Genomic DNA, 144,179 nt, shown 5'->3' with positions numbered 1-144,179 from the left:
AATCCAGTAACATTCATATAGATCCAGTCCGTTTACATGTAGTTAATGTTGTGTGTTGCAAAGAGTTTAAGTATTAATCTTGTCATCTGTGTTTCTTGTGTTTTAGAGCTTTTTGAACATAGGGACCTACAAAATATGAGGATCCTCTTGTAATTGACCCCCTTTCCTAAAATAAAAAAGGCCACTACCATTCAAATGTTTGGGGTCTATAAGATTAGTTTTATTTTAAATTTTTTAAAACAAGTCTCCTTTGTTCAACAAGGATGCATTTGTTTGATCAAAAATACATTACAAACAGTGATTTTGTTAAATATTATTACAATGTAGAGGAACTGTTTTCTATTTAATGTAATTTATTCCTGTGATCAAAGCTGAATTTATTTGATATATAATTTTTTTCTAACAATATAAAAGTTTTTACTGCCATTTTTGACCAATTCAGCATACCCCTGCTGATTAAAGGTATTAATTTCTTTTGACAAAAAAAAAGAAAATTGTCAAAGGGTGTAAATCATATATTATTATATATTTAATCATATATGTATATATTTAATTATAAACCCAAAACAAATTTTAAAAAAAGATCCGTACAATATTAATTTTGTATTGAACTTAAGTGATTTATTTAAATCTTGAAAATAATTTTGTTTTCTATACCTTATATTAGAATATTACAGAAATATTTTAGTTTTAATTAAAATGTATTTGTATATAATTTTTTTTATCACTTCAAACCACACGGAACATTGCAAGTTTTTATTTGTAAAATCTTATGCTTATTGTTTTTTATTTGTTGCTGTTCTCTCACAGCCCCCTAAAATCCCTGGTTTGTAAACCGCTGTTTTAGAGCAACTTTGTGTCCATGCGAGAAACCTATATAAAACCATTCTCTCCTTTGTGTATTTGGTGGGAGGAGTTTGGGACTTGGACACAAACATGATGTTCTTCGTGATAAAATCATGCCACATTAATTCATTTTCACAAAATGAAGGATGGCCATACAGAAAGACATGCCAATGTTCTTCCAGTTGAAAGCAGTGCAATTCTGGAAACTTTAATGTACTGTATGTTAATAATGGATTCAAACTTGTTTTCCTGTCTTTGTGATTGGCTAGTGGTAAGAAACGCAAGCCTGCGTGGTGTGACAGGATTCTCTGGAGAGTGAAACCCAAGTCTTTGCCAACAGAGGAAGCTAATGAAGATGATCACAATGAAGAGGAGCCAAAGAAACAACTGCAGGTGGAACATAAAGACAAGTTCCCTCTAAAACTGATGCAGGTGGATTACACAAGTAAAATGGAGTACGGCATTAGCGACCATAAGCCTGTCATCAGCATCTTCCGCTTGGAGGTGGGGAGGTGGAGTTTCAGCTAAAATAATAGCCACTTGTTCTATAAAATACGTGTGAAGTGTGATCATTTGCTTCTCCACAATTAGTTGAAAAAGATGTATGAGATGCCGTTGGTGGAGGTGTCCGCTGAAGGAGAGTGGAGTGCTGACTTTGATGCCCTCATAACCTACAGCCTTCTTCAGACCTTTCCCTCCAGCTCCTGGGACTGGATCGGTCTATATAAGGTGAGAGAGGTTCTCAAAAGATAAGATCACAGACTGCCAATAATAAAACAGAACTAACTATATAATTGTGTATGGTTACAATAGTGATAATAAAATACTGTGTTGTGAAGTAGATTTTATCCAGAGTGTTTTTAATGTAGACCTTGTGCTTGTCACTACACAGGTTGGATTTAAAAGTGTTTCCGACTATATCACGTACACCTGGGTGAAGGATGACCAGGTGTCTTTCAGTGATGAGCTCTTTCAGGTATGCAACATTTGCTATCCATGTTTCTTTAAAGGCTGAGGAATAATTTTGTCAAATAAGCAACTGATTAGGAAATACATTTCCTTTCTACACAGGTTTATGTGAACAAAGATGAAATTCCAGTTCTTGGTGGAGAATGTGTGCTATGCTATTATAGCAGCAGCTTGCAGTGCATTGTGGGTATTAGTCAACCTTTCAAGGTTAGTTTTATTTTAATTTAATTTTGTATATAAACTCAATTATATATATATGTATATATATATATATATATATATATATATATATATATATATATATATATATATATATATATATATATATATATGGTACCACTGTATTTAACCAGTGTTTATTTAAATAATTAATTTGGAATCACTATTGGCTGTTTTAAAAGGCAGGTTTTCCTACTTTTTTATTATAAAAATAATTTTAACCTTCTTTCACTTTAGGTGCAGGAATCCAGAGCAGCGATTGAAGAGGGTTTAGTGCCTGAAAATATCAACAGTCTAGACGAAACAGTAGCTGGTTAAGACCAAGTTTAAAGTAGACATTGTTTCAGATGCTGTCGAGCCACAGCTCAGATGTCAAACCAAACATACCTGCGAATTCAAGCAAGTGCAATTTTTATCCAAAATTGCTTTAAGGTTTCACTGGTATGTGATACAGTGTCTACAGTGTGTTTTCTTTATTTTTCTTTTTTTAATTACAAAAAATATTCTAAATCGCAGCCAGTTGATGGGACCAGTCCCAAATAGGTGGTATTTTAAGTAAGCACATTTAAATTTGTACTCTTATTATTAAAATTTGGTTGTTACAAATTAAACAAATATTTTATTTTTATTAATTAATTAATTAAATGAATAAATTCACACCAGAGCCTTACTATTACCACATTCCCTCAAAACATTTAGTATGTATTTATCTTGTAACTGTAACAAAATGTTTTATTAATCTACGGTCTTTATGGTTACTGCTAATGTTATCCTTTTTTTTCACTCAATTGCAGACTGTTACACTGTCAAGATAAGGCTGCATTTGCACAATTTAATTTAGTATTTTCATGGCACATGTTTGCTTTATGTGGATCTATTTATGTCTATAACTCATATTGAAGTGGTATTATTATATTATTTTTGTCTCACTGAAATTGAGTGTGAATAAGGATATGCAGAAATGCTATAGTTTGACTGGTCAGTACAGTTTGATATTACTTTCACGTTAAGGATAAGCAGACTCTGTGCTTGAAGCTATTTGTCAAACCAAATATATCCTCTTTTGGCTGAAGAATGTGTTTTTTTTTGCTGTAATGTTAGACTAATGCTAATGTATAAATAGAATATATTTGTATCAAATTAAACTACATAGAAGGTAAAAGACTGTAAAGCAAAATTTCTCTGTAAAGGAAGAGCATTTTCTAACAAATGCATACTGATGACATGAAATAAATGTTACTTAAATACATTTTTTTTACGTCTACACATGCACACGCAGACACACACACACACGTGACCCTGGACCACAAACCAGTCTTAAGTCACAGGGGTATATTTTTATCAATAGTTAAAAAAAAATTGTATGGGTCAAAATTATCTATATTTATTTTATGCCCAAAATCATTAGGATATTGAGTAAAGATCATGTTCCATGAAGATATTTAGTAAATAAAGTATTATAAAGTATTTATAAATAAAACATTTATATAGATAGATAGATAGATAGATAGATAGATAGATAGATAGATAGATAGATAGATAGATAGAAATAGTCAGATAGATAGATAGATAGAAATAGTCCAATAGATATATAGATAGATAGAAATAGTCAAGATAGATAGATAGAAAGTCAAGATAGATAGATAACACTGGGGTACACTACACGATCCACTCAGCCTCGTTTTCAATCATGACAAATAAATGTCGTCTACCGCCGTCTAGCGTTGAAACTGTTACGTTGCCACAGTAACATTGTGTTTACTTGTCGCTCGGCAGCTCGTCATCAGTCGTGTTTTATTGAGCTGCAGTACACAGGTGTTTAGATCTGACAGGTAAACCACTTTATTTACCTTCAGTGTTTTAACGCTAGTTAAATAATGTTTGTTTAGTTTAAAAACGCTGAGTAAAGTTAGATTGTTTAAGACGAGTTGATGGGCAAAACAGTAGATTTCCTGACAGTATGTCTAAATTGTCATTATTTTGCTCTTTTATGTATTATAATTTTATGATAGTTGTTTTTGGCGACAGTATGGCTTTAATCCAAGTGCTATATTAGTTTACGGTGTTAGTTATCGTATAGTAATCATAAAACAATAACCTAAACCATAAAAATATTTTTTTCTCAATAGGAAAAAAACAATGTCTCGCCTGATGCGACCCCCTGATAAATTTCTGCCATCTGAGTGGAAACATGCAAACCAGGTGCAGTTCAGGAGCTCGGAGACAGAACGATCACACTCACAGAGACTGACAGCACAGTGTCAGAGACTCATAGAGGAGAGTGACAAATCTACCAAATGCATGCAACAGGACGCTCTAAAGAAGCTGGGTGAGCAAAACACCAAACACATGTGACAGGATGCAAAGAAGATCAATGGCCTTGCATTAAAGGTGCAGTAACACATGAAGTGTCCATGGTGATACTTGATCATTTAAAGATAAGTGATAGAAATGACAAGGAGAGGAAGTTCTTTCAGAAAACAGTTCTGGCCACTGATCTATAAAATAGATCAGTGGTTCTGGCCTACTTATGTTCCATCATCTCCTCTTTAGAGCAGAGAATCCAGGACATCAAATTCTGGAGGCAGGAACTGAACCGGAAGTTTGAGGAGATGGTACAGGAGATTGAGACCCTCGTCATTTTCAAGAGCCATGTAGAAAGAGCCTTAGAAAGCTGCTCTGAGCCTCTCCAAGTGACTTCGCAATGTCTGACTGAGAGGTACTTCTCACTGTAGAGCACAGCCAGTATAAGACATTACTAAAATCAAGCATTTTACTTGAACTACAAAACCAAATTGATTTTCCATTCTTTTGAACTTTTGAAACATGTCTATTCCTCAGACAGAAGCGTGTGGCGATTGACCTGGTGCATGATGAGGTGGAAGAGGAGCTGTTGAAGGAGAAGGAGGTGATTGAAGGAGTGATGGTCCTGCTTCAGCGAACCCTGGAGCAGATCAATGAGCAGATCAGGTTGGTGAGACAGTGACCAAACTTATTTGTGAACCCAGAGAGACTACCTTAAAGGGTCATTCCACCCGTGGAGACATGAATGTGTATTGAAAGTGGGTCATATATGTAGTAGAATAGTATCATTTTTTTTTTATTTTGGTCCTTCTGGGCCTATAAAAGGCAGAAATTAACTTTTTAGAGCTTGTGGACTGTAGACAACAATCCCCATAGTGCATTGCAATGCTCAGCTCCGCAGGCCACTCCCACTACTCCGCCCATCAATGTGGATTATAGTTGAGCTCTCCTCTACACTACCGAGTGTAAATTATTTGGCACAATTTGTTGTGAATTTGTTATTTTGCACAGTTATTTTGCGACCCAATTAATGTTTTTGTGACAAAATGGTGTGCACTTGCATAGTACCGGGATGTTGTTCAAGAACAAGGAAAATACCCGGAGTAAGTATTCACAGATTCCCGAAAGATACGGACTTGTGCTACGGTGGCTACGGGCTAACGTTATCAATAACCCTAAGTTCCTAACCTAGTTTCATCTATAAAGATGCTTTTTTGTCTTTGTTTTTTTTATTTATTTAATCAAGCAGCAGCACGTTGCTCATCAGTCATCACTCAAAATACTATATAAAGGACATCATTATTATCTGTTGTAATGTTACAGTAGTAATTTACCTGAAAAAAATCAGATTTTTTTAATAGGTTTAGGGGGAGCTACGACAGACAACAACACAACCCTTACGAAAATTAACATTTTAATATTTAACTATAAATCCAGAGAAAATGGTTACTATTGGTTAACTGTGGTAACCAAAAATGTAAAATTATTTTACAAATGTATTTATTTAAAAATAAATACAAAAGTACAAAAAAGAAAAAAAAAAATTATTTTACTTTTATATAGGCTAATAAAATCATGTTTAACTTTTGTAAGGGAAAAACATGACTCGTGTACAGTATTAGGATTTTTCTATAAAGATATTGTAGTATTGTAGAGTATTGTATAGTAAAGTATAGTTCCTTTTCAGGAACTCGAGCTGCGTCTAGCGCTTTGGGGAACGTCCCTGACGAGACCGACTCTGAATATCGTGTGCAATCCGTCCATCGGAAAGGCGTGACGTCACGGGCGGGGTGACGTAGCGACCAGGAAGCTATAAAAGCACGTGCTGTGCAGCTGGCCTCAGCTTCGCATCTGTCAGCAAGCGCTCTGTGTGTGCATGTCAAAAGTCTGTCCCGTTGGTCCTATTTATTGTTGTCTGTCCCTTAGCCATTAAAAGATCGCTAAAACAGCTCAATATGCCAAAACAAAAGCAAAAGACCAAACATATGAAGGGCGATTCCAAGCCACGTTATAGATTGTGTGTTCCTCCCTGTCCTCGTTACATTACGAGCGGGGATACACACAGTCTGTGCGTGGCTTGCCTGGGATCGAAGCACGCTGAGTCGGCTCTCGAGGGGGCCGACTGTCCGCATTGCGAGCGATTGCCAATGCGGACGCTTCGATCCCGGAGGGCTCTCTTCGAGGAGGGAGCCTTCACCAGCGTTCCTCGCGGTGCTGGCCCCGCTTCTGCCGAGGTAGAGCGGCTGCTGCACTCGTGGGGATCGCAGGTGGATCTGTCAGAGGGAATGGAGACGGGCCAGTCCTTATCTCCTTCCTCATCTGCCAGATCCAGCGCCCAAACCCTGGGTTCGGAAGCACGCTCGTCGGTTTCTTCCCCCCAGGGTGAGGGATCAACTCTTCACCTCTCTTCCTCCGAGGAGGTCGATGTGGAGTCGGTTGCTGGGGATTCGCCACCCCTGTCGCCCCAGTATGAGGAGCTGTTGGAGGTGGTTACGCGAGCAGTAGATAAATTAAAAATCGAATGGCCTGCTGAAAAACAAACCGAGCCGCAGAGAAGCAAACTAGACGAACGCTTTCTGCGGCCGAGGCAACCACCTCCACGTCGGAGCCTTCCATATTTTCCCGATCTCCACGATGAGTTATCGAGATCGTGGAACCACCCTTATTCAACCCGCCTCTTCGGCCCCGATTCACTATATTATGGCAACGTGATGGGGCTGGGAGAGCAGGGTTATAAAAAACAGAGTGTCGCCGCTCGTGCTCCCCCACGTCGGGACCGAGGGCCCCAGCGACGCTCTGAGTCGGGGGCTTCTAGGGCGAAAGCCGATTTAAGATCTGTCATCGAAGCCCGGAAGTCCTCGACGAAAAGATCCTGACGCCAGGATCCAGAGGGCAGCCCCTGCTGGGGTAGAGCGCGGTCCACCTCATTATACGGTGCCCGCCTCACCTCAGTGCCCTCAGGAGGTCGGCCTGCCAACCCTGCCAGAGTTTCAGGGCGCAGCGGCCTCCAGCGAGCGCTACTCCCAGTTATTTTCGCCCGTGAGCGCAGCGGAGCTGGGATGCTCGCCGCCCCTTCGGGGGCCTCTTACACCAGAGGTCAGTCTCGAGAGACTGATTCCCTTAGTAGCTTATTTAGCAGCGTGGAAGCTACTGCCAAATGCATCTCAGTGGGTCCTGCGTACAATAGAAAGAGGCTATTGCATTCAGTTCGGTCATCCACCACCGAAGTTCAACGGGGTTACACCGACTGTGGTCAGCCCCCGGCAGGCTCTGGTTATGGAACAAGAAGTGAATACCCTATTAAGGAAGGAGGCCATCGAGGTGGTCCCTCCTCTAGACAGGGAATCCAGATTCTACAGCCGGTATTTCATAATTCCAAAGAAGGATGGGGGGTTGCGTCCGATCTTAGACTTACGTCTCCTGAACCGCTCAGTTATGCCACTGAAGTTCAAAATGCTCACTGTCAATCAGGTTGTAGCTCAAATCAGATCCGAGGACTGGTTTGTCACAATAGATCTCAAAGACGCATACTTCCACATATCCATCCTTCCACAACACAGGAGGTTTCTGAGGTTCGCTTTCGGGGGCAAAGCTTATCAATATCGAGTACTTCCCTTTGGCCTCGCACTCTCACCCCGCACGTTCACGAAATGTGTAGATGCGGCTCTGGTATCCCTCCGTATGCAGGGCATCCGCATTCTAAATTATATCGACGATTGGTTGATTCTAGCTCAATCAGAGTAGATGGCGGTTCGACATCGAGATGTCGTTCTCGCACACATGGGGGAGCTGGATTTGAGACTAAACGCCAAGAAGAGTGTACTTTCTCCAGTTCAGAGAACCACCTATCTAGGCGTAGTTTGGAATTCGACCACGATGCAGGCACGCTTGTCTCCTGCTTGGATCGAGTCGATCCTCACGTCAGTCGAGAGAGTCAAAGAAGGCCAGTCACTCACTGTCAAACAATTCCAGAGATTGTTAGGGCTGATGGCAGCTGCGTCCAACGTGATACCTTTTGTCCTGCTGTACATGAGACCGCTACAATGGTGGCTCAAGTCCAAGGGCTTTTCCCCGAGGGGAAATCCACTTCGAGTTATCAAGGTCACGCGGCGGTGCCTTCGTGCCTTAGACATGTGGAAGAAACCTTGGTTCTTGAATCAGGGCACTGTGCTGGGAGCTCCTTGTCGCCGTGTAACGCTAGCGACAGACGCGTCCCTCACCGGTTGGGGTGCGGTCATGAGTGGCCACCCTGCCCGCGGTCTGTGGAGCGATCGCCATCTGACATGGCACATCAATTGCCTAGAGATGCTAGCAGTCTATCGAGCATTGAAATATTTCCTCCCAGACCTGAGAGGTCACCATGTGTTGGTGCGCACCGACAACACATCAGTGGTCTCTTATATCAATCACCAGGGGGGTCTGCGTTCACGCCCCTTGTACAAGCTGGCACACCAGATCCTTCTGTGGTCCCAGGGCAAACTCCTCTCGATCAGAGCAGTGTATATTCCTGGGAGGTTGAATGTGGGAGCAGACATACTGTCGAGGCAGGGGCCGAGGCCCGGGGAATGGATGCTTCACCCCGAGGTGGTGAAGCAGATATGGAGAGTATTTGGCACAGCCCAGGTGGACCTCTTTGCGACTCAGGAGACATCGCAATGTCCCCTCTGGTTCTCTCTAGTTCATCCAGCTCCTCTGGGACTGGACGCTATGGTACAGACCTGGCAGAGGCTTCGTCTGTACGCTTTTCCCCCTATCGCTCTGCTCCCGGGAGTTCTGGCGAGAGTACGCCAGGACGGGGTCCGTCTGTTATTAGTAGCCCCGTTCTGGCCGGGCCGACCATGGTTCTCAGATCTAGTCTCGCTCCTCGACGGCTCTCCGTGGGAGATACCGATCAGGACAGACCTACTCTCACAGGCGCAGGGCATGATAATTCACCCTCGCCCGGAGTTGTGGAAGCTGTGGGTGTGGCCCCTGAGGGGGCACAACTGTTAGCAGCTGGTCTCTCAACCGAGGTTGTTGAGACCCTACTCCAATCCAGAGCTCCCGCTACGAGGAAACTGTACGCCCTGAAGTGGAAACTCTTCATTTCATGGTGCAGAGACCGCCAGCTTGACCCAGCAAACTGCCCAGTTGGTACAGTTCTGGAGTTTTTACAAGCCAGGTCTCTGCGGGGTTATCCCACTCCACCTTAAAGGTTTACGTGGCGGCCATAGCTGCTTTCCATGTCCCTTCCAATGATCAGTCAGTGGGTAGACACCCTCTAGTTACACGTTTCCTCCGAGGTGCACTGAGGCTGAGACCTCCAGTATGGTCCCGTGTTCCCCCCTGGGATTTGGTTGTGGTGCTAGAGGCTCTTTGTAAAGCTCCATTCGAGCCAATTCAAGACATCTCAGACAGACATCTAACAATTAAAACTGCCCTGTTATTGGCAATCACCTCTCTAAAGAGAGTTGGAGATCTCCAGGCCCTCTCGGTGGCCCCTACCTACCTAGACTTTGCCCCTGGTATGGCCAAAGCATTCTCGAGCGGGTTATGTTCCGAAGGTTCCCTCTGTCACACCACAACCTATCGTACTGCAGGCCTTCTGTCCTCCTCCCTTTCGGGAGCCAGACCAAGAGAAGCTAAACTGTATGTGTCCAGTGCGAGCACTGGACGCATACGTCCACAGAGCTGCCCTGTGGAGAAAATCCGACCAACTGCTTGTTTGCTATGGTCCTACTAACAAGGGTTCTCCTGCCACCAAGCAGACCCTTAGTCGTTGGATAGTCGAGGCTATCAACGTCTCCTATGAGTCCTCTGGTCTTCCCCCTCCTTTGGGGGCCAAGGCTCACTCTACTCGGGGTATGGCGGCCTCCAAGGCCTTCTCAGCAGGTGTGTCCCTCTTGGACATCTGCAACGCTGCGGGGTGGTCCATGCCCTCCACATTCGTCCGATTTTACAATCTTGACATGCGAGCCACGCCGGGCTCTTCTGTTCTCTCGTCTTAGCTGTGCTCTTCGGATACACACTAGGCAGGGATTTGGAAGTCTGGCAGCGTTGGCACATCGTTCCCCAAAGCGCTAGACGCAGCTCGAGTTCCTGAAAAGGAACGCCTCAAGGTTACGTATGTAACCCTAGTTCCTTGAAGGAACGAGACGCTGCGTCGCAAAGCCATACTCCCGGCACCCCTGCCGGCGCTTGCTTCCCTACTCGAAGCTGAGGCCAGCTGCACGGCACGTGCTTTTATAGCTTCCTGGTCGCTATGTCACCCCGCCCGTGACGTCACGCCTTTCCGATGGACGGATTGCACACGATATTCAGAGTCGGTCTCGTCAGGGACGTTCCCCAAAGCGCTAGACGCAGCGTCTCGTTCCTTCAAGGAACTAGGGCTACATACGTAACCTTGAGGCGTTTTGTTCAATCTTGAGTATTAAAGTCATGAGAGAGATGGATAACAGGGCAAAATAAAGAGACTGAAGAGAAAAATGGAGGTGAAGGAGAGAACTTTTAATTATTTTGCATGTCCCCAAATTAAAGATTTAAACCTTTTTTTATGTCAGGTCCATACAAAAAATGGTTTTGTCCATGAACTGGTTTGTATGAGTTTGAATTTTCCAGTCTGAATTTTTTTCCCAGTCCGCCCCTCCTGTAAATTAATGGCAAAGACATGGTTTCATTTACTACACATAGGCCTACTGAAGCTCGCAGTGTTTTCAACCTCTGCCGCCTCAATATAGGAGTACACGAGCACATAAACATAATTTCTAGAACTGCTCTGTGTCACTTCATGTGCATTTTACTTATTTTGAGAAAACTATCATCATATACAGAGACAGCAGTTAAAAAAAAAACCCAATGTTTCAGGAGTTTATTACACAGAATACATCACATGCTTATTAGATAACTGTATTTAAGTTGATGTATATGCTTTTATTTATTATTCTTTAATTTTCACAAATTTATAAAAGTAATCAAAAAGTACTCAAAAGTAATTAGTTACTTTACTTTAATAAAGTAATTGAAAAAGTTACACTACTATTACATTTTAAACAAGGTAACTTGTAATCTGTAACCTATTACATTTCCAAAGTAACCTTCCCAACACTGCGCATTAGGTACAACCCCCTATGGGCAGACTACTTGTGCTTGTAGTCTTTACAGAAATCCACCCTTTTTACACTTCCTCCTACAATGACGTCAAATGACGATTTTTGCGTCATTGTAGGAGGAAGTGAAAAAGGTAAATAGTGGATTTCTCTCGTCTCAGGGGAAAATGAGAGAATGTTGCACAACCATTCAATAGTATGACTGGTTTTCTAACAATGGATCTCTTAATGCAAATGGGTGGAGTGACCCTTTAAGGGGGTCTGATTTTTTTATTGACGTTTAATGTGGAAGGATCTGTCAAACCTGTAATAATAAAATAATAGTGTTCCTGTAGCTCAATTGGTAGAGCATTGCGCTATCAAGCGTAAGGTTAGGGGTTCGATTCCCCGGGAACACATAATGGATAGCCTGAATGCACTGTAAGTCGCTTTGGATAAAGGCGTCTGCTGAATGCATAAATGTAAATTTTTTAATTTAAATTTAATATTAATTAAACCATTAAATGATGATTATTCAATGCTATAAAAAAAAATTATTTCTTTTTTTTTTAGCTATAAAGAAAATGATGAGAAAAGTGCTTAAAATATGGCACTAAATCCTTGTATTATTGATGTATTGTTTTTTTTATATTATAAAAATGTTATTTCTAACAAGATGAAATGCTTGTTATATAATATCAATTTGCCCAAAAATGAATTTTAGTTAGCACATTTTCCCTGTACTTTTCAGGCTCCTTCGTTCAGTGAAATATTATCTGGAAAAGGACCTGCAGGACAAATTTCAGGCCGAGCGCATTGATGATTTCTGTTCTCTTCTCACTAATGCATCACCCGGTTTAAACGGAGGAAATTCTAACTTTTCTAGTCTTGGGTAAGAAAAGTGTCTATACTATTTATGTGTTAAGAGAAGGTTTTTAATCTTCTCTCTTCTGTGAATATATATTTATGTGTGTGTGTATAAATATCATTGCTTTTACTATTTCCAGATCTGCAGTGACTCCTGAGGAATGGGAGAGCCTCTGCAACTTAAACATTAGCAAAGCTGAGAAAGAGAAGAACAACTCTCTTTCACTGAGAGCTCTCGTGGATAGCCTGCTAGAGCAGACGGCTGCAGACATGCACAGACAGTACGAGGCCACAGGAAGGGCTTTTGAGCTGCGCATAGAGGAGACCAAAACAGCCAAAGCACAGCTTGAGAACCAGCTCAATGAGGTCAGTTGCACTTGTAGCACTGCATCAATTCAAATCAAAGCATCAAGTCAGTTTTACCAGTTAATTAAAGAGATACTCCACCCCAAATTGACAATTTTGTCATTAATCACTTACCCACATGTCGTTCAAAACTTGTAAAAGCTCAGTTTGTCTTAATTTAAGATAATACACTTAATTTAAAACACAATTTAAGATATTTTGGATGAAAACCTGGAGGCTTGTGACTGTCCCATAGACTACCAAGTAAATAACAGTGTCAAGGTCTAGAAAAGTATGAAAACCATCATCAGAATAGTCCATCTGCCATCAGTACTTCAACCGTAATGTTAAGAAGCAACAAGAATACTTTTTGTACGTGAATAAGACAAAGAAATTGTTGAATAAAGTCATTATTTTTGCTTTCTTCACTTTCAAGGAGCATTCTTGTCGATTTTAATAATAAATTGGGGCGGCAGTGGCTCAGTGGTTCATGTAGGTTGTCTACAAACTGGAAGGTTGGTGGTACAATCCCCGGCGCCACCTGACCAAGTGTCGAGGTGTCCTTCAGCAAGACACCTAACCCCAGCTGCTCCCGACGAGCTGGATGGCGCCTTGAATGGCAGACACCGCAGTCGGTGTGTGAATGAGTGTGTGAATGGGTGAATGTGAGGCAAATTGTAAAGCGCTTTGGATGGCCATGTGGTCTGTTGAAAGCGCTATATAAATGCAGTCCATTTACCAATAAAAATCATGTATTTATTTTGAGATTTGTCAATAAATTGTTTTATTAAATATAAAATATTTCCAGCAATTTTATATTACATATTACATTAAATAAGATCTCATAATTAAATATTTAAGTGAGTCTAAATTTATGACTAAATATTAATTGGAATTACAGCTGCTAGCAGAGACAGCAAATCAGGAGAAGAATCTGGAGTCTCTACGAGTGGCAATCGCAGAGAAAGAAGCTCCACTCAAAGTTGCTCAGACTCGACTGTCCACTCGCAGCCAAAGACCCAACGTTGAGCTCTGCCACGACCCAGCTCAGATCCGACTGCTGGAAGAGGTCAAGGAGCTCGCGAGCAACATTGAGAGGTAGTAGAAGAGATTCGGAAACGTGTCTCATATGCTAGTATGTCCCCAATAAAAGCATCTTCCCCTCTATGTCTCTCCATTAGACTGACCGAGGCTCTTGAACTGTCAGAAATGGAACTGAAGGCTCTAGCAAGGCGCCAGTTGAGCCTGGAGGAGGAGATCCAGGTCAAGACCAACTCTCTATATATAGACGAGGTGATCTGCCATCAGCTACGCCAGCCTGTGGTTATTCACAACTTCTGAACAGGGCTCTTGCATAGCGGAAAGGCCTAGGATTCAATATAACATTTATTGTCTTTAACAATTTCTTCTGGAATGTTTCTGTTGGTTTATTTGTTGCTCAGTCCATTGAGGTAGATTGTTTGATTAAATGTTTAAAAAACACTCAATCAACAGTGGATGGCTTATAATAAAAATAACAATCTAATGATCATATAATACTTCATTATCCAAAAATGAAAAAAATGCATTAGGTATAAAGATAATATTAGTTTTCCGGAAAATTATTTTAGTGCTAACAATATTGGTTTCTGTATTAGTCTAGTTGTCAAGTACACATATCTCTATGGTAATGATTATCATGATGAGTCATTTCTGAAACTTGAGAAAATCAGATCAAATAAAAAGCACCAAGTGGATTAAAAGAAAAAATTGCTGTCATATCAGCTCTGAACTCTTGAAATATTAGGCAAGCGACCATTTGAACAATTCTGGAAATAAAGATGCAGTTGTTGATTCTTTTTTCATTACCAGTAATATCAAATAAGAATGCCCCCACACTATATGTGTGTATTATTTATTATTGTCATAGTTGTGTTATGGTATCAACAGACATAATTTCAAGGGACTCATTACATTAGTCTGAGATGCTGCAAACATTGTTGTATATCTTGACCAGCGTTCAAATGGCATCAAATTGTACTCTGATTTATAGAGAACAAGTACTATGTAGTTTATGGGTCATTCTCTAGAGTTTTAAGAACTCACCCAGAAGCCAACAATAAACATCCCACCACTCACAGAAGGAGATAAAGCAGAGATGTCCTGCAAAGTTCCAGGGGATTGCATAAATCCCACAACAAATGTTGAATGGGAAGGGATTGAGCCTGATTGAGTTCAAAGGAGAATTGAAAGTGTGATTGGTCAAGATAATTTTGCCGAGATTTCAACATTCACTTTCCATCCTGAGCTTAAACATCACAATACTAACCTCACATTTACAGTCACTTTCAAGGAAACGTCCAGACTGAAGGTACTGTCATCCTAAAAGTAAGACATATGTATCATTTCACTCACACACAGCATAACACATCACAAGATTGATCAGAATCAGAATCAGAATGAGCTTTATTGCCAGGTATGTTTACACATACGAGGAATTTGTTTTTGTGACAGAAGCTCCGCAGTACAACAGAATGACAGCGACAGAACATAAAACATAATAAAAGAATATAAAAATACAAAAAATACAAATAAGTAGATAAGGAATGACAATATACAAATTGACAATTGTAGGCAGGTATATTACAAAAATGCAGTTATGTATGTACATGTATATTATGTGCAAAATTTAAGTGTATACTAAGTATGGTGTTAGATAAATTAAGTGCATGTGTATATAAATATAAAGTGTAGTGTGTTCAGTGTGTATCAGCTGTTCATAAGATGGATTGCCTGAGGGAAGAAACTGTTCCTGTGTCTGGTCGTTCTGGTGCTCAGTGCTCTGTAGCGTCGACCAGATGGCAACAGTTCAAAGAGGGAGTGTGCTGGATGTGAGGGGTCCAGAGTGATTTTAACAGCCCTTTTGCTCACTCTGGATAAGTACAGTTCTTGAATAGATGGGAGAGTTGAACCGATGCTTCGCTCAGCAGTCCGGACTACCCTATGTAGTCTTCTGAGGTCAGATTTAGAAGCTGAGCTGAACCAGACAGTTACTGAAGTGCAGAGGATGGATTCGATGATGGTGGAGTAGAACTGTTTCAGCAGATCCTGTGGCAGGTTAAAATTCCTCAGCTGGCGAAGGAAGTACAACCTCTGCTGGGCCTTTTTCACAATGGAGTCAATGTGAATGTCCCACTTCAGGTCCTGAGAGATAGTGGTGCCCAGGAACCTGAATGACTCCACTGCAGTCACAGTGCTGTTCATGATGGTGAGTGGGGGGAGTGCAGGGGGGTTTCTCCTGAAGTCCACAGTCATCTCCACTGTTTTGAGCGTGTTAAGCTCCAGGTTGTTGAGAGTGCACCAGACAGCCAGCTCTTTAACCTCCTGTCTGTAAGCAGACTCGTCACCGTCCTGAATGAGGCCGATGAGTGTGGTGTCATCTGCAAACTTCAGGAGCTTGACAGAGGGGTCCTTAGATGTGCAATCATTAGTGTACAGGGAGAAGAGCAGTGGGGAGAGAACGCAGCCCTGGGGAGCTCCGGTGCTGATTGTACGGGTGCTGGATGTGTATTTTCCCAGCCTCACTAGCTGTTGCCTGTCTGTCAGGAAGCTGTTGATCCACTGACAGACGGAGGTGGGCACGGAGAGCTGAGTTAGTTTGGGCAGGAGGAGGTTTGGCATGATCGTGTTAAAAGCCGAGCTGAAGTCCACAAACAGGATCCTCACATAGGTCCCAGGTCTGTCTAGGTGTTGCAGAACATAATGCAGTCCAATGTTTACTGCATCGTCCACAGACCTGTTTGCTCTGTAGGCAAACTGAAGAGGATCCAGCAAGGGTCCAGTGATGTCCTTCAGGTGGGCCAGCACCAGTTTTTCAAATGACTTCATGACTACGGATGTTAAAGCCACAGGCCTGTAGTCATTTAGTCCTGTAATTTTGGGTTTCTTTGGGATGGGGATGATGGTGGAGCGTTTGAAGCATGAAGGGATTTCGCACAGCTCCAGTGATCTGTTGAAGATCTTTGTGAAGATGGGGGCCAGCTGGTCAGCACAGGATTTCAGACAGGCTGGTGTAACACAATCATTGATGTTGACAAATCTGCCCTAATAGCAATTAGCCTTCATAATAATTAATGCTAATATTATTAATCATAATTGCCATTAAATGATAATTCACTGTAACTTCCTTTCAGATGCCCCAGCAATCCTGGACAGCTCGCATTGTTTCATATGGGGTGATGAACTGAGCTGCATGTGTGTCAGCCGTTGTGTGCCGTTACCCCAGATATACTGGCTAATATCGGATGATGCTAGTGAATATTACAGTGCTTTTTTCCACAGACAACATTATAAGCATCATCACCATTTCCATTGCTAGTTTTGGGAACCTCAATGCTACCTTTTGTGTAAGTAATAATCTCATAGGACTGGCAATAATGGAAATTGAAGTGCACGGTACCACTAAATACTTCAGTGCTGTTTCAGTAGAGAACATCAGCAGCATAGGCAACATCTCCATTCCTGGTTTCAGGAACGTCAACACTTCCACTGAATGTGTCAGTGAGAATCTAATTGGTATGACAAAAATGGAAATCCAAGTGCACAATCATGGTGGAAAACCAAAAGGTAGGCAGGACGCAATCATCATGTGCATTTTATACAAATCACTTCTCTTATGAAAATCTTTATTGTTCTCTTAGCAAGTTGGAGTTTTTCCACCCCATGTATATGCTTTAGCATTTTGGTTGTTCTAAATGTCATCTTTGCTTCCTGTTTGACTGTCGTCCTAAGGTAAGAACTTTATAAACTCAAGAAATGGATATTGGCTGACAGTGATTAGTCAGCAATTCCACATATTTCACCATTATCATTTTCACACGAGGAGAGAAAAACATAAGAATCGAAAGATGACGACCGTGTCTTCATGACTGCAATGAAGAGACAGGAATCAGTGTACGACACTATCAAAATGTCTTGAACTTATCAACACATTAGCTACAGCTGACATAACATAGCTTTTAGGCCTATATATTTTGGTCTCTGTTCTCTGGCTACTCCATGCAAAAAATAATAATTTTCTCAGTGTTTACTCAGATTATTTTCTTTAGATGAACAAGAACAGTTTGTATGGGAAAAGTCTGTAAGTTGTTAAGCATGACATACAATGAAAAAAAATTAAATAAATAATAATGTGCACGATTTTCGAATTAATTTCTTTGGTTTACTATGTGCCCACGATTTACAAATTTGAAATCGTATGCACAAAGTATTTATTTTACTTCCTGTTCGCATTCTCATAAACCGATGTACTGCCTCTTGCTTAAAATGATTCCAAGCTGCTTTTGAGAACGTGTATAACTCATTAACTCAAAATAATACCAAATTAAAGTGTCTCTGTTCATAACATGACATGACATTTAGCAGCAACCCTGATAGCACAAGTAGGGCCTACATAAAGTCTATTTGACATCTGAATTTACATCTGCAAGACGTATTTTTTTTAGTCTTTGCTCATCTGCAATACGTATAATAGGCCTCATTTCTTATCAGATGTCAAATAGACATTTAGAAAATGTCTTTTAAGATGTTTATGATTTCTAATGTATGTAAAACTGACATATAAAAGATGTCTATCATATATTTGTACACAGTACATGCTTTATAGATGAAGCGATTTTTAACAGACATCTTGCAGATGTATATATGAGAACAAATTTATGGGAACACGGACAGGAAGTAGAACAAAATTATTATATGAAGCTCACAATTTACTTTAAATGAGGGAATGGATTGGTAAATTATACGCATGATTTTCCAAGAACATGTACAAATAAAGTTATCCTGTTAATCATTTTGTTTACTTTGTTTTTTGTTTCACTTTTAAAGAAGACTGGCATCATTTGAGGTGGGAGACTTTTATTAAACAAAAAGAAAGCAAGCAAAGCACATCATATAAATTATTATTTAAATAATGATTGGAGATTTTCTTTTCTTCATTATTATGTCAATAAGGAAACAACATTATGTGTTCATTATTATTGCCATCACACAGTGAGATACATACAAATATTCTTTACAACACTCAAAGTGAAAAATTAGGTTTGACCTACTAATGCGCCCCCGAATTGGTTTGCTTACAAATAAATATCTGTATATATATCTTCAAACTTGGACCGTCTTTGTTACTAATTGTATATGCACATATAATGCCATTTTGTGTGTGATTTTCTGCAAAATATACACCATTGTTGCATGTATGTTCTTGTTAAGGGGTCAAAGAACTATATATCATGCAGAGTATTAACATAAATTGGTAACCTACCAAGGTGCCTTGAATGCTTTATAAATGTAAAACTTGATTAATTTAAGATCATAATGACTCATTAATCTGTTAGTCAAATTGCATTTCAAGGGCTAATCGCATATACTGACCATCTAACAAACAACTATCAACATAACCTTACCAGAGGATTACATGATTACATGAACCATTACATTTATTTCAAGCACCTTAGGTAAAGTGATACCTTCCTAAATGGTGCTTATTTCTTATTCAGTTTCAAAGGATGAGCAACAATCATCCATTATTTAATCTGACTTTCTGCTTATATCAAATGTCAGCTTAATAACCATATTAGATTGCAATGTGTGCTGGAGCAGGGATGACCTTCAGGCATTATCATATAGCCTACTACATCCTATCAGATTGGATGAATTATTATCAGGGTGAGTTTGCTCCTTAATGTATTTGGAACATTTAAAACAAATATATGTCTGAATAAAAGGGTACAAAGTAGTTGGGACAAACAAAATTCAGCAACCATTCAATAAACCAGTTTTGAATCCAGTTACTGGCCTGTTTTCATTTACAAATACAAATAAGTGAAGATACAGTATAAATGAAAAATAAAACGAGTATTCATTTAAAGGAATAATTCACCCAAAAATAAGCAATGTGTCATCATTTACTAACCCTCATGTTGTTCCAAACCTGTATGAGTTTCTTTCTTCTGCCGAACACAAAAGAGGATATTTTAGTTGACTTCTGTAGTATTTTTTCTACAGTGTGGAAGTCATTGGCTGCCAGCAATCATTTGGCTACCAACATTCTTCAAAATATCTTCTTTTACGTTTCACAGAAGAAAGAATATCATACAAGTTTGGAACTACACAGGTTTCTTGTGAAATTCTTGTGACATGCAGTTGGAACAAAATGAGGGTGTGTTCACTGAATTTTCATTTTTTGAGTGAACTATTCCTTTAACAATCACTTCTGGGCATGTGATAAAAGTTTCAGTGGATGAATATTGAAATGTGCATGAAGACCGGTAGGCCTTCAAGACATACCCAGAGTTGGGATAGTGCTTATACATTATGTCGAGGCGCACATAGCACCTCGTTCCCTGATGCTTCGACTTACAGCGGACACAGTAAAAAGGACCACTAGTGACTGAGACTCACCTGCAAACCATACCATTTCCCTTAAGCTTGTTTCAGACTATAAGCTCTACTGTAACTCTTGGGAAAAACACCCTTCCTTTTGGAAAGTATTGTCTTTGAAACCAGGAGAATACTAAAACCTCTCATATCTGATTGAGAGACAAAATATATGGTATGGTTACAGTCAAGAATGGGTGTAAATAAACAAAATCATTAATAAATATATAAAGAAACTTTGCTGTACAGTATCTTTTACTGAAAAGGGAACATATAATTCCCAGAACCTTGGAGACATAAGAGAATGCAATCTAAAACAGCCTCAGACTCATTGTCTGTTAACTGTCCGAGACAGTTGTCCCTTGAAAAGGCCACATTTAAAATGGGTGAAATTTGTGGGGCAGTGGGAATTATTGGGCCCTAGTAGCCACTGTGTCCCATTTGGCCGAGGCATCAGGGAAGAATCGCGGTTCATTTGGCCTTAATTTCAGTGTAGTCACCGCCGTCACCGTTAGCCCTCCTGAAGCCTCCCTCCAGATGTCGTCCATGTAGAAACTCTAGGGTGGCATAGTTCAGCTCTTGCCTCTCCATGCCTGCAATTGGGCCAACAGATTGGTAATCACTGTCGTCTCCCTGTGAAAATAATTTATAAAAGATATTTAGGCACAATATTTGGAGGCAGAGCAGGAAAACTTTGGTCATGTCAAAATAAAAGTCCTTAACAATACACTCAAAAGCATTGTCAGCATTAAGCAGCTAAACAGAATGAGGTAGCCAGCATATGAACCATTAGCTTCAGGGCAGCAGTGAACAGCATTGTTAAAACAGAAATAAACATAAATAAGTTTTGCAGTAACTGTTTTTTTTTCTCAAAATGTTTTGCTTTTATTGCTGTCTGTTGCTAGTTTATTTCACCTCCACCCATTTGTTTACATGCTCATCTTAAATTCAGCCTTACCGTTCCTTCTTCTAGGATGGAGTTAAACTTTGAGCCCAGGAGCTCAGTCTTAAGCTATGTTAAGGGAAGAAAAAGAGACAGAGAATGCATAGAAAGCAATGAAAGAGGGGAGAATAGAGGTCAGGAAATGCTCTAAGCATAGGCCTACACTGGAACTCTCAGTTGTGACGTACCATCCACACTTGGCTTTGTGACAGTGGCTTTATTCAGAATAGCATACCAACATACTTCTGTTTCTGCAGTATGCAGTATGTATACCGTGACAATATGCACATTTATTTATTTATTTTTGTATGCATAGACGATGTATCAAACTCCGGTCTTAGAGGGCTACTGTCCTGCAGAGTGTAGCCCCAACCAGCTCCAAAACACCTGTGTGGAAGTTTCTAGTAATCCTAAAGACCTTAATTAGCTGGTTTAGGTGTGTTTAATTAGGGTTGAAGCTAAACTCTGCAGGACAGCGGCCCTCACGGAACTGAATTTGACACCCCTGGAAACTATGCAGACACCTTCTACAATACATTTGCCAAAATATGCAGTATACAACAAAGCACACTGTATTCCACAATGCAATAATCTCTTCAGAATCAGAATCAGAAAGAGCTTTATTGACAAGTATGCTTGCGCATACAAGGAATTTGTTTTAGTGACATAAGCTTCCAGTCACTAAAAGTCCAGTCAGCTTCCAGTCACCAGTCACTCTTGCACTTACTATAAAAAAAACAAAAAAAAAAAACATAGGATAAAGTGTATACTGTGCAACATTCTGTAAGCAGTGAGCTAGCAAACCATTCTGATCAAAGCAGATGGCAGCCAGGTCTAGTGTGGAAAGCTAATTACAACTAGAGAAGAGCCAGTATTTAATATAATTTGCCACATATATGCAAGAAAAAAAACACAGATTGTTGACTATTTTATTGTACGGTGTGCACGCTTTTTTTTGTATTATCACTTAAAGTGCAAGTACTGTATATACTGTGTAGGTGATTTATTCATTATTATAATATCTCACCACTTTTTTCCTGAGACTCTGTTTGTCCTTCTTGACTGCGCTGTAGAACATTGAGGGATTCTCCATTTTAGATCCCACGTCCTGCCCAGGGTTACCATTCTCTCTGGGGGGTGGAGTCAGAGAATCAGACTCTGTCTCACACTCAACCATACTGTAAACTAACTGGCAACACTTTAAAGGGATAGTTGATCCAAAAATGTAACTTCTGTCATTTTTAGTCATTCTTATGACATTGCAAACCTCTATGACAGACTTTCTTCAGTGGAACACAAACCAACACATTTTGCAGAATGTCTTAGCTGCTCTTTTCCATCCATGGAGACTGGGGTCGACCTTCAAAAAATCGTATGATTCAATTGATTTAAATGATTATCGGTCACAAGACATGCAAAAACCAATAAATATTATTGTGAATAATTTGTAATCTTAATATCTGTAAAAAATGTATTTTTAATTATGCTTTGCCTGTGAACATTTTTATGTAATATATTTGTATCTCTTTCAGAGGTTAACAGGCCTTGTTCATTTACAGCATATGGAAAATAACTACTTGGACATTCAGCAAAATATTTTTGCTTGTGTTCCTTAAGAAGAATGAAAACCATACGGTGAGTAATATTTTACAGAATTTACATTTTTAGGTCAACTATTCCTTTAAGCCTGGGCATCCATTTTAACACAAGGGGATCATTCAACCCCTTAAATAAAACTGGCATTGTGCCACAGTGTCAGGTTTGGGAGTGCTTTGTCTGGGACGTTTTATTTTTTCTTGCAAAATGAGATAGGAGCAGGGTGTTTGCTGTAGAGCTCAATGGTTTTGAGGCTGAAAAGCAATGGTATGGGGAAATTGAACCTGCAATAGATTTGTTAGTCTGCAATTTTGTGCACAATGTGGCATGTTTACTATCTTACAAAGCAATCAAATTGGATCATCTGTGAGTGGGTTATGGCTTGAAAACCAAATGCCAAAGAAACAAAACAAAACAGAACATGGATGACTAGGCTTGGGTGTTTTGATACATACAAACCCCAGTCCCAACCTACATACTCCACCTAAATGTTATTCTCCCATGGGTCTTACTTGTGAAGAATACTCACTTTTTATTATTCTGATCAACGTATCGCACAGCTGCAATGATGAAGGCGATTACTGCCACACCTCCAATAGTCCCCACTATGACGGCCATCATGAACTTTTCTGAAAGTGTGCACAGGGTTCATTGATGACACCTCATAATCATATAAATGGTTGCACAAATGGTTTTAGTAAAGGTACTTACTCTCTTGCTGCAGTCCCAAAGGGATGGTCTCAGAGCCATATGTGTTGCTGATGCTGCAGTGCACATGGACAGCGGTATCACCATTGTTCCCCCTTTCACCCTTGTCCTGGAGCTTGATGATGCCCGTGGACGTGTAACCATCTGAGTATGTGTGGTAGTTAAATGTGTTATTGTAGTCATTGATGGTGATGTTGAGGTCAGGCAGGAAGAATTCAATCACGGGCTCAGGGTTTCCAGAGGCAATACAGACACACTGAACGCCCTCACGTACTATGGTGCATTTAGAGTCGTCAAGGAGGACAGGGGCAACTGGGAAAATTGAACAGAAATAGTCAAAAAGCACATCTATCAGTGTTTTAGCACTACTACAACGCAAATACATCTCATGAGACTCAAGTCTGTCTTATTTCCAATCAAATTTTTGAGGAGCATTTGTACTCAACCTGCACTTGGTTTCCAATGAGCTGGTACCGATTAGTCAGGTCTTGTCCATAACACTGGCATCTATCTTTCACTTGTTCTACACTCATCTATGACAAGGGTGTTAAATCCAGTTTCTGGAGGGCCACAGTCCAACCCTAATTAAACCTGAAACAGCTAATCAAGGTCTTCAGGATTACTAGAAACCTTCAGGCAGGTGTTTTGGAGCTGGGTGGAGCTACACTCTGTAGGACAGTTGCCCTCCAGAACCGGAGTTTGACACATGTGATCTATGCCCATCTTGCCATCTTAAGACTTCACCCAAGCTGAACACAAACCAAAAATAAACTTTTCTTTTGAGAAAACATTTCCATAAACTTTCCCTAAGCATAATCATGGAGTACTGGCTCAGTGTCACAACTGGTTGAACTTTTACATTGACTTACATTCTACAGTAATGTTAAGTGAGTTACTGGCCCTTCCATGTTCATTCTCAGCTAGACAGCGGTAGACTCCGTGGTCCTGAGGCGTGACTTCCTGCAGCTCAAGCACAGACCCCTCCTCTGCTGTGATAGTGCCCACCAGTTTCCCATCCTTCAGCCAGGTCAGCGTGGGCATTGGGTTACCTTTGCTGATGCACTGTAGAGTAACTGAAGATCCCTCCAACACCGTTAGAGATTCATTGATCCACGGCTCCCGTGGAGGATCTTCCAGTTTGAGAGAAAAGAAATGAGAATGTTCGGAATGGATAATGGACTACTAGCATACTGCTTATGCACAAAACTGAATAAAAAATAATTCACAAAAAAAACAATATATATATATATATATATATATATATATATATATATATATATATATATATATATATATATATATATATATATATATATATATATATAGCCATTAGGGTCCAAAAACACCCCCTATTCCCTAAAAAATTGCTTGCGGTAGCTTTAAGTGGTTTATATTGCAATACACAAGAGTGCATGAAGTTTTCCTTACAATTTACTGCCAAATACATGGATGCATTCATGCTGCCGTAGCCATTGTCACCAACGCAAGTATAGACACCATCCTCCTCTGGGGTTAGGTTGTCCAGAGGCATCGAAGAGTTTGAAGCAACTTCCGACATCAGCTCTGTGTCTCCAAAAAACCAGGTTATTGTGGGGGTCGGATTACTGTCCACATCACAGTGCAGGACCACCGAGCTTCCCTCCATTACCTCTTGAGACACATTCACCCACACAGATCGAGGGGCATCTAGAGATAAAAGGATAAGTCAGTACATATTGTCTCTGTACAAATTATGTATTATTTTTGATCAAATAAAATAGCGATTCGGTGGAACTCACACTTGATGTCCAGTGAAATGAGGCGTTCATAGACGAAGGTGGTGTTTTCGTAGTGTACCCGGCAGCCCAGCCGCTGGCCATTGTGCATGGGTTTGGGTGTGAAGGTGAGGGTGCTGGACAGTACCGCAGTGTTGCTGTCCTCAACATTGTCAGGGGTGAATAGAGGGTTGGGCAGGTAGTCTGTGTACATCCAGTGGATCTGTGGACTCATGTCTGGACAATTGTCTGGGACGTAACAGGTCAAATCCAGGCTTTGGTCACTAACAATCTCCTCTGGAACATCGATGTTCGGCTGATCTAGAGGAGAAAGAGACATCTGACGTCAATATGAAATTAAAATAGACATTTTTTACTTTCTTAATTTGCATTTTCTTAATATAATACTTTCTTAATATGCAATTGAACTGTTGGTTTCGTCTGGTCAGAGGAGAATTGGCCCCCCGACTGAGCCTGGTTTCTCCCAAGGTTTTTTCTCCATTATGTCACCGATGGAGTTTTGGTTCCTTGCTGTTGTCCCCTCCTTTCTTGCTTAGTTGGGGACACTTAATTTACAGCGATATCATTGACTTGATTGCAAATGACTTTTTATCAAGCAAAACAGCCATTTATGCATTATTTTTAGCAAACTAGATCCATTTTTCTATAGAACACCCATTTTTCTAAATACAAAGTCCCACCCTACATATCAAATATTCTGTTTGATCCAGAAATACATCACATTATGAAAATTAATTAATTGTGGTTGAAAATGCTGTTTCATGTTGACTCCAAAATGCTAGACCAACAATGTTTCCATAACCAGACTGCAAAGATTTATATTCTTAACATGTTTTTTAGACTAACTTTCAGGTAAATATCTTAAGAAAAAAAAAAAATTGGTTCACCCAGACATGAAAATTCTGTTATCATTTACTTGTCCTCATGCCGTTCTATACAGTACTTTTATTACTTTCTTCTGTGGAACACTAAATAAGATATTTTAAAAGAACGTTGTAAGTGTTTTGTTCATACATTGAAAGTCAATTTTGACCACAGCAACATTGAGACATTTTTCTAAATATCTTCTTTTATAGACTTTTGGAACAACAAAAAGGTGAGTATATGATGACAGAATGTTAATTTTTGGATGATTTTTGGATGTTGTAAGGATTTTTAGATGTTATTACTGGGAGACAAAAAAATGGCCTTACCCAACACCTGTAGTTTTGTAAAGTCAGGAAAAGTGTAGATGTTTGCACCACCCAGGTCTGCTCTGAAGTAATACCTCCCAGAATGTTCCACGCCAACATTATTTATCATCAGGGTACAGTTTTTTTGAGTCAAGTCACCAAGGAGCTTGGTCCGTCCCTTGTAGCTTTCATGGACAATATCTGTGCGTGACTTATACACCACTGGGGGGAAAAGCTGGGGGTAGGGGTGGCCAAAATACCAGATCCCATGGATCCCTCTGTAAGGCCTGACGCCAGAGGGGTATGTGAATGAACAGGGTATAACCACACAGGAGTTTGTCATAGCTGAAATGTCTCTGGGCATCCACACATTCCACTGAGCACTTACATCTGTTCAGAGAAAGCGAGAAGAGCGCAGGTAATTTAATTATTAAAAAACACCATTATATCACCATGTCTCTTGGATGTGTTCTATAAGGATATAATGTTGTTGAATATGTACCATAGTACCTTAGCATTAGCCAAAGGAACCGTAGTAACAGCTTGCTCGATTCAGAAGAAGTTCTCACCTTTCAGGATAAGCAGCAGAGGCAACAGCAGCAGTTCCAAGCCCTTCATGGTCTCAGTTTAACTTCTGTTACAAAACCAGCACATGCATCAGCAAGATAAACAGTCTCGATTAACTGCTTGGTCTCTCTCTCTCTCTCTCTCTCTCTCTCTCTCTCTCTATTTCTATTTTATTTTTTTGGTAGTAGTTTCACTCATACTCAAAAGTATTTTTAAGGAAATATGTAAAAAGTGTATTTCATTCATTATTTTCCTTTGGTGTTTTTATCACTTATAAGACATAACAGACACAACAGAGAAAAGGGTGACTGTTAAAACTTGTGTTGCCCATAATATCTATCTATCTATCTATCTATCTATCTATCTATCTATCTATCTATGTGATATATATATATATATATATATATATGTGACTCTGTATCACAAAACCAGTCGTTGGAGTATATATGTAGCATTAGCCAAAAATACATTGTATGGGTCAAAATTATTTATTTTTCTTTTATGTCAAAAAACATAATGGTATTAAATAAAGACCATGTTCCATAAAGATATTAAGCAAATTGTGTGTGTGTGTATATATATATATATATATATATATATATATATATATATATATATATATATATATATATATATATATATATAAACATTTTATGGGTCAAAATTATAGATTTTTTGTTTTTAATGCCAAAAATCATTAGGATATTAAGTATCCATTAAGTATCATGTTACATGAAGATATTTTGTAAATTTTCTACGATAAATATATCAAAACAAAATTTTTGAATAAATAGTAAAATAGTAATATGCATTGCTAAGAACTTAATTTGGACAACTTTAAAGGCGATTTTTCTTAGTTTTCTCATTTTTCATTTTTTTCACCCTCAGATTCCAGATTTTCTCAGCCAAATATTGTCTTATTCTAACAAACCATACATCAATAGAAAGCTTATTTATTCAGCTGTCAGATGATGTATAAATCTCAATTTAGATGACTGGTTTTCCCTTATGACACATATGTGACCTAGATATGTTTCTGCAGAATTCTATGATAACCTAAGCCCCTTGGGTTGTGATAGTCAGAATTAGGTGAATATATTTTATTTAGTATTATTTTAGATAAGCTCTCTCTTAATTATTATAAACTAAGAGAGAGGCAGAGAGATTCACTGCTACCTTTCAAATATACATTTTGGACACTTCTAAAATGTCTGTTTGTATTTGTTTTAGGCCCTCTTTCAGGCAATACCTTGAACTGCTGGTAGAGTGTGCTGAACCACAACCAACTCCCTCTCCAACGGTTTACTAGCCGCTGCTGTCCTTCCCTCACAAACAAGGGGGCGTTTTCTCAAAGCACATCAACTCAGCTTCTCTTCTGATTTGTCTTAAAACATCAACAAAGAAATGATATCAGTATCAAGAAGCAACATTAGCTCTCTTAACACACACAGACACACTCTCTTCAACAGACTCATGCACGCCGTACAGGAATTGAGAGAGAGAGAGAATTGCTCATTATGAGTGTACGACGTCAACCCTTGCGTGTTTGGTGCACATACAGGCAGCAGCACTGTTCATGATTTGACGCATCATCCACAGAACATTCATCCACGTTCACAGCGTCACACAGCTGCTTCTGATGACTTCATTCACGAGCGCTTGTCAGCAGCGTGTGCGCTTAAACATCTCCTCAAGACTTCAGAGCAGATGGGGAGTACAGATGGTGGCTGATAAATGGATTGTTCTAGAAATCTCCAAGACTATTATATTCGAAGATTCCCTTGATAGCTCATATGAGTTTGATGGAGTTATTGAACGAATGAACTTTACGAAAACAACTGTTAATCCAATTTTTATAGGTTGTCGAAAGAATGCTCCGCACACAATTGTAGTTTGAATTTACAGTAAATATAGATACAGGTAGCAGTAGGCTATTTTTTCAGTAGTTATTTATAAAAATTTTTTTATCAAATAATAGCCTAATTGTATATGGTGGTACCCCATTACCTTTCTTATGTATAAAATATTATATTATTTCTATAGCCTACTGTTTCACGCAATTTACTACATAATTGCCTATTGTTGACTGCAAGTTATGATATGATTTAAATGGATATGTCACCTTCTAAATATATTCTGTTATCATTTTCTCACCCTCATAAAAAAATAAATAAAAATACATGTAATTTTTTGGTCACCACTGACTTATAGTGCATGGATAAAAATGGATGATATATTCTTTAAAATTTATTTTTTTTCCCCACAGAAAAAAGTTAAAAAGGTTTGGAACAGCATGCAGGTAGTGAATAATGACAATCCTTGTGTCCTTGAACTACACTTATTTACCACAATGCGACCAGTTAAAAAAGTACAATTAATTCATAATAGGCCTGAACAATGTTCAAGACTAATCACCATAATGGTGACTTAAAACAAAAAAATAACTACTTACTAACACTTATTATCCAAATATCCAATGCATTTTCGCTTTTTACAGTATTTTTGAGCTATGACAGAAACAAATATAGTACAACAACTCAAATAAAAGAAGAAAAATAATTCAACACAATAGTCTTACAATTTTCTTTATGTATAAAATGTTCTCATTTCAGAAATATTTCACAAAAAAATACAGTATTTTCTTATAATGTCTGTTGAATCTTATCAATCCTGGCAATATTATTTTACAGTGCATATTGTAACAATTTAAGCCTTCCGGAAATGGCTCATCAAACAAACATCCCTAGCAGCCTTTTTTTATTCTTGTTAATCATAACCGAATAATTATAATGACACCAGCTGTTCCAGAAAAAAACTTAACTAATTTATATGCCCATCACACAAGATCTAAGAGCCAGTAAAGGGCTGTTGCTTGGAACTGAAACCCCTGGCAGTCCGCGTTAGAAAGGATGAAGCAATTCCGAAGCCAAACAAACAGACCATTCATACTCCACAAACAAGCCTTGGACCATCCAAGATACTTGCCTCATACCAGATCCAGATTCCAGTCTTGGGCTTTCCTGAAGGGGAAGAACTGGTCTCTCGGCTCCTTCTGGTTCTCCAAAGTCCTCCTGCTCTTCGTCCTTTTTCAGAGGTGCAATAATGTGGGGGGGGGGGGCAAAGAGGGAGTGTGACAAAGATAGACAGATAGGGAGAGGAGAGGATAGAGTCGTTTAGCTATAAGCTGGGTAAATGTGTGCCGTGGGCAGCCTTGAATATGCAGACATTTCCCTCAGTGCATTCTTCTTCTCTAGCCCACATCATGCATTCCTCTTCATGACATCTCTCCTTTCTACCCAGGTCAAAGCCTCTCATTCCAACCTGTCTGGGTAACACTGTTCCTCATGATTTTTGGGTGCATTTCTGATATTGGTCATAAGATACTGTTGTGAATGAGTTTGGACTGGTTTCAGCTGCAGCGGCAGGAATTCATCTTCGCATGACTAACCTTGTGAGCTAAATCTATGTGTTTATGTGGTTCATTTTAACTCAACATAAAACCATAATGAACCCTATTTATTTCTTAATGCACATTCATTGTCTTATTATGAATGATTCATAGGTGTATGTTATTCCAAAGTCTGTAAACTTTCATCAAAATGTAACTGAATTGACGTCACATACAGTAGGCCAATAGATTTGTTAACAAATAGTCATTGGTCTTTTATTCAACAAGAACACATTAATCGACCAAAAATGACCAGTAAACATATGAATAATGCTACAAAAGATTTTCGTTTCCAAATAAATGCTGTTTTTAACTTCTTATTAATCAAAGAATCCTGAAATAAATATTAGGCAGCACAAATATTTTTTACATTGATAATAAGAAATGTTTTTTATACACCATATCAGCATATTAGAATGATTTCCGAAGTGTGACAACGAAGACAGGAATAATGACTGCTGAAACTTCAGCTTTGCCATCACAGAAATAAATCACATTTTAAATCATATTCACACAGAATTAAAAAAAAAAAATTGTAATAATATTTCACATTTTTACTATTTTAACTGTATTTTTGATCAAATAAATGCAGGCTAGGTGAGCATAACAGACTGAAAATATAGATTTTTTTGGGCCATTTTATTTAATTTCAGTCGTTTTGCAATATTTTGCATATTAATATTATTTAGTCTAAATCACAATTATATATATTGGACAGTTGCTACAGAGACTCCCATAGTTTATGGAAGGGGCCGTGCGAAACAAATGCACACCATCCTGTGTGACATCAAGACGTACAACATGCCACAGCACGCCCCCCCCCCCCCCCCATTCACAAAAGCAAATCTTTTATAATGTCACTCTATAGAATGACCAATTTGCTGATTATTTTCTTTACAACCAAAAGAGAATAACAGGTAGGTTACAGAAGGGAAGTAAGTAGTATTGAGCAGGTCATATGATCTTAAAAGGGGTGATTTGATGTTGCTAAAAAGAACATTATTTGGTGTATTTGGTGTAATGAAATGTGTTAATGCGATTTAAGGTTAAAAAAACACATTATTTTCCACATACTGTACATTATTGTTTCTCCTCTATGCCCAGCCTTTTGAAACGTGACATCGTTACAAAGCTCATCGGTCTGAAAAGTGAGGTGTGCTCTGATTGGCCAGCTATCCGGTGCATTGTGATTGGATGAATGGCTCAAGCATGTGATGGAAATGTCCCGGCACGACAAGACAAAAACAATAAAAACCCATTACAAACGAGGCATTTGTTGCATCCAGTGGGGATATAAATACTGATTTTAATGACTTACACGGTCTTATTTCGCGTTCCGTATCGCACTGCGTAAACATAATACCATGTCTGCATTTGTGATCTGCTCAGAACTCGCATTTGAATCATCAGTGGTAAATCTTTTAAATATCTAAACATACTTACATACTGTGAGTCTGAAGCACCAGACTGTCCTTGCAAATATGGATCTGCCCCCTTTTATAGAAACAGACACTGGTTTCATGATTTTGCCTTCCAGATAACATAAGGGGGAAGTCGTGGCCTAGTGGTTAGAGAGTTTGACTCCAAACCTTTAGGTTGTGGGTTCAAGTCTCGGGCTGGCAAAACCATGACTTGAGCAAGGCACTGAACCCCCAAATGCTCCCCGGGCGCGCCGCAGCATAAATGGCTGCCCACTGCTCCAGGTGTGTGTTCACTGCTGTGTGTGTGCACTTTGGATGGGTTAAATGAGTATGGGTCAACATACTTGGCTGTATGTCACGTCACGTTCACTTATAACAAAGAGAGAAGAATAGTAATTTGGCTTGCTGCCCAGGGAGAGGGCTCCGAGTTCAGCATCGGAGACATATTTGGGTTGTGTTCGGAACAGTGTTGTAAATACAGCTTATCCACTGATTTCGAGTTGTGTCCTCTTTTGGAAAGCCAAACAAAAGTAGTTTCTCTTTCACAACGAAAAACACAGCTTCTCCACAAGAGCGAGAATAAAAGTTATGTCTTCTTTCTTTGCATAAACATTTGGGCTGCGTTATGCAAATCTTCCCACAACGTGACATAGACATGTGGGGGTATGTTAGAACGAGCCATTAAGGGGGTATGGTTGACTCTTAACTTTTATAAAGAATATCTCTTTGGATTTGAGATTTTAGTCTTTGCAAATTTGCAGATCTTCTTTATGCACCAAGAGTTTGTAACACTCCAAAGAGAAAGGAAAACTTGAAATCGCATCATATGACCCCTTTAAAATATCCGCTTCCACGAGGCAAGACTCTATATGTAAATTATAACACTTTTTACTGGACTACTGATATAATATTTATTGGAGTCTTTATTCAATTCAAAAAAAATTGTGCATTTTATGTATAATTGAGATAAATAACATAATTGAGGGTAATAAACTTATTATAAATGAAGGAAAATTACGGACTGCACCTTTAGACATCACTCAAGTCTTTAACAGGTTCTGTATAGACATGCACCTTGTGCTTTAGATCTCTTCAGAACAAGTCTGTTCACAGCATGCTTTGCTGTCAGCCTGTGACGTGCCCTGCGTCCATAAGCCTGGGCACCCTCTAAATTTACCAGAGGAGCAGATGGTGGTAAAAACACGACTGCTGGCCCTCCCACACTGTTTGCTGTTTATGAATGTGCACTTAGTAGGGCATATTCTCATAGTTGCATAATTTCGGTGGGAGGGATTACAAATGCCTGTGAGTCAAAACACACAACATACTAAGATAAAACCATTAGCATCATCACCAGTTTCAGTATGGAGTAACAATTTTGGGATAATTAATAAACCCACGTCGTCAAACCTCAAAACAGATCTCACACAACTCATAGATTAGCAAGGCAATAATTGATAAATGGCTAAAGTGAGAAGCAATCAATCGATGAGTCCGATTGTAAACGTCGCTCAGATTCAAAATGATCTGATCCAGGTATGTGTAATTTTCATGAAGCAGCCTACCCACATCCGGGACCCACAAGAATGCTGCCAGGATGGGGGATGCCAAAATGTCCGCTTCTTGCAACAATATCCTGTTGTGTTATTAAGTTTACTTGAATCACTCAGAAGAGCTGCCATCCACAAGATTAAAAAAATGGATAGACTCTCTATTGAAGTTTATGAACGAAATGGATATCTTTATTGTTTTGTTATTTTTAAATGTTATGTATGTAAACACACACACACACACACATATATATATGTACACAATAGTTATTTTTGGTTTTTCTGATTGGCTGAGAGCCTTCTCCAAGCAATGTGACATTCCATTGATAATAGAGCCATTTGTATCACTCATGAGTGTCATGGCGCACACCCAAATTCACTATAATTTTATAAATAATACAGTTTTTGTGTCACAGTTTTTTAAAGTGAGAATGTAGTTGTTTAGACATCAAATATGCAGTTTGTTAATAAAGATTTTCGGAGATGTGAGCTCCAGGGCGTCAGTGGCCGCCGTTCAGCGCTCATGAATCCTCTGAGAGCAGCATCACCTCAGCCAATTCTTCTGAAATTTGCAGAGGGCTCTGATGTCTAGCAGTAAGACATAAGTTGTAAGCAAGGTTATTTTTACAGTGAGCTTTTAATGAAGCAATTCAACGTTCCTGCGCTAAAGTGATGTTTTTGAATTAGTAACAGAGGACTGGGCTCAGCTGTTGAACTGTCACTGAGATTTTAATTTTTGGCGGAAGTAGTTCTACACAAAAGAACCATTTCCATACCACCTCCATTGCTAACCCTTTTCAATTTACACACTCATGCTGTTGAACTTTTGTATAAATGCAATACAACACACTTGTAGCCTTGTGATATGGCTTTGTATCAGCACATTGTGATTACCTACGGCAGAATCACAACCATGTTGATATACAGACATATCACACTGCTACTTGCTTGATACTGCTCATATATATATATATATATATATATACACACACACACATACATATATATATTATTTTTTTTTAAGTATATTGGTATATTGTATATGCTTATTTGTATATATTTAATTTTTTATTTTATTTTATTGCATATCTATTATTATAACATAAATAATAAAGTAATAATAACATTTAATTTTTTATCACATGAAATTAAAAATAAAAATATAGTCAACATTTCTGAATAATAAAAGTTTATACAATTGGATGTAATCTTAGATATGTTAATAGATATATATGAACATAGCAACTGTGCCTTATAGATAAATATTCCACAGGCATAGGGGCAGATGGCAGTCTCAGTGGTCTACCTTCACTACATAGCAGCTTCCTGTCCATGTTTCAGACTGTGAAGACAGAGGCCCAGATCCAATTTAGTAGGCTAGGCCGTCCCACACTCTTTGGGGAAAATCCACGCTAATCCACTGAAGTTACTCCTAATTTTTTTAAATAATTTTTTATAATTTGTATTTTTTGCAATGGCTGTGAGAGCATTTTGAACTTCTTGACATGGTCATTATTTCATAACCATTATTTTCATGGGTCATTTATCTGACCAGCACAAATCCAGGAAGTGTTATTATAGTGATATAACAATAGCAACGGAAAATTACTGCTTCACACCAACATCCAGTGATGTTAAAAACCTTGAAATGGAGATATTCTCTTATCTCTTGCTCGTGAAGAAAAATATCTCTTGAAACCACACATCATAAGACTACACACCAATGGAAAAATAATATATTAAAAAAATTATAAATGAATGAAGAATAAATGAATCAAAAAGAAAGGAAGTAAAACACAACACAAATGTGTGGTTGCTCTCTTGAAGCAAAACACACACACACAGCTTGCATTTGAAGATCCTTAGATTCTTCACAACAAAAGCTGTTGTTCTATGGCAAAGTATGTTTATGAGTAATTCGGAATAAATCCAACATCACGCCACTCTGCTGCTAACCTAAAGTGGGATGTGATGAAGCCCTACTACATGGTACAGTGAGTGATTGAGTGTTTGGCAGGAAAATGTTGACATGCACAGCATGACACATGTAACCATGCATAACTGAACTATTATTCCCTCTCCTTCTGTACCTGAACAACTCTGTCTTTACATCAAATTTTTTATGTTATTCAGAATACAACTCATTTGCTGACAACAACAGCATGAAATTCACATACAGCCATGATCAGCCTCGATTTACTAGTTGATCTACTATGATCTCTAATTTCGTGATATATCCAATATACTCTTATAAAGTTCTCTGTGCACTGTGCAGCAAAACATTTGAAATACCCCCCTAAAAACCATATGGAGTACCTGAGAATAATAGAAAAAGGCATTAAAATCACCTGAAATGATCTAAAATGCAATAAGACTCACCAGTCAAAAGGTTCCGGAGCTTCTCAGCTCAAAACAAGAATTAATCAGCAGATAGAAACCATGGCATGACAAGCGCTCACAATGACACGCACACATACGGATGGGATGGAGGCCTCTCTTGCTACCTTCTGTACCATGCTCCAGGCGAGGCAGGCTGGAAGAGGAGGTGGGCTTGTTTCTCTCATCCTTTCAACTCCTCCATTCTATGTGAAAATGTCAAAGGCTCAGAGCAGGGAGCATTGTTTCATCCACTCAGGCCATTCATAAACGGACACCCACTCTGCTCAACCCACAATGCAGTGCACTGTTCCTCCTGGCCGAAAGCACATGGATGTGGCAGCACAGCCAAGGTCAATGCAACCGAGAATGAAGATGCCCCCACACACTATGCATCATTTACATTGGATATTATGAGAGGAATGCAAGCATTTACATTAGAGAGCTGCTTGGAGAGTGTTCCTGTGATGGAAAGTGGCACTTTGAAACACACTGTTAATGAAAGAACTATAAAAATAAAGAACCTTTAACATCCATGAAACATTTCCATAGCACATAAGGTTCTTTATAGTGGAAAAAGGTTCTTCAGATTGTTCAAACGTTCTTTTTAGAACACAGAAATCAATATGCTGATCTGACATTTAATACATCTTATGTACCTTAAAAGCTTTAAAATAACTTTTAAATGTAAAATCAAGAGAACCTCTGTAGAACATTTAAAGATAGTTCTTTGGACATTCTTTAGATCACATTTAAGTTCTTCTAATCAACATATTGCCTTCTAAGTTCTTTAAAGCACCAGTGCATAGATGGTATTTCTTAAGATTATTATGTGATCTGGCTTCCACAAACCTTTTGATTCTTACAGGCACTTTGGTTTTTTAGGAATGTGTGGCCACAGAACTAACCATAGTACATCACCAAAAATATCATCACCAAAAGGGACTGAAGTAACATCTGACATGACAGAAACTCAAACACAACTGAGGTGCTTCTAATCATTAACTAAAATATGTTTAAGCCTGTTGAGTTGCCATTAAACAGCACTGTGTCCAGCCGTCTTGATGAAAACACCCTGTTCCAGTTATTCCAGTTACAACACTCTGCACCAGAGAAATAAGTCAATCAGTATAGACTTAACTGCTCCAGATCTTCAACAAACACCACACACAGACACTCCTGTCCCTTGTGCTTCTGTGCATAGTGGCTATTGTTTAGGCCGTCCCGGGGAGAGAACAGAACGGCCAGGCTGGAGCCTGACACCGCACAACACAGGGAAGTTGATGCGCACAGCTAATTGTCTTAAAAATCACAATCACCCATTCACACCTTCCATTTCACTGCCTTTCTTTTGTGAATGTTACAGTCATTATTAATATGTAAAACATACATGAGGATGTGATTGTAAAAATACTTGAGATTAAAGGAAGAGTTCACCCAAAAATAAACACTCTGGCATCATTTACTCATCCTCATGATGTTTCAAATCTGTATACATTTTTTTTTCTGTGGTACACAAAAAGATATTTTGAAGCATGTCGGTATCAGAACAGTTGGGACAAAGAATACTGTGGAAGTCAATGGGACCCAAAACTTTTTGGTTACCAACATTAACATCTTTATAAAGTCATATCAAAAGTCATACAAGTTTGGAATGACACGACTGAATAAATGATGACAGAATATTTTTTGGGGGGGCTGATATAAACACAACGCACAATGACGTTACTAGCAAACAACATTCTTAAGCCAGGAAATTGGTCTTCAAAAGGGGGTCTGCTAATTGCCTACAAATTTCATTAAAGAAATATATATACATATATATATACACATATATAGTTAATGTCAAGCAAATCTAATATATATTTAATATTATTAATTGGGCCATTCTATAGTGTCTCAGCCATCTATATTGTCTGTCTCCACAAAGACTATAGGAGGACAATGGATCCTTTTTTTCCCCCCAGCACTAAGTGCCCTCACCCCATATCTACAGCAGGGCAAGAGCTCAGGCCTCCAGGCACGCTGACCTCATGGCTCGAACCGAGGCCCGTGTGGGCCAGTGTGTGTGTGTGTGTGTGTGTGTGTGTGTGTGTGTGTGTGTGACTGGAGCAGTGTGATCATAGATGCAGCAGTAATGGTGAAAAGCCCGACTCATGTGGGTTTAAGATCTGTAAACTCGCACATACATACAATACATACATATATAATGCATTTTATATACATATAAAATTTGTCCTTCTGCTTCACTACTGTTCTTTTGGTTTTCTATGTAAACGCTTTGTTTACATAGAACTAATCAATTCTCTTTCTGGCTCAGACTGCATTGGTTATGCTTATGGGTCTGTCACGTGGTTAAGGAATTTCTCGAGAACCCGAAAGACTCATGAGATGAACTAATCAATTCTCTTTCCGGCTCAGACTCCATTGACTGAAACAGCTGAACTAGACTAATTCCAGTACAGAACCTATAGAATTTTGGGTATGCGCGACTGGACGAAGTCCGTTCTTCCCGAGTCACATTAAAGATTCGTTCAAAATGAAAGAAATCATTCAAGAATGACCCATCACTAACTGGCATCAGAAGAAAACACCAAAGTGAAACGTTTTATAGATTTTTTATATAAGCACAAAATAGAAAATCGGAAAATGAAGCTTTATCCGATTTTTTCATTTTGGTTTTGGAAACAAATAAAAAAAAAACAAGTCAAGTTTCAATTAGAAAAACGAAAGAACGAATGATACACTTATTACTCTACTATAACTTATGCCTGTTTCAATGGAATATTTTTACTCAAATCAAAGGAAATAGTGACTAGATATTCCGTTGAGCAACTGCCAGATTATAGTAATATTGATTGCTTCAAAGCTAGTTTGTAAAACTTTATACAAGAAAACAGTGTGCGAACAACCATGACTGGCCTAAGATCAATAGAAACAAGATGCATTTTACAACATTATTCCATATATTTTTCAAAATTCTCATTAAGGATAAGCCTAGTGACCTTAAAATGTTTTTGGACACTTAAAGATGTCATTGCATGAGATAATAAATATCAATCCAAATGGCATCTGCAAATAATTTTTTTTTTTTTGCCAAAAGGTCCAATTTTCAATGGCTCTGAGAAGTTCTAGAAGCAGAGTAACCACAGGTGTAAAGAAACATATTAATTATGAACAAGTGCCACAAAGAGTACTTAATTAAAAAAAAAAATAGATTTTTATTAGGATCTTTTTAAACCCTAACAAACTTATAATTGTTTTGCTAAATGTGTTTTATGCTGTTTTCTTAAAAAAGGAAACACCATTTGGTTTGAAATCTACTACAATCCACTATAATGACATTGGCACATGATTAAGTGTGGGTTAAATGCACAAATACTTTTACAAAGCATGAAATACTACTTCATTAATTGTAACAACTAAACTGAACTACAGTCCACAAGCACAATAGAAATTGCGAATGAGGCAGCTAGCACTAAGAGTAATGGGTCATACAATTAATATTGTGCACTTGGAAAAGTGCAAATGCCAGATGACAACACACTTCACATCTCCAAAAACTACTGGACATTCATCCACAGCAGGGTTTGATTCACTGGCAGGTAGCCAAGAGAGAAACAGGCAAACATTATCCTACTTAAGAGATTAAATCCTTTTAGGCCTTGACTAAAACATTTTGAATGACCAAAACATCAAATCTCAATGCATTTCCCTGGTTTGGATACATAATCATTTTGAGAATAAACATCATTCCTTCTCTGAACCACAGTGCCATTACATCACATGCTCCAATATTCAGTACTGTAATGCAAACAACTGAGCAGCTCTTGTGTTTGGGGAAAAAAGCTGATTTCGTAAAGTTTAACAATAACATAATAAAGTAATAAATAATAGGTGTTTAGCACTTCTGTCTATAAAGTAGTTGCACACAGCCTTCAAATATGTAAATACAATAAATAAAATATAAATATAAATAAATATATATAAAATAGTTTTTCTAATATCTGATAATAAAATATTGTTAAATAACATAAAATGTTAAATATTAAATAAAGCAGTAAAATGTCATAAAAACAAATTATAGTTAAAAAATATATATTATATAAAGTAACATAATTCTCACTATAAATCACAACATGCTAAATAATGCCAAATAATTCTAACATTTCTTGACCTCACACATATGTGCTTGTCATGTCATTTATGGATGCTGGCTTAAAAATATCAGACTTACCTTATCAGATGTTCTTGTGTGTAAACAAGCAGACAGAATGCCTATAACTCAAGAGCAATGCCAGTTTCTTTTTTCTATTGAATCTCAAACCCTCCCACCCTGCCTCTCTCTCTCTCTTTCTACCACCCCTCTCTCTATCTGGTGCCATGTGCCGCTGACACATGATTGTTATTGTGGTTTCACATTAGCACCATGATTAGTAATGACTCGATTTAACAAACAGAAAAACACCACTGCAGCAAACTGAATCACAACAAATGTTACTGTATTTCAAAGAGAAACTGGAAAATAATCATTTTATGATTTATTCTGGCCTGTTTTGCAAAATTATTCACATACCACCAGTCCATGTTGGTTTGAATATGCTTCTCATGTAGTGTTACACTCAACCCTGCAATGTAATTGTTCGAGAAAACAATTAACAAATGTTAATTACTCGGATGTTTTAACAAGACCACATAAGTACAAACAGATCTGCTTTTAAACAGCTGTCTGAACCGTGGGGGTCAGCTGCCCTCTAGCTGATGCTGTTTCTTAAGTAGCTCTCACCTAACTGGCTGTCTATCTGAAGGAATGGCTGCTTTAAGACACCAGATGGATGAAAGCTTCGATGGCTACCTCTCTGCTGTGATCTTGGCAGGCCACCAATGTTGGATTTCAGAAAGTACGTTTCACTCTGAGACTGAGGCAGTTGTTGGTCCTTCTCCATCTGGGTTAGAAAAGATGCTTTTTTATGTTAAACTAGCCAGGCAGCACCAAGATAACAGACTAGATGTGCTAACACCTAAAAGAAAGCACTCTTTTATATACGTGTTAAAATGTGTAAAAAAACTAATTAGGCTTCTAGTCTGTAGAGACAGCAATGTACAGCACAAATGACATTTAAACTGGCAGCTTAAAACAAGAACTTTAACTTAAGAACAAGTTACATTTGAATGCATATTCATAAACATAATAATAAAATACCTTGGCTCAGTGATAATGAATAAAAGAAAAAAAATGCTTTCATGTGCATATGAAATCAGTATGGCATTTCCTGACATTATTGTACATGGATAGTAAATTGCCATCTAGTGGTCGCAATCCAGAAACACCAAACAATGTTAAATAATGTCACTTTGATCCCTAACAAGACAACACACCTAAATACAATAGAAAAGTTTTATTGAAAATTTACATTACATGACTGTACAAAAATAGAAAAATTATGAACCACTGTATGAAATGTGAGATTATAGTGAAAAAAAGAAGAAAGAAATTAATGGGAGGAACCAAACTATAAAAACCATAAATGCATCAGTTGTTTCAAATCTGCCATTACATATTAATAAATTAGCCATTTTTACATTCAAATATCCCATAAAAATTCAAGACATCTAAATATAAACCAAGAATCCTCTCAGCATTCAAGCCAAACAAATACACACATGTAAGTGGCATGAAATGACAGAGGAAACATACACAGCTGCATCATTTACACACACACACACACACACACACACACACAAACACATTTCCACCTGTGCGTCACACCACCATACTCTCCCTGCTCACAGCTCCATTCTGGACAAAGAAAACACAGCAGAACTTTGTATTAGTATAAATATATAAAATGACTGAACATTAAAGCACTGTATCCTTATCTGCTGAGCTTAACTTAACACCGACAAAGAAAAAAAGCCAGAATTTGCAATGGAAAATGACCAGAAAAATGTTTTATTTTCATTAATTTTTAGAATGTTTCACCTAAAGGAGGAAGCTTGTTTTAATCATGATAGCATGTCCCAGTTTTTTTTTTTCTCAGCAGTGCCTTTGACTCCGGTCTTGCTTAACTCTGAGCCTAGGCACATAAAATAGCTAACTAAACATTCAGCTTCTTGCCATTCAGCTGTGAATAACCCTCTTGTCATTTTGCATACTTGTTTCTTTCTAGTATCACTGCTTGCAAAATAATTTTTTAATATTTTGCTATTCTGCATCATTCTTACTCATATTTACTTATATATATACACAATATGTTATTTGCTTGCATAATGTTTACATATAGAATACTTCACATTCTGTACTATTCTGAAACACATTACATAACATGATTATTGCACAACAGTGATCAACTGAACTATAGTTTAATATGAATATAAATAAAAGTTAAACTCAGCCAGGTACTAATAAACCAGTTAAGTATTATTTATATACTATTATAATATTTATTAACATTTTGAATTAGCATTTATTTTTCATTTTCATAAACAAAAACATTTTTAATAGGTTTAGTATTAGTAAACATTAACAACACCAGGAAAGTCACCTGGTTTTAGCTGGATCTTCAAAAGGCGTTTTCAGTTAGGAAATTCATTGTCAAAACAACAACCTACAATATAATAATGAAATAAACAATACATACGTTTTAATAAGCTCTTTTGAATCTGGCTCTTACCTTTTTTAAGTTGCTCTTCTTGGACGATGGCAAACTGTCACTGTCCTCAGTGTAGGGAGGGGGAGGAGGTGTGAAGTTGCTATGGTTTCCATGATGATTAGGGTTTCCGGAGGGTGGGATGAGCGGCAGAGGTGGTGGTCCACTGTGTGGCCCCCTGTAGCGGTCAGAACGGTCGCTCTTGCTATCAAGCCGCTCACGGCTGCGGCCTCTCTGCTGCTCGCCCAGCTTATTTTTTTCCATGGCTTCCCTCAGAAAGCTGTCATCGTATGCATCCCGGCCTCCACGACCACGATCACGCTCCAGATCCATCAGTTCATCACGACTATGGCTACGCCTGCCCTGAAAACCGGCCCCATGGGATGAGTCTCTACGCTGAGGACGAGCATCATGAGAGTAATCACGGCGCCAATGATCATCAAAGACACGGTCGTATCCTCGTCCACTGCTGCTCCACTCATCATCCGAACTGGACAGAGAAAAGTCATGAGTCAAGAAGGACTGTCAAGTTAATGCATTCATTTAGCATGATTCGAAACAATTCAGTCACTTACCCTCTTCTGCCATCTCGGCATGCAGGCGCATAGTCATCTCTATCTCCGTAATTGTGGCTGTTATCGTCCAAATTTTCCGTGGCGTATTCACGTCCTCGATAGTCAAGTAACCATCTGGGCTCATCCCGTCGGATGTGCTGAGAGCTCACCTTATTCACACCATCCACTGTTGGATAGATGGGAAAAACAGAATAAGACCAAAAGATTAAAAAGGTTGTAATATACTGAACACCTACAAATCATCCCCCAACCTTGGAAAAACAGAGAATCTACAGGAAACAAAGTTTAAACAGAGTTTGTTTCCTTTAGATTGGCTGTGGACTTTAACACACACAGGTAGGACATGTTTGTGAATCCCTAATCCTGTCAAAAATGGGTTGATTTAAATGTTCAGGAAACAGTAGAGAATCTTGATCCAGGAACATGTTCTACGCAAGCCAACACTTTTTTATAACCCAACCCTCGGAGTGAAAGATCGTGCCCATCTCCAGAACTCACGATGACTGTATTTGCCTGGAGTGTTCACTGGGCGACTGGGGTCGAGGTTGGCCAGATCTTGCTCCATATAGTAAAGCACCTGAGTTGGGTTTCCATCTTGGTTGGCCTGAACACGGTATCCACTACGGTCTGAAAAACAACACCAACATTAGCTGCGAATCAGAAAGCTTCAAAGGGATGAAGTCACTTAAAATGTTATAGATGGATCGATATAGTGACGTAGTGAAGATCCTATCACTTACTTCCTGCTCCATTGTGGTGTTGCAGGAGCGGCAAATGAGATCCTGCCTCAATTGGAGCAGGACAAACAAATGATCAAACAATTACACTTATTGAAGTAAAGAGTGTCATCAAACTGCAGTTTTTTTTAAGGAAAATAGAGGATGAGTCTACCTGAGCTGGCTCTGTCAAAGTCTTTGCCATAGCCATTGAAGGGAGGACCAGCAACACCCAACTGCATAGGGAGCATGGGTACGCCCGGCGCAGCTCCAACAACTCCATTAGTTGGCTGGCCATACATGCTTTGGACATAGACGGTGTGTGCATACTGACTGGGGATGCCAGACTTTACCATTTTACCAGCCTCATACACTGGGAAGAAGTTAATTTAACATGTTAATTTAGCACAACTAATAATTTAAAGCAAAAATGCCAAAATTTATGTTAACATATGGAGGCTTTTCTTTGCAAATATTCATACATGCATTTTTTTTACAATTCATTTTATTAATTAATTATATCATGTAATAAATTACTGTAGATTATATATTGTTAATCAACTGAAAGCCTTAATAAAAACAATTCACACAAAAAAGAATTTTGCTAAACTTTACTGGAAAACATTTTACCACATTCAGAGTTATCGCTAACTATAAAAAAAAAACTATTGAAAAGTTTTGTTAAAGCTGAAATAAAATAAAATATAAATATTAGATGAAAAACAAACTGAAAAAAAGGAGAAAGTTTACTACAAACTGGAAATAAAAACTAAAACTGAACTAAAGCAAAAACTAAAATAAACCTTAAAATAATTATAATAGTAAAGAAAAAAAACTAATAAAAATGACAAAAGCAAATAGCAAAATTACTAAATATTTAACTAAAATTTAAACTGAAAAATAAAGAATAAAATAGAATTTAAATAATATGAAAATAACACTGATGCGAATTAATCATCGGCCGATATATATCGTGCACCCCTATTTTATTGCCGTTTCATTCAGTTTGATCTTCCTAAACAGGGCATTTCTGGCTAAAGGGGAAGTGAAAGTGAAAGTGAAAGTGGTGTGGACTCACATGCGCGGGGACAGCAGCAGCGCTCCGGGCAGCAGGGGCAGCTAACATAACAGCAGCAGGTGTGAGGGCAACACTGACACCAGCAGATACCAATCAGGAGCAACAACAGGAGGAATCCCAGGACCACCAACATCACTAACGACCAGTCTGGAGAACGAGAAGAGGAAAAAATAAATAAACATTTGGAGGAAAGAGTCAAATCTCTTGCATCAGATACTAAACAGAAGAATGAAGGCATTAAACAGAAAATACCAAAAATACAAATGTGTAAATGCAATACTGGCTTAATTTCTGTTTCATGAGATTTTATTTCTGTTTCATAACTTATTTTAGTACTTTTCCCCCATCCCTGATGTTAAATGTCATGGGATGTGTGCATTCACATGTCTGTCAGTTCTGCAATCAAAAATTAAAAAAAAAAAAAAGGAAAAAAAAAAAAGTATATGACACACATAAAGAAAAACCAGCCGAACAGGTTTTGCCTCACAACACTCTGCCAGGGCTCGATTCCAGCATGCACCACAACAACATCCTACATGCACAGACACAGCATGACTCATGTGCAAACGCAGATCTTAGAATCTATTCCACAATCTTGATGGAGGAACAAACCATCAAAATAAAATCCAATACTTCTCCAATTTGTTCAGTTAGAATATCCATAACAATCTCAACCAAATTATAGGATTATGCAAATCTAGGCAAGTATGCAATAATAAATAGTCAGTTGGCTAACTGTAAATTGCCCTTCTTTTTAACGACTGCGTACAAAATAAATAAATAAATAAATGGATCTTTAATATTGTTTTGAGCAGAAATTGGTTTATTATGTGAGAAGTAGGAGGTTGTGGAGTGATGATAGAGATATGAAACTAGATATGAAACTGTTGTCTCAGGCATTATGCAAAGATATTTAACCACAGAATGCTGCCAATAGGAATCAAGCATTCAAATAAGATGTATAATAGTTAGCACCTGATCTCATTCGGTGTACACAACATACTTAATTTGACACAAATAAAAACAAGGCTGTAAGTGACAGAAGTACATTTCATTCAATATGTTGTAAAATCTCATTTTCAGTGTTTTATCTGCTGGAGGCTAATCCATGTTTTATAATGGGAGTGGATGATAGCTCAAAATGTAAAGTCCAAAAAAATGGCACCCATCCATTATAAAAGAAGTCCACATGGCTCTGCGATGCGTATGTGTAAGAAAAATATAGAAATTTGAAACTTTATAAACTGTAATCGCTAGCTTCCGCTAAATGTCGTACATACGTTTAGGAGAGAGTGGCGTCCTGTGGATAATGTAGGATGTAGGCATAGCATAAGCTCCGGTGAGAATATGCTAGTCTCGCGAGAAACAAGTTTATTTACAGCAAAGGAAAACAAGTGTCCTCTTGGCTTATACTGAAATCCTTCAACATTTTTCTTTACAAATCCTCGTTTTGTACTACCGTATTTTTCGGACTATAAGTCGCACCCGAGTATAAGTCGCATCAGTCCAAAAATACGTCATGATGAGGGAAAAAACATATATAAGTCGCACCGGACTAGAAGTCACATTTATTTAGACCCAAGAACCAAGAGAAAACATTACCGTCTACAGCCGCGAGAGGGCGCTATATGCTGCTTAGTGTAGACTACAGGAGCACTGAGCAGCATAGAGCGCCCTCTCGTGGCTGTAGACGGTAATGTTTTCTGTTAGTTAATTTCTCTTGGTTCATGTCAAATTAATTTTGATAAATAAGCCGCACCTGACTGTAAGTCGCAGGACCAGCCAAACTATGAAAAAAAGTGTGACTTATAGTCCGGAAAATACGGTACTAAATCATGACCGTTGTTTTGTTTTGCTCTCTCCTCTGCACTTCCATTTTTGTCACTTCTGCATTTGTCACCGTGTTTTCTATGTCCTATGTCATCCGCTGGACACCACTCTCTCGTGAACGAATGTACAACAGTAAGTGGAAGCTAGAGATTAAGCTATATATAAAGTTGTAAATATGGATATTTGTCTTAAACACATTACATTGCTTCAGAAGGCTTTTATTAACCCCTGCAGGCTGCAGCTGTGTGGACTTCTTTTATAATGGATGGGTGCAATTTTTTGGACTTAAAATTTTGGGCTTCCATCCACTCCCATTATAGAGCATGGATTAGCCTGGACATTATTTAATATAACTCTGACTGTATTTATCTTAAAGAAGATAATAGACCTCATATAGACCTCAAAATCATGGGGTAAATTTCATTATTTGGTGAACTATCTCTTTAAAGGACACAATTACACAACATTTTGAACACACTGTTCTTCCATCCCATTAAAACCTTGTTTATGGAAAAAAAAATAAAAAAAATAAAATAAAAATAAATAAATAAATATATATATATATATATATATATATATATATATATATATATATATATATATATATATATATATATATATATATATATATATATATATATATATATATATATATATATATATATATATACACACACATTTATATACATACACACATACACAAACACACACACACACACACACACACACACACACACACACACACACACACACACACACACACACACACACTACCAGACAAAAGTTTAGGATCAGAATGAATTTTAATGTTTTAAAATAGTTTCTTATGCTCATCGAGGCTGCATTTATTTGATCAAAAATAAAGGAAATTTTTTTTATTGTGAATTATTATTATGATGTAATATAGCGTTTTTCAATTTTAGCATACATTAAAATTGAATTCATTCCTGTGATGCAAAGCTGAATTTTCAGCATCATTATTCCAGTCTTCAGTGCCACATGCTCTTCAGAAATCATTCTCATATCCTGATTTATTATCAGTGCTGGAAACTGTTGGGCTGCTTCATATTATTTTGGAACATGTAATACTTTCTTTCAGGAATCTTTGATGAAAAATAAAATAAAAAGAAGAGCATTTATTTAAAATAAAAATCTTTTCTAACAATACACACTACAGTTAAAAAGTTTGTGGCCAGTAAATTATTATTCTTTCTTTTGTTTTTTAGAAATTACAATTTTATTTTATTATTACTGTTTTTTTTTCTGTATTTTTAATCAAATAAATGCAGCCTTGATGAGCATAAGAGACTTCATTAAAAACATTACAGTGATCCCAAACTTTTGACCGCCTTTGTGTATATGTGTATATATATATATATATATATATATATATATATATATATATATATATATATATATATATATCTTTTACTCTAAGATCTATAGTTGTTGTTTTTCTAGTCTAAAGCTGTAAGGAACAAGACTGACTATGGATGGTGAAGGATTCAAGTATAGCTTCAAACTTAAACAGACATCTAGAGAGAAGCACTTATTCTACCTTCCATGACCAGTAAATCAATGCCAGGCAGCAGGTCTGTAGTATTTGACTTTCTCTCTGTGAAAAAAAGACAAAGCCATAATTACTGAAAAAGGCCATACAGTATCAGCCCAAAAAGAGAGAAAAAAAAACTGGCCTTTAAGTTAACATTACTTTACTACTTTTACTGCTACTATACTATTAATATTAGCCCTAATCAATATATTATTGCTTTCTATGACAAGACAGAAATTGACTTGAAGCAAACAGTGATCTTCCAGGTAGAATATAAATTATAAAAAAAAACAATTATAATTAAATAATACAAAACATCACAAACAATAAAAAACAAACAACTTTTTTTTAAATCATCAACAATTTCCAATTAAAACAGCCCTAATTCCTCACATACGCAAAAATCCATCAAACACTACAAAATCTGAATTAGTGACCATGTGCTTGTGTGTGTGAAATGTTTAAATGTTTGGTGTCTGTCAGTGTGAGTTTGTTTGTGGGAAGTAGGGATGCAACGATACCATTTTTTTCAGAATCGATCCGATCCGATCTGGAAAATTCTGAGTATCTGCTGATAACGATTCAATCCGATACCAGCACAGTCCCAGTTGTTTTTTTTTAAATCAATGTATAATTTCTTTACTTGTCTGTGTTGACCTGATTGTCACTCTTTTGTGTGTTAAACACAATATACTACATATAGACAACTTCATTTTAATCAAAAATAACAAATGAAAAAAATATGTGTGACCCTGGACCACAAAACCAGTCTTTAGTCGCTGGGGTATATTTGTAGCAACAGCCAAAAATACATCGTATGGGTCAAAATTATAGATTTTTTTTTTTAATGAAAAAAATAAATATCATTAGGATATTAAGAAAAGATCAATGTCCCTGAAGATAATTAGTAAATTTCCAAATGTAAATATATTGAAACTTAATTTTTGATAAGTAATATGCATTGCTAAGAACTTCATTTAGACAACTTTAAATGTGATTTTCTCAATATTTAGATTTTTTTGCACCCTCAGATTCCAGATTTTAAAATAGTTATATCTCGTCCAAATATTGTCCTATCCTAGCAAACCATACATCAACGGAAAGATTAGCATTTAGGTGCTTTATCATGTTTTTGTTCCTTTCGTGGGGCTCAACAATTACACAGAATAGTATACACACAATGTCAGATTTGGATCGGTCTCATCAGACCGATACCTGATCCAGCAGAAAATGCCAGTATCGGAGCAGATACTGATACTGAGTATTAGATCGATGCATCCCTAGTGAGAAGGTAAACACCTACCAAGCACAATGAGTTCTGTAAAACACTCGCCATTCCCTGAAAGGTCCTGGGACGAAACAACACTACAGACGTACACTCCACTGTCACCCCACGCGGTCTGAGCAATGTTAAGATCTGCATCTATAAATTAAAAAAATTAATAAAATCATATGTACAATGTACATATTTGAAATCTTTGCAAGTTTCATGGCAAATAGAATTTAGCCAGGCTAAATCAGGCAAATTTACACAGGTGTGGTGGTAATGAAGATAAAAAAAAACTAATATATAAATACAGGTTTATGAATAATAACATTAAAAAATATAATAATATATAAAATAAAGAAATTAAATTAAAATGTATTAAATTAATAATGTACATTAAATAATAATAAATAAAAAAACTGACACAAAATACTTTCAGAATCTAAAGTCAACTTACTATTTGTGATGCTGATCTGACGGCCCTGGTACGCGCTCCCAAGTGTGACCGCCATTTGTTTTGAAGCTAATATGTGAACGGTCCTGACACTGTCTGAACACTCTATGTTGGGGTTGTAGTTTGGGTTGTAGTTTGGGTTGGACTGAGCGATGGCATTGTCAACACTACTGGGGTTTAATGCAGCTTGTATCGGGTCTCTGCAGTAGGACTTGTATTTCCAGCTGATCAGTGGTTGGCTTTTACCCGTGGTAGAGAAATCACAGCGGAGTGTGACCGGCTGGAATAATATGACAACGTACCGTGGGTAAGGGCAGACCACGTTGACTGCTGTGGTGCAGCCTGTAGAGGAAACACATTTGAACATAACAGCATACACAAATAAATGAAACACAGGGAGATTTACGACATTTCCATGAACCTAGACAGGAATTAAGAATACAGTGGAGATCAAATAACATCCAGACTGGACTAAAAGTCCTTTCATGTAATAACAAAGACTCAAACCATTTCAAAAGACATTAAAAGGCTCTTAAGACTTTGTGTTAAAAATATTCTTATACACAAGGGAACAGATTATAATAAACCAGGTGAACCACATGAAAACTGATTGTGCCTGTTAAGATGTCAAATTTATATTTAGTCTATTCAAATAATAAACTAACTTCTATTGAGCTTTCAATTGGGCTTAGAAGTGTTTTGAAAGCTCAGGGAGCAAGCGGTTCCCTTGAAAACTATCTTTCAGTCACTAAAACCACTAGTTTGTCACCAGTGAGTCATTATAATAGCTGTTTAAATCAACATACTAGCTGTCAAAGTCAGGAGATAGCCTGTATTTATTTGCTATAACAGACTAAAATCAAAGCATAATATCTTGATTGATATTTTTAACTGAATAAGTATTCAAATTATGTTCAAATTATAATCAAAAGCTGCTCAAATCTGAAAAGTATCATCATTTTGGAAGGATCATATTTATATTTTCATTTGAACTGTATTTTTATAGTGGGTGAAAACACTTTTGATTATTTAAAAACACTTTCTAGGGAAAATATATTTACATACACGACTCTCTGGGGGTTATGGTTGTTATCTATAAGGAAGTATACTGCTACAGTAGATGTAAAAACAAAATTTGACATTTCATGCCTGATTTATAAGCATTTTCCTGTTGCTAGACCTAAAAACCCTTAACATACTCATATCTGATAATAATGTGATTACGAGTGAACGATTAATAATGCACAATCAATTATTATAGACCTTGGCCAGTCGATTTTAATCAATCAGACAAAACCTATATCAACTGATAGGTTGTAATAAAATAAAATAAAATCTGATCATCTATTGACACTTTTCTATACACATACAATAACAGACGAAGAAGTGAACGCATAGCATTAGCATAAGAAGAAACGCCCCACCTGTGAACAAGAAGAGGGTAAAGACTATATTCTGCGACATATTTACTCAAAATCTTTCAAAACATATGAGCTTTAAAAACATCTAACTTTAAGTTCCTCAAAAAAACAAGGTAAAGAAAATTCGAATAAGTGTGGACACAGCGGCTGTATTTTGTCAGGCAGGTGTGCCCTCCGTATCCTTTTGTAATGTGAGGAAGGAATGAACGTCACCCGAAACTCAGGTGAACTCGGCGGCCACTGGAAGAAAAATACATAGGGGTGCAAAAGACAACAATAGTTTGCGTATTTAAAAATGCGGACTTTTATACATTTCTTTTGGTTCCTGGACAATAATATACGATATTGTGGAACAGTATTCTGTGACTGCGCTTCCGGTTTGACGAGAATAACCCAAAAGGGTTAATATAACAACGCCCTGTAACTCACCTTTGGTGAGAGAAATGATTTATTCCACTGCCAGTCTCTGAAGGCCGAGTTAATGATCGCCAAGATTACAATTTTGGGATTGAACCTAGAACTGCATTAAAGACACTTCTCATGTCTTATCCAGATAACCTAGTTAGATTATCGAATCAAATTTTACAATTTCTCGGTGCACTACTAAAGTGATTTTGTTAGTAAAACACAGAAGAGTTCATTCGCCATGTGGCCATGATAAACAGTTTAAGTTTCATGATGATCGAACACATTGTACACAGGGGAACACTGACGTGGTTGTTGTTGTTGTTGTTGTTGTTTTACATTTTTTTAATTGAATTTTCATTTTAAAGATGTTCAGCTATATATATATATATATATATAAGGTTGTGAGTTCGAGTCCCGGGCCGGCAGGAATTGTGGGTGGGGGGAGTGCATGTACAGTTCTCTCTCCACCCTCAATACCACGACTTAGGTGCCCTTGAGCAAGGCATTGAACCCCCAACTGCTCCCCGGGCGCCACAGCATAAATGGCTGCCCACTGCTCCGGGTGTGTGCTCACAGTGTGTGTGTGTGTGTGTGTTCACTGCTCTGTGTGTGTGCATTTCGGATGGGTTAAATGCAGAGCACAAATTCTGAGTATGGGTCACCATACTTGGCTGAATGTCACTTCACTTCACTTCACTATATATATATATGAAGAATAAGAACGCTGTAAATTTTAATGTTTTTAAACTTTGTTTATAACCTTTGATTTTGTATTATTATTACTATTATTATTATTATTAATGTATTTTTGTTTATCCTAAAGTAGTCTACCCGTCTGGATGTATTTGTAATTCTATAAAATCAATAAATCAAAAACATAGGAACACTATGGCTAGTGGTGATTATTTCTCAGTGTAGGTTTATTTTCGAAAGTCAGTTGCAACATCAGATAACTTTTACATTTTCATTACAAATTATTTTTTAAATGTAAAGTACAAATATAAGAAAACGATGTTTTGGTCTACACTTATAAGTGTAGACCAAAACATAGTTTTCTTATATTTGTACTTTACATTTAATATATGTGTATATACTATTTGTAAATTATAAATTTCCTCTTCATTGTGTGTGTATACTGTCACTTTTTTGATGGATTTTCTGATGATAACTATCATCAGGAAATCAATTTGAGAAGTGTTAACCACAAGCCTGCTTGTTGGTTGAACATTTTTCTCATTTTGATTGCACAAACAACTCATGGGTCATATAATTGCCGCCCCCCCCCCCCCCCCCCTTATATTATGAACAAAAAACGTATCTGAAGTGTTCCATTCTATCTGTCCAGCAAAATATTTCCCTTCCTGTCGCAGCATATTTGATTAAAGCTGTCAATCATTATGCTTGTACAGATATTTCATATAGGCTAAGGCTCCTTAGTAAAGTTTCGTATATTAATTATTTTACCTTTAAGATGCAATGTTTTAGTTTTTAGTTGTAATCATGAGCATATCTAGCGCAACGCGCATATCAACAGTCGTTTTAGACTAAATAAAGGAAATTACACCCAGAGCAAAACATTGCACACACGGCCTTGAGACTTGATTTGCAACTATAAACAGTGGGCGGGGCTTAGTTGCAAATCCCGCCTTGTCCAATATGATTGGCTTGTACGAGAATCGCTCGTAGCTGTCGTCCAATCACACAAAGTCAACAATGTACCATCATGCCGCTTATTAATACAGGAGGCGGGGCTTGTTAGAAAACTGGGGGAAAGAACAACGTTGTTGGAACAGAGTAGCCTAACAATATAGCAACTGCAATTTTATATAAACACAAGGCAGAACCCTTCAGTTGAAGGTAAAAATACATTGATTCTTATCCTATCCACTATATTTTCATATCGAACCTTAAAATAAGAGTCCTTTTGTATGGTGCTTTACCTGTTTTTAGGCCCATCACGATGCATGTTCGTCGCGTGCGTATTAATAATGCTCTTTAAATGCATCGATATAAATGCGTTAATCTGAAGTCAAGTAGGTGCATTTTAATTTTGCATTGCTATGGCATAAATATTAACTCGAGATTTTCGTGTCCTCGCATCGGCTGTTATCATTTGCGTATCCGTTTACTATCAAACATTAAGCAGGTTTACCAGGTTGAGGGATACTGACAATATATTGTTTAGTTGTTTAAAGTCAGAATATGTTGATTACACCATACGACATTAACATCATGTATATTTTATAGACAGAATGGCATTATAAAACAGCCTGCAGTGTCATATTTTGTCACGTGGAAGATATATGTTCAGGTTCACCGCTGCATAAACATCTAGATATGAGTGATCTTTCATGACTTGCACTGTAATTCACAAAATTTGACAGATGATTTCTCTCTTTGAAGGCAGGCCAAACCATGGGGAAGTCTCTGTTTTCCTTGCCGAAGCAAAAAGAGGAGCAGGAGAATCTGATTAAAAACACTGAGTCTCCTATTGAGGACAATAAACATGACGTGTCACAGTTTCCATATGTTGAATTCACAGGTAGAGACAGCATCACCTGTCCTACTTGTCAAGGGACGGGGAGGATACCTAGAGGTGAGAACAGATCTTTCCATCCATCCATTTACCATCCATTACTATATATGTAATAGCAACATCTGCAACTAAATGTTTAACATTAACAAATTGTTCTTAATCTTAGTGGCATCAATAAATTGCTTGAATGAATCATTATTTGGACTTGTAAAGATGTAATTATGTGTACTTCCTTCCTATCCTGGACATTCTCACAGACCAAGAAAACCAACTAGTTGCTCTGATACCATACAGTGACCAGAGGCTGAAGCCACGACGAACGTAAGTTAATTTCAATATCCGTTTCAAATCAGCATTGGATATATACTACAGTATATATTTTATAACTGACTGGATATTCTTGCACTATCACAGGACATTGTACGTGTCTTTATCAGTCGTTCTGTGTCTGCTACTTTCTGGTTTGGCTGTATTCTTCCTGTTCCCTCGAACTATTGATGTTTCTTATGTTGGGGTGAAGTCAGCCTACGTCACATTCGACCGAGACCGGCGGATAATTTATCTAAATATCACGGTAATATCTATAGAAAACCCTTTTAATTAGTATTTCCTGTTTGTTGATCAAATATTATTTATTATTCTATTTTTTTTGTGTGGAAGGATTGGACTTGATAGTGAGATCAGATGGGACTTTTTGGGAAAGTCATGTATTTTTTGTTTAGTTTTTTTGTTGCCGTGTTTATATTTAACTGTATTTAATAATAGTATTTTTTGACTTTCTCAGATTACCCTGAACATCACCAATAATAATTACTACCCAATTAGCGTTGCCAACATCACAGCACAGGTGCAATTCTACAGGACTGTTATCGGAAAGTCTGTTGTCAGCAATGTCACCACTATCACCCCCCTGGATATGCGTCAGGTACATGTTAATTAATTCAGATATATTAATTAATTATTTTTATTATTTTTCATTATAAACCCAAAAGAAATCTGCACAATTTTAACTGTAGTAATTATACAATTAATAATTAAAAATTGTTAAAATATAATATAAAATTATTAGTCATGTAATATTTGTTATAGTATGGTGCTCTATAAAAATCTAAAATATAATAAAAGTGTATAATACAACCATACCAATCCATATCCTTACTGTTTCATATTTGTATACATGGTGAGGAAAATCACATTCAGTTTAACACTTTAAGAGAACAGAAAGAAATAAGTGCCCTGCATATGTGTAATTTCTAAGATAACAACTGTTATTAATGTCAATGTTTCATTTTTAGGTTGATTTCACTGTTCCCACCATCATAGCAAATGAGATGAGCTACATATTGTGAGTATTTGCCAGTCAGGTCTTATATTAGACCTAAAACTTTTATCTTAATGATTGTGCATCTGTTTTTACAGTGACTACTGTACCATGCCATCAATTAAAGTGCATAACATTGTTGTCATGATGCAGTAAGTATTCTTTAATGAAAAATCTGATTAATTCTTGTAAAATCATAAAATAATTTTTTTATTTAGAAAAATGTTACTGTATTTATTTTTTAGTTATTCAGTGTTTTATTGTTGTTGTTGTTGTTGTTGAAAAGAATAGTAGCTCTTTATTAGATAAAATAAGCATTAACCAAAGTATTATAATATTATATAATAAATAAATATGAATATTATATGATTGATACTATGTTCTCGTCTCTCCAGGATGACTGTAACTGTCTTGTACTTTGGCCATGCTGAGCAGGTGTCTCAGGAGAAGTACCTGTACGTGGACTGTGGCTCAAACACAACATCTTCACGTGGACACATGAGTGTGATACAGTGACGCCTCTCCGTATGACCCACAGTCCGTCTTGTTCCCATGTTGTGAAACAAAAGCTTGTCCGGAGTGTTACAAATGGCAGATGATGAAGTCTGTACTGTAGGGTAACAACATCAAGATTGATCAGGAAGTTTCAGGCAGAGCTCTGATGTCTTTCTACACCGTCATTATCAATTCTTTAGCACAGCACTGAAGGTTTTGCTTGGATAGACAGAAGCACTTTAGTACATTTTGGGAGAAGGGATGACATCTGCAGAATATTTTACATAGAGCTGCAAACACTCAAACCACTTTTACTACTCCGTTACAATTGTATTTTTTCCTGTGCATTTGTTTTGTAATGTTAAACAGCGTGCTGCAATTTCCACTTGATCATGCTCATTTTCTGGTTATTTAGCTCTTCGCGGAGCAGTAACTCTTTGTTTTTTTTTTGAGTATGGTGTTAACATCAACATGCCAGCTATCAGAAATTGAAATGGAGTTTATGGAAATGTTGTATTAATTCATATTTTGGATTTTTCCAACCTGTAAGACTGCAATATTTTTTTTTGTGTCACTTCCCATTTTTCTGTGAGAATGAAGGTCTAAACTTACGTTTAAAAAACAAAACTAAACAAATATTAAGTGGGATGTTCTGAGGCCATTACAAAGTGGAACATGAATCAGGTGTCATAAAATATATATAAAAATAAATATAAATTTACCTCAGCAGGAACCTGTGGAATACCATATTAGTTAAGAAAACATTTAATAAAAAGAAGGAAGGAAGAATATTGTTCTTAAAAGCATTTCTTTTGTCACATTTTAGTCAAAGTTGAGCTTTTTTTTTATTTTTTGGTGCTGGTGTAGATAATTGCTAACTTAGATGTTTCTTATTCACTTTAACCCTTTTGCTTGTCTTTGTTTTGTTGGAATGGCACTTTTTACATCAACATTTTTTGAAGTATTTTATTTACATGTTATTTTAGGGAAAGGATTGTCAATAAATTCAATTCTTTTGATTACATTTGTGTCCACACACATATATATATCAAAATACACACTGGCAAGATCACTTTTTATCAAAACTGATAATATCTGAATATATGTTTTTATTGAAATATGAAATAAAAAAAGATTTACCTATCTGGCACTGTGAACCATAGAAGCCACTAGGACGAGCACAGATGTTTGGTTTGATACAAGTCCCTCCGTTTAAGAACAAAGGCTTACAGTCAATGAAACCAAACCAAGTGATTTATTAGAATCACAGATATTAAAAGGATAGTCCACACAAAAATGAAAATCATTTACTCACCCTCATGGCATTCCAAACCTGTATGACTTTCTTTCATTGGTGAAACATAAAAGATATATTGAATACATTTGGTAACCAAACAGCTTCGGTTCCCACTGACATTGAGCCAATGGGAACTGAAACTATATGGTTACCAACCCTAATATAATTCTTCATAATATCTTCTTTTGTGTTCTGCAAAAAAAAAAGAAATGCAAACAGGTTTGAGGGTGAGTAAATGAAGACAGAATTTTGAAAAGTGAATTTTAACCAGTGAAAGGGGGTCAAGATTTTGAAGCCCCCCAAAAATTCATCCATCCAATATAAAAAGTGCTCCACATGGCTCTGGGAGTTAATAAAGGCCTTCTGAAGCAAAGAGATGTCTTTGTGTAAGAAAAATATCCATCTTTAAAACTTTATAAACTGTAATCACTAGCTTAGCTTCCGCTTTGTCAATTTCATGTCATATGTCATAATTATAACTTTTTACCTCACAATTTGACTATTTGTCACAATCTTGACTTTTTATGTCATAACTGTTTTAATGTAAATTTTGACTTGTGGTTTCATCTCATACTTGAGACTTCATATGTCATGATTTTGACTTTTTTAACTCGGTACAGTATCTCAGAATTGCATATTTTTGCCATAATTATGGTTTACCATAGCATGATTTTTTTTTCGTATGTAGCACAAATGGGCTTCCACAGTATCAATCCTTCGGAATATTACTAGACAGTACCAAGATTACCATTCAAGTCACAACATAATTTATTGTATACAACATTAAAACAGTCTTTGAGCAATTCCAGGATATTTTGATGAAACAGAAAACAGAAAGATAACATTTAAATGTCTTTACTGTTTTTGATCGATTTGATGCTTAATAAAAAAATAATTATATATATATATATATATATATATATGCCAAGTGGCTTATATATGTACCTATTAAATATATAATTATTACCAATTATTTATTGGCAATAATACATTATAAAACTGTTATACTGAGGTAAGGATTCAAAAATGTTTTTGGAAGCCTTTTGGCGCCGCCTTGTGGACAACATTGCAGACACAAAACAGTATTTCCATCCGTCTATACGAACTTTAAAGACTTAAACCAAATAAAAAAAAAAGATCACAGTGAAACAATAAAGACTTGTATTCCCTCTTGAGAAAGTAGTTTAATAGTCTGAATAAACACGAGGAAACACGGCAGATACAGTCTCTATGTGGTGTGTTTACAGTATGTGTCTAATCAATATACTGAGCTTGTTCTGGACTAAAATGATAGAGATCTAAATCTCTAAAATTGACTTTATTAATGAAATATCTTTAAATTTTGTGGTCATTTGTGATTAATGGGACTAGGACTTGACAATATCATCAGATGCTGTGTATCAAGAGAGCGTGTATCCAAACCAAAGCAGAATTGAAAGACAATGAATGGCACAGAGCTTTAGTGAGCAGATAACCGAGGTGCTGATTGTACAAATCTGACATGGGCCATTAAAAAGAGTCAGTGTCTTTGCATTGCTGAAGCTGTGTCCATCATAGACACCTACAAAACGGATAAACAGGTAATTTTCAACCAGTTTGTAAGTTATACTGAATACACTTCGGTTTTACATAATAGTTTAGAACTTAATCACTTTGATTTGCCAGTTCAGTGCTTGTGTGGTTTGTCACCTTTTCCTTCACAATGCACTTGAGCTTGTAGGACTTTTTAAAGCCTTGACCAAGAACCCTGACAGAAGAATAGATGCCATAACGGACATCACACAGTCCCCCTTTCTCCAATTCTGTGATCTCTGGAGTCTCATCTGCATCAGGAAAACAGATTAACTGACAAGAAGACTGTAGTAAAGTCAATGATAGGAAGGAAGAGGGTGGGGTCAGATAGACTGCTGCTGGTGACTTTTATTTTACAAAAAATAAACACAAACAAAACGTTGTGCTACCAGCGCTCAAAATGGCACAATTTGTATAAAACAATTCACAAGTCTTCTCCAGCGCATGTACAATCAACTTCACCGAGGAGCAGTCAGTCTCCCTCTCCTCTCCAGCTCACTCCCGGCCTTTATATCTGGTCTCTCCATGCTAGTCACTGGGACGAGACACAGGTGTTCATCATTTGTATTTAACCCACTTCTTCTTCTTCTTCTTCTTCTTCTTCTTCTTTTTATATGGCGGTTGGCAACCAGCTTTCGGTGCATTACCGCCACCATCTGGACTGGAGTGTGGATCAAGGGTCGACCTACACTTCGTTAAATTCTATTTAATAATCCAGTAATCTTCAAAAAAGTAAACAAAAAAGAAAAACAAATTTCACCAGATCCTCTTTGCAATATATCATGCAAATTTAATGTCATCTGATTCTCACCAATTTGTAAAAAATAATCTTTGTCTGGCTTGATGATATTTAGGACAATACATAATTACATGCTCTATAGTCTCTTGACTATTGCAATATTCACATATTCCATCTACATGTTTTTTCATTATAAATGATGTTCTATTTAATCCTGTATGACCTAGCCTCATTCTAGATACCACATCTTCTTCACGCTTACTTCTACATGTGTTCCTGTTCTTTCCCACTTTTCCTTGAATTCTATACAAATGTCTTCCAGACTTTTCATTGTCCCATAAACACTGCCATTTTCCATTAATTTTTGCTTTAATTATACTTTTAATTTCAGCTTTACTGTATTTAATATTTACCTCTACTTCAGACTCCTCTGCTGCTTTTTTCGCACATTTGTCAGCCAATTCATTACCTCCTACACCTATATGAGCTGGTACCCATATAAATGTAGTACTAATACCAGACTTAATCAGATTGTTTGCTAATTGCATTATTTCGAACACTATGTCCTGTCTAGACTCAGAGTGAAGATGCTTTAGGCTTATCAAAGCTGAACTAGAGTCTGAAGCTATCACAGCTTGTTTAGGTCTATTGCTCTCTACCTACATCACTGCCATCCATATTGCTATCATTTCTGCTGTATATACAGCTAAATCATCATTAATTCTTTTAGCAAATTCAATGTTTAATTGAGGGATAACATAAGCAATTCCCATTTTCTTATCAGTCCGTTTAGACGCATCAGTATACAATATAATTCCTTCTTTATATTTGCTTGTTATATACTTGTGAGCCCTGTAATGATCTATTCCATTAACCTCCTTTTCCTCCAATAAGCCTAAATCGACTGGAACTTCTGACAATATCCAAGGAGGTACCACTGGATATATTACCGAAGGGCTTATTTCCATATCACTGATTCCCATTGATATTACCTTCTGCCTTATTGTCCATCCAAAACTTCTTATTAGGTCATTTCCTCTCTCTTGACACTGCCCTAGAACTGATTGACTCATATGTTTTCCAGTATGACCCCTCAAATTTGCCCAGTACACAATAGATAGCTGATCTCTTCTCAGATGGAGAGGCATCTCCCCCATCTCTACCTGTATTGCTGCCACTGACGTGGTCTTAATTGCCCCGCAGCATAAACTCAACCCTTGGTTCTGAATTATATCTAATTTCTTTAACAATGTTTTAGCAGCAGATCCATACACTATACACCCATAATCCAATACCGATCTCATCAGCCCTGTATAAATGGCTTTAAGAGCAGGTCTACTTGCTCCCCAATCTACTCCACGCAAACATCTCATCACATTCAACACTTTTTTGCATTTATCAATTATTTTCTGGATATGCATTGACCAAGTTAATCTTTTGTCAAACCAAATTCCCAAATATTTAAACAATTCCACTCGTTCTAATTCTATCCCAGATAATTTGATTTTCACATTCATACTTATTTTCTTCCTAGAGAAGAATAGCGTCTTTGTTTTATCTATTGAGATTCTTAATCCCCATTGAAGGGCCCACTCTTGCACTCTGTTTACTGCCTGCTGCATCTTATTCACCACAAAATCTAAATTTCTTCCCTTTTTCCACATTGCTCCATCATCAGCAAATAATGCTGCTCCAAATGAATTTTGTATATCCTTAAAAACATCATCAATCATTATTGAAAATAATAGTGGACTAATAATGCTCCCTTGAGGGACACCATTTTCCACACTGTAACTCTCACTTAATTCCCCATTTATTTTGATTTGAATTGTACTGTCAGATAAAAACCCTTTTATCCATTGAAACATCCTTCCCTTAATTCCCAATAGTTTAAGCTTAATTTGCATACCTTCTTTCCACAACATATCGTATGCCTTTTCAATATCAAAAAATACTACAACAACCGATTCTTTGTTCACCTGAGCCTTCCTTATGATGTCTTCAAGGCATACAATAGGATCCATGGAAACCTCTACCTTTCCTGAATCCACTTTGATAATTTTGCAATAATTCTTTAGTTTCTACCCAATACTTAAGCCTGTCATTTATCATCCTCTCCATAGTTTTTCCCATCTGGGAGGTATTTAACCCACTTACTCACCGCTTGTCTCCCAAATCTCTCTCCCGCTGCAGGCCTCGCTGAACCACGCCCCCCTCGCCACGCAGACTAAAAACAAATAAAAATGCAGGTCAGAATAATCTGTGTCAACATACATTTTAATGTATTCATATGCAAAGACTTTTTGCGTTTATTGGTTTGTAAAATTCCATTTAAGGCTACGTAGCTAAACTTTTAGATTTTTTGTTCATTTTTTGTTCACCTCTTCAGATCAGTTTTACTCATTAGATTAAGTAACTGATTCATTACATATCCATAAAACGTGAAAAATAAAAAATTTAAATCATGATTTCAGGTCATAATTTATATGAAAGCATAAAGAGAAGTGTATAGTTTAGGTGCTGTAACTGGTCTCATTTGTTTTTACTAAGAATTTAATTTGGACAACTTTAAAGGCGATTTTCTCAATATTTAGATTTTTTTGCTCCCTCAGATTCCAGATTTTCAAATAGTTGTATCTCGGCCAAATAATCTCCTATCCTAACAAACCATACAAACCATAAAGCTTATTTATTCATGATGTATACATGTCAATTTTGAAAAACTATGGTCACATATATACTTCAAACAGTACACTTCAAATATCTTAATTATCCAAATGCATTTGTATTTACATATTTAGAGAACATAAATGTGTGAAATAGTGGAGGGTAATGTATTTTGGTAACCTCTAAAGCTGATTTGTAAGAGACATATCTGTAACTGTTAACTCTAGACCAATGAATCAAAAGAGTTTAAGCCTCACCAGAGTGGATTTGGAGCACAATAAAGTAATTCTGTGTGAGGAGGGTAACAAATATCGGAAATGTTTAATGGAGCAATTTTGGATTTGGGTGTGTCTGGCTGTTTGTCTGGAGCTGTTTATTTAAAAGCAAAATAATTTCAAGACTACAAAACGATTTTTTTACTTCATTAAACTGAATTTGGAGAACATTAAAGCCATTCTGCGTGAAATATAGAAGGGCAACAGATTACGGGAACCCTCTAACACAGCCTTTTCTGATTTGGTGACCCTGCTGTATGTTTGTAGCTCTTTATATAAAACCAAAATGCATTCTAGAGTTAGTGAACAGCTAGCATTATCTGTTCACATCAGACCAAAATTGTATTCTATTCGAAACAGAAAATGTTTGGTGCTTTCAGCTTTAAAAACAAGAAACCGAAAGGAAAAAATGACCCAAGTACTAGATTTCGGGCCAAACTCTTAATCAATAAAAACTTCTGTTCCATGACATGGATGATGCCTGATGAATGGGACACAGCTGGAGTAAGTATTTTAAAGGATTCCACTACAGTCGTGGCCAAAAGTTTTGAGAATTACATAAATATTGGAAATTGGAAAAGTTGCTGCTTAAGTTTTTATAATAGCATTTTGCATATACTCCAGAATGTTATGAAGAGTGATCAGATGAATTGCATAGTCCTTCTTTGCCATGAAAATGAACTTAATCCCCCAAAAAACCTTTCCACTGCATTTCATTGCTGTCATTAAAGGACCTGCTGAGATCATTTCAGTAATCGTCTTGTTAACTCAGGTGAGAATGTTGACGAGCACAAGGCTGGAGATCATTATGTCAGGCTGATTGGGTTAGAATGGCAGACTTGACATGTTAAAAGATGCTTGAAATCATTGTTCTTCCATTGTTAACCATGGTGACCTGCAAAGAAACGCGTGCAGCCATCATTGGGTTGCATAAAAATGGCTTCACAGGCAAGGATATTGTGGCTACTAAGATTGCACCTAAATCAACAATTTATAGGATCATCAAGAACTTCAGGGAAAGAGGTTCAATTCTTGTAAAGAAGGCTTCAGGGCGTCCAAGAAAGTCCAGCAAGCGCGAGGATCGTCTCCTAAAGAGGATTCAGCTGCGGGATCGGAGTGCCACCAGTGCAGAGCTTGCTCAGGAATGGCAGCAGGCAGGTGTGAGCACATCTGCACGCACAGTGAGGCCAAGACTTTTGGAAGATGGCTTGGTGTCAAGAAGGGCAGCAAAGAAGCCACTTCTCTCCAAAAAAAAACATCAGGGACAGATTGATCTTCTGCAGAAAGTATAGTGAATGGACTGCTGAGGACTGGGGCAAAGTCATATTCTCCGATGAAGCCCCTTTCCGATTGTTTGGAAAAAGGCTTGTCCGGAGAGGAAAAGGTGAGCGCTACCATCAGTCCTGTGTCATGCCAACAGTAAAGCATCCTGACACCATTCATGTGTGGGGTTGCTTCTCATCCAAGGGAGTGGGCTCACTCACAATTCTGCCCAAAAATACAGCCATCAATAAAGAATGGTACCAAAACACCCTCCAACAGCAACTTCTTCCAACAATCCAACAACAGTTTGGTGAAGAACAATGCATTTTCCAGCATGATGGAGCACCGTGCCATAAGGCAAAAGTGATAACTAAGTGGCTCGGGGACCAGAATGTTGAAATGATGGGTCCATGGCCTGGAAACTCCCCAGATCTTAATCCCATTGAGAATTTGTGGTCAATCCTCAAGAGGCGGGTGGACAAACAAAAACCAACTAATTCTGACAAACTCCAAGAAGTGATTATGAAAGAATGGGTTGCTATCAGTCAGGATTTGGCCCAGAAGTTGATTGAGAGCATGCCCAGTCGAATTGCAGAGGTCCTGAAAAAGAAGGGCCAACACTGCAAATACTGACTCTTTGCATAAATGTCATGTAATTGTCGATAAAAGCCTTTGAAACGTATGAAGTGCTTTTAATTATATTTCAGTACATCACAGAAACAACTGAAACAAAGATCTAAAAGCAGTTTATCAGCAAACTTTTTGAAAACTAATATTTATGTAATTCTCAAAACTTTTGGCCACAACTGTAGAAAGAAAGTGGATGAGAGCCCTCAGTGGGGTGCTTAAGATCAGAAGAAGGATCAATTTTGACGCTTCAAGTGGAAACACAAAAAAATAAAAAATAAATAAATAAATACATTAACTTCTGCTAGATTCATTAGCAGGAGAAGATGGGGGCAGAAACATTCAATGTGATTGCCTACTCCAAATTATTTTGATGCCTTCGTGACAAAGAACTCTGGCAAAGCTTCCAGATAAAACTGTGCTGACAGTTCATTTTACTGTATTAACAACATGCATTGATTTTGAAACCGGAAAATCTGGAAAATCTTTTGGTGAGTCATTAACCATTAATGTATTAAATTAGTTTGTTTAGATTCATTAGTTTTTAAGATGCAATTTTACAATATTAATGGACGAGTCTTGGACTGCTTACCACTGCAAGTTCCATTACTATTCCTTAGTCTCCCATCACAGCTGGTTTGAATGGAGTTGGACATCTCTGTGACCATTATAAAATTTCATGAAGTAACCTCCTGAACTCTTTTTGCTTTTTAAAGACTACCAAACTTTTAAAAATGAATCTCACAATTTCAGACGCTCATTGAGGTTCATTGACTTCCCTTCAGCGCAATATCCCATGCATCCTTGCGTTGGTTGGAGCAAGTACACATAAAAGTCCTTGCAATTATGTACAGTGACAGGCAGGCGAAAAAAGACCAAGTGGGTATAACTGCAGACCACAGATCTCCAAAATGGGGCATGAACTACAAAATCGGGCAGAACCTCCAAAATGGGGCGGGGTCTCCTTTCGCAAAGACTTTCACCATTGGCTGTGGCTTCAGCCAATTATTACTGACTTACATTCCAAAATAACACTTTATAAATTAAACATTGTTTCTAGTTCATCTAAAATAAAATATGCAATATAAATAAATTTTTTCCATGAGAGCAGAGCCCAAGGCTCGTAGCCTGTGGTGTTTGGACCCAAAGGGGAAAGATTTTGCTCTATCGTTTTATTCCAAGCAATGGGGCCGTCCCGGGACACGAAATTCGCAGGCTAGGAGGGGGTAGTGATGCGTGTAACTAAAAAGGTGCCATTGTCCGGTGAGTTTCATATCTTATTAACTGTTTATGTCCTGAACTGCAACTTTCTTTACCACGCTATTCAGTGCCAATCCTGCCATTCAGTAAATTTCACTGGTTAAGGTAAGGTGTGGGGTAGGTTCCGGGGTTAGCATTTTTTGTTGCATATTTTAAGAAACACTTTAACTGACACAACCAATAAAAACTTCAGAATCAGCTGTGGGGCGGAGTTTGCACTGAAGTGGATTGGGGGAAAATTTGTGCATGCGTATCATGCGCCTGTCTCTCAATGGGAGGAAGCCACACCCTATTTTGGAGCTCCCGCCCCGTTTTGAGACTGAATGGGACTTCCAGGTAGCACAGACTGTCATCTGCTTCACTTCTAGAGGGCGAGGGAGAGTCTCTACTTCAGCCAGGGACAGCCACACTGGGGCTTGTGTTCCACACTGATTCACCTGTATTTACCGTCATATAAAAACATGGGTCATTAAGTCGTAACATAAAGGAGACATTATTTAGCAGGCTGGACCGATTACACAGGTGTCCTGGACTGTACCTCCACACATTTGGTGGGCAAATGAGCTGGCTTATCAAGGATCTGGAACTGGCTATGAAGAACAGTATATAGTAAATATACAGTAAATTAAAATAAATTACAGCATTTTACTTTAATAATGATACTATAATCACAGTAGCACTGCTGGATAAATATAGTAATATATTGTATTAAAAAACAGTATACTACCTGTATATTACTTGCTGTAAATTCACGGCAATTAGTTGCCAGGAATTTCCTGTAAAATTACAATAAATTTTTAACAGTGTAGCCTACATCTTTTAAAGATAATATATCTGTTTTTGCTCTTCTGTGTCATAATCCACAAGATGTGGCTCTTATGGTGACCTTATGGAGTATTAACGAGAATTATTCTTCACTGACTGTCCACTGCTGGGCATCAGCATAATGTAAATAAGCCAAAGTTCTACTCTGAGAAAGTTAAACACAATCTGTTGTGTGATGCCTGCGAGACTTTGTGAAGAAATCACATAACCAGAGGCCATCTGTTAAACTGTTTTTATCAAGGCCACTCCTTCTCAAAGAAGATGTGAATAACATTCACGGGATGAAGATTGAGCAGTGGCATAACACCATATGTTTCTCTACGAGAGGTGGTGACAGTCTGTATGAAATAATTAAATTCTTCCTCCACACTGTACTGTATATTTTTACTGAATGATACTCATTAGGCAGAATGAAACCACAACATATTCCCACCGTTTTTACTTTGTGATGGATAAAAGAGGGAATGCTGTATCACAGCTGTGAAACCTAATAAGAAAAGCAGACGGTAAACAGTCATCAGTAGCAAAACTTTTCTAAAGGTGCAATTAGCAATTAAATTAACACAAAGTCTAAATGCTGCAAATAAATAAAGATGAACTAAAGTGTTGGAAAAAAACTTTTGTGTTAACTTATAAAAAACGAAAGAAACTTGTAAAATATATAACATCAATTAAACAGGAATAATTTAGGACAAAAAGCCAAATTGACAATGAAAGAAATTAAATTATGAACGTGTGATATTTGTTGCTAAAAACTTCAGAAAGCATAAATAGCCTATAACCTGCAACCCCCCCCCCCCCCCCAGCCACCCCCCCCCCCTCAAACACACATTTTTACGGTCAGGATTATTTTTTATTACTTAAAGTAACTGATTGAAGATATGTCTCATAGGTATTACTTGCTATAAAATGTCCAGCAAAGTATATCATACTTAAGTGACTTTAATTCATAGTTAGATGGTTGCTAAGACGTCTCTTTGTTTCCTCAACAATGTCCCCACTGTGCTCTGTCCAGCACACACAGCGCTCTGAATGAGAGCTTTTGCTGCTTGGCAACCTTGTTGTATCCAGTACTCCATGCTGAGCTGGCTTTAAAAAAAAAAATGTATCACACAGCAATTTGAACTCTTTACTGTCTACTTTGTCATGGCTGAATGACAGCCACTCTGCTGTAAGAAAGGTAAGTGATTTTAGGAATTCTTTCATTTAAATTGTAAGGTTGATAGAAATAGATATAAATTATTTATTTATTTTTATTTTTTCTTAATTTTGTTGTTGTATTATGTCTTATTATTAATTTAATGTTATATAATTACGTCTATCACCTAAATGTAATCTTATGCCTACTTTTGCATATATAATGCATTTAGATTTAGATCCTTAATTAAGATAATATTACATGTATGAGGTTGTTAATGAACAATTTTATATATCGTACATATCACTGAAAAAAATTGCATAATAATAATTTTCACTCCGAAATTTCTAGTAAATTTCTCAATAATTACAAAGAATCTGCAGGTAACACATTGAATTAAATGTGAAATTTTGAAGTAGAAAGACTGAAATACTATTTTCTTGTAAAACGTACTCCAATGATCATTGTTTAATCTACTAATTGTGTGGTTTGGTCTCATATTATTGCTCTGAGCATTAAAATGTGGCTGATTCACAATGAATCTTCCTGAGCCTTTGGAAACTCCCATGTCTGTTGACTTCAGAAGAAAGCTGCTCTTTTCTGTGAGTCAAAACTTGATCTCAAGCAGGAGTTGTGGACTCGTCCCCCCACACCCAGTAATTCCTGTTGATCCATGGAACATAAAAGCACCTGACTTTACCCCAAAACTGTGCATATCTTTGAGTTTGCCACAGATCAAGAGCAAAAACATTCACCTGGTTAAATCAAATAATACTGTGGAAGAAAATAATCATTTATTTTGGAAAAGGTTAATGATGTTTCTCCCTTAGTTTTGCCTGGACTTGAGCAAAAGGGATGGACAGCAAGAACATTTATCACATTCTCTCTAGTGATCACTAGATTAAAAACTACTGTTTGTGAGAGCAGGGATGTACTGTATCCAGTGGGGCCTTACAAAGAACCAAATCTTCATAACTTCAGACTTGTAAGTTTGTAATAAGATTATGGCTCACCTTATCTGCATTGCACAACATCAACACTAGATGACAGTCTTTATAAGACATTTAAACGCTCTTAATGCGACTGCAGTGTGCTGAGGGAATGTCAGATACATTGACTTCTTTAGAAAAGGATCCTGGCTATACTTGATCTTAGAATATCAGTGCCTAAACAAAGGTAAAGTAACTTTCATCAAGACATCCTAGTTAAAAACAGAGAGAAATATGAATGCTTTTTTTTAACACTTAAAATCGGGTTGGCATAAACTGTGTTGGATATATGGTTGCCCTTGTTTTACCACTGTAATCAATCTTTTAGTACTTATCTAACAGTCATAAAATCCATTATATAGAACAAAGGTCAAATACTTTATTGCTTGATTGCATTTTATTTCAATCTTCTCATAGACACACAGTAAGCAAAATGGATACTTTCAAACCAGCAGAGCTTAAATGGGACCCAAGACTCGTACTAAAATACTCATGCCACGGGCTCCAAAATCTGCTTCTTTTACAGTGAGCACAGAGTGAAAACTCATATTTATAACACTTTACTTCTTGTGTTATAGAGACATCCCCACAGAAAAAGAGTAAATAGTGCCTTAAAGAAAAGTTGACCAACTCCTGGAGGAAATTAATCTGTTTTAAGACAGAAAATAATAATAATAATAATTTTGTGTTGTGGTGTGCAGACTAGAAGGCTAGTTTAAACATATTTTTTTTGTTTTGTCTAATGAGTCCTGCTGTTTTATGGAGAACCCCACTTTATTGTAAACATCATTATTGCACACTTTCCTTTTTTATTTTGTCTTTTCTTTTTTTAGATCAATTGTCAGCTTACAGAACAATGTTACAAAGAAAATGTTAGAATGATTAATTACATTTTGTTATTAAATGAATTAATGAATTAATAAATTAATTAATAATATATCTTGAGAAATACAAACAATGTTTCTCTTTGCATACATTATGGGCGCATGACCTCCGTTGACCAATCATTTTAAAGGTAAACAAATGAGCTGCTGCTGCGCGCGTGCTGGGTCGGTCAGTAGCGCGCGCAGAGCAGCAGAGCGAGGGTGTCATTGAATCACGCTTTCTTGCGAAGTATGAAGTCTGAACGGTAAGTTAAATGGGCGACTGTGGTAAGAGTTTAGTTTTAAACCATTTAACTAACAATGAGGAATATAGGCTCCGGTGTATTTTAAGTAAAAGCAGGTTTTGTCAGCGCGTTAATGATTAATTCATGTTGGCCCAAAACGCGAGCTGCAGTTCACGCGTTTTAAGCACCCACAGATTTTCTCTTAAGCTGCTGTCACATAGATTAAGTTTATACTTTCATTAAATACGGATATAGTTAGTTTAGGTTGGAGAAATAGGATGTCTACGTGGACTTTGGGTTAATTCAGAAAAGTTTCGATTCGACAGGTGGACTCGTGTGACTTACGGATGAATGAATGCCCTCACCGCGTCAGCAGAGCTCTGTTATCACGCTCACTTTTATTGTTAGACCACCCTATTTATCTGTTCCTAGGAAATATTGCATAATTGAGATAAGCTTCATTTCAGAGCGATTTGCTCCTGTGGGTATACAGACTACTATTCAAGTTAATATATTTTTTTTATTCCTTATATGAGCAATTCGAAATTGGGGGATTTCATTTATACCAAAAATGTGCGCGGTTTTATGTAACATATTCTGAGACTTTTAGTTTTTAATGTTTCTATACCTGTACATTTATAGAAATTATATTTATTAATGTACACGTTTAGACACTGCTTTCAGTTAAAGTGGGACGGAAAAAAAGTTGAAATGTTATTAAAATATTACAAATTGTCTTTATTTTGAAATGAAAAATGGTAAACGTTGTGATTTAGTTACTACTGTAAGCCATATCATGAGCTTAAGGTAGTCAGGCTGGTTTTTGGATAATTGTAGCAGGTTATTTAGGGGTGTAAACTAGTAGTTTTCTAGCTCTAACCAGCTTGATCAAGATCTACCTTGTTAGTCTCAGCCCCACCAGCTGATAGTCTAGTATCTAGTAGATCGATGATAAGTCGACCTTAAAAGCTGTAACTGTTTTATGATCTGGTCTATGATAGCTCATAACAGTTTGATTTATGATTGTAATCCATCAGTAAAGTTCTTAAAACTAAGCCACTTTACCTGAAATCTCGTTTTGTTTGGCATGTGAAGTGGTACGTTTTTAAAACAGACCCTCACAAATAATTAATTGTGGTTTTGCAGTCAGGCAGATTGTATTAGATCATTCAAAAGCCATTAAAAACCACCATATTTTTGTGTATGAACTTCTAGGCAAGCACTGGATTTGCATCTGGTATTTTGGACCTATGGAACATCATCCTAAACTCATATTGTTCTTATACTCCTGAGAGAAATGGGGAACGGAATTTCAGAGCAGCCCAACTTTCTATCCAGTCTTCCGTTCTGTAATTCTCTTCACATCGCTATTCTGGGACTGGACTTTGCAGGTAAAACGACGGTCCTGTACCGTCTGCAGTTCAATGAGTTTGTCAACACTGTCCCCACCAAAGGTTTCAATGCAGAGAAAGTCAGAGTACCTCTTGGGGACTCACAAACAGTGACGTTTCACTTTTGGGACGTTGGCGGGCAGGAGAAACTGCGCCCTCTTTGGAAGTCCTATACACGTGGCACAGATGGCATCGTGTTTGTTGTGGACTCTTTGGATGCAGAGAGAATGGAAGAGGCGAAGACGGAGCTTTACAAAATCGCCCGATCCTCTGAAAATCAAGGAGTGCCTGTGTTGATTATTGCTAACAAGCAGGACTTGAGACAGGCTCTGTCACTGTCACAGATAGAGACCATGCTGGCACTCAAAGAACTGGGACCCTCTACGCCGTGGCACCTGCAGTCCACCTGTGCCATCATTGGTGACGGTCTCAAAGAGGGACTTGAAAGACTTCATGACATGATCCTAAAACGAAGAAAGTTGCTCAAACAGCAAAAAAAGAAAAAATAGACGTATATAAAAGGGGAAAAAAGGACTATACAAGTTGATAGTTGCAAACTATCATTTTTATGTGCCCAGAGTTGGTTAGAACCAACAAGTTGTTTACTTTCTTCTTTACTACTCTAGTTGTTTACTTTCTGTCATAGACTTAGAAATAATATAAACCTAATATAAAGATTTTTTTAATACACTGAAAAGTGATTTGTGTTGAAGGTTTTATTTCAAATTTTTATTTGCAATAAAAGGGCTTTCTGTGTTCATTCTAAAATTGCCATATGTAATATTTTAACACATATACAGCACATCTGCCAAATCTTGTGTCATTTTAGGGTCCGGTATTAAGGTGTTGAAGGAATAACTCACCCAAGAAAAACCTGTGAATGAAAACTTATTTACATTATTTTATGTTCATGTTGCTCCCTGAATAATGACTTGAATTTCATTACTTTTGCACAAAACTATAGGGATGCACAATATTAGTATATATCAGTTAAAGGTCAAGATTTTTGGGGGGTATTTAATTGTGCATGCTCTTTAGTTTATATTTAGATTATATTTGAAGTCATCTACTGCTCAATTCAAGTTCATTTTTAACAACACAAAAAATGTAATCACCGTTAAATGTAATCTTTAGCAAATCAATTGGAATATAAGTCTTTTATGCTGTGCATTATAATGTTGTGGTGCTTAAATTGATTGTAGTCATTTAATTTTTATTTATTTTTTAGTATTAAAACTTTCGGTAAAGATTTTTAATATAGATTTAGCGATTATTGTCCATAATATGATATCTAAATAATTATTAGCTTAATTAGTATGGCGCAGTATTTTAAATTTAAAAATTAAATAAAAAAATTAATTACATTTATGCAGTTAGCAGACACTTTTATCCAAAGCGACTTACAGTGCATTCAGGCTATCAATTTTTACCTATCATGTGTTCCCGGGGAATCAAACCCCCAACTTTGATAGTGCGGTGCTCTACCAATTGAGCTACAGGAACACTTTTAATATGATATATTCCTAATTATATGCCATTAGAAAATGTACAATGTACCGCAAAAGTTATATGGATTGCTTTTCTGATATCTTTATGATGCCATTGTGACACTTTTGGAGGATTAATGATTCAATCCCTATTCATTGTAATTGTTTAGTCTTTTGGGTTTCACAAAAGTCAGTTTTTGGTTGAACTATCCCTTTAACACATTCCTTTAAAAAAAAAAACTGCTTGGAGCCTTGTACCACAACATTCTTCTTTGGTTTAGTAATACTAAGGTGAGAATAAAAAGCAAATGCCTCATACATTACAAAACCTTAGCCCCCTCTGTCTGTTATCAGATTAGAAACACACCTAAAATGCATCCACCTTTGCAGCCATTAGAAACACTGAAAGAGCTCAACTGGAAGGGGATTTGTAGGATTTATCTGCTGTGTATCACATGCTCCTCTAAATTCCAGTCCTGCCTCGTAAATCCTGGGACTGGGACTCTTCCCTCCCCGTTCCATTAATGTCAGTAATGCTGCTGGGATGGTGACGGACTGGAAAAAAATCTGCTGTGCAGTTTCCTTTCCCACACTTTTGACAGACTGATACTGAACTACAAGTCAGTATCACACCTGCAGGCTTTGGAAACCTGTTAGTTCACTGTCTTTTATCTTAAAATCCTGACTTTTCCCCCCACAATTCTGACTTTTTTCTAGAATTTTGAGGTTTCATCTCACAGTTTGGACTTTCTCGGAATCCCATTGTGGAAGCAAGTTTCCTTACTAGGTTCACAGTGCAGATTTTATGCAAAATCTATTTTTCTGCAACCTTTTGTTTAGAGATTATGTGAATCCCCTCTTTTCTTTTCTCTGAACCACTGTAATAGAAAGAGGGAGTTTTCTTTGTTTTGATACATGGCAGTTTTCTAGCTAGTTTTGTCCTGATTCCCAATGCCTTCTTCCCATTGTTGGTACTTTCACTGGTCAAAATCAGTTTTCGACATTGTTTCAAGGAAAGCGATGAGCTTGTGTTCAGTTATCTCAGAAACCCTGCAGTGAGATTGTGTGGGGAAGAGAGAGGTGTAGTGACCTGGCTCTCCATGCAGATCCCTTCTCACTCCCCCGAGTCTGTATCTGATGACAGTCTGTTGGCAGACTGCTTTTGTTCAGCTTTGCTCTCATCTCATTCCAGCTTGAAGGATGAGGTCAGGGTAGATGGGAGTCTAGCTGTTTTTCTCTGTCCTTTTGTCTAAAAAATTAACGTAATAAACTGTTAGTTCAAACGGGTGCACTCATGTTAGACCTTGTCAAGTGTTTATTCTGACAAACATTATTAGATTAGGAGACTTTATGGGCTAAATAAGTAATGTTTTAGAACCAAGTAAACATTGTGTTCTGTAACCGCAAAGGTCTGGTTTATATCATTGTGCTTCCACAGATAATGTGATCACTGCAAAGTTCTTAATCATGTTTAGTGTGGTAAATACTGATTGAGTTTAATCCCTATTGGTTTAGTTGTCATAAGGACTGTATTCATCCTGATGCTTGTAGGTCCAGCCATGTCTGATCCAGCCTCTGTGATAAAATACTGCATTGAGAAACTAGCTGGTGCTTGTCTCTAAGAATCATTGGTACCTGAGTTCCCACGGTCATGGAAAAGTTTTTTAAATTCTGATTTCTGATCCAGATTGTCATTAAATTTAGTTGAAACATCTTGTGAACTTTTATTGTATATCTAAGTTATTTATTTGTGTTTTTCCCCAAGCTATATAATTGCTTGAAAATATTTATTTGGCTCGAAACTCTTAGAATTTTGGGGTCAGTTTTTTTTTTTTTTTGAAAGCTTATGCTCAACCTGGCTGCATTTATTAGATATAAAATCTGGACAGCAAAATAATATTGCAATTTAAAATGAATATTTTCTGTTTTCATATATTTTAAAATAAAATTATTCCTGTGATGGCAAAGCTGATTTTTTAGTGTCACATGATTCTTTCTGAAATCATCCTAATATGTTGATTTGCTGAAACATGTCTTGTTATAATTAATGTTGTGCTAATTTTTTTTTCTTTTGGGTGGAGTCTTTGATGAAAAGAAAGTTTAAGAGAGCAGCCTTTATTTGAAATAGCAATGTTGAAATTCATAATAATTGAAAAGTCTTTGCTGTCTCTTTTGATCAATTTAATGCATCCATGCTATATAAAAGTATTAGTATTTAAGTATTAATTTCTAAAAAAAAATATATATATATATAATTTTATTTATACCATAACTTCTGTAAAAATATCCAGTTTTTGGAACAGTAGTGTATTTGTAATTATTATATATTTTTTTAACATTTAATTTGAATTGAAATGCAATGTTTTCAGTAACAATGTACATTGCATGGCTTCAGAAGACAATTTATTGCTTTTTTTTGTGAGCTTGACAGCCTCTGTCCATTTTTATACTGGCATAAACATTTACAACATGAAATGTCCATTCTCTGAAATATCTCACTCAGTAAAGGTAGTGTTTCCTGAATCCTGTATTTACAGTATTTCCATATTTCCATCGAAGAAAGGAAGTAAAGAAGTTTTTCTTTGCAATGGTTATTTATACAGTGCACACTATATAGTGCTGCTTTTGTCCTTATTTCTAGCTAATAATAGTTGGTTCTTGACTGTGAGTTACTCATTCTGTCATGCCACATATTTGCTGAAAAGCATTTAAATGATAAATTAAAGTTGTAGTATGAGTAAAGTATTTGTGCACATTAAGGAAAGAATAGTTGGGCAAACAGAGTCTCCTGTGAGTAAAAGAACAACTCACTCTAGTCATACTAGTTTTATTCTTCAGAGGAACGTGCTTCTTGTGGTGTGCATCCCCCTCCCCCTTTTTTCTCCTCTCTGTTTATGTACAATGTCATGCTAAAATTGGTTAAGCTGGCACATTCTCTGAAAGTACAGTACTGTATATTTATAGACATTTAGTTCAAAAGAAGTCAAAAGTTTAGATGAAAAAAAATAAGCATGCCATCAAAGGAATGACATTACAACTTTTTCCATGGAAAACCGATGTGCATATAGCCTTACTTCCAGGATGTGGCAATGTTTTAAAAAAATGCAAAACAGTAAACTGATGTTTTTTTCTTTTCTGTTGGTTAATAAGACTGCTCAGACAGGTCTCAACAAGTATGAGCAATACCAAGTATTTTACAATATATTGCAATAGAAATTTACTTTAAGAATGAGTCAGCATGCATGCAGAAACTTGCTGACAACTACACAATCAACTTTAAATAATTTCACACAACAGTGCCAAAATAGTCCACAGGTTTGTGTATCAAAGGGTCTTTTTTCTCTCTTTATCTGAGATAACATTCAAGTGAATGTCATGATGAGATTACTCCCCATTTTCAGCAGTCTGTTCAATCTCAAACTGTTGTTTATTAGTTAAATGGATGGATGGATTACTTTCTTTGTAGAACATTTTGTGGATTTAAAATAAATATTAACATAGTCTAAATAAGAAGTCTTTTATCAAGGCTGCATTTATTTGATTAAGATAGAGTAAAAACAGTAATGTGGTGAAATATTATTACAATTTAAAATGTTTTTTTTTTAATGATTTCTAGTTTAATATATTTTAAATTGTAATTTATTCCTGTGATGGCAAAGCTGATATATATATATATATTATCAACGTTGAAGACAGTTGTGCTATTTAATATTTTTGTGGAAACTGTGATACCTCTTTAGTATTCTTTGACTGATAGAAATCTAGAAACATAAATATTTTGTGACATGTCTACTGTTACTTTTAATCAGTTTATGCATCCTTGTTGAATTAAAGTTTTAATCTAAAAATAAATGTAATCACTTTGTAACTCAAATTTGCTGAAGTTGCATAAGAAGACTTCAGAGAATCAGATGTAAATTTGTGATTTTTATGATTACTTTTCCATTTATTTTTTGTCATGTTGGCGTTTTTATAATCCCAGTCCTCTTTCACTTTACATTGGAAAAACATCGGATAATCTCCAGAAATCATGGCATGAATGACATGAGGGTGAGTAATTGACAATTTTTTTTTTGCATGAATAATGTAGCTTTAGCATAAAATTTTAATAAAGATATCTGTATAAAATCATAACACGTCTTCAGTAGAGTATGCATGTACTGTACTTGTAAGAAAACATGCAGCAGGAAAGACAGGAACTCAGTCTTCCAAGCCAAAAGTGCAGCGTATCTTTGTTCTGTATACTATTCTCAAAGGGTATATCAAGTTTACCTTAGACCACTTAAAGCACAACAACGTTTTCCCTCTCACATTCTAAAGTGCAGCTGTTTGCAGGCCTTTTCCAGCCCTGAGGAACAGACTGCTGTTCTCACCTCTGGAGCTGTGAACTACTTGAGCTCGCTTGCTGGTGTAAACAGAATCCAAGAGTCCTTTGGGGGACTCGGTGATGAGGGCAATATTGTGATTTTCTGTGTGTTGTGGCAAAACCTTGTTTTCCACAGGGTGCAGGTGCTTCCTTCTGAGGAAACCTGAGGTGTTCCGATCAACACCGTGTTATCAGCAGCTCTCTCTCTCAGTGAAGAATAAACAGTGATCACATGGATAACAGGAATCTTGCTCTGTCGGATACACACTTCCCGTAAATGCTGTTCTAAGGTCAGTCCAACCTACCTGGATTCAGAGTTTCAAAATCATATCAGAATGTTAAATTGCATGATCACTTCAGGGCAAGTTATCTAAAACTGCATTGTCACAAGGAGGAAATCCTGTCCGTTGGGATTTGGTCACATGACCTGTGTAAATAAGCACACCATTTGTAAACAATCTGTCATGTAAATAATCTTCATGAATGCATGACTTCCAGTTTGCATTCACATCTGGTTTCTCATCTGATAACACTTAAGTTAATTCTTTGGCTTCATTGCATCTTATGAAAATGAATTTGTTTATCAAGGGCCTATAAAATGTGACTAAGAGAAGATTGGATAGTAGTTCTCTTTCATTAATACAGAAATGTGACTACATAAAATTGTTTGTTTTTAAGCCTAACAAAACTTAATATTTTACTTGATACAGCATATCTAAATGAATTTATTTTCATCCAACATTGATTTATTTTATTTTTTTTATTTTTATTTTGTGGACATTATATAAAAGTATTATATTTATTTTAGTACTTAATTTAATAAAAAAAGTAATTTTAGTATTTTTTTTTTTTTTTTTACATTTTATTAAAAAAAATTTCTACATAAGTAAACATGAACTAACAATGAAAAAAAAATCCTAAAGCATTTATTAATCTTAATGTTAATTTTGACTACTACCAATATATTATTAAAATCAAAAGTTGTGCCTTTTAATATTATTTAACTGAACTGAGCATACACAGAAAACAGCTGTTTCATTTATTTTTTTGCTGTGTCATATGCACTCCATGTACTGTATATACACTCATTTCCTACAATCTGACACTCTCACAATAACCAGTGATGGACACATGAAGACCAAAATAACAGTGACCACAAACATCTTTAGCTATAACACAATTTTTAACCCTATTTTCTAAACGACAAACAAAAAGGGGGAAAACATCCCTATCAGTCAGTTTTAAGTAATGACTCTGATCCTGTTTCTGCAACATCCTGCCATGTTAACAGGTCTTCATTACCAGTGACTCATTTCCTTTGAGGATGTTACACGTGGTGAACATGACTTGATTAGCGCCATACACATGCACACACTCGCACACTCTGATACAATTAAGGGAAAGAGACTTCTGACATGATGTTCTGTCAGATGCCCCACAGTGTACACAGTGCCTGCAGTATACTTTCCCCTTACTGGAGAGGATGCAGCTGCTAAATGTGAAAAATAAGGGACACAGTTCATTCTAGATCATTCTACGGTAAGCTGTAACCCCATAATATTCATAAAGAATGTCAGTTTAGCATTATTTTAAAAACATAGCTTTCTTACATATGACCATATATGCTATGTTCAGCTGTTCTCAGAATCCTGACAAAATCCAAGATGTAGATGAGTTTGTTTCTTCATCTGAACAGTTTTAGAGAAATTCACATCACTTGATCACCAGAAGATCCTCTGCAAATCCATAAAGATGTTTTAACTTTAAACTGTCGCTTCTGTCCAAAATATGACTCCATAATCCACAATAGTGCTTCATTATTGAAAAAGTCCATTACCTGTTGTACTTTCACATCAAAATCAACCCACATATTTGTTTAGAACTGTTTTGGACTTGTTGCTTGTAAAATGGTGCTTGATCTGTGCATATTTCTTGCCTGATTCAGACGAGACTCTTTTTTTTACTAGAGAAATCAATATTATAGAGGACTCATATAGTAGCCGGAAGTAATGTTTGAAGTTAAAAACGTCTTGATGGATTTGGTTATTGTGATGACACAGCTGGTGTATTATTGTGATGTTTTTATCCACTGTTTGGACTCTCCTTCTGACGGCACCCATTCACTAAAGAGGATCCACTGGTGAAAAAGATGTAAAACATTTCCTGACAAAGAAACAAACTCACCTAACCTGATGGTGAGTACATTTTCAGCAAATATAAATTTTTGAGTGTACTATTCCTTTAATACAGCAGTTAAGATGAACTAACAATTTTAGTAGTATTAGATTTAATTTCCTACAAAATCTCATTTATTTTTTTAATATTTAAAGTTTTATTCATGAACTCGGGGTGGTGTTGGCGCAGTGGATAAGACACACGTCTTTGGCGTGAGAGACCCGGGTTCGAATCCACTGTGAGACACCAATGTGTCCCTGAGCAAGACACTTAACCCCTAGTTGCTCCAGAGGCGTGCGACCTCTGACATATATAGCAATTGTAAGTCGCTTTGGATAAAAGCGTCAGCTAAATGAATAAATGTAAATGTAACTAACACTGAGCAATGCAAGTGTATTTATAAATGAACATAACCAAAGCTATGAAGTCATATCGAAAAGTTCAATGTTTGTTTTGTACAGGAAAAAAAGATGTGACAATGATTAGGATAGTTTTACTCTGTAAAAACCCCAAAGCAGCTTATGTATCATATAACATAAATGTTTGACAATAAGAATTTCATACATTTTCTAAAGTGGGATTTCTTCTGCTTAAACTTTCTCACGGAATGCAGTGAAATGTTATTATTCATGCCACTATGGTAAAAGCACACATGGATCTATGTATTTCTATGGAATTTGTAGCTTGCTTTATTTTATAAATAATGTAGCACCAAAAAATGATTTTTTTTAAGTAATGCAAAAGATTTACTTAATTAAATACATGTTTTTTTTTTCTTTCCAGAATTACAGTACAGTGTAAACCTGATCAGCGAGCACCCTACCAGGATCCAGACATACATTTCCTCAGCTCTGATAAAGACCCCCTGGAGACCGGAGTCTCCTGTTTACAGTGAGCAGTTTTGCTGTAATAAATGTTGATTTTGTTCAGGATATAATTAGTGCTATGTGCTTTGAAGCCATGAGCGTGGGCAAACATTTTCACCAGTCTCAACAGTGCACTGTGACGTCCTCCAGGGATTAAAGTTACTGCAGTCCCCACAGCAATTATGCTATATGCTAATAATAATTACATCTCTCTGCTTCTCTTGCCTCTTAATCTGGCTGATTAGACTGTCAACGTCATTGCTGCAGTACAGCTTAACCTGCATTTACAGCCTCCTCACACAGAGTAGGCTTTTGCATTTTAACTTTTTTTTCTCCAGATTTTTTTTAGGTGATAAATCATGCGTTACTCTTGAGACAGTGTTTTTGTTTGCCATTAGTCTTGCTTTCATAGGACTATTCTCGATTACACGTTATTCTCCTGTAACGTGTTATGAATAGAATAACTTTTTACTGAACTTAACATACACTGTGATAAAAGATAACAACGATTATGGTGTTTATTGCTGTAGAAAGTTGCATTGCTCCCTCTTGGTGATAAATTGTCATTACTTCTAATTAGCTGTAAACGGTTTAATTATTTACTGAATTAAAATCCTTTAATGGAAAGGTTGAAAGCAGGTGAGAAGGTACTACTATTTTTTTTCTTCTAATTAGAAGGATTAAAAATTCTAAGAATCCAAGAAATGGCAAGTTACAAATTTTGAAGTAAAAAACACAAAAAATGCTTTTATATATTATCAAGGATTTTCCTCCATTCTTCTTGATGGCAATAAGCTTTTCCAGGTTGTCCTCCTGAAAATCAGCATGTGCACCACAATGTTTAACAGTAGGGTTGGTGCTGCTTTGGTGTTGTGCTATAATTGGTTTGTGCCAAATACAATTACTTTCAAGCCAATGAGTTCTGCTTTAGTCTCATGAAACTAGTTTTCTTCCAAATGGCTTTTGCCACATGGGTTAACTGTGGCCTTCTGTAGCTTTTCGAAAAAGATGAATCTGTAAAGCTCTAAAGTGTCCACAGATGTCAGTTTCTCCCATTACAGCTGTTGTGGCTTGATTTTTGTAGCATCTGTATTTTCCCCAAACCTTTCCAACATTCTTTTTCTGACTACCACTGTTTAAGTTAAGAGTGATATTTACTGTACTCATGAATTGAGCATAGGTTGATCTTGAAATGAACACCCAGGTGTATCTTGTTAACATCTTTAGTGTGACTTCCCATGATAATTGATTTCTTCACCCAATTTAGGTTTATAAAACACAGCGGGATGAATTGTTTTCAATTAAGCCACTTTTATTTTCATATAGATAATTTTAAAGACAATTACCCTTTTTTCCTTTAAAAACATTTAACAGCGCGGGGGAAATCTAATTTAAATGTGCTTGACATAATACTGCTTGCATTGACAAAATAAACTGTGACTAGCTTATAAATTCTCACATATTTTTTTTTCTTGAGACACTGGTTGGAAAAAAGTTGTATTATCATCACCTTTTCTGATGGGAGTGAATTTACTATTTTATTTCATTTGTATTTTTATTTTATTTTATTATTATTATTCAACTTCACTTCACTTAAAGATCTATTGGAGCTATCAGAAATACATTTGGAAGCTCATTTCTCAAGTCAGATATCAGTTAAGCAATATTATTATTATTACTATTATTTATTTCTTTTACATCAAGACTAAAACAGTGTTTTTCCGTTTTCTTATTTTTAAGTGCTGAGTAGGTTGCTGATCATAAAGAACTGCTTAAGTCACTTCCAGACTGTCTTTTGTGTTTTAACAGCCAAGGCTATAACTTAGTTATAATACCCTTACAAATATTAATAATAATAACTTTTATCAATTAACTTTTAATATCAGGGAAATATTGAAATCCATAACGTAATAGGCTAATATTATTATATTAGACAGTAATATTATGGCAGTGTAAAACGCATGGTGCACCTGCATAATTCCATACTCTAGATGGCGCCATTGCGTCTCAAAAGAAAGCAACTTCTGACAAAAAAAATATTTTGTCAAAAGTGTAGTCTAATATAATTCAGTGTGGAGCAAAAAGTTGTATTTATATATCGCCAAAACATGGTACATGACTGCTTGATTTGATGCTTGATTACTGAAAATATACTGCGTTTTGAGATCATTTGTGGATTCGTTACATTCTTTGAATTGGCTCAATGATGCAAAGTCTGAATAGTGACCAAAAATATTAAAGTAACTGCAAGGCCACATGTCATTAGATAACTTTGCAAATAGTGTCGGCCTGAAATAAGTTTTCCTCTCCCTCGCCCTCTCTTTCTGACTCCACACAAATAACACTTCGCAGCTCGCAGCGCGAGCGCTTTCTCACAACACTTGCTCGGGCGCGCGGCAACCTGCTTGATATGCACGTTCACAGCCGCACGCTTTGGCCATCGCTTTCTGCCAGCCTTGTGATTAATTAGCATCCAGTTTGTAACCCGCTCCCAGATTAGCGCCGGAGCTAATGAGCTCGCTGTGGTCCTGTGGGTTACAACAGCTCCATCAGACACTGCGCTCATGCTACAGTAGATGCGCACAAAAGTTGTCACAATGAGACTGACCGATAATTAAATAGGACCAAGGCTACTCGTCACACTTTTAATCTGGTTTGTTTTTGAAAGTCAGTTACTGTATAAGTTCAAAAAAGCCATTGAACATTTCCACCATTGTTAGACCTCAAAAAATATTTACTGAACACATGTTGTCACACTGCATAAAGTTGTCACAATGGGTATTAGATTGTATTGTATAACTTCATGAAATATCATTCATTAGTTTACAAAAATGTATATATATATATATATATATATATATATATATATATATATATATATATATATATATATATATATATATATAATAAAATATGAATATTAACATTGTTCTTATTTACAGTATGTGATTTTTTTTTTTTACTTTGTAAACAACACATCTGGAGAAATCCTGCATGAGTATAATCTTATACAGAGATCGATTTTCTATTAGGATATATTAGCCCCAGTTTCCCCAACATTCAAACATATGTGTGTTGCCAGACATAACAAAATGAGTAATTTTTTGAGTCATTGTGTCAGCATTCCTTAACACTGTAACAATTTTTCTGCTTAATCATAATGCAATAAGTGCTTTTTTGTGCCACGGCTTTAGAATTTAGGCTTCATAAGCCCGTCATTCTGAAACTCTGTTATGCTGAGACTTTCAAATGTTCTACCCACAAGTAATCGTTTTAATTTCCTGAAAGTGTCTGTACAAAACTGGATTAATTGCCGTATTAAATGTGTTTATCGTTGGACACAGGACTGGAACAAGGTGGGTAGGATGGTTTTGACAAAGACATTGGCACCCAGATGGAGCCTCAGGTGCTGTTTCTGCTGCATCTCAGACAGTCTGATCACCTCTGTGCCTGCCAACTGCACAGAGAGTGTAACAGAAAAATAAAGTAAATATGTCATCCTGTAGAAAAATTTCAGGAAATATTTTTTTCTGTGTATACCTAACAGTATAAGGAGAGCTAATATTTGCAACTACTTTAATTAAACTGTGCAGTTAACAAAAAAATAAGATTATTTACAAAAATCCAATGTGATTTTAATAGAATGATTATTTAACCTTAAATAGAATAATGTAGAATCATATCATGCTACATTACTATAAATATAAAGACATTAAATTCAAGTTCTGTAAAACCATGAGTGCATGTGTAATAAAAGTTAAGTGTTATGTAATATTTGCAAAGACATTTTTTTAAAAAGTTAAAACTAGGTTAACTATTTGACCCCATTAACAACTGATTTTTCTGTTAAAACTAATGCACTGACAACACGCATGTGTACCAGCCCATACCCGTCCCACGGGATGCCATTAATCCGTCGCACATCCGTCGGCCATTTTCATTGGTTGAGGGAGGGGTATCGAAGATTTTAGTTCGCTCTTTAAAACCTGAAATGCCATATTTATAAGCCTGTATTTATAAACACATTTGCATAGATCAAGATGAAAAAGTTGTTTGAATTGGGGGGCCATTTGCATTTGGCGAAACATATGGCAGAGCTGCGGAAGCCACGGGCCATGCCTTCATTAAGCCAGCTCCATTTCATCAGAGCGGAGCGCTCCCCACCACGCTCCCCCGTCGAGCCGCCTTCTGTCCCCGAAGGTTCGACTGACGGGGGAAAATATGTCCCCAAGGTGAAATGCACCCCGGTCCCAATGATTATTTAATCTGACTCACGCACTGCTCTTTAAGAGGACAGAGAGGGACAAAGTGATGCTTTTTTGTTGTTGTTGTTGTTGAACTTTTCGGATGGAAACTGATCTACAGGTGAGGTGCCTGACACGTGTTGGCTGAGGATAACGCAGTTATAAATTAGCTTTTTCTCTGGCCTAGAGATAAAGAGAAATGCACATACGCAGTCAGATTGTACACAATCATTGCACACTGCATTACAAACAAGTTCACTGAACTCAGTCCTTATATGTACTGTAATATTAGGCCTTCAGACCCAAGAAGGCCTATACATGTACAGAGCTGTTCATTAGCATTGCCATTCATTGTTTTACTGTATATTTAGTCTTATTAATGAAAATGTTAATTAATGTCGTTTAAATGAAGACATTATTTGGTAATATCACATATTACCAAAGCTAAAATTAAATGAAACCTTTTCCTTTTGTGTTTTCAGTTAGCCTTTGGTAAGCAAGCTAACAGCTCACCTTTTAGCATAGCATAGTGCTAACAGGTTAAGAAAAGATATTGTAATTAGTTATGACAGTAAGTTATGACCAGATATGGCATTAAGATTCATGAATTTTTCTGGAATGAAGGATTTTGTGGAGGAAAGGGATCTTCTGTGACACTGGAAACTTTTCTCTTTTTTACTCCGTAACCACAAGAAGAACACAAAAACGTGCACAGATCCAAAACCTTTGCAAGTTACTGTCCTGAGCTGTGAACTGGTAAGGAACAAAAGGTACATAAAAATAAGTTAATTTTTTTTTTACTTATTCAAATTTTAAGAGCCTCTGACATTGGTAAAAAAAAATGTTTTTATATAATTGAAGATTGAAATATGTTATGCTTTATTGTTATGATTTATTATTTTATGAATAAATATTTGCAGTTAATATGCTGCGTAAAATTGCATTTTACCAGAATATACAGCAACATTTTAACTGCCATCATTGATTTTTTTAGCCTCCAGAATGGTGTAGTAACAGCATCTACCAGCAGCTACTTGTTCTGCCTTTTTCCCCTCTGGTTTTGTTTTAAAAGTCATTTAATATAACCACAAATAGCTATTGAACAATTCCATCATTTTTGGCCAGGAAAACATATGCAGTAATTAAAACATACTGAACTTTCGTCAACATTAGCAGAGCATGTTGTCACACTCTATGGGGTAAGTTGTCCCACTGGCTATTGAATTTGTAGTATATTTAATACATTTTTAAATTAAGTGATAAAAAAATGTCACTTTATAAATATTAATAAAGTTACAGCAGCAGTGTAAAAGGTATAGCATGAAAATGTCAAACAAACATCCTCGAAAATAGATACTAATTAATTAGTTGTCTTTAATTCATTTGAACATATATTATTATACTATTATTTGATGCGTTGAATAAAATTGTATTTCATCAGGCTATATTTGAAGTGTTACATTGTTCCATATGAACTGCCATTATCCAGAATTGTGTAATGTCATCTACCAGCAAGGGCAAATTTCTGAAGCTAACCAGTGAAACCTTGACCCCATGTTCAGACCCGTGAATAAACAGCTTCTTGTGTTTGTGTGCTGAAATCTCATAAAAAGCTGCTTTAGTGTGTAGTTTAAGGTGTTTGTATGTGCGTTAACCACTCTGGTTGTAGCCTTTCATAGCCATGTGTTATTCTTAGTGCTAAAACTCACAAGAAGAGCCAAAAATAGACTCTTCTCGCTCCAGGTTTTGATGCTGGCAGATTTCTTGTTATTTGTAGAACTAATTACATTTGCACGGTTTCTAAATTTAAGTCCAGGTGTCTGTTATAGCATTTGGTCCAGAAATATCCACACATAACCACCTGTGGGTTAAAAAAAAACAAACAAACAAAAAAAAAAAACAGATGTAAGTGTTAATGTTTTTCACTTGGACAAGACCAACACCTATTGCCCGAATTTTTTAATTAATTTTTTATTATGTTTATCATGAGAGTGGTAATTCTGTTAGGATAAATGTGTAGCAAAGCTAACAAGTGTGTTTTGGGTTTTTAAGTTCATATTTTTCCTGCATGGTTGAAACCCATCAATGTATGATAATAAGAAGTTGGATGGATGGATGGATGGATAGATACACACTCATGAATTTTAGGAATTAAATAGCTGCTCTCATAGGAAATCTGATTCATTTTAGAGAACTGATTCATTTGGACATTTCATGTAAATGACTGATTTGAGTCTGATTCAAGTTTTATTCATCAAATTTAGATAATTAGTTGACAGTATCATGCAAATAAGAGTTGTTTTTTTGACCTTCTTGTGCCAGATATGCCAAATAAATGTTGAAAAAGATATTGTCTGCTTATGGCTTCAGTTAACTACTAGCTTGTAACTGCTTTTTTATTGCCTAAAATCTCGACTAGCTTGTTATGTTACAGTTTCAAACTTCTCCAACATTATCCTTCCTCCTAGTTACAATTAGCAATTATTTATCAAACATAAGACTTGTCAAATCTTTGCTTCGATCATTCAGTTGAAACTTTTCATTGACAGCTTTTCTTCTAACGGCATGATAAATGACTAAATTACACATGTGATTGTGTCAGCAGCCGCTGCTGTCACCGTGGCCCTGGAGAAACATCCACATCCAATTCAAAATACTAGTTTAATTAATCTGCCACTATGATAATGAATCCAGTTGAACCAATAACTAGACTTCTCGTTATTCAGGGCGGCAGTGGCGATGAGTAACCCTAATATTTTCTTGTCCCTTAACTGAAGTTTAGATCCGAGGGCTTGCAGTATAGCTTCTTTATTCAGTCACCATTCTACATATTCCAGCTGGGAGAAAGCATCCAGTCCTTTTAATAAGTAATGATTGCCGAAGATCAGAGGAACCGTACAGTAGAGCAAAACAAGTTAAGCGTGAGTTTTGATAATGATGCTTAATAATTCAAAGTGTGTAATTATCCTTATATGGGGAAGCACAACAGCAAGATGCTGAAGGCACTTTGGTACTTTGGAAATTAGTGCAAGATCAAGGTCAACAGATCAGACCTGGACCTGGGTGAAGGGTGAGGTGGGGACCATTTAAAAAGAATACATTTGAATCTTGTCCTATTTATTCTTTTTTTTAGTTGCAAAATGTTTCGGAAACTAATCCAGCTCATGGGTTTATTTTCTCATCCAACTCAATAAGGTGCATCATGGGACACCTTTTAAACAGTATCAGAATGACCCTTTAAATTAATTTAATTTGTTGCAAACATTATTTTATAGTTAATGAATTGGTTATTTAAAAACCAACAATTCCTAATGAATTTTAAACGGTATTTTTGCTGTTCAAATATATGTTAGATCCTAGATAGATTTTATTTAATTTTATTTGAGCTCAAATAAATATGACTGAATTTAGAATTTTGACTTTGAAAAATCTTTAAATATCTTTGGTAATGAAATGCAAAATAATTTTAAGTTTTGTTGTTTTATGTTGTTCAACCTCGATATCAGGGTCACTTTTGTCTTTTTTTTAAAATTCATTTTATTCACTTGTAAGTCTGTTATCTTGAGACTGAGGTTTTCTTCTCATTGAGAGACTATTAATACCTACTATTGACTCTAGGAAATCACTTTTGAAATGGAATATATTTGTAATGTAATGCTACAGTAGGTTTCGCTGCTTTGTTATTTTCTCTGACCTTGAGTTCAGGGTCCCTTTCTGTCTTGTTTTTATTTTTTTTTTGGTGCCACTCTTGACTTTGCCCAGACCTCTTGTTACCCACATTTTGGTGTTGCCAAAGGTATTGAATGTGCAACTCAAATAATTCGGATTAATCGTCTCACTAATCACAGTATTTGTTCTCCCTCCATTTGTGTTTCACAATACGTGGGGAGGAGAAGAAGGGGAAAAAAGCTGAAAAGAATCAGTTCTCCTATTAAATCACTATCTTTCAACAAGCAGCTCTCTCTATTCACACGAGAGGGCATTCAACGAGGGCTGTTCGGCATTCATTGTTTGGTTAAATGAGTAATCATAACATCAATGAGCCGCTGAAATGCGATGCAGAGCACATTTTGACAACCTTTGTGCCCTGTGAGGAGGGGGAGCTAATTTGATCACTGAGATCTGGGCTTCTTTATGCCACGCGCCACCACAGCCAACAGCTGGAGGGGGTCGGTGCCCCGAACGCACGCCAAAAAGACACTACAGAAGAACCATGATCAAACCTCTATTGAAAGAATAAGAGATGCGCCTCAATAGCCTTGGCTTTTACAGGACGCCAGTTTCAAAAGCCACAGCGCTCTTGCTTGTGGGCTTCAGGCCAGTATCGAGCACCGTTTCTTGCTAGTGTCATGAAGAATTGTCTCACAATCAGTTGTTCAGCCCTGTGAACCCTAATTGCCAGATGGTGGATATTTATCTCCCCCTTCTTCTCTTGAAAGTTGCATTAATTGCAGGGCTGCCCGGGGGCTGAGTAACACTGATCAGAATGATAGGAGACGCCATGACCCAGATTAAACCCCCAGCCACATCCAAACACCCCGGTGCCTGGCCTTCCCTGCAAAGGTGGCGCTGACGTTCAGAGGGGGATATGTGCGACTGCCTCACAAAATGATTTGCCTATCAAGCCACCTGGGCCTTGACACTTCGGAGGAGGTGGGGAGAGCGCACGCTTGTGAATTCAGGCAAGCTTCAGGGTGAATGACTATAGTGCATTGGAGAGAGGAGGGTTTAGACCCCCTACACCCCCTCCAGCCCCTGACGACTGCACCCTCTCTCTGAGCCTGGGCTCGTTTACAGATCTCCCAGAGATGTAATTGAATTAAATGAAGCTTCTGGAGGGCAGCTGTGGCAGCTGCTGTTTGTGGCATGTCAAAAGGCCCGGCACTTTAAGAGCACTTACATATGCTCCAAATTAGCAGGTCAGATAAGCGCATGCTCTCAATGACAGGGGCAATGCTGCCAGCGCAACAAGGGGCCCCGCAGCTGTGGGCAATTCAGCCTGATGGGCCTTTATCACGGTGCATTATCACTGTGAAAGTGTGTGTGTGTGTGTGTTGGTTAAAGGGTGAGCTGTGTGCCAGTGTGCTGCAGGTCACTGATAGTATGGAGCACTAACTGTCCTACAGAAGGATAATTATTTGTGTGGACCCTGGGTCAGCGAGTGATTTGAGTTTGATTTGACAACATTTATTAGGTGCTAACTGCTGTTTGGTTAGCAGGAAGTGTGCATTTATCTTTGAGTCAACTCAGTGGCTCCACTGATATACTTAATAATTTTATTTCATTTTAAATGTTCTTTAAGTACTGTATCTTAGGGCTTCATTGTGTGAACTGGAAAATGTAAAGACAGTTAGGGAAAGCAAAATAATTTGAAGGTTGCAGAATTGTATTTATTTTATTTTATTTTATTTTATTTTATTTTATTTTATTTTATTTTATTTAATTTAATTTAATTTAATTTAATTTAATTTAATTTAATTTAATTTAATTTAATTTAATTTAATTTAATTTAATTTAATTTAATTTAATTTATTTTATTTTATTTTATTTTATTTTTATTATAAGGGGTTTAAATGTGAACTAAATGATTTTTTTAATTATTTTGTTTTATTAATTTGTATCATTATTCATTAATTATAAAAACATGCTGTGTTGTTGCAGTTGGCTTGAGTTTATTTTATTGATTTTATTTTATTTTTTTATTGAAGTTATGCTGGGTCTTTTTCTTATTTTCTTATGAATTAATTACTTATAAAAACAATTCTTAATGCCTTTTTAAACAGTATTGTTGCAGTTCAGATGTATGTTGGATTCTGGTTGGCTGCTTTTCCTTGAATATTTTATCTTATTATTATTTTATTATTATATTATTGTTTATTTATTTATTTATTTATTATTGTTTTTTGCTTCAACAATAATTTCAAGTATAAGTCTAAGTTTGTAATTTAGTTAAAGTGTAACGTAAGTTAAAAAAATAACAGGCCCAAACTTTTGAATGGTAGTATACATAATCTACATTTACAGATTCTGAAGAAATTTATTTTCAGGACTGAATTATTTTGACTGATTTTGCCAGAATTTGTACTCAAACCCGTGTAATCTACAGGCAAAATATTTACACATTGTGTAATTTGTGCGAAAAGTGTTAAATCATTTCCATACTTGTCAATACTTCATGTAATGAATCTAATCGTATATTAGTCACACAGAGGTATCACTTTGCATGCCGACAAGAATTTGCTTTGGTTTCCTGGGAGATGCTGTGATATTTAAATAATACTTGTCATAGACTAATCAGCTGTCGTGAACAATTACCTAATGACTTGTCAATCAAAAGCTGTCAATCATAAAAAAGTGTTTTGCAATTAAGCTATTTTTATTCTGAATTGGCTGATGTTTAGGAGAAATGCAGTCTTATGTAATTGCCGTGAGAGTTAACTGAGAGGAGTTCTCTCTAGCCTGTGACTGAGAACCGACTGACTCCTGAACTCCCAGGATAATGGCAAGCAAAATGCCTGGATAACACAAGAAGTGTTATTTATCATAAGATATGTATGCCGTATACAGCTACAGCACTGCTTTTAATAATACCTTGAAATTATAATTTCAATTAATCTGCGTAACACTTTGAAATAAAGTGTTACTAAAACAGGTATGCCACTGTGCATCAGCAACAGTCCAGTATGTATTTGTGAGATCCCAAAATTGTTCACCCAAAAATGTAAATTTGCTGAAAATGTATTCACCCTCAGGACATTCGAAATGTAGAGGAGTTTGTTTCCTCATTAAAACAGATTTGGGGAAATGAAGCATCACATCACTTGTTCACCAGTGGATGCTCTGCAGTTGAGTTGAAAGAGCTGATAAAAGGATCACAGTAATCCACAACATGACTCCGGCTAATCAGTTAACAACAGTTGTGAAATGAAAAGCTGAGTGTTTGTAAGAAAAATCCATCACTATGGTGTTTTAACTTTAAACCATCGCTTCCCATGGGGAAGTCGTGGTCTTAGTGGTTAGAGAGTTTGACTCCTAACCCTAGGGTTGTGGGTTCGAGTCACGGGCTGGCAATACCATGACTTAGGTGCCCTTGAGCAAGGCATCGAACCCCCAACTGCTCCCCAGGTGCCGCAGCATAAATGGCTGCCCACTGCTCCGGGTGTGTTCATGGTGTGTGTGTGTTCACTGCTGTGTGTGTGCACTTTGGATGGGTTAAATGCAGAGCACGAATTCTGAGTATGGGTCACCATACTTGGCTGTATGTCACATCACTTTCACTTTTTTCGGGACAAAATACCAGTCCATAATCTATAATAACACTTCCTGCAGTGGAAGAGTCCATCCCCTGTTGCCCTTTCACACCAAGATATTTATTTAGAACTGTTTTAGCTTGTAAACACTGTTTCCTGATTCAGAATATATTATGGATAGAATAATTCTATTTTATCCAGAAGCAATGGTTTGACGTTAAAATAGTCTCGATGAAGGATTTGTTGATTACAAGCACGCAGATGCTTTCGTCATGTTGTGGATCATTGTGATGTTTTTATCAGCTCTTTCAACTCTCTTTCTGACGGCACCCATTCACTGCAGAGCATCCACTGGTGAACAAGTGACGTGATGCTTCATTTCTCCAAATCTGTTTTAATGCAGAAACAAACTCATCTACATCTTGAAAAGCCTGAGGGTAAATGAATTTTCAGCAAATATTAATTTTTGACCAGAGCTGTCAGGCACCAAAAAAAGCATTATTAAAGCATAATAAAAGCAGTCCAAATTTCCAGCAGTCCAGACTTGTGCACTATAAGTCTTCCGAAGTTATATGATAGCTTTGTGCAAAGTTTTCTGCGTAAAGGAATTTGTCATTATTCACTGTAAATCTTCTCTTAAATCAATTCCCTGTTCACTTTCTTTGCATTAAAAAGAGCAGCTTGGACATCCTGATCTGCTTCAAAAGACATGAGGGTGAGGAAATGATGACAAAATGTAAATTTTTATCGAACTATCACTTTAAATCATCTTATGGCTGAGGTCTTGATTGTCTCTCTTTATATGCATTGGCCGTCATAATTTAAGAGGAAGGCCAGTGTCTTTATTACAGCTTTCATTTCCAATTAGATGTTGAGGAAAGCACAAAGTCTGTGACTCAGCTGTTTGTACGGTGTGTTATAAAAGAATGGCAGCAGAGCGGCAGCAAACAGCGCCATTAAAAATGCATGAGGTGCTACCCATCGCTGCTCTAGCTGCGTTGAATAGAGCTATCACGGCTGCCTGTTATCTCCAGAACCCCCAGGTAGAAATGGTAATGATACTACTTAACACCGCTGCACATATGGAGGGAAAATGGAAATGCCAACAGCACCTCAACTATAAAGAAAATCAAATTGAAATATTAATCCGCTGATTAATATAACATTATGAGAGCCTATTCTCTTTGTTGTTTAACAACAAAGGATTGCAAAATAAGCAACTGCCTGAGAGGTAAGGGGTTTAAAAGAGTCCCACTGAGGTGTTAGGATCCCTTTCAAACATCATTACCACACATAATGTATTCACTTCCACAGTGCTGAGGTTTTGATATTGATGTTTACTCATTTATTTTTTAATTGATGTTCTTTGTTAATGAATTCTTTGATGAGAGGCATTTTGTAAATCTTTATAAGAAAAAAAAACGTTCTCATTTTGCCCATTAAACTTAAAAACACAAGATGTAAGGGGAAAAAGTTGAGCGTTGAGTTGTTGGTCATTGTTGAAAGTTTTTCTTTTTAGGGTTATTAATTATTGTGTCTATTGAAAGTGCATCTAAATGTTACTTCGGGATTTCAGTTGGAACATTATACAGCCCATTGCAAACAATGGGCTTAATTAGACAAACTCAGAAGTTCAGCGATGAACCTTGGGCGAAATTTGAGGGCTCCTCTCATTGACGTTAATCATTCTAGAGTACTTCATAGAATGTACAGTCAAAATGGAAGATTAAAATATTAAGTCCTCTTCCTACAAGCACTTGACTGACATAAATCTCCATCACACCTTAAACTTTCTTAAAAAAAAAAAAAAACTACTGATAAAAGTAATGCAAACTAGTAAGAAAGTCAATTTGAGTGGCATTTTCTGTAGACTGAGTGCATTTTATACCATACTGTATACTTTAGTTTGAAATAAACCATTCCATTTGACTTCAGTAGTTAATCTAAATATATGACTAAAATCATTTGGGGATTGCCACTTAAATGGTACATTTAAAACCAAATAAATCTGCCATCTGGATAATATCTGTGCCCTTTGAAAACATTCAGAGATGCTTCAGAACAGTTTTCAACTTCAAAACCACAAAAGTTCTGTTGGCAGCACTCAAGTTTCATAGTGAAAATGGGGCCTTTTGCTATTCTCTACAGCTTTAGGTTTAGGCGAAAACATGCATTTTAGTCTTTGAGACAAAGGAACTGTTTTTTTTGGGGGTTTTTTGCTTCACCCCACGAATGACTGATTGTGTTTGCAGTAGCCCACATACACCACAGTGCTATTTTTCTTTCTATCTTTCAAGCCAGTCTAAATGAAGCCAAACTATACAGCCTTAAAGGCACATTCATCACAGTGCGCCTGCGAGCTCTGTGCAGATGTAATGCAAGTAACTGATTGCTCTCTCTCTTTCTCATAGAAAAAAAAAAATCTTGACTAGAATTAGGGCTTTTCATCGGCAAATATATTTCACTTGTGATTAATTGCGACACTCAAATCCCGATCATTTTTACACAAGAGAGAGCATTTCGGCTTTGTAAAATTGATATAAAGAAAATGCAAATCGTTGGTGTTCTTGGCACCAAACATATGCTGCCACGATGCCAACAAGCCTGCCCCCGACGATCCCAGCTGGAAGCTTGCAAGACGTGTTTTTGGCAAAAGACTTTTTCCACCCCGTTTTGCAAATGATCTGCAATTAATATGCCAAGCATCCAGAGCTTATGTTGCACCTGTTTACATGCAAGTTTAAACTTTGTGAAATGCATTACACCATATACTGAAGGTTCCAATGCTTCAGATTTGTGTAGATTTGTCCAAGTTGGGATTTTTATAGCCTAGACAAGGAATGAAAATATATTTTATATATTTATGTGTTTATATATGTGAAAATATGTAGTATGTGGTGTAATGGTAACATTTTAGTATGTTTATATATACACACACACAATTTTTTTTTTTAAAGTAAAAAATAACAGTATGCATCTTATATCATTTGCATTTGTTTATATATAATGCATGAATGCATATTTATACATTTATTAGAATTATTTTTTTTTTTGCTTCCAGGTTGTCCATGTGATCCTCTGGCATGTCTAGTGGCATATTGGGAACCTTCTTAATCTGGAGCAGAACAAATCCAAGCATGAGCACCTGTGAGTAAGCATTGTAAAACTATTTACATATTTCCAGTCAGCCATTTTAGGCCATTTTAGGCTAAGTTAAAACTGTGGTCAATGCAAATTAAAATTTGAAGGTAAAAGACAATATCCAAATGACACACTTGCATCTATACAACTGGAAATCAGCCAGACATATTGCACATATGCAGCTCACGATTTAAACTCTGTCACCATAAATATGTTTCCTTTACATTTGAAATATGCACTTGTTTAAACATGAAACACATGTGAAATATTACAGGCACACTTATGAAGATGTAATGCTGTAAGATGCTATAAGTGATTCATGCAAGATTTGCAGGCTGAAAACTCAGTCTAGACGGGGAACAGAGTGGGCTGAGTTAATCTTCCTCTCTCTCTCTTCTCTCACAGATCTTCCTCACTGCACAACTTATGATGGATAGAAGGCCTTAATGAGCTTCTTACAAGCAATTAAATAATCAGGGAGCCCTGCTGTTTGCCGATGAGACTTTAGAGCGCACTGACAAACGGTGGGCCATCAGCGCTCCAATCAACAGGACACGGCACTCAGTGCTGTCACCAATGCTATTTTAAACAATGACTCTCTGCACTGCCGAGAAAACACTCATAGGAATCATGTTCACAGGAGTGGGAATGTTTTGTACAGGCATTTAACTCAGTGTTTTGCAAACTGTATCTTTCTTGGCCGTACAGATGCACTGTTACAGTTTTGTGTGGCTGGCGTTAGTATGTTATTAATTTGACCGTAGTTAAATGAATAGTTCACCCCCAAAATGAAAATTATTTTGTTAATTAATAGTTAACACACCTGTATGCTGTTATTTTATTCATGGAACCCAATAAGGGAAATTTTGTAGAATCTTCCCACCAATCGTTTCCAACAACAATTGGTGACAATGAGATTTGAGAAGGGAATATTGTCTGTGTGTAACTTAAATTTCAGCTTTAAGTTTCCAACACAAATCAATCATATGGCTTTCAAATTTTTAAAGTTCCACGGACTACATTTTTTTACTTTTATAGTATTTGTCGTCAGTTCTCTTTCAGTCGGTCACATTCGACGTTACGAATGGGATCTTGCCCGAGAGCCCAATCACCTTCGAGTGGTACAAAACGAGCCAATGGTATACAAAGTACCTTGGTCTGCGGGATTTGCATCACGATCTCCGCCCCGCAGAGCGGGTATATAAGGAGCAACGCGAGCAACTTGCATTCAAGCTTTCGCTTTGGAGCCGAGCACATCGTGTGCTGCTTTCACCGGAGTGCTACATGCAAGAGTCACTGGTGTTGGTGTGACGGCGCGATTCAGCGGTTCGTCTGGGTTTCCTGCGACAGCTCCCGCGTTCCCCTGAGCGCTTCAACACCTCTGAAATAGCAAATTTCTTTCACAAAAGAGATACGGGCCGATTTGCGTCTTTTTAAAGATGTCATTTCGCCCATGTGGTGCGGTCGATACATCGCTCCTCGTGACGGCCACGATCGTTGTGTCACGTGTCTGGGCTTCCAGCATGCTGAGACTGCATTTGTGGATGGCTCATGTTCTCATTGTGGGGACATGACCATGTCGGTGTTGAGATCGAGACTCGATTACCTTAAAATGTATAGAGTCCCCTCTGCCACACCCCGTTCTAGCTCTTCTTCTCGTAAGAGGGCTACTTCGGCTGGTGGCCAGGGTGATCTGAGGGTTACTGTGTGGGCTTCCCCGACGAGCCAACCTCCTCGGGCCACACCCCCTCACATACGTCGCAGCCGGTCGAGTTTCCGGATGAGTTTGCTGGACCCTCTCAGGCTCCTGACATCTCATTCGGAGCTTGTGAAGAGGACCGTATGTCAATCGCCGCATCACAAGGCGGGCTTGAGTCCTCGGGAGATGAGGATTCGGGTGCGTTGCCTCCCTCGGGAGTGCCAGCGTTGTCCTAGTCCGATCCCGAGCTGACGGCCGTGCTTTCCCGGGCAGCGGAGAGCATCAGGCTTGAGTGGAATCCTCCGCCCTGTCCCAAGCGCTCGAGGCTGGATGATGCGGATGCGGATCATGCGGATCGCCAGCACCCCCCTCTGGTTCCTTTCTTACCGGAAGTGCACCAGGAAGTAACCAGTTCATGGAAGGCACCTTTAACTGCCCGAAACCGTTCTGGTACTTCCTCCGCCTTCACTGCCCTCGATAGCGGGGCAGCCAAGGGGTTTGTTGAGATTCCCCCGGTGGAGCGTTCTGTTGCGATGCAACTGTGTCCACAGAGCGCCTCCACTTAACGTGGCGGTCCCAAGCTGCCCTCCAAGGCCTGTAAGTTCTCATCCACGCTTGTGGCCAAGGCTTACAGAGCTGCGTGCCAGTCCGCTTCTGCCCTGCATGCCATGGCCTCACTTCAGGTCTATCAGGCCAAGCTGCTCCGGCAGCTGCACGAGGGCAGTGCTGACCCAGGGGTTTTGCAAGAGGCCCTGCGGCCGGTGGTACCCAAACCTTCACTAAAAGAGCTGTTTCCTATACCTCCGGGTCCCAAGAGGCCACGAACGACAGTTGGCGACGTGCTTCCTCGCCGCTCTCGTTCTCCTCTCCCCTTGCCAGTTTCCATGCAAAGCCGGCTCAAGAACGCTTCACCTTCTCATGCCCTCTTTGCTACTTGGAGTCAGACGAGTGCCCGCACTCCGGCCCCGCTAAGGGACGCTATGGCTCCCATGCCGGGGCTGTCTGCTCCACCACGCTGCCCCACTGTGGGTACGCCTGTAGTCCCCTTGACCGCTGGTTCGGTTCCTGGTAGCCTGGCTAGAGCTCCCCAGGCCTTCCCGCTGGCTCATCCGGACGCTCAGGCTCGGCTACGAGATTCAGTTCGCCCGGCGTCCCCCCAGGTTTCGGGGTGCATGTCGCAACTCGCTCGCCATCTCCTCTTGTGGAGTCACAAGCATCTGAGGTTGTTTCGTGCCATTCACATTCCGGGCAGGCTCAATCGTGCAGTCGACGAGCTCTCACGGCAGCAGTCTTGCCCCGGGGAATGGAGACTCCACCCCCAGTTGGTTCAGCTGATTTGGGAGCAATTCGGAGACGCTCAGGTAGACCTGTTTGCCTCTCCAGAAAATTCCCACTGCCAGTTGTTTTACTCCCTGACCGAGGGCACTCTCGGCATGGACTCCCTGGCACACAGCTGCCCGCTGGGCCTGCGCAAGTATGCGTTTCCCCCAGTGAGCCTTCTTGCACAGACATTGTGCAAGATCAGGGAGGACGAGGAGCAGGTCCTCATGGTTGCGCCGTTTTGGCCCGGCCGGACTTGGTTCCCCGAACTTGTACTCCTCGCGACAGCCCCTTCCTGGCCAATTCCTCTGAGGAAGGACCTTCTTTCTCAGAGACAGGGCACCATCTGGCACCCACGTCCCGATCTGTGGAACCTACATGTGTGGATCCTGGACCGTTCATGGAAGGTTTAGGTACCTTGCCCCCACAGGTGGTAGCTACCATCACTTCAGCTAGAGCCGTGTCCACCAGACACGCCTATGCTTTGAAGTGGAACCTCTTCGTCAATTGGTGTTCTTCACGGCGTGACGACCCCTGGAAATGTCCGATTGGGTCAGTGCTCTCCTTTCTTCAGGAGGGGTTGGAACGAAGGCTGTCTCCTTCCACCCTCAAGGTCTATGTGGCCACCATTTCGGCACACCATGACCCTGTTGAAGGTAAGGAGGCACAATCTGATCATCAGGTTCCTGAGAGGAGCAAGGAGGCTCAATCTGCCTCGCCCTCAGCAAGTCCCCTCTTGGGACCTCGCAGTGGTTCTATTGGCACTGCAGAGGGCTCCCTTCGAACCCTTGCTCTCAGTTGAGCTAAAGTTTTTATCTTTGAAAACTGCACTCCTGACGGCTTTGGCTTCAGTGAAGAGGGTCGGGGACCTGCAGGCACTTCGGTTGACGAAGCGTACCTGGAATCCGGGCCGGCTAACTCTCACGTTATCTTGAGACCCCGGTCTTGGTACGTGCCCAAAGTTCCCACCACTCCTTTTAGGGATCAGGTGGTGAACTTGCAAGCGCTGCCCCTGGAGGAGGCAGACCCAGCCCTGGCGCTGCTCTGTCCAGAACGTGCGCTCCGCACCTACAAGGACAGAACTTAGTGCCTTAGGACCTCAGACCAGCTCTTTGTCTGTTACGGGCTGTCTCCAAGCAGAGGTTATCCCACTGGATAGTGGATGCTATTGTCCTGGCTTATCAGGCTCAAGACCTCCCATGCCCCCTAGGGGTGAGAGCTCACTCAACTAGGAGTGTAGTTTCCTCCTAGTTGAGTGAATTTTCCAAAGTTGATTTTAATTTTCCAAAACTCTGGGGTCAATCTGATAAAAAAAAAAAAAATAATAATCATCAAGGATACATTCAAAGTGACAATAAAGAACTGAAAAAACAGAAAATGCTGTTCTTTTGAAGATATCTTACAAATCTTACATATCACAACTGTTTTCAACAGTAATAATAACAATAAAAAGTTTCTTCAGCACCAAATCAGCATATTAGAAAGATTTCTGAAGGACTCTGATAGTTGTGAGCTTTGCCATAACATGAATAAATTACATTTTAATATATAAAAATTAATTAAGTTTTTTTAAATGGCAATAATATTTTGTAATATTACTGATTTTACTGTATTTTTTATCAAATAAATGCAGCCTTGGCATGCATCAGAGATTTCTTACAAAAAATATAAAAAAATCTTGCTGAACAAAATTTACCCTATATACCGTGTGTGTGTGTGTGTTTGTGTGTCTATACACATACATAGAGAGAGAGAGAGAGAGAGAGAGAGTGGGAGTTTTCAGATCCATAATGGTTACTTTTTAACACTCTAAGCAAGGCCGGATGTTCGCATCAAATCTTTGTTTTATAGCATTTATTAGAGAGCAAGTTTTTTTCATAAACACCAACATTCATATAATTAGTTTAAACCTTCAGTTAGTTTTTGTTACCCCAAATTTAATATTGAAACCTATCACCTTTTGTTTTGCCAGTGTACAAATCTGTTATTCATCAAAGTGAGTACAGCTGACACATTCACAGACAGTCTGGGTGATAAAGTTCACTTCAAGCCTTAAAAATGGCTTATCACCTTGTTATGCCTCATAAAGTGCTGTAACATCTTCTTTATAATTAGCTATATTTGGTGCAAGTTGCAATAGTATAATTCCTGCTGTGACAGGAAGAAAAAAAAAACAGCAAGTGCATTTAATTACAAGAAGTGGCATGTTCAAAACAGGGGGGCTTTCGGCTCCTACATCCTACATTTTCTCACCCATAGGAGATGGAGATGGGGCTGGGCACCCCTGGGTGCCACAACACCTCTGTCACAGCAGTGACTTCCTCTTGTAGAAGTGGACTTGTTTGCTTCTATTGAAGGGTAAGATACTGGAGAATGCCACAGAGAGTACATGCCGGAAAAGTAAATATTTTGCCTATAAATAGGTTGGTGGACAGGTAGAACCCGGAGAAGAACTGTGAGGCGCTGGGGGGAGAGTGCCAGGAGTGTGTGTGTGTGTATGTATGTATGTGTGTGTGTGTGTGTGTGTGTGAGAGAGAGAGAGAGAGAGAGAGAGAGAGAGAGAGAGAGAGAAAAACTATGGAAGCAGATTCTTAGCACAGTGCTGGCACAGAACACACTCACATATGTGTGCACTTGTTAGCATTGATACTGCAATCCATGTCTGCGCTTGTTGTACTTGTTAGCAGTTATATGCAAGCTAACTGATATGCAAGGGGCCCTAAAAGTATTGGGAAAATAAGGCCCCACTTAAAAATACATGAAAGTCATTGCATTAACAAAAATATCAAACCAAGTGGCATTTATTTATTAGAAAGTTACTAATTACTAGTTACTAGTTAAGAGTACTTTTTGGCTTTAGAGTTCCAAAGTTAATATAGTTTTGAATTTTAGTTTTCATTTCCATCTAGTTCTTGTCACACTATGATTGTTAGTTTTATTTTAGTTTTGGTTTATATTTGGTTTTAGTATTTATAATTTTATTTTAGTTTTAGTATTCCGAAGCAGAGTTTTTTTTGCATATAATAAAAAAACAAAACAAAAAAAAACCTTTATGACATTTGTCTTTGTTAGGGAAAAGTAATAATTAACTGTATTTCTATACATGTTTTATGCAAATGTTGGAATAACACATAGAATCCTGCTTAAAAATACATTAAGATGAATAATTTTCACAAATAAATCATGAAATGCATTTTAGTTTTGTAGTTACTGTAGTTTTACTGTACTTTTCTGGGTATTTTAATTTAATTGAATTTTTTTCTTTTTTTTTATAGAGAGATAAACTAAATCCTTTACTGAACTACTAGAGACATTTCTCTCTGTATATGTACACACACACACAATATACAAACATACATTTGATCTAAATACACATAGAAAATTAGATATGCATAAAAACATAAACACTTCCTTGTGGTGAATATGATTTTTTTTAACCATGACATATTATAGTATAGTTTAGTACTGTAAGCTAGTTTTCCTGGTATTTCATTTTAATTCCTGTTTTCTTTCTTTCTTTCTTTCTTTTGTCATTTTAGTTTTAGTCTTAATTTTAACTAGACATGGCTTGATGTGTATGGATACCATTAAGCATTAATAATAAAATCTCAGGCCTGCATGGAAACATTCTGGCACAAACATCCCTCCCATGAACAAACATGCAAGCAAAGAAAAGCAGATCATTAGGGACACAAGCATGAAAATTGTTCTTGACTAAAATAATTAGCTGGAATAAAAGCACTTAACATGTAGAAAATTATTGTTAATCAGAGTATTCATTTCAACTTTGATGTTTGTGTGGCCATATTGTCACAGCAAAGCGCTGGCCAGTTCATTTCAGCATGCTTCCATATGGCTGGCTGCCATCTGGAGAGCTTCACGTGCTAACCCAGAGACACACGCGTGCAAACACGCTTAATCAGCATTTTATCATTTCTCATCCCTCTAGTTCAACATAGACCAGCAGAACCACAAAAATAGGCTTTTGGGCCATCCTTTTTTTTTTTTAACAGATTGTGATATAAGAGCACATTTTACCACAGACCCCTGGAGAAATATTGAGACACAACAACAGCCTGACTACATGCTTCTCTGGTTCCATGCAAATTGCACAAGCTAATTATGATCTAATAACTTTCAGACTGACCAGCATTATTACAGGAAGAGAAGGTTAAATTAATAGCTTATCATCTGCCCTAAAAATCAATCATTAGTTTTTAACGATCATAATTCTGACATTAAATCTTCATTACCTGTCAAGATCTTAAGGGAGGCCTGTCAATTTGCTGCCTCAATGAGAATTAAATCAAGTATTGCTCAAGCTAGAGTCTGTTTTTCAAACGAGACTAACTTCGTTACCCAGGGCCACAGAGTAACGGAGACTGAGCCCGAGACATCTGAATTCTTCAGCCTGGAGAGGATACATACCTGGGCCCCTTGAAATGAGAGTGCATTCTGGGAATTAGATGTTTTCAGGTTTATAGCTACTGGCTACATTGAAGAAATCTAAATAAGTGTGGTTGTTGTGTCCTCATGAATATTAGCATACAACATTTGTGTTAAGTGAACTTCAATTTGCATGGAGAGTGCTTTGAGATATGTCTATGGCCAAAAGCAGTGTTATAGTTGGTCATGGACCAAAAATACTGAATAGTGAACGCTGTGAAATCTGGTCATTTCAATAGAAATCAACAATCTGAAATTTCACATGAGAGCGAAAGATTTCTCCACACAGATTTCACAATGTTGGCGCCATGAATTCGCCACACTGACCAACAGAAAGCTGCTTTGTTTGAAAGTGCCTTCTTTGTGAGCTATGCATCATACATTGCTATGCTATCTACAGTAGAATTTAATTTTTTCTTTTTTTTTTTTTTACCTGTGAAATTGTGCTCATTCGACAGCATCTTTAAGCTGTAAATCACAGTTCTGCTGTTCTTGTGAATGTGCAAAATTGTCAATTTTCCTTTTCATGTCATGTCCATGGGTTATTGTCATTTGAATGCATTTTGCTTGATTTTACAGACATTTTTTGTTTCCTTTTGTATGATAAACACTTTTGGTACTGTGTTGGTACTGTAAAAACCTTATTTGGTAAGACGGCATTTTGCAATTACGTTTGGTGCATCCCGGTGGAATCGCAATCAAAAACAAACAGTTTTTTCCTGTGAAAATCTGGACTGTAAATGGGAAACAGTGCAAACAGCATCTTCTCGGGCTGAAATGTGTAGGGTTTTTTGGTTGAGCTCCAGAACTGATGAAACCACAGGAGACACAACAGCTTTAAGGAAGTGAAGCAGATCTCTCTGTGCAGCATTCTGTTTGTAGTGGGTTGAGTTTTTGCAAACAGCTTCAGGCTAAAGATTGCTTAAGGACAAGAACGCTAGGTAGGGAGAGAAAAACAAAGATAAAGAGTCTCAGCTCAGGGCCTGTCACTTAGAAAACAACATTGTGGCCTTACACTACATTTATTGAGGAGTGGGGAATAAATCTAAATCAATCAAATGTCCCATATAAATACGAGCAGTGCCAAGAGGTGACGTCCCAGAGGCTGGAACAAAGCAAAGCAGAGTGATCCATGTGAAAGGACTGCCTGTGAGCTGGAAAGAAAAATATGCTCCGCGTCAGCCACCACAGCCAGATCATTATGAGATTAATGATACTCTCTGTTAGAGAAGATACAGCATTATACTGTAACTGAGGGTTTTCTGGGAAGTGCAGTGGTCATTGCCATACAGAAGATATGGCTTTATAATAGTATTAGTATTATAATAGTATTCCTGTGGCTCAGTGGTAGAGCATTGTGTTAGCAGCGCAACAGATTGTGGGTTCAACTCCCAAGAAACACATGTACTGGAAGAAAAAAAAAGTATAGCCTGAATGCACTGTAAGTCGCTTTGGATAAAAGCATCTGCTAAATGTATAATGTAAGAGAGTGTTTTCCTGGAAGTGTGGTATGGATTTGGCTATGTACCCATAAGCCTGTTTACTTCAGTTTCTTCTGTGATTTCAGATGGTGATGGGTTTTAGATGACATCTTGAGCTTTTTGAGTCTAGCTGGCGCTAAAAGCTCTGACGTTGTCCTGATTTTTAACAAAGATGGTAATATTAAAAGTTGTGAGGCTATGACAAAGGGAGGAAAAGCTGTTCTTTTTATAAAACAAAACAAAACAAAAAACATGTTCAGTGAACTTAATAACATTTTCCTCTATACATTTAAAATACATAAATACAAAAAATATATAAATATAATATGTAAAATAGTAGTTAATTCTATTCATTCTTCTTCTTTTTCTTCTTCTTCTTCTTCTTCTTCTTCTTCTTCTTCTTCTTCTTCTTCTTCTTCTTCTTCTTCTTCTTCTTCTTCTTATTATTATTATTATTATTATTATTTTGTATCCAGTTTATTTTGTTATGAATTTTAATGTTTATTTTTAATGCATCCTTTTATTATCAGTTAAGAAATTTTTAACTTCTGGCTTTTTTCAAAGTTTTGCAAAAGAAAAAGGGGCAAACAAATCACAGATCTTTAGAGTACGTTTTACATACAATAATACAATATTATTTCAGTCTTTTCACTTCAAAATTTCATGTTTAATTCACTGTTACTTTCCATTTCTTTGTAATTATTTGTGGAATTACAAGCAATTTCTTTATGATTTTTTTTCAACGCCATTTTTTCTCAGTGTAGACAGAATTTAAATAGATTAGCTAAACTTCTGTTTCACAAACTGAAGTTCATTGCATGCAAAATTGCATGAAATCAAGTTGGGACAGAAACATTTGTAGAACTCTTCTTGCATTAACTTAGCAACAATCCATTTATCAGAGTGTAACCTTAAAACAAAAGTTACTATACCCAAATTGATTAAAGGTATGGCAAATGTATATAAATCATTTCAGAAAGAAAAAATGACCAGTTTTGGCTGAAAGGTGTGCAAAATTGTCCAATTCCGGCCCAGATCCATCCATCCAGCCACCAGATGACTCAAGAAACAATGAAAAGAAAAAATCCCAGATCTGTCAGCGATTAGAATTTGTCAAATTGTCTTCTCTCTCCCGATCTCTTCTTCCAGCTACTCTTTTCACATCTCTACCCCCCCCCCCCCCCCATCTCTTTTCTTTTCCTAACCACCTGCCATATAAATAACCCGTTAAAAATGGACACCTCAAATTGAGCTCTGGCTAAAACAACCAAGTCATTTCACCTCCCGACAACAATTGATCAATTGTAATTACCGACCTGCGGATTGGACCTGGAGTCTGCCTGGTGCCCCGGGGGGACCCTACAGAGAAAGCAAACAGCAGTAACAGGTAGTCTCCATAGGACAGAGAAAGAGAGGGAGGTTTTTAATTGCTTTGTGCAGTGCGTAATTGAAGGTTCAAGTGTGTTGCCATGAAGAGTGTGACTTCACTTGGCCTTGTCTAATTAATCCAGTCACACGATCCTTCTGCCTTCAATTTTCACATTTGTCTTTCATTGCTAGGTGCGAATAAAGCTGGAAATATAGGATGGTAACTGTATGCTGCTTGCTGAGCCAGATGCACACAAATAAAACCATATGGAGGGATCCCATTGTTTTTGGATTCAAGATAAATGATTTCAAATCTCGTGCGCAGAGCAGCGGAAAATTGAAAACATAATGCCGCCGTTAGCATTGTTTACTTCTGTCGAAAAGATAAAAATGGCACAGAGGGGATGGCTATTTTACATTGTCACAAAAATTATGTTTTGTGATGGTTTGCTTTGGTTAATGTGCTTCTAACATAAGTGATTTTATATTGAGGATATTATAAGGTTATCTGAGTAGGAGTCGTGGAAAAGAACATGAATTTACCTCAGAAAATCCCACAATGCAACAGGTCCTATAAGTGTCTTTTCTTGATGTATATATATATATATATATACTGTTCAAAAGTTTCGAATCAGAAATTATTTTTTTTAAGAAATTGACACTGTTATTTAGCAAGGATGCATTAAATTGGAATAAATACACAGGAATAAATTACATTTTCAAATAAATTAAAACAGAAATCAGCTATTTTTGATTGTAATAATATTTCACAATATTATGGATTATTAATGTATTTTTGATAAATCAAATACAGCTTTGGTTACCTCAAACATAAGAAAGGTGATGTGTGTGCCAAAAACCTTTATTTAGTACAATAATTTGCTACTCGCTGTTCCTCTTTGTTTTCCAACTATGCAGATATTAGTGTCACATTCTACATGCCATTCTGGAATCAGTTTCCACTTGAAATATTAGCCTAATAAACCACAAAGAGGCACAAGTGGTCTAGAGCACATACTAAATAAACACCCTATGTTCTTCCCAGCAGGACTTAACGATGAGCTCTTTGGCTGACTTTCGCTACAAGGAGCCGATAACACCAGCTTTCCTTCCAACGCAGTGTTTACACAGTTACATATGTCTGGACTCACAAGAGTGCGAAAGGGGTTATTGCCCATCGTGGGCGGTGCTGCATCGCTAAGACACATGGAGCATGGCGCACCTACCTCATCACTTCCTTCTGTTCTGTTCACAGCACATCTGAAGTAGGCAAACTGCACTTCTACTAACACCCCTCCCCGTGTTGCCGTTGGACGGCAGCCACCAATCACGAGCCAACCGAGTCAACACAACTTCCGTTCAGTACAAGGACCCATCTGTTTTTAAGGCAGAAAAGAAATAAATAAATGCATGCACCCCAGCACACACTTGCACGCACCGTGCATCACTCATAAATAGATGCACAAAAGAAAAATGTTTTCACAAAGGTTTTTATTCATGCTTGACCACGTGCACTCTTGATGGCATCCATTTTTTTTTTACAAATTTTACAAACTCATGCTCTGTAAACTAATGTTTTGTTAACGTTCTCATGACGTTATGAAAATGTTAGTTTCTAAAATTTTTCTTAACATTTAAAATTGCCAATATTTTAAATGTTTAAAAAAATGTTGGTTATACAAATGTTAGAGAGACATCAAGGGAAATTTCAACGTTATTTTATTTTGTTCAATTTGTCTAGACCCCAGTGACGGGTAGGTTTAGGACCGGGGGTTAGGTGTAGGTCATTCGTTCAAATTTATACGAATTGTGCATCTCGTAAAATACATATGATTTAGCACAAATCATATGTATCTGTATGAATGAGGTCATACAAATTCAATGAATTTGCCACCTCATAAAATATGATCAGGCTGGAAATTTTGCAAATATAATGGGAACTTTACTTTTGAATGTTCTCGAAACTTTCTAAAAAGTGTTAAGTATTAATGTTTAAAAAAAATTAGAACATCATTTCATAAATAAAGATTTTGTGCTAATGTTGTGAGATCGTTATCCAAGACCAGATAGTTTAAATTATAATTAAGTTACTGGAGAATGTTTGTTCATAATTATGAGAGAATCTTAATTTTTACAAACACTATAAGAACTTTACATTGGGATGTTCTCTAAACGTTCCAAAGAAAAAAGTAGTAACGTACAAAAAATAGAATTTAGAACGAAAATATTTCAAAACATTTTCTAAATAATGTTTTTTTGTGCTAACATTTTGAGAATGTAATTAAAGATCATAATTGGGAATGAAACATCTGTTAATTTTACTTTAAGAATGTTTTTGTTCATAACTTCTTAAATCTTGCCAGAACATTTCAGTTTGCAAACATTATGGGAACATAATACTTTTAATACATAATACTTTACTTTTAAATGTCCTCTAAACGTTCTGAGAAAAGTATTGAAATGTAAGAATATATATATATATATATATATATATATATATATATATATATATATACAGTATATATACAGTATATATATATATACGGTATATACGGTATATACAGTATATATATATATATATATATATATATATATATATATATATATATATATTCAATGAACATCAAACTGAAGCATTTCAAACTATTTTTTATCTTTTGTGCTAACATTTTAAGAACTTTATTAAAGACTTTATTATAACTTTAACAAGAAAAATTATATTAACGTTACTGGAAGAATGTTTGTTTCTAACTTTGAAAGAATCTTGTCAGAACATTAGCCAAAGTTCTGAGAACATTGCCTTTTAGCTGAGTAGACAGTTAAGCATTTCATTTATGTCACAAACTGTGAATTTGTTTTTGCGATATAATTACGACACGTGGCGAGGGCTGAATGAACGGTGCTTTTATTCTCATGTCCTCTATTTCGAGGTGTTTTTGAATTGCGAAAGCTGTTTTTTGTATGTACTTAAGGACAATGACTCTGTTCTGCAGGATAACGGTTATAGCTTTTAAGGTGGAGGTACATCTATTATCATCCTTAAAGAGCTGAGGTATATTTTAATAAATGCATTATTTAAGAATTTTGACACAGGGGCCATACATTAATGCTGAGATCCAATTTCTGTATAAAAACTAAGCAAAGCAGAGAAAAAGACGTCATTATTCAGAGGGCCTATTTCTAGGTTTCTTTTTTAAAGGCTATTTCAGGAGCCAAGGGGCGTTATAAATGTGTCTGCCTAAATTTACCTCAGTAACATTAGTCTTGACTCCACCTCTACTAGTATATTTTACAGGCAGTGCGATGACAAGACTTCATCTGTGGAGATGACATGACTGCTGTGTGGCTTCTCATTTTTAACAACAGATTATTATGGGAAGCTTTTTCTCCTCTTTTGTTCTTCGCTGTCATAATCAGTCATGGCTTTCTGAAGCTTCTGTATAGTCTCTGTCCTATCTTTGCTGTACAGTTTGAACAAAAATAATGATATTATTTTATTATTTATATTATTAAAGATTATATTTTAAAATGGAATAAAAAAAAATAATCTGCTTTGCCTATGTTTTCTACAGAAATTGGATCTCAGCGTTAACGCATGGCTTGTGTGTCAAAACTGCTAAATAATGCATTTATTAAAATTATGGTTACAATGTCTATGATGAATACAATGTTCAAAAGAATTACATTTATATGAAGTCAAAATATTTATTAAACTTGTCAGTGTATATAAGATCATTTTTTTATCATTTTAATGCATCCCTTGCTGAATAAATATATTAATTTATTTAAAATTAAAATAAATAATTGTAAGTGTAAGGGGGATTTCTATTAACAACATATGTATATACATATATATATATATGTGTGTGTGTATATGTATATATATATATATATATATATATATATATATATATATATATATATACAGTACAGACCAAAAGTTTGGACACACCTTCTCATTCAAAGAGTTTTCTTTATTTTCATGACTATGAAAATTGTAGAGTCACACTGAAGGCATCAAGGGCTATTTGACCAAGAAGGAGAGTGATGGGGTGCTGCGCCAGATGACCTGGCCTCCACAGTCACCGGACCTGAACCCAATCGAGATGGTTTAGGGGTGAGCTGGACCGCAGACAGAAGGCAAAAGGGCCAACAAGTGCTAAGCATCTCTCGAGGAACTCCTTCAAGACTGTTGGAAGACCATTTCAGGTGACTACCTCTTGAAGCTCATCAAGAGAATGCCAAGAGTGTGCAAAGCAGTAATCAAAGCAAAAGGTGGCTACTTTGAACAACCTAGAATATGACATATTTTCAGTTGTTTCACACTTTTTTGTTATGTATATAATTCCACATGTGTTAATTCATAGTTTTGAGGCCTTCAGTGTGAATCTACAATTTTCATAGTCATGAAAATCAAGAAAACTCTTTGAATGAGAAGGTGTGTCCAAACTTTTGGTCTGTACTGTATATATATGAGTGTGTGTGTGTGTTTTATTACGTATTTTTATTTCATGCCACAAAGTATGTTAAATATGTAAATTTTTTAGCTAAAATCAAAATCAAATAAGCTAAATTATTTAACATAAAAACACACAATGGGCCAGTAATATGGATTTTATATATGACTAATGAGTGAATTGGAATGTATTTCAGTTCTGTGGAAATCTGCTGAGCCTTTACTGTGGACACAGGTTTTTTTTTAAGCTGTAAGGTTTAAGCATTACGTACATGCAAAGACATATGTAAAAATATGCACTTTTGGAATAATAATCAACGTGTTGAATGTCTACAGTACATTATTTTTCAGACATATCTTGCCTGAAAAGGTTAATCTCTGTCAAAACAGCATACAAAAAACTCAAGGGGAATCATATTTTGGACCTGTCCTCATTGATTTCTCCCTGCTTAACCCCTTCCTTTTGTCTCTGTCTGCTCTCTCTCTTTCTCTCTCTCTCTCTAGTGACAGATGGGTTGGCCCACCTCTCTGAGGACAGTGTAATGTGGACCTGTCTGTGCCTGACAGGACGGCAGAGATCAAACGACATTGTGGAAGGTGAAGAGCCTTTCCTTTCGCCAGCTTCGCTGTGTGACACGTGGCAGAAGAGGCCAGTTGCAGCCTGACTGACCAGGGAGTCAAACTGCTTACTAACCTGATTAGTACACAAAACACTAGCACTGAATGCTGGCAGAGTGGAAGTGAGTGCTAAAATACTGTCTGCATCAACATCTGTCCATCATTATCATTTTACCATCTCATATTACTATCAGGGGAGACAAATTTATAAGTTCCTATTATAATATTTACACACAAGAAAACATCATATTATAATATAAAAATGTATTTTGAAAAGTCATTATATATATATTTTTTGTAAATATGTAATATATCATGCTATATTTTTGTATAAGATACATTTGTAAGTTCTAACTGTAATAAAACGATTATTCATTTATTTCTTTATTTTTGCATACAGAAAAATTTGTGAATAATATTACCTTCATATCGTACTAATTGTTTTAGCATTCATGAGTAATTTGTGTTTAAAGCAAAATTATAATTAGTACCTACTTTATTGTTATGCTAAATGGGTTAAACCCTTTCAACTAAAATATATTTATCAGCTAATAAGTCTTCAACAAGCCACTTTAATGAAATAGTCTTCGTTTTAAATCATAAACGCTCCTTCTTTGCAGTCATACAGTTTTAATGTTACAGTAGCCACTGACCACACAGTTATGATAAAAGAGAGAGAACTGAATGAGTGTCATAATTTCCTATGATATTTAATGTGTTGCAATCATCCCAGGTCTTCCCTATATACTAATTTGCATAAAATTACAGAATGACTTTTTGTACAATTGTAGTACACAAAAAAGTTGTTCTTAATTTATCATTTTATTTCAGATTCATGGACAATCACACACACAAAAAATCTAGAGTAACAAGAAAAAAAAAGTTTAGACATTTCTGTTGATGTGAACTTTAATCAAGACGAAGATCGTTCCAGACTAACTTCTGACTACCACCGTCTGCCAGCATCTGATTATAACCAGCACAGATGCATGTGACCCAGAGCTATAGCACAGCACCACAACCCAATTTCACTGCTTTCTGAGCACACATCAAAGGCGATTTATCACTGTCGTACTTGCAGACATCTCTCCCAAAGCCAGACCCCTTTTGTGTTTTTATCTGCCATGAACCCGCAAAGTGAGCAACTCTGAACAATGTAATGGGTGTCAACCGGTGGCAATGCCTGAGTTCAGCCTCAGCTCAGCATCAATTATTGTTCCAACACCGTGATCCTTTCCAGAGTCAGCAGCAACTACCCCCATCTTTGATCATCTCGCTACATACGATTATCAAAGGTGTGCAAATCAGGTCTATGTTCAGAGTGTTTCCATACATGCCAACAGATGCAATGGAAAAAAGTGCCAAAATATTTTAACTCCTTAAAATCAGAACCTGTAACCATTTCAAATAGAGAATATAAGCATTTAAGCACTAAAATGTGCACAGCTCTCACCTATAATGGGTTGTATATGAGATATCACAGACACAACATTTGTTCGCCATCTTAAATATTTGCTCAAGCGTAACACTTTTCAAATTGCTGTTTATTTTCGGTGACTGTAAACAGTTTAAATGGTCATCGTTATATCAGTCCACGTTTCCAGCGCAGTTGTTCCCTTGAATTACCTCGTGAATGATTTATGTTCACCGCTACGGCTTTCGATGGCTGAAGGCTGAGAGTCTTTTCATAGGTAAACACGCCATATTAAAAACCAGCGCTTCGAAGACGTTTCGGCTACAAGGAGAACATTTGGTCTCATTTCACTTGTCAAACATGTGAGTGTCACAACCACTCAGACAACACAAACCATTTCCCATAAGTAAACACAGCCTGCCGTAAAACTAAGCAAGGTAGCTGGACTCTAAGCAAACAGACAGAATCAAGCTAAACTGCTGGAGCTACTTTGCTAATGGATCTAGTAGTTATTTGCTTGCAGGTAAGAGATGATGTATTGCCTCAAAGTGGTAAAAGTGGGTTAAAGACCATTTTAGAGAGGTTTAATCGGTCGCGGTGTCACAAATGTAGAAGCACAGATTACAAACAAAGCGGTGACAATAAAACCTGCAAAAACAATCAGTGTTTTTCCATGCAGGTTCACATGGTACATTTCGAAACTAATAAAAACGGTCTATTCTGGGCATAGAGTATTCAAATAGATCTGAGAACAATTCAGCGTACAAGATAACAGAAAGAGGACATCTGTAGCCCCATTGAAAGACTTGTTTAACAAGATTAGCACAGAGATTATCGAACTTTACATGGGTCCTTTTTTCCCCTGACCTCTTTTCAACTCTCTTTCCAGAACACTTCCTCACTATTCCACCACATACTTCGAGCGCCGTGAGGTTTTGCATGAGATTTTAATGGGAGATGTTTGAATAAACCACAGTCATTTGTGCTTTTTTGGTAACCGTGACGGTCGTTTTAACAGACAAATTTTACCACAGCCTTGGGCCAGTGTGTGCTTGATATTATGGGACACAGTTGTCAAGCTCGTTTACCAGTGTGTTGTTGTGATGATGAAGTGTTTGTTGGATGGCGGTTTGTCTGCACCACTCAAACGTATGTTGGTAATACCAAGGTACCATGGTATTTTTATGTAAGGAACATTTCACAGTACAAAAAGTCAAGAGATTAAACAATAAAGCAAAATGTAAACAAATTTAAACAAATAAAAGTGGTTACATTTTGCTTTTTCATTTAATTTTTGTGTATGTATGTGTATATATATATATATATATATATATATATATATATATATATATATATATTTATTTATTTATTTTTATCACATTTACTGCATCGATAACTCCAGATTTAAATATGAAGAAGCAGGCATCAATACAGAAAAAAAGGTTGAATTGGAGAACCATTTCAAGTAATAACTTCTATTTTTGTCAGTTTTTTTTGTGGATTTGGAACCCGAATGAAATCATTTACTAGGGAACAACACTGCTTATTTGCGTTGCTGTATTTGTGATTGAAATATGAGACAAAGATTGACAAAAAGCACATAAAAAATGCATTAAAAAACAACCCAATTGTATTTCAACACTATTTTATTACAGAAGTGTAGCTATTGCCATTCCCTTTGCAATTATGTATATATTGTTTACATTCAATAAACATTGACGTTTTTTTTTCATGTAAAAAAACAACAAATTAACGTACTGCAGGGCATAGCTGCCGTCTGATCATACTTTAAAATTACACATAAAGCAGCATTGAGGTGCATTAACCTGAATATACACGTTTCATATTTTCAATGATGGCATTGGGGTGCGATTTATGGACCAACATCCACTTTTTTCCTAATAAAAAAATGCAATTTGTCACTCTGATAGTAGAAATGTAACTTTCATAGAATGATGTCATAGACACACGTGAAGCTGTCTGAAGACTTTTCTGAAAAGAACTATTTGATTTCTATAAAGGTGCATTTGATTAAAATTTCATATTCAGTAAAATACAGTATGGTGTCAGTCAAACTGTATTGTAACTTAAGTATACAGATTTTTATTTAAATAGATCTTAAGAAAAAAATCATAGTATTTGAAACACAATGTACTGTATTACAAAATCATGCTGTCATGTCAGTTTATTTTTTATCTTTATTAAAAATCTGTTGTTCATTGAGAAAATTGCCTGCATCTTCCCTCTTCTAAGACATATTCATAGGAGAATATATATAAGGGTATAACTTGAATATTAGTACATAATATTCCTTCACAAACAACACGAATCAGTCGTCTGTTATAACTGTGCAAGTATTTCATCACTTGATGGGTCTTGAATGGGCAAGAAATAATGTGGGACATTTACTCAGATAAGTTCAGATATGTGCTCACTTTGAGATGGAGAGTTTTAAGGATTTTATTTCCATTGTAATACACTGTATTATTTACTCAGTTTAACACCAAGGTAGAGAATACAAATGTTGAGAAAATGTGCGAAAATAACAAAGCGCTCCACGAACAATCCAAGAGATTCAATGGTAAAAGAGGTTGGGATTTTTCCACTCACGTGCTCCAGACTCTAATTTGTCTAAATAGTTCAAAACATCTGTCCGAAGAGAGGCCATTTGCCCTCAAGAGTCTTTTGCAGTGAGAAAACGGCATGCTGAAACACCCCATCCCCTTCAGTAGCGACAAACATCACCAAAGGAGCATCTAAAATAACTACATCGGTACGTTTGTAGGTTTACACACTGCTATCATCCTCTGTCCATAAAGTGCTCTCTTTTGTCCTGGGGAATGACTGAAGGAAACGAGGGACAAGTCTGAAAGTTTGTATTGATTTCGAACAGCCGGCAGCAGTTTTCAGTAGACGTAGCCCTCATTGTACGGGTTACAGTAGCCACCCTCTTGGATGTATGCCATGTTTTCATCGAAGTGTGACAACGGCACGGTGTCTTCCTCGTTGATCTGCCGCTCCAGGTCAGTCTTCAGCACTGGACGCTGATTGTCGGGGAAGGCCATGGAGAACAAAGCCTCGGGGTCGCAGACAAACTTATACACGTATCTTTCACCTGCCACCTTTGAGTCAGGAAACCAGAATATTACTACACATTTCAACAGTGAAAAGACAACATACAGCTTAAAAACTTTTTATGGAAACTGTGATCATTTTCTTCTATAGGACTCTTTGATGAACAAAAAGTTTATATATTTCAAATACATATAATTTGTAACAATATAAATGTCTTAATTGTAACTTTTGATCAATTCCATGCATCCTTTTGAACAAGAGTGCATTCAGACTTCAGTTACATTTTCTTATTAGCACATTAACATCATCATAATTAAAAAGCAGCTTATTATGAAAAAAAGAGAAAACATGCCAAAATGAAAGTATTTTGAAAACAGGTTATGATGAGTTTTAGTATGTGTCAGAAGATGTAGCTAAGCTCGTTAGCCTACATTACCTTTTGCATGATGCCTTTTTCATAGTAATAGCGCAATGATCGGCTAAGCTTGTCGTAGTTCATAGCAGGTCGATTCTTTTGTATTCCCCAACGCCGTGCCACCTTTGAAACAAAAGAACTATGTTGTCACAAATGAACGTAATATAAAAATCTGTAGAGGTTTCTCTCAAACATTACATAAAAATAAGACCTAACACCCACTCATTACTAAACTAGACAGCATAAAAAAAAAGCATTGACGGATCTGCAGCTGAACCCTGTCAAGGGGTGAAATACAAATCGGCGTCCTCTCATTGGCCACAGCCGTGTACTCATACCTCTAGTCAGAGATGTGTTCATTAGAAACAGCAGATCATGGCAGATGTTCCTGCACCTGTCCACATGACCACCCACCTGTGCCCCCTCCTTTTAAAATCTCCCTCCCACCGCTCTCCCAGTATGGAAGCATATGGGTAGCAATATTCAATTTGGAATGTAATATGCAAAATAACAATGCAATATGTAAAATGGCAATGCATTTCTGTATTTACATTTACATTTTCCAATACATTTGTGCAACGTTTGGTGCAAAATGAAAATTAAAATTAAATTACATAATTTTCATTTGCCATTTCATACACCAGTTTTAATATGTAAAATGAATACTAATTTTAACACTTTATAAGTTGCAAAATTAAAATGAAAATGTATTACAGAAATGATTAGATATGTATAACATGTTCAAGCAAAAACTGTGGCAAAATTATCATTTAAATGCTATTTTTCTTAAATGCATTAACACTCACAGTCAAGACACTTACGATTGCATTTTCATTCAATGTCCCGCAATGAATGTAGCAAAATTCAATGTGCACATTGAAAATGCATTCCGAGCCAATCACGTGTCCGCCCCCTCCCGCCATGTCAATTACTGCGTGAACAAGGCGGGGCTTGCAGAAGGTCAAGAGACTCAAATCTCAAGAAAAGGATTCAAGTGAGAGAACATGGACAAGACAGTTGGTCCGTGTATGTTTTGATCATTTCGGTTTATGGCTTCAATATTTCATTTGCACTTGTAGGCGATTTATTAATGTGACACACACATACCTAGTGCCTTATGACTTAAAAGATGAGAGTGGTAAATGTTACAGACATGGAACTGTTCAGTCTATTATTGATTTTTATTTCCACTTCACTTTAATCCAAAGAGACAGAACTATTTGCACTGTATTTATCAGAGGGACAATATTCATACAATACTGCAACCTAGAAATTTGCAGGTCTCAGCAGCACGAATTATGTGCCCAGCTACATCTGATTAAAATATTATGCTAATGAACAGTGAGCGGTGGTTTCAGACATTAAAGTGCTTCACCGAAATGATCAAAACTCTTATTCTGCCTGAAAGAATGAAAAGACAGAGTTGAAGGTGGAGCGATTCGACCAATCAGATGAAAGTAGCGTTTCAGCTCCGCCCACAAGTGCGAATGAAATATTGAAGCCACAAACCGAAATGATCAAAACGTACACGGACCAACTGTCTTGTCCATGTTCTCTCACTTGAATCCTCTTGAGTCTTGAGTCTCTTGACCTTCTGCAAGCCCGCCTTGTTCACGCAGTGATTGACATGGCGGGAGGGGGCGGACACGTGATCGGCTCGGAATGCATTTTCAATGTGCACATTGAATTTTGCTACATTCATTGCAGGACACTGAATGAAAATGCAATCATAAGTGTCTTGATTGTGAGTGTTAATGCATTTAAGAAAAATAGCATTTAAATTATCATTTTGCCACAGTTTTTGCTTGAACATGTTATACATATCTAATAATTTCTGTAATACATTTTCATTTTCATTTTGCAACTTATAAAGCATTAAAATTAGTTTTCATTTTACATATTAAAACTGGTGTATGAAATGGCAAATGAAAACTATGTAATTTCATTTTCATTTTCATTTTGCACCAAACGTTGCTCAAATGTATTGGAAAATGTAAATGTAAATACAGAAATGCATTATCATTTTACATATTGCATTGTCATTTTGTATATTACATCCCAAATTGAATATTGCTACCCATACGCTTCCATATCCCAGAGCCCCGCGCTGTGGGCCTTTTTTCACTCTACTGCGGCTCATTCACGCCTTGCACCCGCCCAGCCAACCCCAACGATTGAATGACTCCCCTGTTCTCTACAGCTGCCCTGTGGACCAACGCCAGCACACGCAAACACACATATACAGAACTAACAAATCCCACTGTTGCTGATACTTTACACAAACACACCTCTGTCCGCACTTTCCAAACACTTCGGACCTTTTGGAGAGTTGACATGTTGAAATACTGTTTTTTATACAATAAACATTAAAATAATGTTTTTTGGATGGACATAACAGACACTTTCGAACAAACAAATGAAGAGTCTCTCTAGGAATCAAAACTTGCATAAAGGGTGGAGATACTTTAAATTTCATAACCATAATCAGATAACGATGCATTTAAGCAATATGTAATCTCCTAAAATTATTTTAACCCTATAAAGCCGACCATATCATATTTGATAGACAAAATTCAAAAGCCTCTATGGTATCAGCATGATTAAAATTTAGCTGAAAAGCAACTGCAGCATTATATATTTGCTCAATTTGGGCATCTGAATAAAGGTGTTTTTTTTCCCCAGGTATGAGCTCCATATTCTCTTATATCTTAATATATCAACCATAAAAGCCTGCAGTATCAAATATGATATTCAGCAAAAAAAAAAAAAAAAAAAGTCTAAATGCTCAATAAAATGTTCCATAAATTATTATTTAAAAAAAAAATGTTTTTATTTCATGTCAGGTTTTATAGGGCTGAATTATTTATAATAAATTACTTACTTTAAATTAAATTATTAATGGCCTAAAATTTTTTTATTAAATAGCACAAACATAACGCTTAAGAGGCCACATACAGGTACAATCTTGGTTGAAAAATGTAATATTGAGGCTAGTTAGTACCTCCTCAGGCTCAATGAGTTTAAACTCCATGCCCCGGCCAGTCCACGCAATGAAGTTTGAATTTGAGGGGTCATCCAATAGGGCAACCAAAAACTGCCAGAGCTGCAGCGAACCTCGTCTCTGATAGGTTGGGCCTTCACGGTACAGCCCCGCCTCCTGCTTTATATCACCTGGGGGAGGGAAAATTATAAAAAGCATTAAATCTCATAATGCCTAGGGGCAACACACACAATGATATCTTTTTAGAAAGATGAATGAATGAATGAGTAAATAAATAAAAAATGAAATAAATATAAAAACATACCTTCAACCTTCTCTGGTACCACACAAGTGTCATCATAAAAGTGCCTTGCAACTTTGTCGAACATACATCCTATTGAATAAAGACATTGAGATATTGTTATAGTCTGACTTTAAACATTTAATACAACTTCAAATTAGACACTTTAAATAATAAAATATATAAGATCAAATATTACTGTGGATAGTTACCCTCTGTTCTGTTATTGTGGGCCAGATATCCCTCTTGTCTAAGATATACAGAGTGACAGCTAGGCACTTCTGGAAAAGAAGAAAACAAAAAAGCATTTTAAAAATGATGCATGGGCTCGGCTAAAAGCTTAAACCCATGTGTGTATGTATGCATTTATTTGCTTATTATTTTCCATTTTAAGGCAAAAAATAAATAAAAATAATATATATATTATATATATATATATATATATATACATCTAATTTAATATTCAAAAGAGTAGGTTAAAACATTCTGGACAACAGATTTGTGAGGATTAACCACAGTGCTCCACGTCAGTCATGTTGTTTGTTGAAGCTGTGATTCAATCAAAGCAAAGCAAGACAGTTTAAGTGAATGCTCCATAAAACATCTAACCCAGTTCATTTGGACCTATAAAGATCTCTCTGGGTTTCATTCAAGTAAAGGGCCTGTCGAGGAAATTACCACTGATTAAATTAGCCACTGACTCCCCAGTCCTTACACAGCTCACAACAAACAAACTCCTTTATGAGGAAGAATAAATGCTTCTAAATGGCTGGGAGGGGATGCAAAACATGTCAATGATCTCCTCCACTGATGTAAAGAACTAATGCAGACAAATCACTCACACATATGAAGCCCTCATCACTTTATTTATTGGCTTTTAGTGTGTCTAATTTATAGCTAATAATTAGACAATAAGTTATAGATAGTAATGCCAACATAAAATGTGAAATTTATAGTGTATGTACATACAAAAAATATTTTAAATCAATTTCAGTCCGTAGCATTAATTTTGTTTAAAAATAAAATACATTTGAATTTGTTGCTTTGACATTAAGTAAACAGAAAAGGCCCTGGTATTACTGCTATTATCCTCAGGTTGTGTTTTACAGATTTACATAATCAACAGGAAACAGCTGAGAACAGTGCTGCATTCTTTCCTGACAGGCTGCTGCTTGCACCTCCATTTTTATGAATGAAAACCAAAAGCCTCTTCATTCATGCCAGAGCTGGGCCGACAGCCTGGGGGTCCCTGGGGGTCCCTGGGGGAGAGATTAGGGGCCCTTTGTCTTTTCCAGCCAGGCCCTCAGGAAATGAGATCAGACCTAAATAACACGTTAATTCTATTAATCTCTCGTCCCTAAAAAAGTTGCTTTTTGGCTGTAGGTGTACCCAGAAGTAAACAAAAGAAAAAGGACGTTCAGACTATTTCCTGTTAGTTTAGAGATGTACATACTGTCTCCATACCATTAGTCATGCTTTAATTTTTTTATAAAACATGTCTTACCTATTTATTAAAATCTATTTATAAATTTTTCTGTTTAATTATTTTAGGGTCTGTTTGTGTTTTTGAAAGTGGCTGCATTTATTAGCACAAAGTACAGTAAAAAAAGCGAATTTTTTAGAATTTAAAACATTTTCTATTGTAATATATATTTAAAAGTAATTTTTTCCTGTGATGGCAAAGCTTAATTTTCAGCAGTCATAACTTGTCTTAGTGTCACATGATCCTTCAGAAACCATACTAATATGCTGACTTGGAGCTCAATAAACATTTCCTTTTATTATCAATATTGAAAAGAATACTGCTTGATCTGTAATGTTTCCACAAAATATTAAGCCGCTCAACTCTGCTCTGTCAGCATTAGCAGATATGTAAACAGATAGAAACGAAACTCACCTGAGTCATAGGTGAAGTCGCGAGGCTCTTGTTTGATCATCATGGAGTGAGTGTACGTCTGGGGAAGCGGCACGCCCACCATGGCCGGATGTTCGAAGAGGGGGTCGCCGTACTCCTGCTTGAACCCCTGAGGAGGGAAGGGGATGCTGGGTTCCGACATCTGTCTGTGATACATGGGCCGTCCGTCCCGCGACATTGAAGGAGAGGGGAAGGAATGACATGGCTCCGACAACTGCCGCCGAAATCTGAACAAAACACTGTATAGAATAAGTCTCACAAATGATCTGTCTGTCTGTCTGTCTGTCTCTCAGTGGTAGAGCATTGCGTTAGCAGCACTAAAGGTAATGGGTTCAATTCCCAGGGAATAACATACTGGTAAAAATATGTGTAGCCTGAATGCACTGTAATTCACTTTGGATAAAAGCGTCTGCTAAATGCATAAATGTAAATATATCTGTCTGTCTGTCAGAAGTGTTTTGGTAATTGGCAGTACCTGTGGTCCATGGGGTAAGCACTGTCAGGGAGGGGCTGTTGGGGTGCGAGGTGAGGGTAAGACCTGTCTGGTTTCGGGGTGGGGGCGGCAGTGGGAGATCCATGCTGGCCAGGGGACACGGGCGTGCTGCAGGGGGTAGACACTGGGCTGGAGGCCTTCATTCCCAAGGGATGCTTCTGCTCGTAGGCACTGGAGACACCAGGGAACAAGAGCAGTTTAAGTTAGTCTTTCCTGAGGGCCTTTCAGGCTGCTGAAAGGTTATTAGACTGTGCTAGACTTCAATTTAAAAAATTAACGTATATATATATATATATATATAAATCTTCTGAATTACATTTTTAATGAAAAATAAATAAATGCACAAAAAATTATAGTCAAAATAATACAAAAAAAAATTATAAAAGGCACAATTGTGATATTGTATTCATAAGACAAAAAGTGTTAAAATTATAATATATTAACAACAATAATAAATGATAATACATATATGATATTTTTATATGATTAAAAAAACTATTTATATGTACTACTGTTCAAAAGTGTGAGGTCAGTCTCTTATGCAAACATTTACTGCATTTATTACAGTAAAAACAGTAAAACTGTGATATATTTTTTACACATTTAAAATAACTGTTCTATTTTATTTCAAACTGTAGTCTGTTCCTCTGATGCAAAGCTGAATTTTCAGCAGCCATTACTCCAGTCTTCAGTGTCACGTGATCCTTCAGAAATATTTCAAGTAACATTTCTTAATATCAATGTTGAAAACAACAGTGCTGCTTAATATTTTTGTAGAAACTATTTAATGTTTTTTTTTCCATGTTCTATAATCTAACAATAAAAAAATTCCCACAATTCCCATCATCTATCCCTAGCCATCCAGCTACCGGCTCTCCACCCCTCACATCCCACAATCGACAGGGTACCAAAGAGAAACCATCAGATATCTTGTCAGATATGAACCTTAAAGCAATTACACTCCATTCAGAAACATTAAAAGACAAGGAAGGAACAGGCTTCTATGGGGCTTGACAATCTCCAAAGCACCTCTGAAGAGAACATCATCACAGAGGTTGTTGGTTCAGCTTGAGTGCCATCTGCAATATGAGGGCAGGTTGGCTCCTCCACCGAAATAAAACAAGTGAAATGTCATAAATTTCAAATCAAATCAATAGGAAGATGACTGTAACTAAGCAACGGTGTTTGCGGTAGACGCTTGTCCAAATGGAAAAGCCATTTATTGCACTTATACACAGTAGCATAATTTCTTGTTTCGTTTTTGTGTTTTATTCCCCCTTTCCAATTTCAGGTGGATCCCATTTAAATCATTTCGAACAGCACCTGCTGTACAGTTGCCTTTGAGTAAATAACTAAAGAAAAACTATTATTATTGTGCTTTTTTCCCTCATAAATCTTTAAGACTATTCTTGGCTCAAATCTATGACAAGACCACATCTGCTTTAGGGCTGTTCTGTCAAATGAACGTCTGTGCTTTTATTCAGCCTTTAGTCACATATAAAAAGGTGAAATACACACCAAATGTAACACCTTAATGCTTTATTTGAACACCTGAAAATTCAGCATCACAAGCAGCGTGATTAACAAACCCAACGTTTGCATTCAGAAAATAGTTTTTTTTTCACAAATCTGTAATTAGGAAAATAACACACTCTAAATTGACAAATAATGGGTAAAAATTATTTGTTAAATGGTATCTGTATTGCAAATGTACAGTATGTAGACATATTCAGCCTATTTAACTCTTTCACACCAGCTGCTGAGGCTGAATTTGCAAACCAAACCATGTGATGTTAGTGTCGCTCAAAATAGCTGAAAATATAAAGTTTAGAGCTGATTTTCACTGCTTTGGTGCAAAAACACTTACGGCTTCACGCAAATTTCTCTCAAACAGTCTAGCAGTCTAGTATGTCTATACAATAACTTGGTGTTATATACAAGATTTGATTATTTAAAATAATACCTGATGTTATACAGGCACTTCTCCCCATAATGGAGTCTGAAGGGCCTCTCCTGACTGCAGGCTGAGCCCAGATTAGTACACGGACTGTGGGGCTCTTTCTTTATCCTCAACTGCAGCCCGTGGAACGCCACTGAGAAAGAGATGTTTAAACAGAACATCAAAATGAAATCATGGCTAAAGAATATAACAGTGAAGAATATGATTCTCCCTATATTCATTACTCAAAGGATGCAGAAGAATTGGTATTTGAAACTGCAATCATTCTTTTGAAGATCACACAAGGCATCTGCAGGTGAAGTTAAGGTGACCTCACAACATTTACCTTCTTTTATGCATTCACCAAAAATAATTAGATTTCTGGTCATTTAGGTTTCTTATACTAATCGCCATAAAAGTGCTCATATGAACAAGGACAGACACAAACAGTTATGTAATAATAATAATAAAACATTTTTTAAACATAAATCCTCATCAGTTCAGTAACCAAATTAATAAAAAAAAACACATCTTTAAAGCAACATTTAAGTAAATTCAGCACGCATGGATGAGATTTTTGTCATTCAGTTAATTGAATAACAACTGTTGTCCAGATAGTGAAGTTTAAACCAAATGAAATTAATGCATAATTTCGGCATACTTCTAAAGGGAATCTAGTACTTTGATACTTATGAAAAGGAGTGGGGGGGATACAAGCATAAATAGAAAGTACTTCATTTGACTAGATTTGTGTAATCTAAAAGTTACGAATAAAAATATTAATGTCTAAAGTAAAAACCTTCATTGATTTGGCAGTCTTCTGAAATTTGAAATGGTCTTGTTAGGATGTGTCGTTGTTCATGATAGTGGATTCTAAAAGTAGCAGTATGGATGAATAATTTATGTTTGAGAAGACGTTCTTGATGGACCATATTAAGAAGCACATAGACAGACGAAGAAGAAATGCCATAATTGATTTTACGCAAAGGAATACGAGTAAACGAATCAATACAAAATCTGTTAGCATCACAGGACGTCATACATGCAGGATGTCATTCCAGGATTGCAACAATTACACATGCATTGATTGGTGTTAATGGACAACATTTTCAAGAAGTCGTTTATGACATTTACTTAAAAATTGTTGTAGCCTTGCAATTTATGAGATGCATTTAAACCCCTGAGTACATCAGATGTCAACTGATGTGGGCAATAAAGGAACAGGAGCAGCGGTACATTGAATAAGATCTCTTATAAAATCAAAAGGACATCTTGAGTAGAGCTAAATATTAATTTATCAAATCTCAATTTATGCAAAATTTTCACAAATTATTTCCATAGTATTCCATTATAAGCTGCACTCTTATAGATTTGATTTTGAGGAATCAATAGCTAAATGTAGCACCTCCACCTAAATTCCATGTATGTTACCGAACACTATTGCACTATTGAAAGTGCATTTGGGTAAAAACACAACTGTTTCTAAGTGTCAAACTGTGTCTTTTTTTCTGTGCTGATGGTCGTGCATTTTCTCACCCTTCTCTCTTTCTCACTCTCAGCACTTCGCTGACTGTTACTCGCTGATAATAGATTCAGTCACACCTTCTTCTTAAACACTCTGGGCTTGAATTATGATGGCCTTTACAAAAGGACAAAAATCTCAAATATAAACACTGTTTGATAACACTTACCCTGACAAAAAATCCCTACTATCCTAGTATTTAAATAGATTGATATTTTTACAGTAACACACACAATTCTCTTAACAATTAATAATGCATTTAAAATAAAAGTATATACAATATAATTTTAAAAATGTGGGGTCGGTAAGATTTTTTTTAATGCTCACCAAGGCAGCATTTATCTGATCAAAAATACAGTAAAACTGTAATTTTGTGAAATATTATTACAATTACAATAATGTATTAAAAATACATTTTCAGATATTTGTATTATTCCAGTCTTCAGTGTCACATATGCCAAATATGCTGATTTGAGTTTGATATTTTCTCCTTATAAATGTTTAAAACAGTTGTTACTGCTTTTTCAGGATTTTTTGATGAATAGACTATTCAATATAACTTACTTGAAATAGAATAAAAAAAATTTTTTTTCAACTTTGTTGTCACTTTTCATCAGTTTAATGCATCCTTGCTAATTAAAAATAGGAATTTCTTTAACAAATAAATAAATAAACAAATAAATAAATAAATAAACAATGGTGCCCAAACTTTTAAATGGTAAAAGTAACTTCAAATCTTCAAATGATACAAATAATTTCACAAACAACCAGTTTATCAGGCCACGCACGTCTAGTGTGAAGCAGCAGCCGTTTGAGAGGTGTATTTTCTGGCTGTGTTATCCCTGTATATTCCATTTCGAGGTGTTTTGTGAGAAAGGACCACACGAAACGGAAGTGATCCACTGGCACTGTCGACTCAGACCCATATGGGAGGGCCAGGATGCCCGTTCAAGAGCCCAACCGCCATGCCCTCGCTCTAACTCCATCTGCCTGTCCCTCCTCTCCTCCCCTGTTCTGCCGGCAACGCCAACTAACACCCTGCAGTTACAACGTTTTTGCTTAAATATACATTTTGGAATGGAATAAAATTTACTTAATAATACAGAACAAAAATAAAGAACAATGTTCATATAGATGCAAACAAAAAGGCTTCCTTGAGTGACATTTCATTTCTCTTTTGTCACGGACTACACTCACAATAAAGTCTAGCTCACACTAAGGAAGGAATACAGGGCAATAGTCCATTATCAGCCAACACTAGTATATTTTATTTGCTTAATGAGCTTTAGTTGTCTAGAAAGACAAAGCCCCCCTTCTTCTTCTCTACATCCTCTGTAGCAGAGTCTGTTTTGGCTCCTCTTTAAGACATAAGCTGGACTCGCTCCCCACTGTGCTTCATTCAGTCCATGCCACTTCCGACACTGGCACCGGCTCTGCCACGACCACTCCGCGCCAACTTTACTTCCTATGCCCATTTAAAGGACTATTGCTTCTGGCTGCACTCGCTGAGAGGGTACACAACCTAGAGAACACACGCCGCTCGTGCTCTCTCTCTCTGTTTATTCACAGAAACGACAGCGGCGAACGACAACATGTCGTAAACGAGCGAAAAAGTGAGCTGCGTTCGCAAAATTCACACGCTGCTTTTAGTCAGGCCTTTCTAAACTATGACATTTTGCTAAATATAAGCTACTATTTTGAGCCACAGTGAAAGAAAAAAGGCCACACTTACAGTTTTCGCTCTGAAAGTCTGGAACAAACTGCTCATCATTGTCAGGAACTTGAGCTGGGAGAAGAAAAAAAAGAGAGAAAATGGTAAATAAACAGATTTTTTTTCTTCATAATTATTATATGTGACCATGAACCACAAAACTAGTCATAAGGGGCTATTTTTTTAAATTAAGATTTATAGATCACCTGAAAGCGGAATAAATTAACTTTCCATTGATTGGTTTGATTTGATTGGACATTATTTGGCCGAGATACAACTAGATACAAAATCTGGAATCCGAGGGTTGTTACTAATCAAAATTTTATTTTGACATATTTACAGTAGGAAATTTACAAAATATCTTCATGGAACATGATTTTTACTTAATATCCTAATGATTTTTGGCATAAAAGAAAAATAAAATTTTTTGAGCCATACAATGTATTTTTGGCTATTTTTGTCAAATATGCCCCAGTGAATTAAGACTGGTTTTGTGGTCCAGGGTCACATATTTGGTTTCAACAAATTGAGCTAACACAGTCTCTACTCTAATAATCACTTTAATGAGTAATTTCCTCCAATAATCCTCTGTAATTGAAACACTAATGATCTGAAGTTCTCAGACCACCCCATAAAGACATTTATTGGTTTAAAACGGACAAAACATATCCTCTAATTATGTCAGTAATTTAATTTCATCTTAATTTGTTGGACAAAGCAGGCTTTTGCGTGTGAAACGCATCCCATATGTGTCTCAGTAGTTGGCTTTGACATCCAGCTACATAATGCACTGACGTATGTGTATTCAAATAATTTGAGAATTAAAAATAAATAAATAAAACAAACCAGGAAACCAAAAGAAAAACACCTTGGAAATGTGCTTTACACAGTGTCTTCATAAGGATAGCCATGCAGCGAGAAAACACCTATTGTTCACACTGTCTAATTGGGACACATCCCCACTGGTGAATGCACCTGTACCTGCCGCGACGGCTGCCTTCCAAACAGAGCACGTTCCCCTACCTTTCCCTCTCTCATAATAATGCTAAAGTAATGAAGCCTTCATATGGAGCTCAATTAAGCACATTCATGTTTATATCACATGCGTTTGCACTCTTGCAAGAGTTCTGTTGATTATTGCTCGTTCAGCTCGACACAAAGGTGCACTGTGGCAGAGGAGAGCATGAGACCTTGCTGCACAGGGCTATTAGCACATTTATTCCTCTGTGCTAAAATTGGATTTTCATTTTCACAACAACAGTAACAAGTCGCAACACGCACAAATCAGCATTTGCTTTGTGTAAGGCAACAAGTTTTGCTGAGCTTTTTGGAAATGGCAGTGTTTTCTCACGTCTGTGTAAATTGTAATGCATTCATAAATGATGTAAATATGGGAGAATGTTTAACTGAAAAACCGCTCGTGAATGGAAAAATATAGATGAGACCGGACTACACTGTAAAATGTACATTTTCACAAGAAAATACTATTTTAGTAGTCTTTCTACTTCAAAATGTAACTACTTGCTACTTTGAAATTGTTTGCAAAATTTAATAGCAATCTATGAGTAAAAACACCAAATTATTTTCAGAGTAGTTGTCATAAGTTTTTTTTTTCTTTAGTACCTTTTTAGTTTTTCAAGTCAAAAATCTAATTCAAACAAGAGACAACTGCATAATTAAGATATATTGTAACTGAAAAGTATATGACATGTCAGGTCAGGGCAGGTTTTCACATATGCTTTAATTTATATAAATTAGAACTATTTATTGATAACAATATTTGTACTCCAAAACAATAGCACTTTTGTTATTATTATTATTATTTTTTTTCCTGCTTTATTTTATTGTAAAGTTTGCAAAAAAAATGCTTAATTGCAGGTTTTTCTATGACAACAGAGGCCCACATGTATACGGATAACTGTATCTTTTATTCCTGGGCAATAATGGTTAAAATATAAATACACAAATAATAAATATAAATGTGTGTGCATATGCAGAAATTGACTTTCGTTAATTAAAAACAACAACAAAAAAACTAAAAACTAAAAAATATGCACTTGACTAAAAAGTGTGACAACCTGCCCCCAAGCATGCATCACCATACATTTGTTTGGTAATCAGAACCAATTTATCTTTACAGTATTTGTCAGTGTTTTGAAAAGGCAAGTCCAGCACAACCGCAGCAGATGTCTTTACTGGTTGAACTCAACAAGAAATAACACCGCCATTTCTCTGGCTGGTTCCAAAGCAAACACAAAGTAATATAAAACGGTGCCCTCACCAGGTCAGGAGAGAATGAACAAGAAAGAAAGACCAAGTGCATTAAGAGGCAGCAAAGTAGCGTAAACATCAGTTAAAGAGAGGAAAGGTGAGAGGAGGGAAAGACTGAGCTGCAGCCAGTATTCTCAGCAGGGTGAATAAGTCAACCTGTGAATGGGACAGCTGATCCCAGCACTGCTCCTGAGGCTAGTGAAGGTGTTGGAGCATGTCCACCAGTTAAAGAAAAAAAGAGAAGAACAGAAACACACAAACTGCAGTGCAGGCCAGGAACTACATAAAGAGACTCATAATCACTTCTCTGCCAAACAAAGAGGAAACGATACATAGAAATCAGATAAAAGTCACATTAGAAAACAATGAAATAATTATATAACCCCCCTTTTTTTAAGTTTTCTAGATGTAATAAATGACTTTCAGCTGTCTCTGGCCAAAATGACATGTATGTCAAATGACGAGCTATCAGCTCTTTAGTCAACGCTGCCGGAAATTCTGTCCGTCGCTCATACGTCGTATTCTTTCCAATTACCTGAGCTAATAAATCTCTGAAATGAAACTGCTAGTTCTTCGTTTGGGTTCTAATGGACAGGAAGTCATATATTAAATCCATCTGTGATTTATCTCAAATCTTTGGGCGCTGCGGCTGATGGATGTAAGACAGGTTGAATTGTACTCCTCACTTTAATATCTACTGCAGCGACTACTTCTTTTTTCTTTCTTTTTTTTTTTTTGTTCTTCTGCACACTTTTCTTTTTTTACCCCTGCCGGATACACTAAAATATTTAAGTCATGTCTTATTCTTTTAGAGGCCCTGGGGTGGATTTGGCATAATCAAACTCACGACAAGAACAGTAAAGTCCGAAATCTGTTCTAAAGCGTACTTTTAATTTTAAAATCCACAATTATACTGCAAGCGTTTTTAAATATATTAAAGAATACATGAAAGTGGCCTATTAAAAAATGAAGAGTCTCTTTCCTTATGCAGGTGCATGGGCAAATCCTATTTTACATACTGTATTAAACAGATCATTTCCTTATATTTCAGAGGTGTTGCTTTACAAAGGTGACCAGTACACAAAACAATGTTCTGTAGTGCAGCTGAAAAATGTATATTTCAGTGAAGTTATTTGAGATAATGTTAAATAAAAAGATACTTAAGTTGCATTAGTCTGACTTTCATGTGGCATTTAAAAATTCATTCACACAACCAGATGTAGTGCAATCACTAACAGAAAACAGACACACACACATCTTCATTTCCTCTTTTTGTCCAAAGTGCATGCAAATGCATTCCAAAGGCTGAAAGGCAGCTGGGATTTCACAAATGCAAAGCGCTGGAATTGGTTTTACAAACTGCTTTGCATGACTTTCAGCTGTCCAACTGCTTTTTTTATTTATTTATTTATTTATTTATTTATTTATTTTTATTTGCAACCAAACTGCTTTTTATAATAAACAGACAAAGGCTGTTATGTCTATTATGATTTGCAACTTTAAACTTCTGCACAGCCTAAATTAATTTATAAAAATAATAAAATCACACAAAGCTTATTTTATGTTCTACTAAAAATGGAAACATCACAGTATAATTGTCACCAACGAATATTTGTTCCTTTTTTAGAAGACTACAAAAGTTAACTCAAATAATAAGACTGATAAACAGTTAAACATTAAAATTGCATGCACATAATCAGTTTAGTTCTTTTCCTGAATGTATACATGTCCTCAACAACATTTTTAAAATGTTGAAAACCTCTCAAACTATTTTTGCAGCCAGAAACAAATAAAAAGTTTTAGTAGCAATGTTTTCCAACACCAAAAACTTCACACTCTTTATCATCAAAATTGCCAGCTTACCATTTTTCACATAAAATTGTTAGAAGATAAACTTTACAATTTAACATCAAAATTGTCAGTTTGCCATTTAATTTTTAATTTTTTTACGTTACATTGTTAGAAATTTAATTTAACATTTATATCACATTAAAATATTTCCAAACACATTAACAACCAACCAAAGAATGAACCATTTACTAACCTAAAGGTCGGTGCTGCAAGCAAGGTGGGAAGAAGACACTCGCACTTAACTCCTGAAGCATCACGTTTGAGTTAGACCACAACCAGCATGTCTTGCCATGAGAAACAAAAAAATGCCAAAACAAACCCCCCCAAAAAAAAATTAATGGAAAAAAACAAAACGGTGAAAGTTGAAGCTCTGGAAGCGATCTACCATCAATCCATTTCTTTAACAAAAAGAGTTACAAAGATAAAGAAAAGTAAAGAAAAAAGCTCTTAGAACTTAATATATGAAAAGTATCAGGCGGGAAAGAGAGGGATACAAAAAGAAAAGGAGTGAGGGATAGAAGGTGTGCGCGTGTGCGTGCATCCGAGAGAGAGAGAGAGAGAGAGAGAGAGAGGTGGCAGTGCTGGTGGCTCGTCTGCCTTAGCTCCTGCCAAAAGCGGACGAGAGGAGAGTGAGCGAGACTGCAAGTTCTTCTGGAAATCTGTGATGACACTCAAAGTAGAACCTCCTCGGTCTCCCTCTAGACTCCTGCTCTTCTCAAGCACTAATGTATGCATGACACACCAAGTGCCTTCGCTACAGATGCATTAATTGGACTGCAGATTAGGTCTGTAACTTGAGGCATATTTGCTCCCCTCCCCCAAATCTCCCCCCACGCTCTCTTCATCTCTGAAACAAAAGCTTGATCAACCACTGAGAACCCTGAGCGAGACTGAAGTAAACAGACCACAGGTTACCTTCAGCGAGCCAGGTTTCCTGAAGTTGACTGAGATCTTGAAACAGCTCTAAAAACAAAGACAGCAGAGTTTGAGAGGGCGAAACAACAGGTACAAAGCTTTAATTATGAGTGTTGACCCTCAGCACATCTCGATTTCAGTCTCAAAGCCCTCTGAAGACCGAGGCGACTGCTGATTGAGATTTTAAAGCCTCGAGTGCAGGTGGCAATGAGCGATATTGCATTTTGCGAGATGTTAAGAAGGCGTGAAATGAACATTGTCTTTTTCACCCACACCTGAGTGCTTACCCTCGGTGTCCAAAGCCAGATCAGAGTTAATGAATTTTCTTTTCCTGTCCTTCGTTGGTCTCGTGTTGGACGTCTTTCCCCGAGGATTCTAAGCAGAAAGCAACAGATCAATGCCGCAAATGAAGATGGAGGGTGTTGAGTTTGCTTTTGAAAGACATGCAGCACACAGCTTTACCTTCACACATCATGCTTGCTGCTAATATATGAGAGATGATTTAGTTAGTGGCACTTTTGACTTGTTTGGAATCTTTAAAAATGAAATATAAAACTTTGTTTCATCATGTCCTGGAATAAAAGATATGATCATGGTCTTGATGAACTCCCAAGTGGAGTTTTTATTTTAATGGCAATATTTTTTTTTCCAAGGAAAATGTTGAATAAGTCTTGGACTTAATAATCCAACATGTTAGAAAGTCAACAGATATGTTTTTGTTTTTTAATTGTTGTTTTTAATTGCGTTTATTAATTTTTTTTCCAGTCTCAAAAACTGACCTGTTTGTTAATCGTACCTAGTTTTAATAGTAAAAAAAAAAATCTAATTTTAAAATGAAAATTTTTAGTCTTCACACTGTCACTTCTCATTTCAGTCATAACAGTTTGGTTTTGGAACAATTATTTTGTAAAATGTATTTGTGCATTGTGTAAGTTTTTTTTTTTTTTAGTAAACTATACATAAATATACCAGCGGAACTGAAAATATACTTTTCTTAGGAAAAAGTGAAATACATAATTTCCCTTGTTTTAACACAATTTAAATGTATTCTACAGGGGGAGTTAAAAAGCTTAAAATATAGCAATTCTGGCATATATGTAGGTTGACTCGCCATAACAAGGTTTAAAGCTATTATAATCAATACTTTAAAACTATCAATGGTTATTAATGTCTTCGAGATCAGTCTAGAAGCTTCCCTTGAAGTAAAGAATCGCACATATACAGATGACAGACCTGTCACGTTACGGTTTACAAAACGCAGATTCTCGTCATCATTCAATTATGTGACAAATACATATTTACAATCACGGAGAGCACCAATTTACCTTCATCAGACTTACATGAAATTTTATGAAAGGCACTTGTTGGTCGTAAAGTCCGTCCATTCTGCAGCGGGTGGACTCTGAGCGCGTCGTCCGATCACCCTTTGAAGTAGGAGACTGACTTATTGGAGATAGCCTACTTGAACTGCTGCGCGCTCGAGCGCATTCAGCGACTCCATTCATAAATAGGCCATTTCTTTCATTTGACTGACTACATGCTGACTATTATGAAACAGACAATACATGCAGCAGATCCGTGACACTTTATAAATAAAGTTGCAAGTGTCTTAATGTAAATATTTTGCTGTACTGTGCGTGCGTAACGCAGTGAACCGATCCTCCGAAGGGACTGGACTTTTGGAAACTCTTTTTTTCTGTTTCTAGTTACGTTTTACTGAAGCGTCGAAGGTGATGGAGAACATAAAGCTAGCACTCACCCCAGTAAACGCACCGCATTCATGCATGGATGTGTCGCCGGACTGAATGAGAAAGGCGCTCTCGTGCCTCTCCTCCGCGCTCAAGTCAACACACACTCGCTGCCTGCTGCTCCAGGGGCCTCCCTTCAGAAACAGCCGGCGCCCCGCTTCCCATTGGCTGCCACTGTTCTCCACCGGATCAGATTTCCACTCGTCAATCAAGAGCCTATTTCATCGTTCCTTCATTAAAATATGCAAAACTGATATTGCAATTATAAGGTGTTAATTGTAAGTATGAGAAACACAGTACATCATTATAATCACTCTTGTGGCTAGATGTTTTGTAAATGATATGCATAAAAGTGTACACACACATTGTATCTCGTTTACAATGCTTACAAATGACCTAACAGTTTTTGACAAGCTAAAAAAGCTTTAAAATAATTAAATAAAAAGATACGCTCAGAATGACCACATCAACATTTTCTAAAACCATTTGTTATTCATAAATCTCTCTTTTAGATAATTTAATGCAGTGGTTCTCAACCTGGGGCTTGGGTCTCTCAACGGCCCCCTAGAAGACCCGCAGCAAACTTCCAAAGGGGGTAATATTATTTTAATATTAAATATAACAGGCAAAAAGGCATTACCACAAAACACATGGTCATCAGGACACCAATGTTATCTTAGAGACAATGAACAGAACACAAATGAGTGGTCAGTTCTGCCCTACTAAGGCCAAAGACATTACGACTTTAAAGTTTTTTACTTGTCCAGCCCAATTAATTATAGGTAGGACACTGGAAATTTAACGATTAGATGTTTTAGTAATTAAAATTATCTACATTAAAAAATTGTGAGCTCAAACTTGATTTTAACCCCTATTTTGAGGTTAATGTACTCTGCCTTTGCATTGTCTGCAAAACGTGAGGAGTCACACCAAGGCAAAAGGCAGTAACTTCAACATGATCAATATTTGGTTGTTGATCAAGAAGTGACACCCTGGTGAATAATCTGCATTACAAGAAGTAAAAAAAAATCTTTAAAGGTTATTCACAATTACATATTGCTGCCAAGGTATCTAGTCTTTACAGTGCTTTGTTATATGGAGCTGTTTGGTAAATCGCAATCTATCTAATTCGTATGTCTACACCGTAATTAAAATGCGGCATACTTTAATGGACAGTAAAACAAAGGAAGAACACTGTATAACTCTAAACCGGGTGCACCGTAACTTCATATTGACGTGAAGTCAGAAGACAAAAAAAGTCAGAATGCCGTAACTCAATTTGAACATTCCAAACTGAAAGAGCCGTAACTGGTGTTATACAGTGTTCTGCCTTGGTTTCTCCAGGGCTTTTCGAAGTTACGGTTGAGACAACCCATTATTTTCTCTGAAAAAACAACAAAATTGACTCAAGATACTTATACACGTGATGACGTCTTGAATGTCCCAAAAATATCAATAACTCATTCTAGACAAAAATCGAAGTTACGTTCTTTTGCCTTTGCACGGCAGAGTATACTCTGTTGCCATGGACAGCAGTCAATATTCAGAAAAATTTGACCAAACAGAATAAATTAATTCCAAATATCGGTGTAATGAGTTAAGCATACTGTAAAAAACTAAAACTAAAATAAAAAAAATTATTGAAATAATAAATATTTTAGAAAAATTATTAAAATAATAATAATACATTATATTATCAGTAAATAAGTAAATAAGAAAATACTTTTTCTGTTTTCCTACTTCAATATTTCACATTTAATTCAATGTGCTCTCCTTTCATATTACAAAAATTACAAAAGATTGACAAAGAATCACTTAGATTAGTATTTTAATTTGTTTGAATCTGAAGTTTTAATCTTTGTGGATGATTATATTTGAATATATATGAATATATAAGTTGTGCTTTGTGCTAACTATGTAGGGTTTGCGGGGCTCAAGTGAGGAGGATCTATTTTTCCCTCCATAACACTTATAGATATAGATTTGTTTTCACACCTTATCTGATCTTTGAGATGAAGTTCATTATATCCATTTGCATGCACCATATTTAACATGTGCTAAAAGTGTCGGTCCAGTGTTTCCTCGTCTCAAAGCTCTAATCACGTCATTAAGAAACATCTAACATGTCACTTTTGCAGCACCAGGTAAACCACCACATAAACATGAATTGATGGAAACCTAAACTGACATTTTAAGTCATTCTTGATGCAGTGTATAATCCTGTGTGCTTTACAGAATGCAGGGCAGGTATGGATGTTCATTTGACATGTTAACTTTAAAAGGTTACAACCATAGGGATCCATTTGTTGTCAGGTCAAGAGGTGAGGATTGCAGCAAGCTGACAGGTTCAAAAGGTAAAAGTAGGTGTGTTTGTTAGAGGTACGAACAGACAAATTACCATGGCAGCATCTGGCATCATATAAAATGTTTGAAATTTAAATTGTATTTTGTAAAAATGTTTTCTCTAATATAAATCTGGGATCTTAAACAATTTGATCTCATACAAGATCATTCTGTGAAAATATAATATTAAGTATAATTAAAATCCACAAGTATATTTGATGCTGCACATTAATAATGTTTTTTTAATGGCTTCAATATATTCAAATTATATTAAGCATCATATATGCATGCTATAACAGGCCAGGATTAAAATACATCACTCACTTTTATACAATTTAAAATCTCTTTATCCACCAAAAGAGTTAGTGAAGATCCTTGGTATTTATGGTTTGTGAAATCCGTTTTAACAGCTAAAAATGGCATATGTCATGTCTTGATCCAACATGCAAATACATCAGGCAAGTTTATTTTCAGTTCATTTTCATAACATTATTATTAAATGAAAGTTATATGAAGTGAGTAAAACATAACCAGGCCCAACAAGAAACTTAAGAATTCAGTTATCAGGATGTGTAATAGTATCTAACATCATTACATGCTGCTATTGCAAGAAAAGGAAAGGTGCAGTCGCACATTTGCTTTAGCTCTGGCAGAAGTGCATCACAGCACATGAATATGCATGAGCAAAGCACCTTGTGACCATGACAACCATGTCTTGTAAAGACAAAATGCAACAAAATGCTTTCAATCTGATTCGTAGTCAAAAACCAAGCAGTTTTGTTTTAAAATAAAACACAGACATTTTTTTCCAAGACATGAACACATTAAAAAACAGCCAGTGAATGTGAAATGTAAGTGTCATTAAAATCTTGTTTATTAACTATGTACCGGTCACATTTAATTGGGTGCTGAATTCCCTATTTGTGGGTCAATTATCACAGTAATGGCAATAAGAAGGTAAATGGTATATACTGAACACCTCAAAAAGAAAACCTTTGGAGCATTTAAGTTTAATTAAGAGGAAGAGTCAACATGACATTTTTAACATGGGGTGAAATCGAGAGTGTTCATATATAATGCAAATTTACTGGAATCATGCCCTTTTTAGCGCCTCTCTGGAAAAATTTGGAAGATAAAATTAGGTGCCATAAGGTGAGGGTTTTATCTTATTTCTATGAATAATAAACTTGATGTTCCTCTGTGGAATAAAATAAATCTTTATTGATAAATAACACAATACAAAATGATAAAAAGAAGAAACAAGAATGAAAGAAAATAAAATTTTAGGATATTATTTTCCTAAAATTTTAATTTGGAAAAATACTGTATTTAGTGATATTACTTGATAAATATATTTTTTAAGGCCATATTCCATTTAGTTCCACACTGACTACCAGGAATATATAATGAAAAATCATGTAATGCAAACTGATTTACACATAAACCGTCACAAGCAAACTAAAAATGGATTAGCATAATCACTTTTGCTGAGGATAAGCTGGAACACCTGAATATTGACTGTAGTGCCTCAAAAGCATTCCTTACGTTTATTGACACTAATTAAGCCTCAACAAAGCCATAGGTTGCCATGGAGATCACCTGCTACAATAACCGTTTTGTTGGTGTCTACCTTTAACCAGAGTTTTAATCTACAGGTACTAGTGCTCCTTCCAATTAATTGTGTTGTCATGCTTTTTGGATTCCAGGCATCGATAAAATGAAGTATATGTAAATGAACACTGCACTTCAGAAAATGCTTTCAGAGAAGAGAAAGTTAAATTAAAAGCAAACAAAGCTTTGAGTCTTGCAAATGAGGTGGTTGTTTGGGGCTGGAGCATTTTTTCAGCTTTCTCGTAAAATGCTGCTGTGGTTTTTACATGTGATATAAGGAGAATCTAAGAATGACCGACTAAAGCCAGTTTAGAAAGAAATGAAAAGTGAGAAAATGGCTAAAAAAGTCAAACTCTTAAACATTCATAAAAACATTAAAACGCAATATCATGGACTTTTAAGTAAATAGAAAAATTAAATGTGCATGTCATGCAGTATTTACAGTGCAAGGGCTTTGCATCCGTGGCTCACCATCAATTTGCATTGGGAGGGCTTTACTGGTTCTGTCAATAGAATATAGTTATATAATAATGAAACAGGAAAATATGTTAAATGAAGTAAAACAAATATTTTTTTATTAAACAAATTGTTTTGTTTATATACAGTATATATTTAAACACTTAAAAAATATGCTTTTCTGCACCATTGATTTTTTTTTCTTCTAGTCTTACAATTCTAACAATATGGCAAATGATCTTTGAATGTAGTCAAAGTAGTGTACAGATATTCCACATAGTCCCTCAAAATAATCCACTACCAAGTTTAGAGTAGGTACAGTATTTTGTTTTTGAAAGCAGTCTCGTATGCTTACCAAAGCTGTATTTATTTGATCAAAACACAGTAAAATAGTAATTATTGTAAGCTATTATTACAATTGAAAACAATTGTTTACTATTTTAAAATGTAATTTATTCCTGTAATGGCAAAACTCAAGCCATTTCAGCAGCCATTCCTCCAGTCTTCAGTCTCACATGATCCTTCAGAAATCATGCTCAATTTGTTGCTCAAGGAACATTTCTTATTTTTATTAATGTTGAAGTCAGTTTTAATGGTTAATATTTTTGTGGAAAATATTTTTATTTTCCAGGACCATTTATGAATAGACAGTTCAAAAGAACAGTGTTTATTTTAAACATATATATTTTTTCAATTATAAATGTCTTTAATGTCACTTTCAATGAATTTTTTGAATTAAAGTATTAATTTCTAAAACAAAAACATACTAACCCTGAACTTTGAAAAACTACTACACTACAACTTTAATAGTCAAAAATCAACTAGCAAAATACAGCTTTAGAAACTTGTTTTAGAAAGAGTAAAGTACAATATAAAGTGTTTTACTATAGTAATAAAGTTCCTAAAATGTACTACTTAATTGGACCGACTAAACATTTCTAAATTCTGTATATTAGGAACACGGCACTGGAAGAAATGAGTTCAATTGTAATTAAAAATGAAATTTAATACAGTGCTTTGTTATACTTTCAACCAAACTGTCCACTTTCAACCAAACATAAAGCCTGACCCCGTGGGGGACGTCAGGGGAAAAAATTATGAGGAGAAAGACCAAAAGAGAAGATGAGGAGCAGACAGTGGAGGTGTGTGTGTGTGTGGGGGGGGTTGGGGGGGTTGAGAAGGAGAGAAAAGGAAAGAGAAAGAAAAGCAGACAAGCTTGATTTGGAATCTTCACAGTCTGCCTTCCGCTCTAAAAAAGCATAAATTGTCACCGTTGAAGAAAAGGAGGGGAGAAAAGAACACCAACAACCCACAAACAACACACCTATTAATTAGAATGCGACACTGACGCAAAGCAATCTTGAGTTCCTCCATATTTATTAATTTCTTTTTTGTTTTGAAGTTAGGAGCATTGATTTTTCCTCGGTCGGAGGTCCAGAGTCGCGCTGGGACCATCTGTTCAGTAACAGCTCCTATGAGTCTTCCTCTTTTCCTCCTCAAACACACACACACACACACGGTATCATTCAGTCCACACACAGGCAACAGTCAAACCACACAAATAAACAGAAGTGAGAGCTGGCAAAGCTCTGACTAGAGCTAATGCAAGGTGTAGTCAGGTTCGTTGAACTGCAACCATTTTAATTTTGATCTTTTTTTGTACTTTTGGAATCTAAGTGAGATGGAAAGAGAAGGAGGAATGTGATCAGGAAATGTTGCAAGCCAGGTTCGAACTCTCTCCACGAACATATGCACCATAGCTTAATTTACACATGTATCATGTTTCTTATGTCTATTCTATTCTATTCTATTCTATTCTACTCTTCTCTTCATACATATTTATCCTTTATTCTGTTATATTATGTACCTTGCATTTATTCTGTATCTTAGATTCTTTGAATTGGGTGCTAACAGGTGTTTCAAGTCATATTAAAATGTATTTTTGTTTTATCAAAATAATGTGTTATACTACAAGTTCATTTTTGTGCAAAAAGCCATTCCACATGTAACTAAGGGCAATGCAGGAATACATTTCTTAAAGATGTAAAAGCTAAACACAGTTGTTGGTTATAGTTGTCTCGCAACTGCAGTTAACGGGGTAACACAAATACTTGGATTGTTGTACCCAACCCTGTGTTCAATTGTTGTCAAGGAGACAGGCTGTGAATGAGGCCTTGCTGGGATTCGAAAAAGTGTGAGTGTGAGTATGTGTGTGTGTGTGTGGGTGGGTGTGTGTGTGCTTGTGTGTTTGTGCGTGTGTGCGTGTGTGTGTGTGTGTGTGTGTGTGTGTGTCTGTGAGTGTATTTGTGTACACAGCCCTTTGACCACTGTAGCTCTGCTCTGAGTCAGGCTTGCATGACTGGTGAGGCTAAGAGCTCACACAGAGGTCATCAGCGATGGATGGCTTCAGAGAGAGGCTGAGGGGATTTCGAAACACCTGAGGGAACAGAGAACACTCTACTACAGCTTCACATGCTCTGGATGGGAGCTGTTTTCTCTCTCTCTTTTTCAAATGGGTATTTAATAGATTGTCTAAACACAAATGTTAAGTTACGTCAACACCACAACACCAAGGTTTTGCATTCCCATTTATTTCAATTAATGTCCAGTTGGTCAATGCTGCCCTAGAGCTTTAATTTAAATTTAAAATTTAATACTACTATCTAGTATGCGGAAAAAAAAGTATGTACGCAAAAAGTTCTCAGATGACCTACTACATCTTCTAAGATTCTTAAGTACATATTTGATGGAAACTTTACTATCCCATGAGGCCATGGGAGAGGTTTTCTGAATGGCAGAGAAGCAACACTACCGACACTGGTAGTTCACGTGACAGTAACAACTTGGCAGATGTAGTACATCTGAATTTCATCCATACTACCGAGATTCATACTACATATAGAACATATTTTTATCATTTTCTAAAGTAAGTTTGAATTCAAATATAGTCCCTACTCAGACAGTATGTGATTTTAGACACACAGCCGGTGAAACATCTACTAGCCAACAAAAAACTAGGCTCTAATTCTATTCTAATAAAAACAAAAATAAAAAGTACAATTTCAGTCAAATTAAATTAAATAATATACTTTTTTAATTATAAAAAAAGGCTAAACTTAAATACAATTTTATTATAAAAAAAACACATTCAAATAAAAAAAAAAAATCTTAAAAATAATATGAATACAAATAAATGTACATGGTTTTCTGAATGGCTGCCATTGAAAAAATATCCTTTTGTCCACATAAAGGTGTAGTTTGAAAATCTACCAGCATTAGTTAACTTGCCAAACCTTAACCGCTTGTTTCTAAAAAATATATAAAAAATAAATAAAGTGTGTGATTCTGAACCACTAGAATCACCAAACAGAATTTCAGAAATAATGACTGTTTTCAAACAGGTTTTCTGAAGACTTCAATCAAACTGCTTTAAAACAAATAGCCCCACCCCAAGCTGACATCATTGGTAGAATTTTTTGAAACACTTACGCTTTCAATCTCCACATCCATTTCTAAAAGACACTGCATGTAAAGCTGGGAAGGGAAAAAAAAAGTATTTTACAATCACCTTCACTTTTGAACACAAACCTCTCTTTCTTTTGGACATGCAGACACATACAAAAGCTGTATGCACCTTATAATGGTGTTTTCTTGTCACCTGTTTTTTTTCTGTGTGATTGAACAGCCTGTGTTGCTCATGACACACATGGAGTGACAGGCGCAGGGAGGGCTGAGGTGCACGGGAGGAGGGGTTGGGGGGATTTCGCACAGTGTGTCTGGGGACATCAGTAGCCCCAGTGCAGCCCACGTCCATGTTGAATAATTCAGCCTGCCTCCATTCCCTTCCACCTGAGGAGGCCTGTCTCCTAGCGTCACCAGTGGGGCCACTCAACTGCTCCCAAAAGGTCAGACTCTACCCCATCTGAGAGCCAGGCCTCAGGGGCTAATGCACTCCCTGTTTACCATCCACCCAATGCTCCCTAGACTAATCTGACAAGCACAGGCCTCTCACCTTCAGAGCTCCTTCAGATGAAGCTGTATCTACGAAGGCTTTCAAATCCAAGGCTAAAGGCGGTCGCACACTGGTAGAGAAGCGCCGCGTCGCGTCGCGCCACATGTAGGACAGCTCGAGGTATCGCACACCGGACGCGCACATTCTGCTGGAGCTCAATATTGAATCAAGTTCTGAGCAGCAAGATGAAGATGAGTTTTAATTCATTTATTATTATTATTTTAAATATTATTTTAATTGATCATTGATGAGTTTTCAACGTTAATTAATGAAAAGAATCTGTGTTATAATTTAGTCTAGATTATCACTAGCTACTAGATTGCCATTAATAAATTGTTTTGTATTATTATAAGCAATTTTCAACAGTTCTAATGCTGTAGCTACTAATACTGATTTGTTTGCTCAATAAAAACAAAGAAGCTAAAAAAAATTATATAGGTATGCTTATATCTTAACGTTTCTAAGGACTGTCACTGAACATTTTACCTCAGATCGAAAATTAGACATTCTTACCTGAAAAACCGATGACAAACGCGATCTTCCTCCACGTTTATGACTTCCTCGTGTTGTCTTTGAATATTTGAATCCGGGTATTTCCCTATGTCCTTGATTAGTTTGTCGTCTTTTGCGGCCCGCTATTCCGCTATTTAAATGACCTGAAGTGTGTTGTGATGGTTGTGACCTTGTAAATCCACTAGGTGGCTGCCATTGAGACTGAATGTAATCACGACAGGCAAATACTGTAATATTTTGCGTAGCCTTTGTAAAATATGTCTCAAGAGAAAAATAAAAGATTAAAATGACTATGTTTATTATACATTTAATTATATATGTTTACATTTTATTCAAGCTGTACAACTAATGTAGGTAGCCTAGTATTTTGCAGTAGTGGTATCTTGGTATAATGTATAAACAACGGTTTGAAACAAATATGATGTTATTTAATATAAAACTATGCAGATGGCGCTCTGTGGCGCGGCAGGAATTTGAACAGAGTTCTGAGTCGTAGCTGGGCGCCGCGGACAGACGCCGAATGGCGCCGCCGGTGTGTGTACACTCATTGAGAATAATGTGTTCGAATTATAAATACGTGGCGCGACGCGACGAGGCGCTGCGCTTCTCATCCGGTGTGCGACCCCCTTAAGTGCCTTCTCTCATCCAAACCTGGGCTCACGGTTGCCTTCGCGCCAGTCAGTTGATCTTTTTTCCAGAGTAAATGGAATAGAATGGAGGGTAAAGGGTTTTGTCCTGTCGCTCTCCTTTTCAGAGGCCTATTTTATTTGCCAAGTGCTCCATTTCTACTTTAACCCAACTGTGAAAAACAGTAAAGATGCAGCGACAGGATATTAGTGCAAACATGCGTGATACAAATGGATGCATTTATCAGCAACTGACTCATATTGACTAAAATTAAAGAGAGCAAAGGACTGGATGACCTGTAAAGAGGGCCTCAGACTAAGGACACCTGAGATAATGGATTGGTCCTTGGGGTTTAACTGAGGTGGACAGATTAAAGAGTTTAATGAATGAGATACTATGGAGTTATGGCATGTAAATGTACTGATATTGATGTACTGTACAAAACATGAGTACGTATACTAATATTAGAGGTTATAATTCATTTTCAACTATATCGACTGGAAAGAAAGCAGCTGGGCCAGGCAAGTAAACTCTTTAACCTTCGAAAACAAGAAAGTATAACTGACAATCTCTTTCAAATGGGTGATTTCTCATCAGGGAACTTCAAATTCTGTGATTGCAAGACTCGAACAGACTCTGACGTTTCACCCCTCATTCTGTACTTTGTGATCCCAAACGGTCCCATGATAACGGTCCAAAGAGATTCTTCAAAACTACAATCAATGCTCTCAAAGCAGCACAATACATGAATTTTCCCCAGTGTGGTGACAACCGGCGTACACATTTCTAGATTAGTGAACAGTTTTCTGCCTTGATGATCCTATGTGGAGGGAAGATCTAAGTGTTTATCTCAACAACAAGTCTTTGCAGTTTTTTGCACTTTGATAGGATTGGGGTTAATATCTTTTGGCAGGGAACTACGTGTAAGGGTTTATGCGTTTGGTACCGTGGTTGTATTAACAGGTGCAGTGTTTGCTCTGATTTCTTGCATTCAGAAGCATTTTTATTGGGATTCATCACAATCACAACAGTCTCTAGGTGAAATGGCTGCTTACTTTGACCAAAAATGGCCCACTCTGACAGGAACAGGACACCTGACCAATCTGATCTCATTAGAAAATGTACCGTAACTATTTTATGAGTTGGTGATTTGTATGAATATGTATGCTTCCTCATAAGAACATTCAAAGAACAAAGGATGAAGTCTATGAAGTAAATCTTAGATCGTTTTACTTAGAGGCAGGCTCTATTAGCAATCAGTATACCGAGTTATGTTTGTGTTATCTCACAAATATAACTTAAAGCCAGTTATTCAGCTTATCTAGTTAAATTGCTACTAAGTGCCTTAAACAAAACATTTTTTTTTTAAAGATGTGATAACTAATCTGACTAATCTGGCAAATTCAGTGATTAGTTTTGTGTGCAATAAGCATTAAACTGACAGTGAACAGACTGGGCGGTTCATGGGCGTACCATCTAAGTCTTAGACTATAAAGCACCACAGATGCACAACTTGCTTGAAAATTGTGGACATTTTGTGTTATGAAAAACAGGAATTTGCATGATAGTAATTTCAGCAGCAGACGTATGTGACAGTAAGCTTGCTTCTTTAGAAAGTTATTGAAACCCCAATCAGCCTGTTTGACTGTGGTACAGTTGAGTCTGCTTTGATTAGACAGGTCTGCTCACCAATGCTAGCTCAAGCCATTACAGAGCCACTGACAATCCCAAACACTGACATTAAAACTGCATCCCTTCAACCCAAACAAAAGCCACTCGCCATGATTCAATGTGTCACTGGTGAAATATTCATCATGAAAGAAAAGTTCTTCTGAAGTTGCCTTTGATTAATCAGGTATGAAGACAAGGACTTTGCAAACCAGTAACGTTAAGGTGACCCTTAAAGAAATGTTCCAAGTTCAGTAAAAGTTCAGCTCTATTGACAGCATTTTACAGCATTTATATAAAAACAAATAAACAAATTATTTTATTTACTTTTTTATTAACAAAAGAAAAATGAAAATATTAAAATAAATAATATATCTATCAAACTATTTTTGTTATGGAAAGAATATGTGTTTGTATACCTTGGACAGCAAAGACAAGTTGT

General features: G+C 36.8%; 7 protein-coding genes and 1 long non-coding RNA gene across 19 annotated transcripts in view; 5 read left to right on the top strand and 3 right to left on the bottom strand.

Moving 5' to 3' along the window:
- Nucleotides 1–2,622, top strand: part of LOC132123523 (inositol polyphosphate 5-phosphatase K-like) — a 7,955-nt gene extending 5,333 nt beyond the window's left edge. For both annotated transcript variants that reach the window (XM_059534188.1, XM_059534187.1), the window contains 5 exons: nucleotides 1,116–1,350; nucleotides 1,438–1,575; nucleotides 1,739–1,822; nucleotides 1,918–2,022; nucleotides 2,272–2,622. In XM_059534188.1, coding sequence (XP_059390171.1) covers nucleotides 1,116–1,350; nucleotides 1,438–1,575; nucleotides 1,739–1,822; nucleotides 1,918–2,022; nucleotides 2,272–2,352 — 643 coding nt within the window. In that variant the 3' untranslated portion in view covers nucleotides 2,353–2,622. The remainder of the gene's footprint in view (nucleotides 1–1,115; nucleotides 1,351–1,437; nucleotides 1,576–1,738; nucleotides 1,823–1,917; nucleotides 2,023–2,271) is intronic.
- A 1,146-nt stretch (nucleotides 2,623–3,768) lies between these two features.
- LOC132123208 (tektin-1-like) lies at nucleotides 3,769–14,487 on the top strand. Its single transcript, XM_059533780.1, has 8 exons — nucleotides 3,769–3,866; nucleotides 4,164–4,363; nucleotides 4,588–4,753; nucleotides 4,876–5,004; nucleotides 12,154–12,294; nucleotides 12,410–12,635; nucleotides 13,516–13,712; nucleotides 13,796–14,487. The coding sequence occupies exons 2-8, from the start codon at nucleotides 4,174–4,176 to the stop codon at nucleotides 13,953–13,955; spliced, it is 1,209 nt and encodes a 402-aa protein (XP_059389763.1). The 5' UTR covers nucleotides 3,769–3,866; nucleotides 4,164–4,173; the 3' UTR covers nucleotides 13,956–14,487.
- Nucleotides 14,488–19,921: 5,434 nt separating this feature from the next.
- LOC132123521 (myelin-associated glycoprotein-like) lies at nucleotides 19,922–28,209 on the bottom strand. 3 transcript variants are annotated; one of them, XM_059534184.1, is made up of 11 exons: nucleotides 28,041–28,209; nucleotides 26,794–26,858; nucleotides 26,246–26,614; nucleotides 25,056–25,352; nucleotides 24,706–24,963; nucleotides 24,147–24,407; nucleotides 23,281–23,589; nucleotides 23,099–23,198; nucleotides 22,001–22,103; nucleotides 20,989–21,042; nucleotides 19,922–20,663 (listed from the first exon to the last, which is right to left on the bottom strand). In XM_059534184.1, the coding sequence occupies exons 2-11, from the start codon at nucleotides 26,840–26,842 to the stop codon at nucleotides 20,502–20,504; spliced, it is 1,962 nt and encodes a 653-aa protein (XP_059390167.1). In that variant the 5' UTR covers nucleotides 26,843–26,858; nucleotides 28,041–28,209; the 3' UTR covers nucleotides 19,922–20,501. The 3 variants fall into 3 exon arrangements, with proteins under 3 accessions (XP_059390167.1, XP_059390168.1, XP_059390169.1); XM_059534185.1 differs by lacking the exon at nucleotides 20,989–21,042; XM_059534186.1 differs by lacking the exons at nucleotides 20,989–21,042; nucleotides 22,001–22,103.
- A 13,113-nt stretch (nucleotides 28,210–41,322) lies between these two features.
- On the bottom strand, nucleotides 41,323–50,075 carry LOC132123030 (lipolysis-stimulated lipoprotein receptor-like). Its single transcript, XM_059533561.1, has 9 exons — nucleotides 49,712–50,075; nucleotides 49,291–49,410; nucleotides 47,994–48,050; nucleotides 44,606–44,752; nucleotides 43,703–43,900; nucleotides 43,310–43,438; nucleotides 42,812–42,977; nucleotides 42,261–42,726; nucleotides 41,323–41,386 (listed from the first exon to the last, which is right to left on the bottom strand). Exons 1-9 carry the CDS (start codon nucleotides 50,073–50,075, stop codon nucleotides 41,351–41,353), a joined length of 1,683 nt encoding a protein of 560 aa, XP_059389544.1. The 3' UTR covers nucleotides 41,323–41,350.
- A 3,176-nt stretch (nucleotides 50,076–53,251) lies between these two features.
- Nucleotides 53,252–57,559, top strand: LOC132123520 (transmembrane protein 106B-like). Of its 3 annotated transcripts, XR_009426528.1 has the most exons (9): nucleotides 53,252–53,394; nucleotides 53,941–54,133; nucleotides 54,331–54,394; nucleotides 54,488–54,647; nucleotides 54,858–54,998; nucleotides 55,369–55,418; nucleotides 55,493–55,546; nucleotides 55,790–56,531; nucleotides 57,394–57,559. XR_009426528.1 is itself a non-coding variant. In XM_059534181.1 (8 exons), exons 2-8 carry the CDS (start codon nucleotides 53,953–53,955, stop codon nucleotides 55,908–55,910), a joined length of 771 nt encoding a protein of 256 aa, XP_059390164.1. In that variant the 5' UTR covers nucleotides 53,252–53,394; nucleotides 53,941–53,952; the 3' UTR covers nucleotides 55,911–56,618. The 3 variants fall into 3 exon arrangements, 2 of the variants coding, with proteins under 2 accessions (XP_059390164.1, XP_059390166.1); XM_059534181.1 differs by lacking the exon at nucleotides 57,394–57,559 and having other exon boundaries at nucleotides 55,790–56,618; XM_059534183.1 differs by lacking the exons at nucleotides 53,252–53,394; nucleotides 57,394–57,559 and adding an exon at nucleotides 53,433–53,570 and having other exon boundaries at nucleotides 55,790–56,618.
- An 11,975-nt stretch (nucleotides 57,560–69,534) lies between these two features.
- Nucleotides 69,535–71,808, top strand: LOC132123519 (ADP-ribosylation factor-like protein 4A). The gene is made up of 2 exons (XM_059534180.1): nucleotides 69,535–69,670; nucleotides 70,865–71,808. The coding sequence occupies exon 2, from the start codon at nucleotides 70,947–70,949 to the stop codon at nucleotides 71,547–71,549; it is 603 nt and encodes a 200-aa protein (XP_059390163.1). The 5' UTR covers nucleotides 69,535–69,670; nucleotides 70,865–70,946; the 3' UTR covers nucleotides 71,550–71,808.
- Nucleotides 71,809–79,045: 7,237 nt separating this feature from the next.
- LOC132123207 (uncharacterized) lies at nucleotides 79,046–95,614 on the top strand. Its single transcript, XR_009426469.1, has 4 exons — nucleotides 79,046–79,247; nucleotides 79,452–79,959; nucleotides 94,490–94,575; nucleotides 94,975–95,614. It is a non-coding gene; the product is annotated as an uncharacterized LOC132123207 (long non-coding RNA).
- Nucleotides 95,615–112,999: 17,385 nt separating this feature from the next.
- Nucleotides 113,000–132,629, bottom strand: LOC132123517 (ETS translocation variant 1-like). Of its 7 annotated transcripts, XM_059534177.1 has the most exons (13): nucleotides 132,519–132,629; nucleotides 132,085–132,183; nucleotides 131,047–131,134; nucleotides 130,760–130,807; nucleotides 125,744–125,797; nucleotides 122,514–122,643; nucleotides 120,533–120,721; nucleotides 120,040–120,296; nucleotides 118,355–118,423; nucleotides 118,167–118,235; nucleotides 117,863–118,032; nucleotides 114,883–114,984; nucleotides 113,000–114,493 (listed from the first exon to the last, which is right to left on the bottom strand). In XM_059534177.1, exons 1-13 carry the CDS (start codon nucleotides 132,543–132,545, stop codon nucleotides 114,278–114,280), a joined length of 1,518 nt encoding a protein of 505 aa, XP_059390160.1. In that variant the 5' UTR covers nucleotides 132,546–132,629; the 3' UTR covers nucleotides 113,000–114,277. The 7 variants fall into 7 exon arrangements, with proteins under 7 accessions (XP_059390160.1, XP_059390156.1, XP_059390157.1 ...); XM_059534173.1 differs by having other exon boundaries at nucleotides 132,085–132,612; XM_059534174.1 differs by having other exon boundaries at nucleotides 120,040–120,284; nucleotides 132,085–132,611.
- Between the last annotated feature and the right edge of the window lie 11,550 nt (nucleotides 132,630–144,179).

The sequence above is a fragment of the Carassius carassius genome, chromosome 41 (assembly GCF_963082965.1).
Source record: "Carassius carassius chromosome 41, fCarCar2.1, whole genome shotgun sequence".
In the NCBI taxonomy this organism is placed as follows: Eukaryota; Metazoa; Chordata; class Actinopteri; order Cypriniformes; family Cyprinidae; genus Carassius; species Carassius carassius.
Note: the sequence above shows the minus strand (reverse complement) of the source record. Positions and strands in the feature narration are given on the sequence as shown.

Bases quoted from the DNA above. Each gene is read 5' to 3' on its own strand.
- LOC132123517 (XM_059534173.1), bottom strand. From the start codon at position 132,264: ATGAATGGAGTCGCTGAATGCGCTCGAGCGCGCAGCAGTTCAAGTAGG. The intron at 130,808-131,046 runs GTAAGCACTCAG...CTTTGTTTTTAG, and splicing joins TCTGGCTTTGGACACCGAGG to AGCTGTTTCAAGATCTCAGT. The intron at 118,424-120,039 runs GTGAGTTTCGTT...CTTCTTTTCCAG, and splicing joins CGACTTCACCTATGACTCAG to AAGTGCCTAGCTGTCACTCT.
- LOC132123519 (XM_059534180.1), top strand. From the start codon at position 70,947: ATGGGGAACGGAATTTCAGAGCAGCCCAACTTTCTATCCAGTCTTCCG.
- LOC132123521 (XM_059534184.1), bottom strand. From the start codon at position 26,842: ATGAAGGGCTTGGAACTGCTGCTGTTGCCTCTGCTGCTTATCCTGAAA. The intron at 23,590-24,146 runs GTAAGTCAATGT...CAATTTTCCCAG, and splicing joins ACTTAACATTACTGTAGAAT to TTGCCCCTGTCCTCCTTGAC. The intron at 22,104-23,098 runs GTGAGTATTCTT...TCCACCCCCCAG, and splicing joins GTTGATCAGAATAATAAAAA to AGAGAATGGTAACCCTGGGC.
- LOC132123208 (XM_059533780.1), top strand. From the start codon at position 4,174: ATGTCTCGCCTGATGCGACCCCCTGATAAATTTCTGCCATCTGAGTGG. The intron at 12,636-13,515 runs GTCAGTTGCACT...TTGGAATTACAG, and splicing joins TTGAGAACCAGCTCAATGAG to CTGCTAGCAGAGACAGCAAA. The intron at 13,713-13,795 runs GTAGTAGAAGAG...TCTCTCCATTAG, and splicing joins CTCGCGAGCAACATTGAGAG to ACTGACCGAGGCTCTTGAAC.
- LOC132123030 (XM_059533561.1), bottom strand. From the start codon at position 50,075: ATGTTCAAATGTGTTTCCTCTACAGGCTGCACCACAGCAGTCAACGTG. The intron at 44,753-47,993 runs GTAGAATAAGTG...CTCGTTCTCCAG, and splicing joins TGATTTACTGGTCATGGAAG to ACTGGTCGTTAGTGATGTTG. The intron at 42,727-42,811 runs GTAAGTGACTGA...TTCTCTGTCCAG, and splicing joins TGCCGAGATGGCAGAAGAGG to TTCGGATGATGAGTGGAGCA.
- LOC132123520 (XM_059534181.1), top strand. From the start codon at position 53,953: ATGGGGAAGTCTCTGTTTTCCTTGCCGAAGCAAAAAGAGGAGCAGGAG. The intron at 54,134-54,330 runs GTGAGAACAGAT...ACATTCTCACAG, and splicing joins GACGGGGAGGATACCTAGAG to ACCAAGAAAACCAACTAGTT. The intron at 54,999-55,368 runs GTACATGTTAAT...TTTCATTTTTAG, and splicing joins CCCCCCTGGATATGCGTCAG to GTTGATTTCACTGTTCCCAC.